A 126,441-nucleotide genomic window follows, 5' to 3' on the forward strand; every position below is an offset into this window, starting at 1 on the left:
TGCTGGATGCACGCAGCCGTGCCTTTGACCACCACACAACCTTTAATATGAGATCCATCGTCCAGGCCTCCTAACCAGAGAGCCAGGAGGCAGCTTTGTTGGCCTGAGCGGCCCTGGCTCCAAACCTGTGTTCCATCATCATTTTTTTGCGGTATCTCTCCTGACAGGTCGAGTCTCTTCATGAAGCTTTGAAAATCAAGATGTGGCGAGAATGTGATGAGACCCTTGAGGAAGTGGCTGAACTTTTGAACTGACGTGTGGGGACAGCCGGGGTAACACGGACAATATTAAGTGGCCTACTGCCTCGGAGCTGTCACTAATGGGGTAAACATTGACAGACGAGCTGAGTCTCAAGCAACCATTCATCTGAGCAACTTTGCAAACCTTGAGAGGAGGCAACATCCTCCTGTCTGTGACAATTCAAAACAAATAGAGAATAGATTATTCCTATAAACACATTTCCGAGAGGAATCATGCTTGACTAAGACGCATGAGCCCCGAAACTACATACTGTGTTCCTCCTACAAAACTGAACTGTAAATGTTATAAGTGTATTACGATACTATACAGTACAATAAGTGCACACCTGCCTAATAAGAAACTCATTTGTATTTCAATAGCAAACTCTTCCCTCCTGTTTTTATGGATGTGCTTGTCAACAAAAAGGTTTATATTCATTTATTTTGATAATTCATGCAAGAATCTCACTATAATGACACAACATGTAATGAAGTAACCCTGTGATGTGTATCAGAACCCTAAAATGTTGCCTTTGGGTTTTCGGCTCGCGCAGTGTGGTACACTTATTTGTTATACGTGTGTCATTGCTGAAGATGAAGACATATGGCTCTTTTAAATCTCCTAACAACACCAATCAATAATCATGAATGTCTCAGTATTGTCATATTTCATATCTTAGCTCCATTGTTTCGAGATGACAGTGATCGTTCTCTACAGAGTTGTGATATGAACGCATGCAAATAATCCTATCCTGATCACTGTCATGTGAACTTTCCTCACTGGCATCCATTATTTTATGTGGTCTGTAATCTTGCATTGAGACTGTAGATGATAACCTTGTCTGCATGAGAAGAGACGCACACTGATATTAAGATATATTTGAGATAAACATGTGCGTTAAAGCAACTTAGTACCTTAAGGCTGGCCTAAAACCAATCCAGCATCCCATAAGTGTTATACTTTTTTCAATTCAGGTCACTTAGATCAGCGTGTCTGCATTTCTAGCAGTTACTATTTAGCAGTAGATTTATGTCGAAGAGCACAGCAGGATAACCTGCTTGGCGCTTGGCAAACTGTTCTGGTTCCAAGCCAAACATATCTGTAACACACTCTTTGAATCAGAGCAGACTGAGCAGGAAAACAAGCCAGTGAAGCCAGTGATATTGTCACAAACCACATATCTTTTTTCCTCCTAAATGAAGGAAATGCTCAGTCGGACAAAAACTGGCCGCTGCGCTGCATGAAAGCCAGGGCTTCCTCTTGAATACAGTAAGCGATGACTGACAAAAGTAAAATGAATAGGCCTGTCTTGCACACACACAACACCTCACGGACACATTCATACACCAAAAATAACAGAAAGGCTCTTCCTTGCGCTGTTTCACAAAGCACAATTGAGAGTGATGTGTGCTACAGTCAGGCAAAGGTTGAAGTACGTGGGAAAATGTGCAGGCATATAACTACTGAGAAGCGCGCAGCAGGAGGACGATCTGTCACTGGACTTTTTGCAGGGCTGCGAGAGAGGAGCTCAAAATGACAATCTAATAGCTGGGATGACATTTTGTTTAAAAACGTGATGACAGAATGATCCCATGTCTCTGTAACCGTAGCTGCTGCCGGGCCAGGAGTCAGCTATTATTCTCTCCTTAGCCACTGTCTGTCTTGGTGGTCACTTTGAGCGCTGCTTGTAATGGGCTATGATGAGTTTGTATGACTTATAATAGGATCTCCCATGTCAGCCCATGTCATGCAAATATTTATGTCAAGTAGGAGCACTTAAGTTTGCAAGCCCCCGCTCTGATAGATGTGAATTCCCCGCTGGCGCTTGTGTGATTGAACGTTTCTGAGGCAGCGGCCTACTTCCTCGTCCGCTCCCCAGGCCTGGCCACCAGCGCTGTGCCAGGGCACTGCCCCCTCTTCCTCTGAGAGATCCTGTGATTGAGAGATCTGAACACGGTATTTACTTTGGCCGCACCTCAGAGGGAAGCAGATGAAGGGAGACAGACACAAGGACAGAAAAAGAGGTGGCTCCAGATTCAGTGTTTCGCTTTTTTTTTTTTTTTTAAATCAACAGGCGAAAATCACTGCCTTCTCTGTGCTTATTAGGGCCTTAATGTGGCTGCAGATCAACGTTCACACAGCAGGCGTGTGGCCAAAAACATTTACTGTCCTAATATGATAAAATCAAACACACTGGTGGTTTGTGGGATTGTATTGTATTGGATTTATTTGTTCACTGTTCTGAGCAGCGTTTGAGGCAGTAATTTGAAGTGTGAGAGCTGATAAATACTAGTTGTGTCCCCCCATTGTGAGGGAACAGTCTAAGTGGTGAACTCTCTCTTTCATCCTCTCCCATTGCCTGTGGCTTTCTGAAGCGTCAACATTCTTCCACTTATCTTTATAGCCATTAGTGCTGTCAGCCTCCCCGCGTCTCTGCTCAGGCTCACTGTGAAGCCCTTGTTGAAATTCCATGAATATCAGTTGACAAGCGGGATGCCTTAAAACGTAAGTCGCCAACAAATTGAGTTATTTGTGCTTCTTGAGGAGTAAACAGGGATGAACATGATCTGGAGAGAGGAGTGCGTAGGCCTTTGGGTTCCCCTTTGGCCTTGTAGCAAAAGCGCATTTACACACCCAGACAAACACAAAAACCAGCAGTACAGCACGAGTGTAGAGTAAAGTGGCCTCTCTGTGTCTCTTCGGGGGTGAGCAGAGGGAGCTGTCGTTGAGAGGTTCTGTGTGATAACTGACTGGTTCTGCTGGATAATCGAAGCATGTACTCACACGCAAGACTTTAGGTGTGTAAAAAAAAAAATCAATGAAGTCTATTATAAACCTCTGAGACTGAGGGTTATCCACTGCTTTACTTGATAATTTAATGTCCTGATTTTCATTGATTTGCAGATGCTGTCTTTTCTGTCATAGCTGGTTGAAGGAGATTTTTGGAGATCCATCCATCCTTCCATTCGCCTCCGCTTATCCTTTTCAGGGGGGGCTGGAGCCTATCCCAGCTGTCATAGGGCAGGGCGGGGTACACCCTGGACAGGTCACCAGTCTGTTGCAGGGCTAAGATTTTTCAGAGATTGATTTTTTTTATCTATTTATGTTTATTTTTTTGCATGAATTAACAAATCGTTAAACTAAAAGCAAATACGACTGCAGCAGAACAACAATAATTCTGCTATTTTATAGAAGAGTTGCTACAAATTAGTAAGACACTGCCTGTATCACAAATAAAATCAGCTTTTTTGAAATGCAATTCATTGCTGTAGACCGTTCTCACTGGAATCCTGAAGTACTCCTGGCATCCTATAGGGGGAGTCTGGCATCATTGCTGCGTGTCATGAGGAAACACACACAGTGGACCACACAATGATGGAATGTGCAATCCTGTCATCAGCTTGTAATTACAGACTTTTCCATTTTTCTGCCAACCTTCAGAGTTGTTAAAAAAAGAAGGAAAAAGTGTCTTTTGCACCCAGTCTCTCAGTGTACGCTGACTCAGGTGGAAAGAGGCCCACAGCTCTTGCGTTTTAAACAAATCATTTATGTCATATTGGAACAAAGGGAGCAGCACGTCTTAAGTACCACACTCCAGGATGACCAAACTGCCTTCAGCTATTGTTGGTAGTCTAATCCTTTTCAGTAATAGAATTTGAGAAAAGCAATATGAGGATTAAACTAATCCCCTTTTAAGCGCCTGTATAATCCTCTTGAAAACCATTGTATACACACCAAGATAACTACTGTAGTAACAGCAAAGGTCAGAGGGATTAGCTTCATTGAAACAGATCTTGCGGCTTCCTTCTAAAAAAAAGAGCAACTTCAAAGGCAGCTCTCAGCTCCATTGCATGTGACACTGCCCCTCACAAAGGAGCTCTGGCTCTCATAATATTGCATGTATTTTATGTATAGGCTCAGTTAGGGAAGAGAAAATGTCTTTGTTCCATAGTTTGATTTTCAATTTAAGATAAAAATGAAAAAAAAAAAAAAAATTCAATTAAACATGATGCAAACAATGATACAGTTTGTTAAGAAATAATTTGCATAATTACATTTTTGTGTGTGTTTTTTTATTTGGTTAATGAGCAACAGTTCCTGCATGATCTACAATCAATGAGTAATCACATTATTCTGACTATTATTAGTGCTCAATTCCAGTAACATAATCCTCATACAATGGTGAAGTCCCTGAGAATTCCTCTGTGGATGGAAAATGTATATGCTCCATATGCTCTCTGGCTACTGATGTCAAGGCAGAGTGATTAGGTGGAAGTGGAGTTAATGTAAGCAATGGCGAGCGTAAATCGGCCCCAGATCTCCCCGCAAGATGCTCACACTCACTGAGCTAGCAGCACTTTTACAAAGAGCATTGAGATATGTGATATTAAGTAGGTGGCCATAAAACGAAACAAAAAAGAAGGACTACAAGTAATAGGGAACAGTCAAATATATATTCAAGTTTTCAATGAAAGCTTGTTGAAAGTGTAATGATGTTAAAGTGCTGTCAGGGGAGTCCCAGCCTGATGTTTTATTGGCTGTTTATTTTATTGGAGCACTAGCCATGAATCTAGGTATCCTTCAATGATATTGCCACAGTGTGGTTGAGCCCCTCAGTCTGCATGAGAGATTTTATTAGGCAAACATTTGTTTCTCCATAATAACAGCAGCCAGGACTATGTCTTTCCAGTTCAATGGTGAAAATAGTAAACAGATGTGTGTTAAGCCTACAGCCTCCACTGCATGTCATTGGCACTGTCTTTTACTTTGCTGTTTGTTCTTAAAATGCAAACTTTTACTTTTACCATAAGAAACACTGGCTGTGGCAAAGCTGTTTATGATAGAATCAAATAAAATTCAGTTTTGCACAGCAAACAGTTACTATATTACCAAGTGCAATTAATTCGTATAGAATAACTGCAATGAAGCCCATAGAACCTGAGTTAATATTATAGCTAACATGAATGTCTGCTTGCATGGAAAGCTGCGTGATTGTTTACGAGTGTTTCAAAACCCTGGGGATAAAATAATACTTTTTTTTCCCACAATGCTCCGTTCCATAAATGTGGATGTGATGCTGGGCAATTTCTGTTTCATTTTCTCAGCTCACTAACTGTTGGCTACACTGCAATATGTGATAACTACACCAGTAATATTTGGTCTATGGCACTAAATCCATAACAATAAGCATTTGCATAATATAGTAGTGTCATTGAACAAATGAGGAATATGTAATGATCCAATCTGTGTGGGACAAAATGAACACTGCAAGTAAATATGTAATGATTTCCACATGACTGCACACCTGACGAGATGAACAAAAGCCCTCTCTGTGCCTTAGGAATGACCCTGATCATGCAGTTGTCCGCCTGGTCAGCTCTGAACGTATCAATGACCTCATTACAACTGCTAGCAGGAAGTGGTGTAAATTAGGTAAGCATCAGATGTACATCTTAAAAGACTATCCCTTAGCAAGTCGGTCTACCACACATAATCAGTATAATAAATATTTACAAGCTGCTTGAGCCAGCTGACAAGCTGCTGAATGATGTGGTTGGAAGAAAGTGGACTGAATGGATGGCACAGATCGGCTCGTCTGAGATCAGAAACCAAAGCTCTCGCTTCGTTTGGCCCAACTGATCTCCAATTAAACAGGGCACTGACATCACACAGAAGAGCAGAAGTAAGCCATCTCTGGATCTCCAGCCAAGACATGTCACACTCACCCTCTTAGCTTTCAGAGTTAAAGTTAGAGTAAAAAAAAAAATACACAAGAGGAAATTGTGGCACCTAATTTTGTCTTTGCATTCAAACAGAGCCTGCAGAAGCACTGTGGAGGTTCATCCCAGGAGTCATCTGCTCTGATGTTGGGTACATGATCTAGTTTCTGCAGGTCTGTACTTCTTTAGCAGCTCCTGTGGGGAAGGAGGAGTACAACCCTTTAAAGGCTTACTTGGCTATCACATGTCGTGCCTCAAAATACAGAGACCCCAGTCAATACATCTACCACTATTATTTATCAATTAATACATCTGTCTCCATTGTAGAGGTCCGATGCCCTGCTAGTGGCCTGACCAGGCAGTGAACTCTTGCATTCCTAAAAAACACGGTCATCCAGCCTCTGCAATTTGTCATGTTGGAAGCTGACAGTAAAAGGTCATCCACTCCCATCGCTGGAGGCAAGAAAAAGCACCAGGATGAAAGTGCACGTTCAGATGATGGCTATTACTGGGCTCTTCCTATTTGTATAAGACTGGAAAGACACGCACACATACATGCAGCGTTATCTAATCTAGGTCACCTATCTGTCTTATACTTCCCAGACAGATCAAAAAGCAGAAGCACTAGCTCATCCATTAAAAGGTACCACGGTAACAAGTAATCCCCCTATTACGTGATTGTTGTTATAACTTCATGATTGATACAGCACATTTTAATGAAGACTACAATCCCCATTTTTTTCTCTTAAACATATTTACCCCTGTTTGTTTTCATATTTACATTTCTTATATGCATACAGTCATTCGAGTACATGAAATAAAGTACGCCCCTTCTGAGAGTAGAAAGCACTCTGTCAAACAGCTCATAATAATCATGTACTGTAGATACCATATCAGTAAGCTAACACCACCTTTCCAGCAAATGTATATTTTGTGTTGCAGCAGTTGCGCGTTTAGTTTCAAAGCCGACAAGCTATCCATTAAATCGGGCCACCCCTGACTCTACTCCAAAGAGAGGGCAGGTCTACCAACAGCTCATCCATCATGCACAATATCTATTGATTCTCAAACACAAACAGAGCATCTATGATATAAAGGACAGCTGGATCAGAAGGGGCATGGTGGAGGAAATGCACTTATAGACATCATGGCCGAATAGTCCAGCTCCTGTCTGCTGCCCTCTCCCCGCCATACTGGTATGATTTAGTCAGGTCCCTCGCTTCCTGCAATTATTTTACTTCCGAGGCACAACACTCCTAGAGTCACAGCACCATGACACTGAGAGGTTTACTCAAATGACTCCTCCTCTCCATCGCGACATGGGGACCTTTAACTTAAGTAATGGCAAGCAACAAAAGGTGCAGTTGCTGAAATGTTTTTATCTGTTCATTTTTACTTCTGCACCACAAAACTTTATAGAAAATATTAATATATTAATGATGTTTACATTTCTATCTCAAGGTTGCAGTTACATGTTACTTTTAAGATTAAAATTAAAATTGTAAATGAGAAGATAGCGTTGCTAAATATTAACATTTTGTGAGTTTTTTTTTTAATTTGTAAGGCAATATCTCCAGGAGCTTTTTTTTCTCAACCAAAAGACAACAAATGCCAGATATCGAACATGAGCAATAGGAATTTGACATGATGGAGAAACTGACACCACTATTAAGTCAGCCATCTTAAATTTAAAAAAACTCAAATGAGTAATTCAACTCACCAAATGTTTTCATATTTAATACTAAAATTATATTTTTTGGTAATAGTTCTGTAGACGGTTTATTACATAATAAAGTGTTTTTAGGGTTATGTTACTACATATGCATATATGATTACATATGCAGGAGCTGCTCACCAATGGTAAGCCAAGCCATGAAGTTTCTGGTGCACAGTTTTTGTGCTGGAGTTAACCCCAGAGGAGGTTTGGACCTCTGCAAGTACTGAAACAGTAGTGTTGGTAACGTTTATGCATGATGCGCCTCAGCACTCAGCAGCCCCGCTTTTGTCACTTCATGGCCAAGTCACTGTGGTTCCCTCCAGTTTGCAATAATACCACTTTAAGTTGATTGCTGAATATGCAGCATTGAACAAATTTCCCAAATGGTCTGGTGGTATCCTCAGATTCTTTAGAACGACCAATTCTTCCACAAACGTTTGTCAAGCAAGACAGCATGACTAGGTGCTTGATTTTATTTGTATGAATGAAAACACCCAAATTTCAAGATTAAGAGGTGTGGCCTAGTAGTATTGTCCATATAGTGCATACAAGCCCTCAATACTGCTCACACAAAAGTCTTCTTCTTCTTCTATTGTGATAAAAAAAAAAAGTCAGGAAGATGTGGAGAAATTATTACAATTTTTTAAATTTATGAGCTCCCCCTGACTTCATATTTTGTTCACAACCTTCCCTTCACACAAAGAAATATTAGAGATAGTCTCGCATAGGGAAAAGAACAGCTGCCTGTTAATAAGGTGAAATGCCAATGAATGAGTAAACAGCAGTAATATGTATACACACACACACAGGACCAAATTTTGCCATTATGACACAAACACAACTCACAAGTTAAAAACACTACCACCTACTCTATAGAGCTAATAAACAAACCTCATCTTTAATTGCTAGATAATAACCTGGGAGTACTGCCTGCACATAAAACCGCTAAGAATTCGAGTATTGCGCATTTGTTTGATTGTGCATGTTTGCCAATGCTTCCACACTCGGTAGATCAAAATCCAGCGCTCACATCTGCTCCATCTCAATTATGAAATATGCCTATGTTCTATTAATTATTCATTGATAATCTTCTTGAACATAATATGGAGCAATTCTGTTAAGCTACATTGAAATATAATCAATTATCACATTTTAATTTTTACCCAAGTGGCTCCCCTATCTCCACTTACATTACCCTCCTCTGCTCTACCATGCAGCATTAGAGAGGCGTCATTAGTGAGGACCAGTGGGAAGGCTGCCCGCAATGGAGCAAATGGAAGTCATAAAGCAGCACTACTCATCGCACGGACATTACACATTGACCCTCCCAATCCCTCAGCCGCTGCAATTGGCTGACAGTCTGCACCAATGACACGGTAAACCACAGGCTTTTCAAACCCAATTTAGTCTTGCATTAATTATTCCTCTAAGTATCCTATGCCCCCGTTAATATTGAAATTCATAAATGTATAAGGTTAGGGGCGAGCATGTTGTGGTACACTTACCAATGTGATGATACAATTCCCATTTGATGGTAGCTACCTAATTAAGACTAGCGAGCTGTGTACTGCAAGACTCATATATCTTTGTTATACCAGACAAATGCTCCCCTTGGTTCATGACCAGAGCAAGTTCGAGTTTTTTGATGACTGAAACTTCTGTTAACTTTCATTTAAAATTCAATCGCTATTGTATGAGGAACTACCATACCTCCATATCCATCTATATCTCGATATACCAGGCAAAAATGAATTACCCGTTGCTAAATTGAATTTGTTGCAGCACAGCCTCAAATCCTCAGAATGTTTGGTGCCATAAGTAGATTAAAATTTCCCTGTGATGTAAAAATATTCAATACAACTAGAGGGTTGCACAGTTTCAGGGAGATACTGGACTGCTGATGCACTTTGTCCTGTCATCAAGGTGAGAAGGGTTTGTTTTCTGCCCGAGGGCCCCGTTGTCCATTTGAACCCTTGGCCTTTGGTCCAGAGGTTCAGAGGTGCAGACTGTGCTACATCTCAGACATCCAGAGCATGGCTCCATATGCAAACAAGCCTATCAAAAGTATTATTTAAGTAAATGTTCTACTGGAATGATAAAAAGGCAACAGATTTGCAGTCCAGCTGCACAATACATCCAAAATTATTATATGTTTAAACCACTGAGTTAAGCCTGCTTTTTAGGAAAATGCTGAGTCAGCATGAAGTTGTAGCAAGCCAAAACCAACCTCTAATCAATCATTGTAAAACAGCAGTTTTTTTTAATAGCATAAAACATCTGGTTCCTTTTACATGACCTGTAGGAGATTATGGAACAGTAGCTACCGCAGCCTGTGACAACTACAGATTATGTTTGTTCAGATGAATGAGCAGATTAGAGAGCGCATATCTTGATATTTTCTCACAGATAACATATCAGGCCCACACGCTAGACTGAACAAATCAGGTCTCTGGAGGGACGGAGCACCAAGAGTACTCGCTTATTTGGTGTTGCGATGATTGTGATGGAGACTGTTGTCTAACGCATTGGTCCCAGAATCTCTGATAGATGTTTGGTTGATTTTAAGTTCAACAAATGTCCAGACTATATGGGAAAGTAATAATAAAAGGGGCATAGGGAGGGAGGATTAGGAACAAAGCAAAGGGTTTTTTATTAGCAAAGACAGAGCTAGGACACTAGCGCTTTAAATAATACATCCTTTAGCACAGGATACACAGGAACATCCCTTATCAAAGTCCAACAGTCAACATGACTGGCAGTATTTTGTGACTCAGTATTCAGTATTTTTGTGATAATTGATTATATTTCACTATCACTTCAATTGCGATTGCTTGAAGACAAGTCTGTGTGTTCCATGCAATCTACACTAATCACAGCACATCTCTAGCAACCAAAGCAATTCCAAGGAGATTTCAGTGCAGCACCGTACATGCAACCAGTGTCACACTGATGCTGCCAACAACCACTGACCAAATGGTCACTGAATTCACACTTTTGCCTGGTGACCAGTGATTACCAGTCTCTGTGTCTGAGGATAAAAGTGGGTGCTTGAGGATTGCTTTAAAAGATAAGCCAATTTACACTGGCTGCCATGTGCAACTGCTAAACTTTTCATCATATGTCTACAGCCTGTTACAAAAAACTGGGTGTGATCTCTATGGCTAATTTCCGCTTCTTAAGATATTTTCTTAAATAAGTCAGTTGTTTAAGCCTGAACCCTAATATAATCAACAGAGGATTATTTTTTTTGGGAGAAAAATGGAACATTTATTGAAGTGTTGAGTTTTAATTTGTATTACATTTGCTACATCTGACATTTTATGTGCAATTTATTGCTTAAAAATGGAAAAAGTCACAATGATGATGTAAAGGTTTCAAAAACTCACAAAAACTGTATATATCAAATATGATGCACTAGGCGTTAAGGGGTCAACCTTTATTGGGCATTACAGTTATGCATTAATTAGGAGCATGGCAGCTTTGAGAATGTGGAGGGTGTTGATTTGGCTGCTAGCTGTCTGTTAGCTTCCACCTCAACTTAGCATCTCTTCATTGTGTTTGTGGTTTTGCCTTCTTTCAGAGCATTTAATGCTTAATATGTCAACAAATATGATAATTGCTGACTCCCAAAATAGAAAAGAAACTAAATAGCATTAGCCAAAATGCCAAATGTGAAGTTCTATTTTTAAAATAAGACTTCACATAGTAGTGGGTGACACCACAGTGTCTGCATCATTTTTTTCCAAACAGCCTATGATCTAGAGACTCTACTCCTAGACTGAATCTTTTTCATTTCAGCATATTAAGCAAGAAACCATACAGTCACAGTACATAACAGATCCTTTTCTTTCATACACTCAGTAGGGATCCTTTTTTGCAATAATGGCATAGGGCTTGTGACATTCAGTGCTGATAGAGGACATCATTTCACAGGAGAACTCTCAGAGCAGCTAGACCAGGAAGAATGCGGCCAGATGGAAGTAGACTGAATAGTCAACATTTCCCTGTTGACTAGCCAGCTAAACAAGTTCCACAATGCCAGCAGATTGTACATTCAGGAGGCAAGAGGCACCATACACACAGACACACACACACCTCCTAAAAAAGACACCAAAATCAAAACTAAAGTGAGTACACAGAGCCTCTCGAGTGCCTCGTCTGAGAGGGGGAGGACAAAGGTGAGGACTGGCTGTAATAAAGCCGTATGCCCGCTGTTAAGAAATGAAATGTAAAGCCATCACTGTGATCCATCTTCATTAAACAATTTCCCCTCTCCCTTGCTTTCGAGGGTACCAGTTTCAAGGGGTCAGGTGCTATTTCTCCTCCTCTTGGGTGTCGGCATGTGTTTAAATATACTGTAGAGCGCAGCGCCAGCGCAGTGAAGCAGAGGAATGGGAGGCCATTGGTCCCGTGCCGATTGGCTGCCATTCAAGGTTACTCTTGGAGGGGTTCCCATCACCCCCCTCTAAGTGATACATTGCAATCTGACAAATGCAAACTGTGACATTTAGGAAAGCACTGTGAGAATAACTACTGTTGTGCTGCTAATATGGGAGCATCACTGCCAAACTACACTGTTGAACAGGGAGCTTTACAAGCCTGATGTCCATTACACAGCTAGATCATTTCATAGTTACCCTGCACACACTTTTCCATTTTTTCCAATCCTCTCTCCTCAAATATTTTGATAATTGTACAACACAAATGTGTTGAAGAAATGTAGACAGTGCATTATAAATGCATTTGGACGCCAGATAAAAGAGAAAATAAAGATGCTGTCGATGCTGTGTAGATATTGTGCATCAGAATGTAAATCCACATCAGTATGCATAAAAAATGCAACAAATTATTTGTTTTGGATTACATTTATTTTCTGCTTTTGACTACGGGAGCATTGATTGTGAAAACTACATTAATTAAACAGAGCATAAAGATGAAAGTACATTTTTCTCTGTAAACAAAGCATATGACTGCAAAGATCAGATGCTTGCTTTGACAATGTAATTACATGATTTATGCTCTTTTTTTCCTAATCTACGTCAGGGATAGCCTTGCGATTTTTTGCTGATTCATGAGGAAAATACACCAGGGCAGATCAGATGAATTGCCTTTTTCGCAGAGTCGTGTTTGTCTAAATAAGAACTCTGTGATCAATCTTCAGTCTTTCAGTTAAGTTTATTGTCATGACTGGCTCCTTGTTGTCTGAGCAATCGCTAGGCATCTTCACATAGCTGATTACCTCATCACTCCAGGGCAAATCTGTTATAATTTGAGTGAGCAGGTGCACATCTTACTGCTATATGCAGCCAAAACAAACACGGGAGATAAGATCTGTAAATCCTCTGGAATCTCATAATTCTCTATACAAGAATGTGTCAAAACAGAAAAAAAAAATCACGGCAGTATAGTCATATCATATTATGCAAACATAAATAAATAAAAAATAGCAGGCGGCAAAAGGGAATTGAGGGACCGATGTGAGAAATCTTTCATTTTGTTCCCAAATGCAATGAGCTGTCCCTCACGTATGGTTGCAAGGCACGCATTAATTATGCTGCTCACAGGAATTTCACTGTTGCCTTTGTCACCGAATTGCTGCCCATTTCCACAAATCGGCTCCTTCTTCTTTAATGTGCCATATAATGCAGTTTTTCCTAATCCACTTCATAGACAGAGGTGAATGGAAATGTTGCTGTGTGTGTTGTATGCAAATTGGGAGACAAGGTGATTAATTTATAATGGGTTTCAGTGCAATTGAAGGCAGTAGGAACTGATCAAGGGCAAGGACATTATAGAATGGTACAGGCTGCATAGGGGTGGCTCTGCTTGTTCTGCACTGTACCACAGCATGACAGTATCTCATTACATCTAGACTAAACACCTCCCCCATTGATAATGAGCATTTTTCATGTGGAGGGACCACTTTCGTCTCTTGTTGTATTTTCTTGTTCTAGGCTGCGCATCATTCTTCATGTAGCTAAATCATGTATTGATCCAGCTCTATATCTCATATCCATGCACTATAATGTGTTGTGTACTGTGCATGAAATGTGGCTGAGCCTATTGGAGATTTTCTCGTTTACTGTGGGATGCTACATATGAACTGTAATGCATCACCATCCACAATTTAATAACAATAGTTTTGCACGGGCTAACTAAAATGTGCTTCATACTGACATTGGCAACCACTTTGAAAATAAACCAAACACTCATGCACATAAACTAACATAGTTTTCTTTCAGTCTCTTATTCTCTCACCACTTTTAATGGAATTGCATAGACTGCTGAGTATAATTTCTTTGCCTGGGGAATTGAGACTAGAATTTGCCTTTCATTGCTGATAAGCTGCTTGTCTCACCTATATAGATCTAACCTTATATGTTTAGATGTGTCAGTCATAATTCTCCTATTATAAAAAATACACATTAACACCTCCTACCTCCTAGCTGATTAAAAACATAATAGACTTTGTTCATTGATGAGTACACAAAGGATTTAGAGAGAGGACCTGAAACTGAAAAATGCTATCTGTTTGCTTGCATATGTCATGTTTCTGCAGTAACTGTGTAACTAGTTATAAGGCAACAGGTTTATGCCAGAATTCTACTATACATTTTTATGGATAATAGCTTAAATTTTGTATCTTTTACAGACGAGTATTATTTGGTCTTGGAATTTCAGCCACAGCTTTAAGCCACAAAAAGCAAGCTACATCATCATTACTTAATGCGTCTATGGTGAAGTACTCACCATTTCCACAGGAGAAAAAAGAAGTCGAGATACATACAGTATACTTTTTTTGGGGAAAGCACATCAACCCTAATCAAAACTATCCAAGTATGTTTCCAGAAGCATTACCAAGATGACTGCCAAGTGCGATACTTGCTTCTGGAAGGGCTTTGCTAAAGGCTTAGACTGAAGATAGCTTTGCTAAGGCTAGCTAGGTAGCCTTTTCAGCTGTATTAAGCGGTGACATTTCATTAGTCATGTGTTGTGTGTTTAGTAAATATGTGCCATAATGCAATCTTTATTGTAATATAATTTAACAAGAATTAGAGACCTTATTCATCCAGCCTTCCATTCTCGTCCACTTATCAGGATGGGCGATGTACACCCTGGACAGGATTCTAGTCTATTGCAGGGCCATCACAGAGAGACAGACAACCATTCATGTTCACATTCAATACAGAACTACAGAAAGTTCAGTCACCAATTTTTGACTTTAAGAGGACGCCAGAGTACCTATAGGTTATTACTAACCACCACATCACCCAGATGACACCTTACCTTTTCAGTCTGAGACAATATTATTATGTTAAATTCACACACTGTGCTACTAAGTATTAATTGTGGTTATTTGCACACAGTAGTTAGTACACACTAAAGTGCATTAACGGAGGTACTAAAAAGAGTGAGCGTGTCCTCAACATTGCCATTACAGATGGTTACTTAAATATAATTAAACTTTCTGTCCGTGCATCGTCACATGTTTATGAAATTAAACAAATATCAGTGTTTTACCAATAGTCAAATAGAGACCTTTTTGTATGAGAAAAATGTATGTCACTCAGGTGGCAAGCTGTCATTGTATAAGAATGACTATTGGTGTTTAAATGCTGTGCTGTCCTTTTTTATTTTTGCATTAAATATTAATCATGATGTGATTCATTGCACCATCCTCCCTTCATGCAGCTTGGCAGATAGGTGCGTGGTATACTTTCTTACTGAAGAGAGGATTAGCCCAGAACAGCCCAAGAGGCTTAGCAGAGACACAAAACAGCAGTGGCACCATTCATACCTTCAGGTGACAGAGTGCTGATGATTATAGCAAGGACAATGCCCTGCATGTGTCAAACAATTGGCAAATAATTTATGTCATCTTTTCCACTGTTATTTCCGTGGAGGGCACTAACCGTGTTGCCAATATCAAACCTCCTGCAGAGGAGAGGCAGAAAAAAAAGGCAACGTGCTACAAAAGACTGATGGAGGGAGTGAGGAAGAGGGAGCAAGAGGAGAGGATTGGGGGAGGGGAATAAGTGCCAGGCTCAGCTTTTTCCTGACTGAAGATGCACTGCCATCTGTGAGGAGACAAACACACGTATGACCATCATTTGTCCAACATCTTACGTGATGTGAAGGCTTTTCACTCGCCATGCCAACCTGTGTGGCAGATGATGTATGTGTTTCTTCAGTCCCGTGATTACTAGCATGGAGCTGCAGAGCAATGCTCTTCACCTCATCAGTTCCACAGGCTGCGCTCCAAGGTGGGTGAGGGATTCTCTGCAAGATGGCTTCTGACACACAGCACAACCAAGGCGTACCAGCATGAATATTATGCAGTGTATTTCACCATAGCCACCCACTGTGAACAGATCAATCGAGGTGGATGAGGTGAATTAGAATTTTAATAGAGTGCCTAGGTACAGTAATTAAAAAGAATGATTATATTTATTCCTGTATGTATGAAAAAGTGGATGATGCTGTGCGGGGGTGCTTGCCCCTTTTGTCTTATATGTATTTTGTTTTTCACGTGTGTCATGGTGAACACTTTTAAAGGACAGTGAAATTGCAATACATATAAAAATGTATTATTTTATTTTGTTATTGTTTTTTCTTCCATGACGGTTTTGTAGGCTTTAGCAGTTTTTTATTTCCAGTATTCTTCAGAAAGACAGCGCATTGTTTATTTACTATACAAAGCAGTTGACCTGTATGTACATAACACTTTTTCCTAGTCGCTTCCAAGTCATTAATCACTGCCAGGATTTAGGCGAGTATTATTAAATTTCACTTAATTTTGAAAATTAAGCCCATTGCTCCTTTTGGTCCATAATTATCTTTCATGACCGGTGGGTGATGCATAACAAGTTTATATATGACTAAATTCAGCACAACTAAAAAGGTGGAAGATGCGGAGGACGGTAGCGGAGACGCTGACACAACCACATAGTGTTATCAGGCAAGCTGAGAGACAAGTGGGGTGATAATTGTTGTGGGAGCCACGGGAGCAATAGGCTGTTTGAGGGAAAGGTAACAAACCAGCAAAACAATAGAGATGAATCACACTGGAGGACCTCCCGCTGCAGTCTACCTTCCACTGAGGCCCCATTAGACTTGGCTCACAAGCTTTATCTTTGAGCTACAGACTTATAGCTGTGGCTTTGAAAGCCCAAACTTGCACTGTAACTGATGTTATAAGACAAATCCCGGCTTTTAAAAATGGCCTATTCATGTAAAAGGTAAAGAACTGATGTTTGTTATCTCTACAGAATAAATATGATAGAACAATGTAACCTCATCCTCTAACACCTTCTAAGTTGAACAGCAAGACAGGAAGCAGGCAGTTTCTTTAAAGTTCATTGCAAAATCCACCCAAGTGAGCTTAGTCTCAATTAGAGCTCCACGGGCTGTCTGTCAACAACAACTATCCATTGTTTGGTTGCTTCATCCAGAAAGAGAGCAGTGTTTTTGTAGGGTGACCTCAGCACCTATACAATGTCAACTGGTGTCAGGCTACAAGTGCAATATAGCAGCTTGCCTGCAGGCTAAAACCCCAAACGAGGCCCCTTGTGTCCTAAACAACCTAACCAAAGATAGGGTTCCCAGTCTCTTCCTTGACAAATATTTCTGGTTAAAAACACCAGAAGACAAGACACGGCTGCGGTGATGACACAGGACGTTGGTCAGCCAACTTATGCTTTCAATGTTAGCAGATCACAGTTGAGAGATCTCAAGTAGAGTGCATGAACATTGCTGTGCAAAAATTTCAGTTGAAACTGATATTTTGAGGTGCTTCTTAAGGAAGAAGAGTGTTTTCTAAAATGTGCATCTATGCTTAAGATTTGCTCTTTTGTTTCCTCCAGGGCAGAAGTCAAGGTTTCTCATTTTCTGGCACCCTGCACCACAGAGGAAGCTTTGGCTCTCAAACAAAAGAAGCGGTCTACTGTAACTGCGGCTTCAAAGTCAAAGGGCGCGTTACAGATGATGCAGCATCTTTCATGTTAAAGTTAAGGAGAAGAGGAACAAGTGAATAACGTAACCTTTAACCCGTGCACGACTTTTCAGGGCCCTTGGTTGATGTTTTGGTACTTAGAAATAATGACCAATCACTCATTGTCCAGGGCAGCAGACCATAATAATACTTTTATTTGAATTTTGAAATTGGGTAGACTTACAGGGGGATATAGCTAATTTCCCATGAACAATGCAAGTCCTTTTTTTATTATTTTTTTGGAAACAAACCAGGCCATCCAGTTCAGTGGTTCTCAAAATGGGACGCAGAAAAACTCATTAGGTTTCTCCTCACCTCCCTCAGCCTTGGTTTAGCTACAGCAGGTTAAGTGTCACTCAGAAATTAGCGTTCTCCTGGTAGAGCAGTGGACGCCACATCAGCTGCTACCATTTTTGTAACTACATTAAACAAACCCTCTGAAGGCCTCAATGATGCATGCAATCTTAATTTTTATTACAGCAATTTATTATACACTCCCCAAGCTTATGACAGCCCCGACTGTCATTAACAGATTAATTATAATTTCCCCCTGAGCTCAGAGTTAAAGAGAAACGTGAATGCATACAGGCGCCCCTTAAAAACAATGAGAGTTGGGTAACCGCGTTCCATCATTCCAGTGCCTTTACCCTTCACCCTTCCTGAAAGTAAATGATAAGATGGAACCAGGGGTCTGCTCCTGAGCTTCTTCTCAGCCTTAACAATGCGCTCAGATAGAGCTGATCCACTTCAAAGGGGAGACTGTCTCCTCCCAGTTCACGATGTGCCAAGAAACTCAAAAAAAGACATGAAAGCTGCTGTTGGATCCTCCTCCTTTGGGTCACCGTCCAAAAAACATGACAGTAACAGAGAGTGTAGATGTCATGTACAGTATTACTTTACATCAGTGGTTGACTGTTAAACTGCTGCCCTTCAGCTGCAAACAAATACCAACTCCCAAAGCTATTATCACGACCATATCAGCTTGCATTATTGTTTCGCAACTGGAAAGCCTGAAAACCAAAACAGTGGACAAATTTCTACACGACAAGAACATCGGTGGAATTAATGAAAGACTGCTCAGTCCAGTCGCTTTGAAGTTGTGTATCATAGGTAATTATTCCAGCTGTTCTTCCAAGCCTTTCTTAATGCAGTGGACTCATTTTACAACATTTAAATGCTGTCCCCAAACTGAAACCTCAACATATAATAAATGAAGCCGACTGGGATGGCCTCAGCCACACATTAGTAAAATCAGTCCACACACCTCATTAGTTTTGTTTCACAGTTAAACACGTATTTTAGTAACGTAATTCATTAATTTCTTTACTTAAACAGTGATGTGTGCAACCATAATATTACTGTGTTTTTTCAAATTTATTAAGTGCATTCTGTTATATTAATTATGTTTCTCTTAATTTTGAGTTACCTGGTTTGGGGAGTTTGCCGTTTCCTGTCTGTGCAAAAGGTGTGGACCAACCATGTGCTTGTCTAGCTAGCTAGGTTTAGCTAGGTTATTTTGTGCTTGGATAGTATTGATCTCCCATTGATTAGTTTAGTTTCCCCTATTGTGTGTAAATGGTTTGACCAAACCACTATAAAAGTTACACTCCTAGTCTTTGTTTGCCAGTTTATAAATTAAGTTGTATATACTTTGTTTGCTGAGTTAATTTTCTCTAAGTCACTTTTTGAGAAGTTATGCTTACTTGACCTCTTTAATGGACCCATTAATTATATTTTTAACTTTTTCATTTTGGGGAGTGAAATAAAACCCCACAATGAAAACATTTTTTTCTGACCTTCACTGCTTGGTCCCTCACAACAACGCACAAGTGCCAGGAACCCTAGACCCTCAAATGGTCATTAGAGTCGATGCCCAGCTTTAGAGCAGAAATAAGTATGTTTACAGCCTGCTGTGAAAAACAAATTTTGCCTCTGCACAACACTGCAGTGGATTTTTATTAAGATATGACTATGTTCAGAGGTAGCTGGAAAAACTAACATCATTCATGTGATGTTAGTTTATAAGATATTTTTTCTAATGCTTGGATAAAAATGCTTCACAGTCAATGACTACCTGAAAACTAGAAGTCGGGGACATCACTAAATGCAGCGTTTCCTCCCTTGAGACACTCTGTGTAGCCTTTTATTGCAGCCACCTGCAACTGCTGTGTGTTTGTGGGTTTTTCTGCATTCAGTTTTGTCTTCAGGTATTGAAATGCATAATATAATATGTTGAGATCAGGTGATTGACTTGATCACTGAGAAACCTCGGGAGCTCTTGACTTGGTCAGAGGGTGTGAGCTTGTTTTTCTTAACCGTGATAATAATTCTGCCCATCGTGCACTTTTTTTCCCCTCTGTGATCTTCCAGACCTTCTCTTACTGAGGTGGCCAGTTCATGCCTTCTTTTTAAAGATGACCCAGACTGTTGACTTGGTCACTCCCAAAGTTTTGGTTATCTGGTTTATTTGGGTTTTTCAGCCTAATGTCAGCCTTCTTTTTATGTATTGGCATCTCATTGGACCCTATATTTATACTGAGAGAATTATTAAATTCCAAGTTTAACACACATCAGCTCCAGGGTTATCTCTTTAAATTTTCGTGGAATAAAGGTGTCGTGGCCACGTCTCATTTCTTTTGACCCTCTAAACATGCTAACTTTTTGGAAAACCTAGAACTTCTTGATTGTTTAATTTAAAAAAAAAAGTGCAGTGGTGCAAAGAGACAAAACTATAAAAACTCTACTGTTGTCCAAAACCTGATGAACCTTAATATAACTTATAATAATAAAACTGCACAAATCTTTAGAGCTAAGAGCTAAACTGCTGTACTAATATCGGCAGATTAACAAAGAAAAGACATGATGCATACGTAGGTGCAGCGAACCAGATACCAGCTAACGTGAACAGCAATTCACCGAAGGTCTGTCCCCTACAAATTAAAGGAAGAGCACAGAGATATTGAGGTCAGGGTAAGTTTAGCTAATTTATGTTAAAGGCTGCGAGGCGAGGACATTAAAAGGCTAGTTGGGAGAAAGGTAATAGCCCAATATTAGACAAAGGTGGGAATTAAACTCATTATATCACCCTTAATCATCTCTAATGACCCCCACCTGTAATTCGCACCTCATAAAAGTTCTTCCCTTTCTGAATTCATCATCTTGGGTTACAGTGAATTTAAACACAGTAAGTGCAGGTGAGAGTGAGAGTCTTAGTTCATAAACATTTGTAATTAGTTTTCGCGAAATAATTCAATATTGCATTAGAAAAAAATTAATTTTTAAATAAATAAAAAATATATAGTAGGTATGTTTTTATCACTCTGTGGTATCCATGATTGACATGTTTCTGCTCTTTATTTATAACATAACATATTTCAATGTAGATGGAAACAAGTTATGTTATCATGGTGACAATTAATGCCTCTTTTAATGGATCGTTTGTATACTCATTAAAACAAGGAATACACAGAGTTAGCTCTACGCTTCATGAAAAATCTACTATTCCTTATTGCCTTAATCATTAAGTGGTAAAACTCTGGGCTGGAGGGGGTCTTTGTTGCATGTTCTACCCTCTTTTTATACATGTGTTGTGTCTATATCTCTATGAATGGTGTCAAACTCAAATGAAAGCTAAATTATGCTAATCTTTAAAGAAATGATGACCTCTGCATGACCTTTCCAGCCAAGCACACCTTGTGCTTCTGTGCATTCTGAAAATCTTTTTTTTTATTTCACCCTGATCTTGTGCTGTCAAATGCTCATCATAATATATTTTGAATGCAAAAACAAAAACAGGTTTTTGGATTCACTGTATATTTGTATAAAACAAAAATATTAAAGCATTCAGTTTAAGCATTCATACCCTTAACAGACCTTTGGCAGTCACAACCACATTAGCCCTTCTTGGGAATGATGTTACATGCACAGCCTGCCTCCAGAGAAGCTGTGTTGGATTCAGGTCCCGAAACTGGCTGGGCCAATAAAAGTCTTTGGCAGAGTTTTTCTGAAGCCACTGCTGTGTGTTCTTGGCCACATACTGTGGGTTGTTGTCTTGCTGAAATGTAAACTTTTGTGCCTGCCAGAGAATTTCAGCACCGCAGACACAGTTACTCAGGATTGCCCTATGTTTTTCTACATCTTTCCTTTGATTCAAACTAGTCTCAAAGTCCCTGTTGCAGAAAAAACACATCCCCACAGCTCTGTGTTTGACTGTAGGGATAGTATTAATGAGGTGATGCTCATTGCTTGGTTTCCTCCACACAAACCAGAGGATTTTGCTTCTTATGGTCTGCAAGTTGTTCAGGTGCCTTCTGGCAAACTCTCAGTGGGCTGTCATCTGCATTTTAGTGACGAATGGCTTCTGTCTGGCCACTCTACCATGAAGGCCTGATCGGGGGAGTGCTGCACCAGTGGTTGTTCTTCTCTAACAGCATGGTGACTATGAACGTCGGATCCCTATATATTTGGACAATGACACAAGTTCTGTAATTTTGTATTAATATGTGACTGAAGTGCTGACCTTTAACCTCAATTCAAAGGGTTTAACAACATGTTTTTATAACTTTGCAGTCAATGACTCTCTAAAGAGTAGAACTCAAACCAAATGCTGTGTTTTCTCACTTAAGATGCTCTTTTAGGCTTTTACCGCACTCATTCTTGGTTGTTGTTGTTTGTTCATTTCTCTGCCTTCAGTTTTATTCTTTTGGGCTGAGACCAGGTACCTGACTTGGCAGCGGAAGGAAATCCCATTTGTTTCCTTCTGGAAACTCTTGGGCTGCTTCGGGTCATTATGCGTTTGCGCCGTGAAGCACCGTCTGATCAGTTTTGCAGAGTGAAGCTCTTAAACTTCAAAATTCCTCCTGCTACCTCTATCAGCAGTCACATCATTAATAATAAAAATAATTAATCATGGTTTCATTTGCTCCAAAGTTTTGTCTTTCAGAGGCTGTTTTAGATGTTTTCAGCCTGCACAGTCTAATCTGCCCCCCCCCCCCCCCCGTTCCTGAGTGTAACCACCTTGTTGTAAACCCTCTGTATTTACGAGAGCAATCTTTACTTGGTAAAATGTTTTTCTTAACAACAGAAATAATTGTATTATCATGAACTCTCGTTGTTTGGTGTTGTTGGGCTGGCCAGAGTATTCCTCCTTTATAAGAATGCATCAGATTTTTGATTTGGCTACTTTTAAAGTTTTTGCTTTCATTCTGATTGCTTTATTTTGATTTTGTAGCTTTAAGCTCTCTCTGGACCTCATATTGAGAATCTACCAAATGCAAGTGTAACATTTGGACTTAACTCTACATCCTTTCTATAAAAAATAACAAGGGAAAAGGCCTCACCTGGCCATGAAAGAGCTTGTCGGTCAATAGTCCAATCACCTTTAACTCTCAATTCTTTTGTAAAACCTCTTCAAATAAAACTTGAGGTCCCCCTTCATTTACACCCCGATTGTCTGATTTAAAATCCACTGCAGTGGTGTATAGAGGCACAATTATAAAAATGTGGTCATTGTCCAAAAACTCATGGACCTAGCTCTAGTGTACAAGACAAAAATAAGTTTTTCTCCAACAGGACCTCCTACAAATCATTTCTAATTGTTAACACGTAGTTTAATGAGGCACTTATGTATTCCAGTAAAAGAATCAAAGTGACAGTTGATAGAAGTGTTTTTTTTTTCCAGAGATAAACTGCAAGTCTCATACCGAAATGTCTGATTTTTTAGTACATACATAGGATGTTCTTTTATTTTTATACGAAAACAAAAAAACTCTAAGAAGCAGTTTTGCTTTGTCATAGTCTGTTCTGTGGAAATTAATGAGAAAAATGAACCCATCTTAAGGTGAGTCTGACATATAAGAAAAACTTGGAAGGATGTGAAATCTTTCTTTATGCAATATAAAGGCAAAGCATCAGTCAATAAGGTAAAAAAAAATGTATTTATTCGTTATTTAGTATCACCAGCATACACTGCTCGTGGTTGTGATTTGTCTCTGAAATGCTTCAAGTGTATCAACAAGATGCTTTTTCTGCCTAAAGCCATAAATCTACCACCTGTCAAGCAAGTTGCACACCGAAACTATAAAACTCATTTCAAACTGATCACTTAAGAAGAATATCAGTGTGAGTTTATTACAACCCAAGATGACTCGATTGTACCTTCTGCATACATTTTGATCTAACGCAGAGGCTTGCTTTGTGGAACACTGGACATTTTTCACACCTTTCTTCAATACATCATGCAGTTTGTCCGCATGATAATCTCCGCCACTACACTGCCACCGATTCTGGTTTTGTTTTTGCATCGGGACACATCGCTCAAAGAATCTTTAAACTGCCAGTATCCATAGCAACAGCATGACTTGCAACCTTTTCTGCTCTGGTTAAGATGACTCTCTGAGGTGTGTTTAGATAAACATGAAGCAAAATGAGTTGAGGCCTGCGGGAGTTAAAGAAGTCAGCATCACGAACAAAAAAGTAACGCTAATCCTGGAGGATAGATTGGAAGATGCAGAGGAACTTAAGAAATCATAAATGCAAAGTACAGTTGGTACACCAGTAGAGTGGGGCAACAGGCGGGATAACAGCTTGCATTTTACTCACCCTGTCTGCCCGTAAACGAAATGGGAGAGATTGATAATCTGCCTGAACGCATTCTTTTTTTACACACAGATGCACCAACAGAGCTGTTACTGCTGCTCGGCTAAAATGCTGCTCACACTGTGCACCTTCCGCGTTAACAGTTTCATGTGGGCTGTACACATTTTGGATGCCACAAAATATAACCATTGTTTATTAAAATCATGAAGTCAGTGTTCAACTTGTCTTTATATATCTTCAACTCTTACAAAGTCATACTATATTTCACACTGTGTGTCATTCTTTAGAAAGACAGATGAACACTGTTTTTAAAGGCATGGTAAGGCATGTGTGGCGCACATTCATGTCATCAAAAAGTAAACTCTTTCATGGTGAAGGCATATCTTTAGATAGCAAATATTGCCAGGGACCAAGACAGTGAGAAAATGCAGTGATGTACATTTAATTCATTTAATATTAATGTATTCTTTAATATTTTATTAAAGAGAAAGGAAAAAAGATGAATGAAAATAAAAGTGGTAAAAGATCACGTTTGAATATGTCTGTAAGATGCCAGTCATTCAGGTCACTGAAGACTCAAGTACTTGATTTGAACTAGACTTCTTTTTATAGGCTCATGAAGATGTTTCACCTCTCATCTGAGAGGTTTCTTCAGTTCTCAAAGCTGATGAAGTCCATGAGGTACTTAAGACTTAGTGTGGCTGTCACTGTGAGGTGGTCCTGAGAGTCACTGTCCCACCTTGCCAGTTTTGCCAAGTTTAAAATTAAATTAAGAAAAAATAATAATGTACAGAATAAAATAACAAAAAAAGTTACAAATCTGAAATTGAAATTATTCAAGTTAAAGAGAGACGGCACAGAAGAGGATGGAGCACTTGCTAGCATGGCCTCTTCCTCAGTTGCATGCTACTTAAAACAAAAATAATAGCTTACACTTGGGCTGTGATATCAGCCAATAGGAGTGGCTGTTAGAAATGACATAATTCATTGCATGGGCTGTGTAGCTGTACTGAAAACAGGCATCTCTTGGCTTTGAAAGCCTAATTTATTCAGGCAGTGGCATTTCTAAAGATTAACCTGACAGAGGTTCATTTCTGAATGCAAATGTGCAACACAGCTTTAACCTTTCCGCTCTCTAGTGCAAAGTCTGTGTGATCGCAGGAATACGCAACTAGTGCAGCTAATTGTCACCGTTAGTGAGTGGGCGTCATGTGTGCTGCCTCCGGTTGCTTAAACCACACAGAGCATCTCATGTAAAGCGAATGTGTCTGCTGTGTGAGAAGACTGTGAAAAAAATGTCCCAACTGTATTCTCTGAAAATTGTTCACGAGTGAAAACAGCTATATACTATATTTGCTAGTATACCATTTGTATACAATAGTAAAGTACAATGTTTCATTTATGAGCTGCAAGACACAATAGTAAAGAGAGCTGCATTTCATTAAATTTTAATTAAGACAAATGATCTGTGAGAGCATACCGTCTCTTAGGTGGCTGTCCTCATGTGACAACCAGCTGGTTGCAACTGCTGAGGAGAGAGAGGAGACGCAGAGAGAAGGAGGAAACATTGGCGACTAGATAATGAACAATAGACTTGTGAGTTTCTCGCTGAGTTACATACATAGAGTACTGAAACTAAAACAGCAAAAGCTGAGGAGGTTTGAAGAGTTGTGTGAAACAACGTCCTAGTGGCAGGTGATGTGATTTATAATGAGATGGCAGAAATCCGAAAAGGTTAGCAACATGTCATTAATGAAATTTCACAGTGTCACAGTAAAAAGGCATCAACGTGATTGGATAACATCTCATGCAAAACCATGTGGCCATTGATGGATGTTGATGCTGCACTCGTTTTTTGTTTTTTGTATATTCTAAGGGAGAAGGCTCTTTATATACCCCAAAAGCTTGCTGTCCTCACCAGCTAAGTATTTATTTGGTGTATCCTAAATTTGGTGCTAAGTATGTAGCACAGATTCATCAGAGCTTTTTAGCAAAAAACAGATGACTGCTGTCCTGAAGCTGGTTAGACCAGTAAGATAAATGGTAAATGTGCAGATTTACCATTTACTATTTTAACCTAGCACTCAAAGCATTTCTTTACTACATGCCGCATTCACTCAGTCACACACACATTCAAACAAGAGCTTTTTTTTTTAATATACTGAAATACCTTGTCTAAAATTCACACACACCCACACTCCGATGGATGCATCAAGGGCAACTCGGGGTTTGGTATCTTACCCAAGGATATAGTTGCCTGGGATTAAACTACTAAACTTCAGACTTGTAGACAGCTCACTCTACCTCCAGAGCCACAGCTGTGAAGCTAAAAAAAGAAGGGGAAAAGGGCAGCTGGGCTAAATCTAGACTCTCATCCCAGAGCCCACAATTTATTCTGAAGATTTGATCCATTGCTAATAGCGGTCCAAGATATTGCATGGTGGTCTGGTTATGTGTACAAACTCTTCACATTCAACAAGCCCTTGCCCAGAGAAATCTAATGTCAGCACCTCTGAAGAAGAAAATTGTGTAATTTATTTTCCTGTCAGTCAAACCAGACTTGAGAGCTGTCAGTCACCATAAGCAAAAGAGCCACAAACACGCTGCTCTTCTACATGTCATTAGGAGTGGCAGCAGTCACATTTTGAACATTTACAGCACCCGAGCTGTCAGCAAGACATTTTTCATCAGAGGGCTTTACTCAGGGGCTTTTGGACAAAATCCAACCCTTCAACACGCAGCTTCAGGACAAGAGGTCCGAGGATTTTACACCAAGACGGGTCCTAATGACTCGTCTAAGATGCTGCAGCTGTAACAATAAAGAGTCAGGACCGTTTGAACCAATAAAGAAATCTAATGTGTAACACAACTCCAGAAAAAATGTAGTGTTTAACATAATTTCTGCATTTTGTGTTAAAGAAAGAACCCACTTCATATCAGCAAATATTTTTCAAATGGTTATGGTATGTATGCAGGCATTGTGCAGAACAGAGGGAGATTGATGGACTTGTGTAGCCCTGTGCAGTCTCTGCTGCCTGGCCATACTAAGGCGAGCTTTCCCCTGGGCAACCAAGACTATTGGTCGAAGTTCAGATATAACTTCATTTTCTATGTGGATGAAATGCACCTTAAGGGCAGAAGCAGTGGGTGGAGGGGAGGGGAAGAAGGGGTTTAGGAGAAACTGTGTTTTCCATTCACACAGATGCTTGGTGAGAGTCAGAGGCTAAGGCATAAAAGAAATCCATTGTGGCTGTGGAGCCTGACTGCTGACAGAAATTAAATTGTGTCCACTGACTTTTCATATTGCAACCCAAGGTCTATGGCAATAGTGCCAGAGTCTCTGTAGCATTAGTGGTCAGAGATGCCTTTTTGCTTGAACTGGAGCATTTTAAAAATTATTTTATTATGAGAAGCTAATAAAGAAAAACAAATCACAACTGTAACTGTGAAACATCACTTATGGGTAAACTGTATTATATATTTTCTATTAATAATGACTGATAATACAGATTTTCATACCAGCAAAGTTTCTGAAAATATTCATTCGTATTCAAAATGAATGAGAACACAAAACCAGCACACATGTGATTCTAACCTAGTACATAATTTCGGACGATCTCTAGACTTTACTGTGTTTCAGTTTCCCCTTTTCTCATTGTGGGGTCGTTTTTAGTTTGTTTAACTTCCTTGTAGACTGATACATGACTTGTGTACAAGGCTTGTCCACAACAGTCAATACAGGCATCATTTCAAATGAAACTCAAGGACCGGCATCGATTTGCTATTTCCAAACAAATGAAACCTTAGCGAGTGTGTTTAATGAGTACAATGAATGGGCAATAGAAGAAAGGCTAAAAACAGATATGCTGCTGTACTGCACAACTACTCCTTAAGTTGCTGCTGGTATAGAAATTAATATCTCTAACACCTCCCTGTAAATGTTAATGGTAGTGTGAATAATTTAAACATAATGCCTTAAAGAAATATTTTTGAAAAATATCTGTCTGGCATTTTTTGACCAAAAGATTAAGCCTACTTTCAAACCTCTTTGAGAAATACAGGGTTACAGCCCATATTTTGTTATCATAGCTTAGCTGCTTGCCTAGCGCTATCTAAATCCACCTACTAACACTCTAGCATATTCCCAAGATATTCATTCATGTATTTGAAGCTACAAAAACAATAACTACAACATAATTTTAAATATCATATGGTCCTTATAAGGCAAATGAAAACAGTTATACTATAGTAATAGAGACTATAAAAGTAATACAATTATTGTTCTGTATCCATGCAAAAAACAAACAAACTAATTTACAGCTTTTATAAGCTGTAAAAAATATAGAATGCAAAAACTGCAAAAAACAAAATCTTACCTTGTTGCATCAAGATGCTCACAAAATTCCAAGCTCACACTTATTCTTTCAGAGATTGAATCCTCGGAGACAGATACAGCCCTCAAACAAATATCAGATTGACAGATTGATACATGAGGATGCCAGACGTGATGATAGTAGCAATCTGCATGAAACACAGGCCAGAGCAGCAAAGAGAAATAACTTCTTTTTTTTTTTTGATGCATGGATCGCGCTGTTGAGCCTAGTTCACAGAAAGTTCAGCTGAGCAGCAGGCCCTGTCATAGACCTTTTGAATGGATTCATTCTGCACTATCTCTCTGGCAGACTGCGTGTAATGGATGAGGTGCAAGGTTCCAACAAAAAGCACATCTGCATCCACCCGATAAAGTGCTTCACAAAGAAGAGGCATCTTTTTTGTTGCTTTGAGCAAGGACCTGCTTGGAGTTTCCCACACATGGTCCTCATAAACAGTCGAGGTCCACAGTATTACTCTTTTGATACAGCCTGCTGAAAATATCCTAATACAAATTCTCACTGTACTGCAAACAGACTCTCATGCAGACACAATCATTTTCACAGGTGACCAATGCGTTATTTGACAGAATGAAAATGAAAATCTTTTAACAAAAAAAAAAAATCTCTATCAATGGCATCAGTATAAACAATTGTGAGGCCTATCTGCCGTTGGTCCATTACTGAGCACACATCGTTGCTCTGGGTAGGCAGTATTGTGTAATTGACTGGCTGGCCCTGAGGCGACTGTAGGCATCTCTATGGTCACACCTCAGTACCTCACAGTTGGCAAGGCTGGGCTTGCAACAAATCACACTCCACTGACAGCCGTGCTCGTCTTTCGCTTCTCGCGTCCTGTGGAACTGCAGCAGCAGCAACAAAACGCTTGAAAGCCAAGGATAGCACATTTAAATATTTCTCAGCAAAAAAAAAAAAAGCCCAAGTGTCTCTGCAAATGAGAAAAGACTAGTTCTGGTCAGAGAACTGTAAGCAAACAGTCAGGGCACTTATCCTGCCTGTAACCATAGAAATAGCTGGAAAAACCTCTGCTCGAGCAAATGGGAACGTCTGGCGGGGGGAAATGTATTGTCTGGCCACTCCAGAGAGAGAACAGATGGAGATGTGATCCTGTTGTTGGGCCAGCAGGACACTTGAACAGGCAGATTGCGCATTTACATTTACACCTCAGAACTGGAGTCATTACAAGCCAGTGCTTATTACAGTTGCGTTAATTGGTTCATAGTTCTATTCATACAGCTCCTGTATAGTCCAATGGTACTCATGGCAGACTGTACATGAATGTATAGGTGTACCATTTCAATGCGGGCAATAAACAGACTGAAATTGTAATAACTGAATAAGAAATGTGATGATATTAATCATTACGTACACAGTACACAATCTCTCCCCCCCCCACAAAAAAAAATAAAAATAAAAAATCAGACAGGGACAGACGAATACTGGGAATTCAGAAAGGTAACAATGGCACTATTTCTGGGGACACAAATGAATTCAGATTATGCCTGGTGGTCAGAGTGCATCCCAAAATCCTCTAGTTTGATTTTATCCCATCTATCATTATTCTCTTTGGCAAACACAATGCCATTGGTTCCCAGAAGAATTATAGGGCTGCACTGCAGAAGACAAACAATTTACTGGCACTTTGCCTCACTGAACAGCACTGTCAGCCTGCCAGGAACCATCCATTTTAAACAATACATGTTTTAGTCACGAGGCTGCACATTTCTTGGACACAATAACTCACACTATTCATAGAACCATTTAAGTTATGCCAACTACTTAAGATAATAGAAGCTATTCAAACACGGGAAGTGTGTAGCCTCATCACACATCTCTGATTTCATTTTATGTTTAACATTCTGATAGACAAATATCACACAGATGTGCAGGAAAAATACCACCGCCTTCCACCTATGCTTTGAACTAGCTCGCGCTTAAGAGGGAAAGAAGATAAGATTCAACTTGGCAGGCTTTTCTGCATTAACTCCCTCTCCTACCAGAGTGTAAATTAAGTGGGGAGCTAGTGCAGTGTGCTGAAGCAGGAATGTGGGCCTGAGGCAGAGCAGAGCATAGCAGCGGGATGCTTGAGGGGAGCCGGAGGCTACATTATGCTGCAGCGGGGCCAGAGAGCTCAGTGTGTGACAGCCCTGCACCCTCGGTGGACACACCAGGACCACTGCCACCGTATTCTCAGGACATTTACATTATTCAAAGATAAATGCATTGTCAATTTTGTGTCTCCCAGCACTAGATATGTGTGCCGCTTCACTCCTCCCGCAGCCAAAGGTGGGCTCACCTCCGCCCGCTGCAAGACACACTACAAATGAAATCAAATGTCTTTCTCGATGGTGCAGAATTACTTAACCCTGCAAGCTGCCTCTGTGCTCTTGGATTTTAGATTGTAATGCAGAGGCCTGTAGGTAAGGAGAACAACAGAAGTAGGAAATGTTCCTAAGACTGGTAATTTCAAAAGGGAGACACTGCAAACTGTCTATAAGATGGCAAGATCTGTAATTTTATTAAATGACTGTCATTTGTTTGTGTCTTGACAGTTTTGGTGTTTTGGCTTGTTTGCTGGGACAAAATCTCCCATCTCAAGGTTGAGGCTTTTATTTGCTTGAATTCTAAGTGAACAGTTTAAAAAATTACAAAAGTTATTGGCATGCATCCATCCTCTGGGTATCATGAAAGCCTGCAGCAGATTTTGGCCCTATCCATCAAGGATATGTTGAGATATTTCAACCACAGTAGTAGTAACATTAGCCAGCTGGTGACACTACAGGAAAAGTCAGGGATCGCTATGCTGAAACTGAGATTCATCCTCCGGGGGAGCATAAAAGTCAGAATCAAATGTGATAATAATTTTTTTTACCCCAAACTAAAAACATCACCTTGATGTGGCACTAAAGAAACAAGAGAACACTAAAGTCCCCCCCCAGAGGAATTATTGTCAGTACAAATTGCCAAAGTGATCCAATAGTTGTCTCGATATGTGAGTCTGCTAGATCAAAGTGACCAGCACTGCGATGACTGGAGCCATGGTGTCTGTCATCCTTTCACATGGATCCTCATTGGTTGTTATAGTTGGCTGTTAACTTAATTGTGAACTGTTGCTATAAGTAAACACACCCAGCACTAATCTTATTTTCAATCATTTTATCTTATTTTAAGATACCAAGTTTCCAGCAAAAGAAAGCTGATCTTCTTTAAATGTTTTATTTAAATGGGCTTAACATAAAAAATAATAATAATCTATAGTCGACTGTTACATAGTAGATTTTAACTTGAGGTCAGTGAGGTCAGATCAGATGTAGTCCAAACCAAAAGGTGATTTAAAAAAATCTAAAAATTTATGTGAGACTTGGGTTATACTGGTTAGACAAATAAATCTTAGGGCTTTGCCATATGTCTCCAAAGAAAACAGAAATATAAAATGAGACTTTAACGTTTTCCTTTAAATTTGCTGCTGTTATAACAGTGAAACAATTACATTTGACAAAATTAGAAATTTGAAGAAAGTAATCAGTAAGGTCAAATAAGCTTACCTAATGCGTGGCATAGACAGACACAGTGATAGTTTTTAAAGATAACAAAGATTCTTTCAATATTTGATGCCTGATTATGATTAGAAGTATTTGAAATGCACAATCTCTCAAATCAATTCAAGGCATGGTAACAAGACTGTGTTAAACTACACAAATGATCAACCTTATTTCATACTTTATCACAAGAAATAGTGCTGTAATTTTCAAAGGTAATGTGGAAGACATTATGGGATAAATAATTACTTAACTGACAGTTAAAGGTGGTGTTATTATCATTTTATTGCTGCACAGATCTCCAAAAATGACCAAAACCAACAATGAAGTGGTCCAACAAGCATGGATAACTTAAGCACAGGTAGTGGTGGTGTTATAGTTTATTCCTGTCTGTAATAAGAAATGTTAAGTGTTTCAATGCAATGTATGTAGGCACAGTGGTTGATGTGGAGTCTAACCCTTGTACAGTTTCCCCAGCACCAAGTACTGTATTTATTAAAGTGTGCCTGAAACACAAAGTCCTCAACAAATGCACCATTAATCTATGTTTTAAAATGAAACTATTTGTAGTGGTCTTTGGAAAATTACATCTTCGGAGGGAGCAAATTGGCCCGGGGCAGAATGAGTCAGACACAGCAGGAAAGTTGGACAGTTTTGAAAGACCTATTAGCACGCTGTTGGTTTTGGTCCTTTTTGTGGAATTTGTTAATGCGAAGGGAAACGCAAACCAGTGACAGCCTTATCCTTTAAATACACATTTCCATGATTTGAACAACATCACCCATCAGTGTAAATCTTTCAGGTGTCATTCTCCTCTCCTGTAAATATTTCAATCAGGTGTTTGCTTGTGTTCTGCTGTAGGCTTTCCAGCAAAGATGACACTGGCAAATATTCCCAAGAAAATGGCTTCCAGAGTAAAACAGGGCAGGCTATAGGATTGACCGTTGAAACTTCCTTGGATGAATTGTTAACTTTAATACAGAAACTTATGAATATAGTTATTCATTCAACAATCCATCTCTCATATCTAAAAGTCACAGACTATTTTACTGAAATAATGTGTCTGTGATTACAAATGAAAACCACACAGGATCATTCTTTATCCAGGAGACAGATTAAATTCCAAACCCTGTTACTGTAATAGCCACACTTGTAGCTTGCCATGAATTAGAGCTCTAATTATATTAGGTACTATTTTAAACAAAATAACACATTTCTTATGATCCATAGGTATAATTTATAGCATAAGCCAGGTTCATTTTCTTGGGCAATCAATTTCGTGGTGTAGCAGAAGACTAATATAATTATGTAAAGTGCTGAGAGCTGAGTATCACAGTCAGCACAGAAGGTTTTTTCGAAGATAAATGAAGATGCAATTTATTCACTCTTAATTTCATACAGAAAATACCAAGAAGGAAATCCATAAGAGCATCAGAAAAGGGTACAGGCACTAATACTTTTTGATATAGACTATCAGAGCATTGCAGTCAAAGGCTTGCGTAATGTATGAATTACTTCAGGTTTCCTCACATCAGTGAGCTATCTTTCACACAAGGAAGGAGGAGTAGAGCCTTTTTGGCCAAGCCCTCTAAATCATACCCGGACGAGTGAGTCATTTATAACAGTTACAATTATATCAATATCACTAACACATAAGAGCTGCGATAAATCCACGCACATCAGTTTCTGTGACACAATGCATGATCCATGTGGGGAGGTTCCTCAGCTACTGTTATTCGTTTGGCTGCAGGTTTCTCACGGTTAATGTGTTTCATGACTCAACAGGACACAAGCTCAACACAAGAACCATGAATTAAAGTACCAGCTCTTCTCATTTTAGTATGACATCAATTTTCACTCTTTTTATGGTCAATTTTCATCTACTGCATGCTCTTATTGAAAGAAACACACCGTAGCCCTACTGTTATGCTATGCATAACTTCACTGGAAATCCTTTTCAGTGAGCTGTACAGGCATGTTTTAGGAGTAGGAGCTGCCAGCATGAAAAAACTATTGTCAGTACTTTAGTTGCATCAGATCTGGACTGTGCAAACCAAGAACAAATATCAGTCAGTGGTTTATTAACAGACAGTATCCAGTGCTGTGTTTAGCTCTTTGGTAATGTTTTCACATTTGTTGTTCCGCGGGCATAAACAACTGCAGAACAAAAGTAGTTAAATAAAGTAGTTGTGTAGTTCATTTCCTTTGAGGAGGAGAAGTGCAGACTTTACAGGTTGCAAAATAACACCTACTTACTGTATGACCTTCCTAAGGGGGAAAAAAGTGTCTGCCTGTTTTGCTCATCCAACCACACACAGTTTGGTAGATCCCTGATGACAGCAGAGGCCATAGAAGGAAGGACTTCTGGCAGTGGTGTCCTCTGACATTCACATCCTCTGTCACTGTTTACAGATGGTCAGGGTGTGTGTGAAAGATCATCTTTCCTGCTGCCTGATGCCAAAGGCTTAGCGAACGACTCTATGAGGAAAGAAATTAAATCCTGCCTGTCGGTTTTACAATAAAAATGAGATATGATATTGCATAAAACATGCTCTGGAACAACAGGGTGGTTCTGGAGAGGTGGGAATTTCTGCAGAGCTGTTCCTGTCCTGTATTTTGTGATTAGTTTAGATAAGAGAAGAAAGGAAGTGAATGAATATTAAAAAGAACACACCCGTTCAAGTCAAACTAATCCTTTTATTTGGAGGATCTGGATTTTGTTGACATGAATTAAATTATGCTATTAAACAGTCCATGGAGTAACTGAAAACACTAAGTGTTACATAATGGCACAATCAACCTGAAACTTATGCTTCATCATCTTACAGTAGGCATAACATTACACTGGTTTGTTCTTACACCAGGAAAAAAGCATAAAAAGAATGTGAATAGACAAACAAAAAACAACATTAACGTGAGCTTTTTTTTATTTCCTTTGCTGTGCTTTGTTCTTACTGATTTCAAATTTTGTAAAGCCACAAATCTACAGCAAGACATCCTAATACTTTACAGTTGATTCTCTAATATCAGAACTAGAGCACTTTAGTCACTTTCTTAATTTTAATTTGTGGATTTAATGATAAGACAAACAAAACAGACCTTGCCCCTCATCCCCCTTTTTTAATATCACGCTCGTCAGCCAAAAATCCGTTTCAAACTAAGTACCAGCCCTGCCTTTACGACACATTTTTTAAAGCTGAAACTCATCTCCCAGGTCACTCAGCTGCTTGCTGTGAAGTTCAGTCTTGATCCGATGCTCTGTAATCCACAATCAGGTGCAAACAGAGCAGCCAAGGAGTCCTTTAACAAAAGCATAAAGACATTGAAAGAAACTAGATGTCAGTACAGCTCTAATCTTAAAACAAGGGCTTCTTCTGCAGCTTTTTCCACGACTACAGCTCTCTTTTCTCTTGAACCAGCGCGGGTAACAAACAATGACCCCCCTCCCCATACACACACATCGGGATGGAGATGAACGCTGCTCACTTACACAAAGGAGACATCGCGATATGTTATGCCAATGCCGACGTAGTAACTTTCTTTGAGATCTGATTAAATAATTGTTTCGCGTCTTTCAGTACGAATGAATTTGGGACCCTGCCTGTATAAAGAAAGGGTACCTTTTCTAGTTTACCTCAGACAGTTTGAATGAACAGCTGGATTCCTCCCTTGTTGTACAGCTCCTGATCTTCAGCAGAGACAGCATACATGAACCCCTCACCAAAAAAAATGTTTTTTGCAGGATGTCCTGAATACAGATGAGTTTAAATGCTGTTAGAAGCTCTTGTTCTCATTAAAACAGTAACACTACTTCGCCATATGTAAATATTACTCTCCACTGAGAAGGCGTGGCCTGTCGGCTTTGTGTCCAATCAGGAGCGCAAAATGCGCTGCACAGCCTGCTCCAACAAATGCTTTCGTGTTTAATTAAATGTACTACTTCTCTTTTTAAGCCATCATTTAAAAATGTATTTAAGACACAGTCTATACAGGATAAAGTGCATGTGTAATTTCACCATAACCAGTTGCATGTGCTTAATTGACAATCACTGTAATGATATTTCTCCCCAACCTCACCTTTTCCTCAGTTTGCATGGACAAAATTCAAACCCAGGATTCTGTAAAACACCACCTCTCTGCACAGTTTTCTAACCATGGTTTTTTCTTCTTTGTAGGGTTAGAATGTCTTTTTTTATTTTTTACTTTTTTACTCGGCAGCCGCAGGCAACGGAACTGTGCCGCTGCTATTTCCAGCTGAGGTGTAACTTGCTTTTTTTTCTTTTTCTTTTTTTGTATGCCACAGTGCTGAATTTGATCTCAGCTACACCCGTGGTTAATTTGCAAAATCAGGGGCATTATGACGTGGATAAAATCTAAAACACAATTTGCTCCATTTGTTGCCTCGTAAATTAGATTTTAACTTGCATTATTTCCAAGCTGGAGGATGCAGATTTCCACTTAGCCTCACAAGTTAGCCAAAACAGTGGGGAAACGGTCCTCTACTTATTCAGCTGTGTTTTTGTTTTTAATTTAAATATTTATTTATATGATCATTATTTCACTTACTTGCATGTAAATAATAAAATTGTATTTTCATTGGAACTTAAAATTGCCCGAAAATCCCAGGAAAACAATTAATATTATCTTCCTCGGTGCTAAAGTTGTTGTTTTTATGAGAACTATTTTAAGCTTCATAAATTACATGTGAGGTGCAGAAAGAGGGAGGTGGCGGTGGTGGGGGGAACCCACCCAGGGTTAAAATGGCCGCCATCCACGGAATACTGATGATTTGTGTTGCAGTAGCTCAGAGACAAAATGCAAGATGGATTTGTTTGTGGCACAGCACGGACTGAACGTACAAACGCCGCCGTTAATATAACCGTGAATCACGCTCAGTTCAGCGGCTGATGTTTGTGAAACTTCTGGGGTGGGGGCTCACTCTGAATTAGAGCCACAGTGAATTAAAGCCACTGATGATTTCTGTGACAAGAGTTTCATTTTCCTTCATGCGCTCTTAAATCCAGGGATATATCATCTTGGAAAATGTGAACACAGATTCCAACTGCCACAGCCCCCCCCCCCCCCCCCCCCCTTCCTTTTTTCTTCTTCTCCCCAGCTCCCCCACCACCACCACCACCATTAAAGATTGGCCTGTTCGGTTAGAAATGTGTTACTTGGATTTGGAATGCAAATGCTTTGTTCACGAGGAGGAGGGATCAGCGAGGAGTCTGAAAGCGACGAGTTTTTGATTAATGAGCTTTGAAATGGCTCTCCAGGAGCAATAAAGGATGAACTGCTCTCTCTCTTTCTCCCTCTCTCTCTTAGTCACACACCCCTCTGCATCTTGTCCTGTGTCAAGGAATCGCCGTGTATTTTTCTGTTTTGTCACCAGTCTGCTTTGTCTTACACCGACCATGAAAACAAATGGTCGTGTATATATATATATATATATATATATATATATATATATATATATATATATATATATATATATATATATATATATATATATATATTAAGCGAGACTATATATGCTCAGTCTCGCTGTGCACCAATCAGTTAGACAGTAGTCAGTGATTAGGCTTTGGTCTTTGCTGGAAAATTGAGCTTATTTTCTTGTCTCAGCAAGCAGGAGGCTAATCATGTGGCCGTCTCTAAAAAAAAAAAAAAAAGAAGAAGATAAGTGACATGTGGAAGATGCAATAAGCCCGTAGACTCACTTCCCTCATACCAATAAAACATCAATAACCTCCAGAGCCTTTTATTCCGCTGAAATGCACTTTGCATTGGAAGCATAGAGCCGTCTGATGAGTTTTAGATATCCTGGTGTCTAATTATTGATTGTCTCTCCCCGTTTAGGCTGTACAGTAAAGCTGTGGGTCAATACGCCTCCTCGGCACAGTTACCTGACAGATTCACTGGCAGCAACAGCAGCAGCTGAATGAGAAATTAAAAATAATGAGAAGCTGCAGGGTAACCAGAGTTCCTGCTGCAGGGTTTGTTGAAAAAGAAAGAAGGGGGAAAAGAAAAGGAAATCAACAAAATGCAATAAAAAACGAAGTTTAAGCACTTTATTTACAAAATGTTGAACACAATAAAATATAACATTTCAATATCATTAGGGTTTCATAAATTTATGGATATCCAACTGAATGGAATAACAATGGAAGACAAATAAAAAATAGCAATGGACTACACAAAATGACATGCTGGTGTGTATAATATTTGATACTTCGATAGTCTACGTTTTGCTTAAGATTTGACACAAGAATAACCATGGACATATAGTGATGTTTATACACTATAAAATGTCCCATTTGTCCCAGATTTACAATTAGAAATGCTCTTTTTTATATACCAACAACACATTGCGAGTCATAGCATTTTCCAAACCCTGTTTTGCCCACACTTCCAAGTGCACTGATCTGTCCAATCTTACAACAAACTCCACACGTATAAATACTCGCATATAAACGATAAATAATGTGCAATACAAAAGTAATTAAATAATAAATAGGCTATATGCTAGTACAAAAGATTATGCAAATCAAAAGAAAAATACAAAACAATAAATAAATTGGGGTGTGCGCGGGGGGAAATGAGAGCCTAACAAACAGACGAAAAACTTCCCTAAAAATCCTTCTCGCTAAGGATGCGCTTCTATTTTTGTGATCTACAAGACTTACCTTCAAGTAATGGCATGAAATACTCAGTCAAAAAGAAAAAAAAAAACAATTGCGCATTGCACTTGAGAAAAAACAAGAACAAAAAAAGAACTACTGACAACCGGGCTATCTGCTTCTCCGCATCCCCAAATATTCAAGAGAAATGGACAAAGCTGTATTATTTAGAAAATAATTACACAATAGCATTAATAGTAATATCAATAATACTGTAATAATACACACGACTCGCTTGGAGTGTAGTTATTAGACTAGTGAGGTAATAAAAAAAGAGCGCAACATAATCTTGGCACACACACACGCAAACATACACGCGCACGCACACGCACACACGCGAAACCACATATTACAAATGCGTCAGTTTAGGCGCTTCCTGAATCCTTCCCTGAGACGCTTGGTGAGAGGTGAGGTCTGTGTATGTGGGATGGGGATCACAGGGTCCATGGTGGTGGTTTCCTGGGATCTGTGCGGCACAGCTGTAGTCCACACTGGTGGATGAGGGGTGGGGAAGATGGCCGAGGTTGAACATGGGGCCCGAGGCTGGCATGGAATCAACAAAATTCCCACCCACGTAAACGGGGCTGCTTTGCAAATTGGCGTTGGCAAAGCTGCCGTTGCTCTGCATGCCGTGGTGTTCGTACTCGGAGCCCGGGTATCTCTTCTGTTGTGGGATGCAGCCACCCAAGGGTGCCGTGTACGCGGCCAAGCCGTACATATTTTGCTGGGGTTTGGCAAAGGACGGGGGTGAGGGTGCGTCATAGCTGAGGCTGTTCACATTTTGGAGCTGGCCAGAGTATCCAATGTGATTTGGGCCACTCAGCGGCGGGCTTCTATCCGGGGAATGTCCCAGGGGGGAGTGCGCCAGCCCTTTAGACTTCTGGTCCTTTTTGTATTTCATCCTCCTGTTTTGAAACCAGATCTTTATTTGGCGCTCGGTGAGATTCAACAGATTTGCCATTTCCACCCTCCGAGGACGACAAAGATAGCGGTTAAAGTGAAACTCCTTCTCCAGCTCCACAAGTTGCGCGCTGGTGTAAGCAGTTCTGACCCGTTTGGACGCTGGTCCCGGTGGGCTTTTCTCATCACTCACTTCACCACCTGTGAAGGAATCACAGAATCATCTTAGGGTCTTTTGAACAATGTGAGGAATAATTTATAAATTCCATGCACATCAAGACCCCCCCCCCCCCCACCCTGATCCCTCCCTACCCAAACACACCTCTACACGCTCACACAACATACACAGACACTACACATACACGTCACCATCATGATCACTACCTGCGGTGGCACAGTTGTTTGAGTTCTTCTGCTTTGAGTTCTGTCGGGTCTCCTTCATCCAGGGGAATATCTGCTTGGTGAGGGCTGGTGTGGCACTGCTGGAAGCACTGCTGGATGGGGATTTCTTCTTCTGAGATGCAGAGCTGTTGGAGCTAGGGGAAGATGCAGACAGTGGAGGAGCCTGCTGCTCTGAAATACTAGTCGCTTGGTTGTTGTTGTTATTTTGACTGCTGCTTTGTCGCATGCAGTCTCCGTTCAGGTCACTGTCTTTTAGGGCTGGTGGCCGGACTGCAGCTGTCTGAATGGGACAAACTGAGCCCTGGTAGTCGCTGTCTATGTTTGAAGTAGGATAGGACTGGTGTGCGGGCCCATAGTTGTAAGAGTCTGGTTTGGGGTAGGTGTAGCCTCCAAAAAGTCCAGAGTTGTCGTAGTATGTTGCTTTCTGCATTTTGTGGATTCAAAGCCAGTAAGCCAGTGAAGCTTTATCCAGTTGCATGAGTGTTGTTTATTTACGTGATTGGTGTTTCCCACCGCTGCTCCACTCTGTGACCTATAAAAAGAAACATCTCTCACTGTAACGCCACAGAATGTGTGAGATGCAGCGTTTGAAATCCACATTAAACCAAAAGGCACAGCTTGCTTGGCCCAGACTGAAGCTACTGTATAGAGCATTTGGTGCTTTCTAATTAAACAACTAGAGCAATTAAATTAGAAAAGCACCAAATGTCTTCAAACTGTCTATGACAATGCTTCATCTCCAGCTCGTTCGACTCGTTTCTTGGCACAAAACAGTTAAAGTTTAACTTGGACTAAAAGGACCCTCTGGGAGTCCCTTGCAAATAAGCTGAATCAGCATTTGACACACACGTACACACAATACCCTTTTCAGTAATCACAAGGCCTGACAAAGCCCCTAATGCATTCATTGTTCACGCGCGCACAGGCATTAGGATCGCATGTTGAAGAGCGCAAGAAGCACAACACTGAACTCCCGCACTGTTCATATAAAAATGTAGCCGTGTGAGAGGGTTAGAAAGAGAGAGCGAGAGCGAGAGACAGAGAGAGAGACAGAGAGAGAGAGAAAGGGAGGGATAGAGTGAGAGTGAGAGAGAGAGAAAGATGGGTTGGGTTGGGCTGGGTTAAATATGACATTTCACCAGCCTTTACGCACATCTCAAACATTATAATTTGGCTGCTTGGTCGGTTTTCTTCTTAAAGATTTATGTCTAATTATCTTGAATTATCTTTTTTAAACTTTTGGAGGATATTTTTGAAAACCAAAAAATTATTATTAATATTCTCATTATTTTACCAATATGATAAAAAGCATGACAACATTTAAAGTAAGCCGAAACAAAAATATCAAAGGGGCCCTCCTGTACTGTATGTTGGTGGCTTTACGAGGTGCAGCCTGCGCCGTGCATAACAATTGCACCTGTCAGTTTGGACCGCGGCAAAATTTATGACCGCAAATGTTATGGTTGTAAACGGCCTGAGAGAGGGGAATGAAAAGCAAAACACTCCTCAAGACTCACAGCCCCTCAGAAGTGTAAAACTAAGCGTAGGAGGAAGGCAAGGGAAAGAATTTCATAGTCGGCGACTTCTCGGTTTATAAATGATGCCTCCATTCTGGCTTAGTGCGAGTCTCCAGCTAAACACAGAGGTGGAAAGCACGGAGCTGTTTTGCTGCTTTGAATAAGGCACGGGGATACTGGCGAGGTCTTGAAAAACTCTACTTTTTTTTTCTTTTTAATTTTCTTATTGTGTGTGCTCTCACTGTTTAATTCCGGCAACGCTGCTAAAAAAGGAAATGGGAATTACTGAAATTGGACTCTGGCCTGCGTAAATAATTACACGTACAGGTTAAGACCATCCTTCATGTCTGTTTTCTTGATTTAAGCCTCCTGTGAAACACTGTGAGCGTAAATATGTAGCCTAATAACAAATCACCCTTTCACCTTGTTAGCAGTTGGCTGTGTTGTCCTCTCCCTTCATTAAAAAAACGTTACTCACCGAAATCTGCGCAGATCTGTTTTATACCCCTCAAGCATTCACCACTGCTTCCATCTCGACCTAAAAGACAAAAATAATAACACAAATAAATGTATTGTTATTAGTCTGAGCCCTGCGTTATTTTCGATGCATGTTGTGTTAAAAATGAGTGATACATTTTTAGTTGTAGTATTTTTTTTTTAAATTTAGATTTATGTGTAAACTCAAGCTAAACTAAACAGTTCTAGATAATTAATTGAAAAATATAGTAGCTTAATAGAACTGAGGCTTTAGTTCCATATTTTCCAGCGTTTTTATTGTATGTCTATTTTTATTTCACTTTTTTTTTTTTTTTACTTTTTTCTTCTTCTTTTGCTTTCATTTTCTTGAGACTGAAAAGTCTGACATGTGCACTTTTAGTACAAAAGAGTCAGGCCAAATATCTAGCACTCATAAGCGTTTTAGGTGACCTTAGGGTCATTCAGCAGTAAGTCATAGTTTAATGAACAACGAACAGTTTGCCTTAAAGAAGAGCCAAGTCTCGACTAAATTCACAGCAGCTTTTCAGCGCTAAGAGAAACAGGACAAGATGCTCGACCGACGGCAAGGAAACCAGAACTTCAAACCCAGAAATCTTCCAGATAATTATATTTGCAGTGAGTGTAAAAAAAAGAAACAAACAGCTCCTGTTTCATTGCATCTATCCGAGGAATTTAGCTTCATAGTATCACGATTCAACTGTAGGATTTTTTCATGAGGATTTTCTAAAAAGCCGGTCGATAGTCTGCACCTCGAGTGCTTTTGAGCACACTGAGCTACTAGTAGCAGACATGGTTCCCTTTTCACGCCGCTGTGTTTTTCGCCTACGCGTTGTTACGGTAAGTTTGGTCCACACAATGGGTCGGACTCAATCTGGAGTGTTATTATCTCACTTAGTCGTTTCTTCAGCTTAACCTTTGAAAATCTATTAATAAGAGGGAAGTTTGTATAACTGGAAATATATATATATTATTTTTTAAGCTAAGTTTATAATTTTACACAATGTATTCGCTGCTGTTTTGAAACAACGAAAACGAAAACAAAACACAAATTGCGTTTTGTTTGTTTTTTTGCAGAAAATTGTATAGTGCTTACAAATTCCCATTTTGTAGCAAAATGTCTGTATTTTTAGTTTAGCTTTTTTTTTTTTTTTTTTTTTTAATCCAGGAGACTGCGCGTAATTATGAGCAGCTCAGGCCTATAATACAAAAGCTGCAGTGCACAAACATTAAATCTTTATCCAAAGTAAAACAGTAAACTGAACGAAAATGGGTGGAAATTATCTCAAATTTGAGTTTATTGCCTTGTGTTCTTAGACCTGCTGCTCATCAGTCCAAAGAGAGAGAAAATATATTTGCATGGAACAAATTAGCCATTAAGGTATCCAAACATTAAAAAAAACCCCGCATTTGCATTGTCCTTGTTCACTATTCAGACCTCCTATCCCTTAAAGCATCCACTATAAATTCACCTATAATATAACGTTGCAGGTTAACAAAGCCATACTATTGAACCCACATAAATCAACGGCAAACGCCAGCGAGTGAGGATAAGACAACAAATTAATGTGATTTACGATCCAAGAGTCAAAAAGAAAAGTTCCTCTCCCACTTTTTCCTCCGAGCAGGTTTTCATAAACGTGAAATCAGCTGAAAAGCGCAGGGTAGCTTTGGCTCGATCTGTCGATAATATTTGAACGCAATTTCTCGAGGAAAAAAAACTATAATAATGGTAATAATATGAATCTGCTTTTGAAGAGATAGCTTTGGGCTCCATACCCGCGCGTTTGCCGGTGAGAGCGACGTTAACGAGCATCGCCTCCATGAATGGAATGAATGATATATATTTCCTTGGATTATATTAACCCGTGGTTAAAGGTTGCTTTCTGCCATGCAATTTCTTACCTGTGAATCAATTCATCATAAAGCAGTTCCCTCTCAGTCTCAGTTCCTTTCCACGTTGTCTCAAGAATAAATCCTTCACCCTTTGTCTGTAGACAATGCTGTCCTAAACCTGATCTTGCTGTTTTTCAGACATTTCCATATACCAGTGGAGACAGTATTCCCGAAAGAATGGAAGGACTCGCATTCAACTACCAATAAAAAGCGAACAAGGTATCCTTATTCCTGAAAAAAATCACTGGCAATCAATCACCCAGTGAAATATACAGGAATTCAAAAACGGAGAGGCCTGTAAAGATTTGCAGCTAACATTGGGATTTTGGGGTGTTTCGGAAGCTTTATGATGACAAATAAAGGCGCTGCCTTAAGGTACAAGCATATTTGTTCACGTGATTGTTCCCTTCTTCAAGTAAGCCTTACCTCACCAATCCATTTTGATAAAGGGTGGCGTTTATTTCCTCATCTGAACTGTGTGAATGTGAAAATGTTCCTCTGCCTATTTCTTTTTATCTCCCCATGAGCTGCGAGCTTTGCAGCTCGCCTGCACTTCAGCGTTTAAACCCAAGCAGATATGCTTTTGTTTGGGTGCTCAACGTGCAAATCTAGACATCTTTAACCTCCCCCCCACAAAGGCACTGAAGTGCAATGCATGTGTGCAAAAAATGATCTGTGCATTTTATGTCACAGAAGATTTGAAATTTCCAACATTTATGAAGATTTCTTTTTCTTTGCCTCACTCCCCCTAAAGATAGAAACTAGCGGGGATTTCGCAATAAAACGAATAAAGAGGGCCTCACTCACCACATTTTGCATAATATTGAAACGTTTTAAAACGCGGTTCTGTGTAATTTACAAACAACTGCGCAATGATGTGGGAGTGCATTTTAAAAAATGATTTATGAAATAAATGACGTGTGTGTATTTTCTTGCAACTGGGAAAGGATTGTATTCAAATAAACCACATTATCATCTCGTGTTTGTTGTGTCTGTCTTCCCACACAGCTGAAGCACAAAGAGGCACGGAGCCAGTGTCTTCTTGCATTGTTTTCGGTACTAACCCCACACTATGCCAAATAATGGCACGCTTTAATGCCAGAGAAAATATACCGAAAGGCCAGACTCTAAGATTTCGAACCACAGAGACGGTTCTCGGACCTGGTTGGTTCAGCGGTGGGTAATCTTTGCTAGAGAAGAAGAAGAAGAAGGGATGCCGGACTGGTAGCGTCTCAGCATATGTTCAGAGGGTAATAAAAGTGAAAGATTTACAGTTTTCGCCCGGCCCCCAACAGCCTCGCACCCTTTCAGGGATAACTGAGAATGATTTACAAGGAGGCAGAACTGTCAGCCTGGCCGAACTTCTAGGACTTCTAAGAAATCAAAATTAGATCATCCCCCACTAACAATAAAAACAATAGAAAATGATTGTGCTCTAAAGCGAAAGGGAGAGATAAATAACTAGGAATTTGTCTTATGGTTAAAAATACAACACCAAAAATCGCGATTTCTGCTTCGCAAACAAGACAAGTTAATTTTAATGCTTTCTTTAAACATATTCAATTTACTTCAGATTAAAAGAAACAAAAACAACTTCACATTAAATTAGCAAAAATCCGAATTAGACTCTGAATAAGGAGTCTATGGGCCCAAAAGAGGGAGCAGACTAAGCTGCATGTGTCCGAAAGAGCAGTTATTCAAAGCGAGCATCCATAAATCCTACTTGTCACTGCCATTTACTTTTTTCACATTAGTCCCATCAGTACATTTCAAGACATTTGCAAACCGCAAAACTGAAAAATTATGCTACTGCTAATATATTTAATTTATTTATTTATTTTAAAAAAAGAAGAAGGCATGCGTACAGCGACTAGCCACAGCCTATACAATTGCGCTCAGAGCGCACACATCAAAGGGAGCAATTTATCAAATATCACGACATTTGATATCGTCATTTACCAGCTGGGGCAACATGAAAAATGTTGAAATATTTACCTACCCAAGCATCCATCGGTTCAGATGTGTTGCTAAAGTGCGGGACTACAGTTGCGCCGGGAATCGGATATTATTTTCTTGGGGGATCTCTTCAGTTTTCAAGTCTGATAGAGTCCTTGCGATTAATGACGACGCCGTGTTTCTAGGGGGACGTGCTGCATTAATTATTTAGACAATCACGTGGTCGAGAATAGAGAGCGGAGTGGTATAGTCTCTGGATTATATCTCTGAATGCAGACAGCGCACTTTAATATATCTTAGGGGGGTTGTCTGGCTCGGAGAGGCTTCTTGCGAAAACAGCTGGAAATCAAATATGGCCGGATGGAGAGCAACGACGTTGTATTCCTGCACTGGGTGCAGTGTCATTGAAAATGGCACTGCCTTTGGCTCCCATTTATTGCTGTTCAGACATGTAGGTCAGTGTGGCTACACACTGCACGTTGTAGTAGGCTGCTCTGACCTGATAACTGCCAAGGAAACTATGATATTGGCATTAGTTCAATTCATGCATTATATATCAGACGCTCAAAACACCCAGGTTTTATATTAAGTAGCTAAAAATAATAATAATAAAAAAGCAACCTTTGGTTAAGTTAGAGCTTGTAATGTATTTTAGGTAGGTTCTCCCCCCTCACCCCCCTTCTAGTCGCTTCTCCCCAGTCCCCCCCCCCCCCCCACCCAGCCCCCCTCTCTCTCTCGCTCTCTCTCCCTCTCTCTCTCTCATCTTCTCCTCAGCATCTATATGGAGATCATTTTTGGCAGGATGGTGGATTGGTAGCATCACTTTGTCTCTGCTTCTCTCCACATCCGTGTGACAAACTTACATTTTATGTATACACAAACGTTTATGCGCGGTGCACGCACGTGCTCAGTGGGCATCAGCCCGTGGTCACTGGGGATGAAAAGTGTTTGGATGCAGGTTGTCTTTACAAATGCATACATATGGTCACTTTGTTTGTATCCGAGCTGATCCTGTAACGTGAAGGGGTCGAAGGTCGGTATTGCTGCGTCTCATCCTCAATAAAGTCTCAGCTTGTGGATCATGGGGGGTTGGGGGTTAATATTAACCATAAGCAGAATATAGGTATGCTTTAATAGCCTAAAGTTCTATACTGTGCTATTGGGTGTTTGTTCCTTCGTTCTAATACAGCTCTAACAAATGTGGCGTGAATTAGTCTTGGAGAAGGACCAACTCCTCTTAACAAGTTTTCCCTGTCAATTTGAGTCTTATGAGGGCACTAGAGATAATTTGTGCTTCCACTGCACCGTAAAGAACCGTCTAAATAACTTTTACGCATTGAATGTGGTTTTTATGGCACAAAAATAATAATAAATAAATTAAATAATCCCCACTAAGAGTTTTTTTTTTCCTAAGGGGAGGTTTTTGCGCAGTGCTTGCTCTCGCTTTGTTACGAACTCATGAGTAAAATGAAACGGCAAAGTAAAAAAAAAAAACAACCTCTTCTATTTTATTTTATTTTCTAAATAATAAAAATACACTTGTGTGCTTAAATTTAGGACCTGCCAAGACAACAGGCTGCATTTGTGTATCCATTGGCCATTTGGTCCATTTGTAGATGTTTTGTAAAAGCGGCCTTTAGTTCCATATGGTTCCACACGCTTGTAACTCTTAGGTGAAAAAACACTTGGAGCAAAGCTGTCCTTTGCGTCTAGCGTAAACCAAATGGCACCAAATAACGCAAACAAAGAAAAGTTACTCTAAAATTTCAAGCTATCGGGGAAATAATAAATAACCCCGGGGTCGAAAAAATATATGTATTTCTTCTAAATCAAAATCTATCTTGAGTGCAGGAAATAAACATCCCAGAACACATACAGTCTCCCAAATACTTAAATGCATAATCAGTAGAAATCTTTATTTTTTTTTTTATTCAATATACTTCTCACATCTCAATGCACCGTACAAGGTAAAAAGCATGTACAAAAATAAAAACGAAAAGATTGCATATAGACATGAGGAGACAAACGCACAAATCAGAACCTTTTCGGGGGCTTCGCCTGGTATAAATACTGTTTAAACACATGTAAAACGAGGAATTCAGTGGCTCTTACTTTGAATCAGCTTTAGCCTTTTTTCTTTTTCTTTTTTTTTTGAGGGTGGAACAGTCCTGCAAAGCAAAGCGAACAGCGCCTGGGAGAGAAATGCTGCCTGTCCGGCGGGTCAGGGGTGCTGGGGTCAGTCCTTGCGGCTGAAATGTGTCCCCTGGATGAACCTGCCACTGCTGCTTTGTCGACCTTCGGTTGAAATACCTTTTCAACTCTCTCGTCAAGAAGACTTCAGAAAGGAGACCTCCACATACTGGGAGAGCTTCTTGGCTTTTTGTCCGAGGACAAAGACGGTATAAAACGAGAAATATCTGTCTTGAAACATGACCTGAAAGAGCCCCATGGATAGCTTGGTTGTGAATGAAAAAATAAAATAAAATAGAAGATTCCCATGTTAACTAAGACTAAAACTTTGCATAAGGCCATGCTAATAACGCACAAGAGTTCAAACATATTTCGGAATAATAAAGGTTTAACGAATACTTTTAATTTAATTGTGTGCTATACGAAAAAATTTACACGTTTTTAAACAAATAAATAATGACGCAGAAATCGTCTGAAAAATAAAAAAATAAAATACTGCTAAATCTCCAGGATTTGATTATTTCCGATTGGAAACATCTAGTATCAATTTGATGCCATGCAAGAACAAATGATCTTTCATAGGAGAGTTTTAAATGGCACAAGAGAGCCTCTGAAAATGTACACTGTTTACAAAGATGTCAGGAAAGATTTATAAGGGCACTCTGAATAGTATGCACACAGGAATGTCTTGTGTTTGGGAAATAACAATTTTAAAATTTCAAAGCTTTTTTGTACAAAATAAGTTAAAACATACAAGTCACAAAAGATTCAGCGGGGATTTCTGAAAAAGGTTGAGGAGTGTTTGGCGTGCTCTATATGCAAATAATATTTCCTTCAAGTATACATTTATATATATATATATTGTGCGTTTAATGTGAATTTTTCAGTTGGCTAAAATAATTTCTGTGCTGAAAGCTGTAATAACTTTTGTGTATGTGCGTGTAATTTGAAATGATCTCACTGTTTTGTTTTTAAGCAAAGATATTTCATTGTTTAAATCAGCTGAATCCACGTGAGAAGAGCAGAGACACTTTGTTTAAATCCACTGAATCGGCCGAGGCTGCTTGATAAATGTCTCCTCAGAGGGGGCAACGTCGGAAAAAGAGGGAAGGAAAAGTTTATTTCGACGTTTTTTCTGTCTCTTTGAGGAAATTTGAACACAGAAGAGGCTCAGCTTGCAAACCTCTCGGTTTTAAAGACCGATTGATTTTCTCACTCAGACTCGAGGCAACAATGCTGGAGGGTCATGTTTGTTAAATTAAAAACAAAATGGCTAGAAACGACATCAGTCCATGCAAAAGTCAGATGTAACTTTTGTCTTTTTTATATACAGTTAATCTCTAAGGACAGGACCACTTTCCTTTCTTATAATGCTGTGATATCAGTCAGGTTATCCTTCTGAATGCTCTGCAGATGGTTGGAGACTGGTGCAGATCTCCCCTTGGTGTTGGGTAGTTTGTGATCTTTCTTCCATTTCATCCGTCTGTTTTGAAACCAGATTTTAATCTGCCTTTCGGAGAGACAAAGAGTGTGGGCAATCTCAATCCGCCGCCGCCTGGTCAGATACCTGTTAAAATGAAACTCCTTTTCTAGCTCCAGAACCTGCTGCCGGGTGTAAGCTGTTCTGGACCGCTTGGGTTCAGATCCCGTGTAATCCGGGTTCACTGGGAGAAAGAACACAAAAGAAAAACAAAACGAAACAAACAAAAGTCACTAAATGTGGTCGATGCAGCATGCAGGTAGAACATGTGCAGGACAAGAAAATTAGTTTCTCTGTCAAAGTTCATACTTTAAGGAAATTTAAACGGAACTGTCATCAGGAAACAGTGGATTATTTTAGCTAAATTTAACCAGATTTGCTCTAGATTTCATCCCAATTTCCACCGGCTAGTCTGCGTGTTTGAGGAGCTTTTAGGAGCTCACCTAGCGGCCTATTTCCTGAGCTATAAAAATTTATGACTTGTGTAATTGGCGAGGCCTTTCAAAGACTCCTATAAGTATACTGACTGATTTCTGGATTATAGCCCTCAGTAGAGGAAGAAGAGGAAGAAGAAGAGGAAATCTTACCAGTAGTTACGTGAACTTTCTTCATCCAGGGGTAAACTACTGCTGGCTGCTTGGCTTGTATCCCATTTTGGCTCTTTGTGTTTTGCTGCTGTCCACAAGTCCGGGGTCCGGCCACTTGGACCGGAGTCCCCTGCTCAGTCTGTGCGCTAAAATGGCTCGGGTGGCTGGCTCTCTCGTGCCCATGACCCCGTGGTTGCACTGTGGAGTCCTGCACAGTGTTGCAGCTGAAGGGTTGCTCCGTGTAGTTTGACCGTGGGTAGATCCCTGGATGCTGAAAGTCTGTGTCCTGCGATGGACTGTAGTAGTCGGAGCCCTGCTCAGGTATATAGTTATTCTGTGAATATTCCTCGCAGGGAGGAAATTTGGGATCCACATACTTAGAGTTCACCATATACGAACTCATGGCCATTAATTTCTGAAGGTAGAAAATACTAATTTTTCTCGAGTTGTCTTTTTTCCTCCCTCCATAAAGCCCTCCTACTTGGTGTCAACTGAATAAAGTTAGCGAACCATGTGACCAGATCGGCCAATAGAGGTGATGCGGGTCCAAACACTGGTAAACATACAACTAAATGCATTTTTATCTGAGTTAAGATACACAGAAATTAGAACCTGATGGAAAAAACGCAAATATTATCTTGAAACATCGGCGTACGTGTTTGGAAGACAGAAAATGAGGATTTCAAAATAAATAAATAGAAAAATTGGGGGAAATATGCACAATATTGAACTTACGAAACGTATTAAAAAGAAACAGAATATTAAAAATGGGGATTGTCTTCTGTGCATGGTGATGTTTCATCAAAGCTGATTCCTGGTTTCTAAAGTCTAACTTAAAAGCATGGTGTTCAACAGAGAAACCAACAAAAGATACAAAAAGCCCCTTGGCATAAAGACAGCGAATAATGAGTGAGGACAATTGATGGACACTGTCTTTGTCAAGAAGGGGTCATCCAAAAGTTACACGAATCTCATCACTTCATCTGCTCCCATCCCTTTGAAAAAAAAATCTGTCTCAGGAGCCTATTGGACAGCAGCAGCAGTCTCTGGGAATCAATAATGTAGAGACAGAAACTGCCCACAAGAGAAAAAAGAGCTACAGCTGGAGTGTCTGTGGCTTGGTTTCATTTAGTAAATTCATTTGGTATTTCATGCAAAGCACAGCGAGCCAAACAGGAATAGAGACACCTTCCAATGTTTATTTCCACGTGCAACATTTCATATTAGATTTCCTTTAAGCCTACAGAGTTACAGCACGACCTCTTATGAGGAATGTGGTGTTGTCAGATTTACTCTCACTCATAAACCAACACTGTTAATGTAACAACTGGAAGCACATTAGGCTTCAAATGCCTGATAACGATGGCAGTAAAGTCAATAAATCGAAGTTTTTTCATCGACCATATACTCCCCTAGAATCGAATCTGTGAATCTGGTTTCATCACACAAATTCGGTTCTACAGGGTATATATAGACGACGGGAAGCGATGCTGCCTTATTTTACCCCCTAAACCACATCACGTTTTCTTTGTGCAGCACTCTAGACTAATAAAATTAACAGAGTGGCTCACAATCAGAATAAACCAAAACCATCAAAGAAGCTGAGGTTACATAAGAAAATAAGAGGCAAGAATTAAAAACCCAGGGATAAACACATACTTTTATAAGCTATAATCACTCCGGAGTGCCCTATTTTCTTTGTTTTAGCCACGGCATTTCCTTTTTAATTTATTCCCCTTTTCTACAGTATAAAGTAGGCTTTTTTCGTGGTCTTTTTTGTTGCTTATTTGAAGGAAATCTCGTCAATAGGACACACGAAACCCTCGAAGCCTTGTCAGTTGCTGGTTGACAAGGCTTCCAAAAAAGCAGAAGAAGAAAGACATAAAGAAAAGGAAAAGCAAAAATATTAGGCTACAGGCTACCTCTGCCCTGGGTGCTCCTGTCAATCGTAAGAAAATGACAAGCGTAAAGGAAATGAAAAAACAGCTACCAACTGAGGTCAGCCCAGCTTTCAACGCAGAAGATCTTCTTCTCTTCATCAGGCTACAGCCCAAGTTCACAGCAAGACAATACACTTCTTCAAACACCATAAATCCATAAATGACCTTAAACTTTTTAAAACTGTCAGCTCAGATTTAAAGTTAAGCCTCCGTCAAGCAATCGAGCAACGGTATAAACCCCTGAGCACTTGCCAGGTTATACAGGGGTTTCCTACCTCCGCTGTCCAAAAGATGCTACGGGCTGGAGGCCATCGAGGTCAACTCAAATCATTTACAAACTTATCAAAAAGTTCAATTATTTTTACTGCTGCTGACAGCTCAAAGGGTGCAAAAGTTTACCAAGTCGTCAGACCTTAACTAACTGCCATGGAGACCACCTCAAGCCCTACACCGAGCTTCCTCTACAAATTAAATTAGTTAAAGCTGGGCGTGATCAAGACAGATTGGCCAAAACTGAGAGAAACTGAGAGGGTCTAGCAAAAATAATACACTTTTTTTTTCAAGGACGCTAAATCACCATGCGAGTGAGCTAATTTCATATCAGTGCGTCTATATGGAGAAAAATAACGCTGATGGCGAGAAAATATAGCAAACTCTAAAAATTTTGAGTCAGTATTTAAGCAACGAGACAGTAATTTGAATTTATGACATGTTTCCTTCTTGTCCAAAATGTGACACAATAATTGCATCTCAGCTCTGAAAGGGCTTAAAAAGCAACTGTGCCTCACACACAGAACACGTTTTCTTCTTTAATAAGAAAAATTAAACGGATAAAGAAACAAATTCGTGGCTAATTATTTGACAGGTGATGTAAACGGTTTAGTGTAATATAATAGGGAATATTATTGGCTTGCACCAACCTTGTAAAAGAGGCCTTTAATAAATAAGAATCAAACATAAAACAGTAAAATGTAAAATCAGTGTGACGCTTTGTGCTGGAGCTCCTTTAACGAATATGTAGGCCTGCGTGTAGTATGCATGTGCACATATATATGCTGTGATCTGAGCTGGAAAACTTCCGCTAAAATACGAACAAAAACTCAAAATATTCGTTATGGCCTCAATTAAATGATGAGTGCATTATTTATTTATTTACTCATTTATTATAAATCGTCCTTGCACTTCACGTTTCAGTATTTATTAGACAGCCTGACCTGCCTTTCACCTGACCCTGCCGGTCCTTGTGACGGGTCAAAGCCGAGTTCCCCAACAAAAGAATGATAAAATCAGCGTTTCCTGGCAGCTCGTGTTAAACCAATGGCCAACTAGTCTCCAGCTCGACTATTTCTTCATTACATTCACAGATATTTGTTTTCGATTTTGTAAACCATCAGCTGTGGATTTGAAAGCTGCAGAAAACACCAGGCCTGCTTATTTTTCACACAACTTAATAAAGGGATTTTTTTTGTCTGATAGTAATACAAAATAAACGCTAAATTCCATTTGAAGCTTGGATCAAACATGCAACCATTGCAAGACTAGATTTCTAACAAAGGGTGACAAAATTAATAATTTAAAGGCCTGCAGTTAGAAACGCGCCAGGCCTGGGGTGAATTAAGAAAAAAGAAAATCCACACCATGTAAAGACTTAAAACTGATTTTCTTGCGAAATCAGTGCTGTTTAAAAAAAAACAAAACATTTCTGTGTGATTGAAACCCAAAGAGAAGATGACGTTATCTAGCAAACGAATTGTGGGTGAAGAAATGTGCAGCTTAACAGTTGGACACAGCAGGAAATTAATGCAATTTAAAATAAAATTCCTTTGATTAAAATCTCAAGTTAACTGCACAAGATCACCATACAGCTTTAAAAAGACCAAACAAAGAAGCAGAACCAAAAGAGGAATAAGAAGAATATGGTGTGGAGCAAATCAGACCAATAACACTTTTTAAAAAAGAGTGAAGGTTAGATCCATAAAAGCTTTTCAAAACAAATCAAACAAGTACTAAACTTGAACACAACTTCATCAGAAGAGCACACTGTCTAAAAGTTACCGAGCATGCACTGCAGCTTTACAGGCAGGAAACAGTTTAGCCTGAGCATTACGCATGTGACATCACACGCCCATACCACGAGCATAATGATAAAACGCAGCTTACCGCGGAAACCGCAACAGATGACACGCAGTCCAACAAACGCATCCATGCTGAAGGGGAAAAGTCAGTCCGGTAGAGTTCCATGTCAATTGAGGCTCTATTCCATCTGGACTGTCTTACTAATACACAATGAGAATTATATTTTGGCTTGTCAAGTCCCAGGCCATAAAACAAAGTTTAATGGCATCACGTGTTTCCTCACAGCCATTCACAACAGGGCGCAGGCCCATAAATAACCCCGAAAGTTGCACTTACTCAATAATAGCGATTGCACTGATGTGCACTGAGGAAAAGTCGTGGAAATGAGGAAGCAGGGAAGCGGAAGGGATTTTGTAACAGTCACAACAGAAAGTGGTACAAGAGCGAGCCGTGACAGAATAGCATGTTTTATTCCCACCGTGAAAACTGGGGAGAAAAATATGTGCGAGCTTTAAACTTCCATGAACAAACACCAAAGTATCCTGGTCATCTTAAATATTCATTTTAATCATTTTAATATTGAGGTGTGATGGAATCAAAACTACTGAAATCGAGAATTTCAATATTTAAATCTCCTGAAATCTGACGCCTTTTGACCTCTAAAGTGTTAACAAATGAACCACTACGCGTCACTGATTGGTGCCCGAATACATTTTTTTTTCTGTCCAGTGAACCTGTCACAATAGGACTGATGTCATTCATTCTTCCGGGCCAATCCCAGAGTGCAATGCCTTTTGGTCCTCCTCCTCCCCCTGCTCTGACCTAACCGGAGAGAGCAGACCATGTTGAGGTTTGGGTGGCTGCCACAGTGCGGCAGGTATAATAAATGTGAGGGCAGCAGATCAGAGGCTTTGAATTTTCTTACATGTATGTCTTCATAAAAGCTTTTCCTTCCTTGCAGATTCAAATTCTTCCTACACATAACCCCTGCTTCTAGTTTTCATGTTTCCTCGAACTGTTTTGAACTTGTAAATAAAGTCGTTTTAATTGAATCATCCTGTTTATCACGAGGACACCGTTTACGATTATTGAATGACTGTTTGCTGGGGAAAGATGACAGACATGAATATTTGGAGGATTTCCAAACCAGCACAAAATGCACCATTGTATAATCTTAATGGCTGATCTCATTTGATAGCAGCCTTTAACGTATCTAGTGCCCATGCGCGCCACATGGGTGACTTTTCTGGCACCAAAACAACTTTTAGAAAGAAAACGAACTGGATCACGTGATTCCCGCCTCATCTACTTACAGCACCAAAGAGCATGCTAGTAAAAGGATTGCTAAATGGGACCAGAGAATCTGACTGTTGGGCAACAGCGCCTTCTGCTGGCATGATAAAGGCCTCTCCACAGTTCCACTGTAATAAATACAATAAATAAATAAATATATAAAACATACACAAACCAGTTATTTCACCCAATCCTGTGTTTCATCAAACTGTTGATGAAGTTTTGAATGAGGGGAGAGGAGATTTACTGTTGGTATGCAGACCACTGATTTCAAAATTTGCTCAATTACTCCTCTAAATGATTCCCTCCAAAGCAAGTAGCCTAATGCAAGCTAATTCAAAACTAGGTTTAGTCAAGCTCTTTAAACACATTATATGAATTCAGAATAATTACCATAGCATATTTATATCTAAATATTTTCCTCTATTTGTAGAGTGAACATTTAAAAAAGACTATAATGGGAATATCTGTAGTAATAAACTGCAAAGTAGATGTTGAAATTGAAAATGCTGATGTTGTGGTGATGATTCATACTTAACATTGTTAATGAAAGCATCATTTATCTAAGTGGCAACAAAAAAACAATTAAAACTATTAAATAGAAGGCAAATGACAGCACATTTAGGTTCACATGGCTTGGCTTGAGCAAAAAAAAAAAATTAAAAAAAGAAATCTCACAAACTATATTATATGATTATATAAGTCTGTTGCTAAAGGGTCTAGACAGTCTGGATGTCTGAGAGGAGCTGAGTAGGAGTGAAGGGAGGAAATCCATTTATGGAAACTAATAAAAATATTAGTGCAGGGCCTGCGGTCACACATATACTAAATAATTACGTGCATTACAAAAAACGCTTAAAACGTGTGATCTTTTTTTATTTTTGCACTGTCAAAATGTAAAAGATCATGACTGAGTCCTATGTAATTCTCTCAGGCTTCTGCTTGTGCCTGTCTTTCAGGGTCCATTTTGCCGCATTGCAGTAAGGCTGTAAATACTTTCGCAGCTGCCTGTCAGGCAACAGTGAAATACTGTCTTTGTTCAGTTGGCCTCATCTCCAGGCAGCTGAAAACAAGTAGGAAAACTGAACTTTTGCTGCCAGGCTTTGTATACGTTCCATAAAGCAAATTAACTGAACTTTGTCTCGAGTATAATCCCTCATTTATTAGCATATAAAGCGAAACAGTGTGATGGAATATGGTGGCCTGAATACGCCAATACAGATTTTCTAGCAGGTTGAGAGATGAGGGATAATATAGCTACAATTATTCGTAGAGGCTGATGGAATTGGGATCTGTCTACAACCAATAACTTAACGCTGAAAGCAAAATAAGGAATGACCGGTTAAAGACAAAGCTCTCTTGCAGTGCACAGTGGAAAAAAAAACTTCTCTGCATCAAAAACACAGCTCACACATCACCATCTGTGACCTCAGAAACAACTTCTATTTGTGCATCTAAGGCTTTAAAAAGGCATCAATAAACACGATGAAACGACTTGAAATCCATATGATATCTTCTTAAATATTTCTCTGTGGTTGTTGCATTATAAAAGGCAACTTGCCGGCTAAACGGACGTTTGTTAATCATTATAATATAATGGCCAGACTTCTGTTACTGAACATGTCTAAAAACAAAAACAATTAATCCCAACACACCCAGCAACATGTGACTTCACCAAATTACCTGAGTGCCATTACCTTGCAGCTCATTTACATGACCAATGAAACAGGAAGCTGTCAAACTTTACATGCTCTCACACATGCCCAACTAATAAACGCCATTATCGCACAAGAAATCTTACCTATGGTGGTGAGGTACTCCATGCTTGCTCTTTGAAGTTTGCTCAGGCAGTGCATTTTGCGTGAAAGAGCCAGCACAGCTCTGTGAATGAAGAAGGTGGGATGTGGATAAAGTTGAAACGCTTCTCTTGTCATCCAGTAAAAGAAAAAATAATTAATTAAACAAACGACGCAGCGCCGGGAAAATATGCGCTGATCAGACAATTATGAAACGAATGGCAGGCGATTTTTAAGAGAGCAGACCGTAGTGTATCGGTTTAACACCATAGACAACGTGATACAGAATGCAGTGGGGGGAAATCGCCAGGGAAATCAGGAAAAGGGCCATGAAGACGTTTGCCTCTCGCACATGACCAGTGGCATCCAATGACAGGCGATGGAGGCACATAAAAAGGTCTATTACCAAGTTGTAAATTGTCCCCTCACAAAAAGGAATTTGGACTGCAGCAATTCTCTCCATCTTGGCGCATAATAGCAGAAGCCCCACCAGGTCCCCCAAGCAAGAGCTTTTCCCCCTGTTGTTTTTTTTTCTGTCGTCGTTTGCATCACTCAAAAATCTAAAACTTCATGCAAAGTGTACAGAACAACTAAGAAACGAGTCTGATTAAGTATATGAGATTAATCTTTTTTATTATTATTAAATATTTGGCAAAATCAAACTGATCCGAGGTTTGGATATTACAGTGTTAAAATGCATAATCTGCCATAGATCACGTTGATGTTTAACGTTTTGCAGAAACTGGAGATTTTACGAAACAAAATCTTTTGAGAAACCAAATATTTCTTGTATAAAATACAGAACAACTTTGTGCCTTTATTTTATTTTATTTCTCATCTGTGAGTTCACGGCCTGTGCAGCAGATGCTAGGAAAACGCCACACAATAAAACCAGCAAGTATAATTTACACCTTTTTTCCCTCATTAAAAGTCTAATGCTTTGTCGCCGGCCTTTTCCCGTGGATGTTCAGTCATTGTCCTGGAGGACAGATTTTCAACGGATGCGGGACTTTTGTGTTTCCAAATGATATTGCATATCAACGGCTTTTTCCCACCCTCTTACAGGCCAGCTGTTGTTTATTATTAGAGACAGAGATACACTATGGTGTGAAAGTTTTTTCGTGTAATTGAAACTCGACACTTAAAGACCTAAATACTGCAACTGCATGCAGTCTCTGCACATGTGTCTACGACTGCACCAAAGAGGAATTTCATGTATCTATCTATCTATGCAGGCACACACACACACACACACACACACACACACACACACACACACACACACACACACACACACACACACACACACACACACACACACACATATGGGGCATATCAATGTCATTTTTTCACTGTATGTCGGCGCCTCTTTGTTTGCGCCCAACATATATCTTGTTGCACGACTTTAAGCGTTTCGGCATGCCACATAATATACATTTATATAAATGAATCAATCACATATCAGTTATTCTGCAAACGACAATTAGGGCTTTGCAAAGTTTAAAAATCGTTTTCTTCTTCTTCTTTTTCTCCTTCTTTTGCCAAGTGGCTTTCACTGACAGGTTTAGTGCTGCATGCTTATTGATAGGCCGACACTGATTTTCTCAGAGACATAAATTCAGATCCTGGAATCATGTCAAAGTCTGCCTTCAAGAAACTAAATATTAAAAAGGGTGGTGAACTAAGTTAATGCTTACAGGCACATTTGTGTCATTATTTGCCAAGCACACTGACTCTATCTGTCTTTGTGACCCATTCTGAGCTACAAATTCCTCGTCACATTACTCCTGACCAGCCAGAGGCTGCCTACCCACACTTTTATCAAACCGCAGTGTTTCATTCGCTTTTGGAGAAGTGTCATTTAGTGTTCCTCCGCATTGTCATTCTATATTCATCCGCAGCTCTATTCTCATAGAAACACCGTGTAACGTCCAGGATCTGTTGAATAGGATCTAGAATATATAGTCATATTCTATGCTTGTTTCGTTGCAGTCGCTATGAAAACAAAAGCGGTTAAATTCATAAGCATATTTATAACAATACATCATTAAAAAAAAACATATTAAAAATCTAAAATTATATTGGGACGAGTGGGGGAGAGGAGACATTAAAATTCATTCCTGACAAGCGAACTTTAAAACTCATACATCACATTTGTTTTCTTTTCGTCTTCTTCTTTTCTTCGTTTTTTTAATGCGCACACAGTTCTCCCAACAATAAAATAAAATAAAATAAAAAGGTGTATTATGTGTCTTACGTCGTTTTTTCTAATAAAGTTATCACTTTACGTTTTACTCTTTTTTATGTTAAATTGCCCTGATTATCTTGGCCTACACGCATAACATTAATACGGGAAAAGTCTGCATGCAGTGCTCACTAAAAAACTGTCCCTGTTCACAGTATGTACACACACAGACACACGGATATATATATATATATATATATATATATATATATATATATATATATATATATATATATATATATATATATATATATATATATATATATAACAGAACACACATATATATATATATATATTCTGTTGTTTTTGTCCTGCTGTAGTGACTGTACACAATAACGTCAGACGGACAGACGTACTAAAATGTTACTCCCATGCTCCTTCTAGGTCTATTATTCTCCTTTGAACCAGTAATTGAACCAGTACGGTCTCTAACTATTCGCATTATTTAAAGGGTAAGCAGCTTCCTTTGCAGAGACAGAATTCGATCCATTCCTCGTGTGTGTAAACAGTGTAGTCTCAAAAAAAGAAAAAACAACAACCAAGTTGAACGTGTGTTCAGCCGTTTCAATAGTGATTACTAAAGTGATGCTCACAGCAGTATGTGCTGCAACATCTCTTTATGGCTCCATAACTGCGCTAAAACGCACAAACAGCAGAAGAAGGATAAGCTGCATTTTATTTCACGAAATGAGTGTAAGGTGTAAAAATAAAGCAAAACAACTTGGATTTATATATAAAAAGAAAGCTAAATCTGAGTGTACTTGGTGTGTTTTATTGTCAGTGAATTGACGCCATTTTTAAACTGTAATTACTTATTTTAATGTGAGCTTTGTGAAACAGAAAGCACTACAGTTTACATTTTAAGTAGTAGTAATATTATTAATAGTATCACAACAAATAGACAAAACAAATTTCCCACGTGTGGGACTAATAAAGGTTATCTTATCTTATCTTATCTTACAACAAGCAGGACACTGTGGGACAGTCTAAAAACGACAGGCTACTTCGCTGGTTATTTAACAATAACAATAGCAGGCTAATAATAATAAAACGACGAGGCTCAGAGACATGCCCTTTAAAGGAAAAAAACATCTGTGAAAGATCAGTGTCTCTGTTGTTATTTTCTCTGCATTTACACGGTGGGCTGGGTCTGCTTCTGCCTTCAGAAAGCCTTCCCTCTAACGATTAAATTTGGCTTCTCCTTTGTGCAAATGTGTGACATATTGCTGAAATATGGGGCCTGGGAGCTGTCAGGAGATTTCAAAATCAGTATAAGGGTGCTGCAATAACCGATTAGAAAAATGGGGCTTTCAGGTTTTGGAACTATTAAAAGTAGAGCGCTCTTCTTCACACACGTTCATCAGGGCATAAGACGTTTATGATATAAATCAGTAAAAACATGGACAATGGTATGGACCTTGCCTTGTCTACGTGTTCCAGCTGTGAATAGGCTGCTTTAGCTGAGACTTAAAGGACAACATCGCCCTCTAGCGCTCCCGGTATTCTTTCCAGGGGCCCTGAAGCTCCAGTAAAGGTAAACAGATTGCTTTTAGATCTGCAACTTTCTGGATTCCTGTTTTAATCAACAAGTTCCACTGAAGGTGGTTTAAGAACAAAGAAAAACAAAGCGTGTTAGCTCCTGCCCGTAAAGTACAATTAAGACACGTGCTCTTCTTGACCATTTCAGTACACAGTCCCATCAGAAGATAAGACTGCACCACACAGCAGTCAAAGTTAAGTTTTTTTTCCCATCGGTGGGAAGTGCAATTGATGAATACACGTGACCATTAAGGTGGGGGGTGATTTCCTCTAAAACAATTCATCGACCAGACACCCCATGGAAAAGTGTCTACACTCTGTTTGTCAGCAACAGACGCAAACACCCAGGAAAAAGGGTTTTTCAAAGGAGAGCGTAATTACTGGCCAGGCCCATAAAGTAATTTAGGCCAGACGTCTAGCCATTTCTATAGCTTTATTGGACCGCGGTTCTTCCTGCTTTAAAGTAATTGTTCGTACAAGTTGGACCATAAATTGGAAATTCGCCGCAACACCTCTCCCAATAGCAAACATTTTATGACTTGGAGCACTACTTTTCAAAAAAACACTAAAATCTTCCGTTTTTTAAAGTTATTTTTAAAGATGTTTTAAATAATATTTAGTGGGGGGTTAATATAATTTTAATATGTGGGCTGCTAATAAGAACATCCAGCCATTACATATTTAATATTATGTTAAATAGTGCTGTTCTCTATTAGGTTACATGGCCTCGATAAACCGCATTTGGATAAGTAAGGCCTTAGGGGATATGCTTTGGTCTAATACAAATAAATTAAAGAGCAAGGTGCTTACGTCAACATGTCAAAAATACGAATAAAGGATAAAATCTTTATGCATTTATTTTTGATTTAGACTAAAGGGAGATTTTTCCTTTCCTAAACATGGCACCTTGTCATGAACTGTATGAAAGCTTAAAAAATAATTTAGGAGGTTTTAAAAACAAAAATTTTAAGCAAAATGTCGTTAAAACTGGGTAAATTCTGGCTTTACTAAAACTGCGTCCCGTGTGTGTAGTGACATAGACAGCAGTCGAAGTAGTTGCTCTGAATTCTTTTTATACACACAACTCCAAATAACAGCAATACACATACATGTTTCCTGCTGCGTAAACATCCCACTTTGTTGCGTAAAACTTTCAGTTGGCTTGAAACATTGTTCGACAAATCCTCTGTGGGTCTCATCAAGGCAAATTTTTTGCACGTGTGATGCATATTTGGCCAAATAACCCCAGAACGCTGACACTTAATAAATGTTAAAAATAATAATAATAATAATAATAAGATTAAAAAAAATAAAATGGCTAAGGAGGCTCCTATCAAAAATCATTATAATTGTTCACATGGCTTCCTTGGTACAAACGTCAGAATGTGTGAAACGGCACCAGCACCGGACTTATAGCTGCTCTTTGCCGTTCCTCTCTCTGTTCATCTTCTTCATTTTCATCCTCCTGTTCTGGAACCAGATCTTCACTTGTCTCTCCGTTAAACTGAGTATGCGAGCGACTTCATAGCGCCGGTCTCTTGTCAAATACATGTTGTAGAGGAACTCCTTCTCTAGCTCTAAAGTCTGATATTTTGTGTAGGGACATCGCTTCTTTCTCGTCGAGCGTGCGTGAATCCAATTTGCTGCAGGGTTACCTAAAGACACATAAAGTAAATACACATGTGATTAGTTGTTTGGTTTTTCCCCTTTTTATTGTAACCTTTAATAAACCATAGCCATTGTTTTTACTTAATGGGGCTCAGAGACTTGCGGTCGGTTTCATTGAAGCAAAAGAAAATGAGAACTGTTGCCTGTTATGTCCAAAGAGGACTATTTCGATTACATGATTTCCTGTTTGTACCGATTGCCCCCGTGCACCAACAGAGGGGAATAGATCTGTACTTAGGTATAAAGTCTCTTTAGATGCAGTCTTATCGAAATATTAAGTTGTGTATCTATTTCGGGTGTCCCGTGACATGAAAAACATTAGGATCCCTGCAATAACCCTTGTAGGGCGGGTTCTCCCCTTTCGGAGCAACAGTATAGTACGAGACACTTTTATAGGTTAGTAAAACCTCCAGTTTTACACACCCGGCTCATACAGTTCTTAAAGTTGTAAATCAGCACCGGCTATTTCGTTTACTTACTTGGGTCAAGTTTTTGTTTTTCCTCTTTGGGTTCGCTGTGGCTCGAAAGCTCACTTCCACTGTGTTCTTTGGTTGTTTTTTCTGGACACTCCGATACTCCACACGTGAATTCGCCAGCAAGCGGCCGAGCCTCCGCTTCCAACGTGTCACAATCTGAAGATTTAGCTGGCAAGACCTCTGGCTTTGTCCCGTACGACCGACTGCTGGAGGGGAATCCGGCGAACGAAACGTGGTTCGAAATGGGGTCCATCCACGGTCGGACGCTAACGTATCTCCCGTCCGACGCAGGCAGATGGGACTGGTGGTGGTGGTGGTGCACATATGGATGATAAATCCCCTGAGGATGAACTGAGGACCAGGACGGCGAGAAAACAGCGGATTTCGGTGCAAAATTACACGAGGAAAAGTCTGCGTTGTCCCCAGCACCTGACGGCCTCGGGGTCATCGCGTGTGGAGCCTGAATAAAGCGAGCACCGTACACATCCTCCGGCTCCTGCCCCATTATAGCGTCCACATAGCAGTTACTGAGAGTGCCACTGGAAGACATTTTTGATGGCTTCCTACTCATATAATAAGGGTTGCACTGTTACGGGAAGCTTCCCTTTATGAACAATCATAGTATTTTTGCTGGCCCGCATCTACAGGGATTGGTTACATGGATCACGTGGTCATATTTACCAATACAGCGAGTAAATCAATCCTGCCCTTGCTCACCCCCCCCCCCCCCCCCCTTTTTTTTTTTTCGTCAGGTTTAATTTAGCTTTTCATTTCTCAAATAATAAAAAGCCCATTCTGATGTGACTAGTGGGAGAAAACTAACGCTCAAATAAAATGCCCCTTTTTTAATGAAGATGTGAGGATGTTTCAACAAAACCTACAGTCTGTTGTTCTGTTTTTTAAAGGAGTAAGAAACATTTCCACCAAAAAGCACACACGGCGTCCAAAAACACGGATTCCTTCTGTCTTAATCCTTCAAGGGGGAAAAAGCTCTTCTAATATCGTCCTGTCCCGATACCCTCAATCCCAGTAAAATGGTTTATGGACTTACAGAGTCCTCGTAAAATAGATGTAATAACATGTTGTAAAATAAAAAAGACGCCATTTCAGCTCACAGTGCGGTGTATCCATTGTTAATATTTTGGCAAGGAAACGTATTTTCTGAGTTGGTTTAATTTTTTAAGTTGAGGCGGAAACAGCAGCAGTCGTGAAATTATTATATTCATTGAAAGGAGAGTAATAATGTATCAATAAATGTTTTACGAGGTGCGTGTGATTATACATGCCATCAATAAAAAAAAGACTTGGAGGAGTCCATGTGTGTATTGCTCTCTGAAAGGTGTAATTTAGCACTAATAGCCTGCACATCTTGCCATGTTTCTTCTTCTACTTTTTTACCTACTTTTTTCACTATGTCATTTTCTCGCACTGTGTAAGGCAGAATGTCTCGACCTTCAGTGAACACTTGGAGATAAGAACTAGGTCAAATCTGAGGAGGGGATCAGAAATTGTGTTACGTTATCAGACGTTTGAAAAAGATTTGTGGCAAGCTAAGAAGGCCACACGAAGTTATTTTGTAGATGAAAATGAAGGCTGATTTCGCCACGAAGAAAGGGAGAGCCGAAAGTAATTTACTCCGTCCTCTAATCCTTATAGGCATTGAGTTTAATTATAAACAGGCCTGCACGCAAAAGCTAAACCAACTTTATTCCATTACACAATCAGCCATCTTCGCATGATTTTGCTGAGCTTTTTCTTTTGCATCCAAATAGACTTTAAAGGAATTCTATCTTGTTATTCATACAAATTTTACTTAGATTTTATTTCTAAGTCGTTTTTAGCCAGAATTTGCCTTCCTCGAGTAGCCTACGCGTAAATGAGCGTGAGAATATATTTTCTGAATTTAAGAAGATTACTGTTTCGGCTCGTCTTCAGATGAAGTTGCGGCATAATTACAAACGTTTGGCGAAACTGGAAACACAAATGAGGGACGCGTTCACACTGTTTTGCCTGCTGTTTTGTGCAACAAGCTTGGAGGAAATTGTTCTTTTTCTTGCCTTTTCCTGCTCGGAATGGGACTGTTTTTTGAAGGAAAACAATGCTTGCGTCAGTGCAAATTAATTTCGGATACTCACAGTGCTGCTAAAACTGAGGCAGGCTATTTGCCGAGCAGAGACCGTGTAGCACGGACAAATCTAAAACAAGATCCTTTGACAATATATTTATTGCAAGATACATGCCACAAACATGCAATAAATTCACAGATTGACATTGTTTTGTTCTGTATTTTTTCCATCACTTTAAAGCCCATAGAAACATTTCACTATCGAGCACACGGCTTGCACTTACTCTTAAACAAATGTTGCACTAGACGACAATAAATGTGCTTTCATGACTGAAATAGAGTAACCTTTTCCACAGCTCGGCCGGATACCCATGTCTTTTTAGTAGAAGAGAAGCACCCTCCAATAATTTAAGACCACAAAGTGTTACCCTGTGATGAAACAAAACAAATACAGGACGCCACGCAAAATAATAATAATAATACAAATAAAAAAAATACTAAGATTGGCAATACAGTCACAGTTTTGTTGATTTTGAGATAAATGTCCAATGCCAGCGAAGCATCAATATGTGAAGGACGAGGAGGAGGAAAGACAGCTAACACATGCAGCCTCACGAAAAGGTGAGATTTGAGGTCAGTTCACGGATGCGGTTTTCCCTGTTCATTTTCTTCAGCTTCATCCTGCGGTTCTGAAACCAGATCTTGACCTGCCTGTCGGTCAGGTTAACGCTCCTGCTGATCTCTAGGCGGCGCTCTCGGGTCAGGTACATATTGAAGAGAAACTCTTTCTCCAGCTCCAGGGTTTGGTGCTTTGTGTACGGGCACCTTTTCTTTCTCCCACTTTTTGCTGTCAGCCAGTTGTTTGTGAGAGTGTCACTCTTGCAGTCTGCAGGGATTCAAATCAGAGAGATCAGAGTTTTATTTTTTATTTATTTATTTTTTATTCTTTTAGCGACGCACTGAGCGTCCTCTCGAACAAAAAGCTCATCAGTTGCTTTGGATTTCACCTCTGGGAAATAACGCACAACATTTCCCTGAATAAATAAAATGCATGGGTTGTTATTAGTCACTCACATGCCATCACTAATAAAACAAAAATGAAATGAAACCCCAAATGATCAACCCGCACACGAGGAATACGTGTGTATATGGCCTGATTTTTTTTCTGTAAATCCTGATTTAAATGGTGAATTAATATGAATCGTGTAAGATTTCATAAGGAATTTGACATATTTTACTAATTTTGCAAATTGTCAAAACTGGATTGGGATTAGGGTGAGATTTCTCCTCATCATTTTTCATCTTTTTCCAAAACTTAAAAGTTCACACATTTGCCAAACAGATGTTAGAATTAATCAGTGGAGCTTGATTTAACGCTTCAATTTATGAAAGCTGTGCAATATGCTCACATAAGACAAGATTATGCATAAAAAAACTATGCATATACTTTAAATATCCAAAGAACAGGAGGACATAGGCTTCATGCTGCATGGTAAAACCATTCTCTGTTGCCTATCAGTGCAACCTGAGAAAGACTCTCATTAAACATTACGACTTTAGGGTTGTTTGGGTTGTTTGTGTTTTATACTTGGTTTTATGATGCTGGAGCCTTCTCAGCACCGCGCCACGAGATAAAAGCTTTCATTACAGCCAACCCACCTTTCCCTTCCTTCTGTAGCAGCTCAGGACTGGACACAGGCGCTTCCACTGAGCAGTTTTTCTCCTCCGAGCCCGACTTGAGATCCGGGCTTTCTACGGGGACCGGCGTTCTTGCGGTTTCCGGGTTTTGCGAAGCGTCCTCAATTTTTTTATCCACCTCTGAGAAATTAGAAGATGCCGACGAGGGCTGCGGTTTCGGGGTGACCCGGCTGAGCTGCATCAGTGTCGCGTTTGGACTCGGTGCTTCATGGCAGTAGTTTTCCTGATGCTTCCCGTTCGCATAAGTTTGGCTCAGTCTGAAATAGCCGGGAACCGGGATCTCGGGACCATCGACCGGACACGATTCAGGAATAACGTTAGAATATGCGGGGACTTCTGAAGAGTTGACTTTTTGTACTCTCTTATCGGAGTACATGCAGCAATTACTCTCTTCCTTTATGCTCTGTGAAAATGTACAGTTTGACATCTGATTGGGAGGCTCTATTCTGCAGGGTCTGCTCGGATCAGTCCAGTTATCTATCTGAGGTATGTACGAGTGGACGTTCATGCCCATATTTTGGTGGTTGACCTCCCCTCTTTTGCCGAAAGACGGCAGGAGTCCACAGGTTTGCATTCCGTAAGTTCCCATTTCTGAGCCAGACGGCATGTACATGTTGCTGTTGGAGTAAAAGCTGTCCGTCCTGCAAGCACCAATTAAAGAGTCCACTAAAAATGTATTTGCCACAGGAGAGCTACTGGAGAAGGACATTTTTTGAATTTAAGTTCTTAGGAGGAGAGAGATGTCCTTTGTAAGCTGACATATCTAGGAAAAACAATCTGTAAGTCAGGATGCCTCCCAACCACATGACAAGCCCACCAATGAGATTTGAAAATGGCCTTGAGACGCAGCCTCCTCTCTCTGCACACACTCGCACTGCGGATGCAGACGTGGTCAACAGCGACACCTACAACACGGACTTGAAATTGGTTTTTGCAGAGAGTCGCGCACGTTTCCAATGGGCATCGCGGGACTTGGAGACTTATTCGCGAAATTGAAAGAAATGCGTCGAAAGGACCATTTGAATCCCAACAAAAACTGCTCGCCTTCAATCTAGTCTCAGATTTATAACGACAGACGCGCTGTGAAGTGTTTAAGTGTTTATCAGTGCACCAACTTGAAGAATATGCGTGTCTCTTTGTGTGGAAGACATTCTCGAGAGAGTGAGTGTGTGTGTGTGTGTGTGTGTAGGTGTGCGTGTGTGTAGGTGTATGGGGAGGGGGGTGGGGGTGCCTGCATGGCGCATAGGCGACAACTGCAGACTATTTGGAAAAAATTTAGCCGCTCTGCTGATTATAATGCTGATTATATTTTTATTTAACCTTTCACACTTCACCCGCTGTAATCATTAAGAGTGCTTTCCCTGCATATATGCAGCATATGTCTCGATTGTATTTGTATTAAATATGTAACAAAAGAATAAACTAAATATAAATGTAACGCTTTCTCCTTTCATCTATTTAAATTTTGGTCTTTTTTCATTATGATTTGACAATTTATGAAAGGCTTATTGTTGTTGATGTTTTTCAATTAAGGTGCACAGAATCTCTCTATTAAAGAGGAAACGATTTCCCCGTTTCCTGGAAGATATCAGCTTTTAAAATACCCAGAAGATCCATAAGATGATGTGAAAGGTGGACACATACCTTTAACAAATTGAACTCACAGACTGGTAAAAACGTGAAGGTCAACGTTATAGCTTTCGCAGTCGTTATTACACACTTCACACTTAATCCATGAAGCTATTTCTCCAGGATTATCATATCTGTGCTTTCGTTTAACGTATTTGACGCTCAGAAGCAGAGTTCGAAATGACTTGCTTGACCGTGGCTGTGCTCACAGTCACAGTATTCTCTAAATACCTCAGTGTTTTCGCTCGTAAGGAAGGCAAACGTGTACTGCCTGTTAAACTAGAGAGGAAAAAAAACACTGTCCACGAAATTATTCATGATCACAAATCAGAGGTCATGCCAGTAATTGCCACTGACTCTAACGGCCTTTACAAAAAAGTGTAACACTGGGAATCCTTATGTGTTTGATAGTAATGGCACAAGCTTGAAATAATTATACAGTGTGTAAGAGAAGATGTGTAACGTCCGTTTGGCTCTCTTTAAGGCTCTTCGATATTTATAGTTGGCTGTAAACAAACACGTGTGCTATGCAAACGGGATTGTCAAAAAAGAAAAACCTTGAATACCATATGCAGCAGTTATAGCTATTTAAATAAAGCTTTACAACAGTTAAATGAGGCAAATGATAATGGATATATATTTTTTCTCTTTTTTAATTATCATGTTTCCAATAATGTTGCAAAGATAACATTTTAACATACAATAAAAAAAAAACTCATTTGGAAGCCAGTATGTTCTTCAGGCAAAATCAACAATTTATACATCACATTGATCCAAAATATATTTTTAAGTCAAATGGTCCGAAGGATACGTACACTCGTTGACATCATTGCTGTCATTATTAGTCTTGTGAACAGTGGAAATATTAACAGTGATAATTTAAAGAAAATAACAAGAGATTCACTTGTATTTAAAACATTGGAGTAGAGCGCGTAAATTTAAAAAACGAAGAAAAAATCTAAAAACAAGAAAAAAAAAATACTGGCTGATTTTAGTTACAAGCAAAACAAGAAAGCTTAAAAACTGCGACAATACTCGGTCTTTATTCGGAGTACCTGTACCTTTTTTCAAAGTAAATAGCTAGACTCAAATAGACGAGAATTTGACAATGAAAATAAAAGAAACAAACGTTACATATATATGTTACATATACATATATATATTTGAACAGAAATACATATATAGCAAATGTGGGTCAATATTCACTGCTCCTTTTAGCATAAACATGAGATATTACTGGGCTTCAGGCCCATGCGGCCCTCAGGTAAAGGTCTAAGCCTTTATGATGCGGATCACAAACAAAGAAACAGAACAGAATTAAATTCCTGGTGTCATTTCCATACGCATGACAATTATTTGAAATTGTGTTTGCTGTTTTCATGAAACTCATGAGGAATTTCATCCCTTCAGAGAAGCATTTAGCAAAATGTAATGCGCTCTCTGATTAACAGTGTTCTTATTTTCTTTAAGGAAACTCAAGGCTCTCGTTTTGTCGGTGTTTTTTTTATCAGTTCATTAAAAAAGAGGATTAAATACTTTGAAGGGAATGAGTCTTTAAATAAAAAAAAACAGCAACATGCAAACCATGCTGAATTTAGTGGACTGGAAGAAGTAATAATTAAAATAGAAATGTAAACAAACAGCTTGCTGAACTGATTATTCCCTCACTGACAGGCTTTCATGTGGGGTTGATGCTAAATTGACTGCATGGCTGTAAAAACTGAGAGTGCCCTCTTGTGGCTACATTGAGAATTGAAGTGAAACGCCCCTCACAGTTGGTAATGCAATTGCACTGCAGGACAAGCTGAGCACCCTTCTAAATGCTTAATGAAACCTCAGTTTTCTAATATCCTTTTGGGGAGGAAAACGGTAAATGTAACCCAGGTGGTACTAAATTAGCAAAAATCAATCTATAGAGGTTTTCTTTTTCTGACACTAAAAAAATGGGAGTAATTTTTGTTGCATAAATGAGCGATCGCCTATCTTTTAACAAATGAATTATCAATAAAGCGGCTGTTTTTTCCGAAATTGGTGCATTTATTTAGTTCATCCCCCCTACTGGTTACAAAAAAAGGGAAAGAAGGATATACAGCACCTTATATTTTTATGGAATTAAAAATTTTTTCACTTTTTGCAGAGGCAGCTTGATGGTTCGTGTATGGTGAAGCTACACAAAGATGGAATCGCCTTACCTACACAAGGAAGATCGTACAAATTTCGTGCTATAAGCTCACTTTGCGTTTCTTTCTTCTTCGCAGATTCAGAGCCATCAAAGAAACATATATCCAATTTATAATACTGCAAAAGGAGAGAAACATGAAAAAGAAATACTTATCCTTCTAGAAGACCGGCCTGGTTACAATATTTTCCATTGTCTTCCATTTCTTTAGTTGCAAGTGCCCCAATATGCCAGCATGAGCTAAATATGGAAACGATGCGCAGAAATTCTCAAAGCATTTCTAGCCTGGAGTTAAAGTACTTTAAGACAGGAAGGAGAATCAGTCCTCATGTGGTCTGGGGGTTGGGACACCAAAGTCCAATAGCCCCCTATTTAGACATTTACAGCTACTTTTATTATAGTGTCTAGACGGTTCAAGGTTTAGTAAACAATCAAGTGTTTCAAAGCAAAGGAAATAACGGGACATTACAGTACTGCAAGCGCCTAAATTATTCCGAAATCTTTCCTGATGTAAAGTTTTTTTTAGTTTAGTTTAGTTTTTTGTAAAACTTCCTTGTGATCGGTTTCGTGACAGCATATTTATTTTCGTACTTTTATTCACACCACAATTTGCATTGCATGCGCCTTACAAATATACATTCAGAGAAGAAAGAAGCCTACATATATTTAATATAAATTATTTCGAAGCACAGCTCGCAATTTGCGGGAATTTCTGCTACCGATAACGCAAAAATATGAGAATACAAATAAACGCAAGAGTTGGTGCAAAAATTCGAATGATACAAAATATTGGCAAATTAATTTTTTAAAGCCAGATTTTTGTGAAATCAACTGTTAATCACAGCTGACCATGAAGCCACTTGGAAAAGTGTTTGCGATTTTTCCTCCGTGTGTGAGTGTGTCTGTGTGTGACATGCCAGGTATCAGAACAAAGGATTCCCAGTGAAATACTGTAGACGGTCGCGGTTTAGCTTTTTCTCTTTCATTCTTCTGTTCTGAAACCAAATCTTCACTTGCCGATCTGTCAGGTTTAACATCCTGGACAGCTGGAGTCGCTTCTCTTTGTTAATGTACACATTGAAGAAAAACTCTCGTTCAAGTTCTCGGATTTGGTATTTGGTGTAGGGACACCTCTTCTTCCTGGACTTGGTTGATGAACCTGTGGAAGACAAAAAAAAAAGTTTTCCCAGATTTTACATCAAATGCCAAAATTCCCAAATGTGAAATATAGCAAAGAGAGCAGATTAATAGATTTACTTCTTTATTTCCGAAAAAAAACTTCCTCATACACACACACACACACACACACACACACACACACACACACACACGAGCGTAGACTGAACTAACCAACACAGGTATTCCCTTGAAAATTAGTCAATATTGCGCAAATGATCATCTACATGTTGGTGTTTGGTTACTTTCCACTACATCCCAGTCTGCATTTCCTCACTGTATTTCTATATCTGCACAGCACTAAAATATAAAATATAGAGTCACAAAAAAATTCCTCTAATGTCCTATCAAAACAAATCAAACCTGGCAACAAGGTATTATTATTGGACACAGGGAGGCCTTTAAGTATGGTTACTTAACGGTCTCCCATTGTAAATACCTTTACAACCGTAAAGTAAATCTTATTGGGATATAAAAGCTTTTGCATGCTTATAAAGAAGCATATAACCCTGCACGGTCACGGCGGTGGAAATGGCGCAGTCCAGACCCTCAAAAGTCTGGACTGTTCATCTTATGTCTAACACACATAGGAGTATATCCTTACTGACTTACTTTGCTGGTTGATCTTGTCGCTGCAGTTGGAGGACGAGTCCTCGTCGACGTTCCCGGTTTGATCAGCTTTGTGTTGTTCTACTTTGGTCACAGCCTGATTGTTATTCGCAGCATCACCCGGAACGTTATAGTCTGTCTTTTGTTTGGGGAGCTCCGCGTTAGGCTTGTCCGAGTTAGGAGTGTCAAAAAACTGGTCGAAGCCCTGGGGAAGAACCCCATTTCGACCCACGCTGGTAAAGAAATTGCAAGGCGAGCCTGTCCCTCCGTGGTGGCCATACAAGGACTCGTTTTTGAATATCACATCCGCCCTGCTGCTGGAGGACTGGATTAAGTCCCGGTGCATTATCTCGTCCGTTGAGTAGTAAGACGTGTAATTGCCCCTGTAGTGCCATTTGGGATGGTCCAGTCCGTAATCCCTGAAAGCGACTTCTCGAACAGGTTGGACTTGAGCTATGTTGGAAGAATAGGGGAAATTAATCTGACACGAAGTCGTCTGGGGTAGAAAGGAGGAGACTGATGTAAAATCGGGCGACGAAACGTAATAAGTGCAGCTCGGTAAAAACATATTTGACGCACAGCTGCGATCATCATATTCCGTCATATCTCTTCAGTTTTCCTCTCTGCAACAGAGGAAAGAATTGGCAGCTTTGCTGTGTTAAACTTTGTCCATCTATAGCACCACAGGCGTGTGGAAAGACCCCGCCAGGGAGAAAAAATCGGAAACGTAGGCAGACCTGCAATACATCTTGATCGATTCTTGAGGTAATTGTGTCATGTGATCCAGCTAAGAAATTACCATACATCAATATCAGTCATTAAAAACTGTCCGGAAAAACTCATGTGAGCGCATGCAAGAGACTCCATTGGCTCTCTGGCTGCAGAGGCAACTCCTCTCCAGCCTTTTTGCCCTATAGCTCACGAAAAAAAAGAAGAAATGTGTGAACCATCGCTGGAATATTTAATTAAAAGCTTTGCTGCAACATCATCCTCATCTTGTAATGATGTGTAATGACGGTCATACGCAGTGATGGTGTCAGTAAATTTTGGCTTTATATGTTTGTGGCAACAGTTAGCGGAAATATTAACGTTAACCTCAATGCAAAGCTTAAATGGCATGGCAACAAGGCTACCGTACCTACTCGCGCTGAAAAAAAGAAGAAGAAGAAGAAGAAGCAGCCTGTGGAATATGTGATTCACCAAGTCAGATTTTATGCAAATACATTTAAGGCTCATTGCGCATAATCACTGTGCACCATGGTGGTTTGAGTAGAGTTAAATACATACAGAAACGCCAGAAGGAAATCGTTTGAATTCAGTTTCACTGACAAGCTTCTTGGCCTTCACCATGGTGACAAAAAGCTGAGGCTTCACAAAGAAATAAAAGACCACGACAAGACTGGGCTGCAATAGATTATTGTATATATTACACCCCAGTTACATTGCAGAGTCCATTTTTAAAACTCGTTGTTTAGAAATATCTGCCCATTAAATGGTCCTGTTGATTAAAACAAAAAACAAAAAAAAATCCCCAATTTTAAGTACAGATGGATGCACTTGAAAACAGACAAGTAAACAACCCCATGGAATGTTACTGCAAACACAGAAATGTTGATTTTTGGTTTCCACAGAAACATAAATCAAGCGCAAGCACAAATCGGTAAGCACATCCAGCATTGCCAAGTCCAAAACAACTGACTTTGACCGTCTGTGGTGTAGCTGATGTCCACCAAGCCTTTTTCACCAACAAGCCTCTGCAGCCAAATCATTTTACTGCCCCTGGGCAGCCATGCTTGCAGTGTTTTCCTCCTTCTTGGTGGAGAAAACGAACTTATACCACTGATGAACGGATCTCTCATATAAATGAAATTTCCTCCAATAATTTTTTTTGTCTATGTAAGTATTAATAACTTTATTATTTCTTTCTGTATTTTTAACTTATTACCTGGCGATTTTTATTTTATTTTATATGACTCCACTTAATGTAGTTTTTTTTATTGTAGTTGTGATACTGCAGTTGTGAAACTGCATCAGGCGCTGGGCTAGTTTTATATATAGTTATATATATATATATATATATATATATATATATATATATATATATATATATATATATATATATATATAAAACTATATATATATATATATATATATATATATATATATATATATATATATATATATATATATAAAACTATATATATATATATATATATATATATATATATATATATATATATATATATATATATATATATATATATATGCAGGAAAATATGCAGGAAAAATGTAGTTCATATTTCTCTGTGGGCTTATATTGTTTTTAAAGGTTAATCGATTGTCGGGCTTCAAACATAATGTGGTGTTCGCTTAAAGACAGCTTTAATATTATCTGGGGCTAAAGTCGAGCTCGTTGGTCCTGTTCTGTATCCAATCTAACTACATTTCATAATAATCCCTTTTTAGCCAGTTAGAAGATATTTTCCAAAATTAGGCCAAAATGTTCCAAAGTAAACTACTTCCATCTATATTCCACAGCGTTAGGAGGTCAAAACATCTGTATCTATGTAACTATCACATGAATAAATAACTTAATTATTTAATTAATTTAAATAATTGCAGTGAAAAGTTGATAGCGGTATGAGACTAATGGCTTACTTTAAGTTAAGACGAGTTGTTGCTATAATTTGGTGTTTTGTGTGCTTTAGGTTGTCTTTTTTGGCCGTCTTCTATTACATGGAAAGGTTGCAATGTGTAAGACTGTATTAAGCTTAAAATTTCAGATATCAAATCAGGCTGCAGACGAGATGCTTTAAAGTTCCAAGCATTTACAAAAAGGTTAAACGTCGTGTTGTCCAGCTTGTTTAATTAAGGCGTGTGACATTAAGCAAAACATTAAAAGGTTCCACTTGAAACACAATTGCTGAAATAGACACACGAAAGCTAACTTCCATAAGACTTTTTTTCTGATATTGTGAGAAATAGAAACCCAGTCTACTAACTTGACCTTAACTTTGTTTTTGGCACCCCAACTATCTAAAGGAAGCCTTAGCTATGTGACGCAGCCAGGCAGTAAACCAATAAAGCAGCAAACAATGTCTGAGACGCACAGAAAACCCACTGCAGGCGTCTGAAATACTCTGTGGAAGGAGAACTGGCTGTTAAGCTTCTAAGCACCACACAACAGGCCCGCAAAACAGTGAGGGCAAAAAGAATGAATTGCAGTGGTTTGAAAGTATGCCAAAGTCCCAGAAACTCTGTAAGGAGAGGGGAAAAATCTTTATGTTTCATTACAAATTACTATAGCTCTAAAATGTTATTCAGACTTCCTTGAACTTATGACTGCAGTTTAACAGAAACATAATAGTTGCAGTGATGCGGTGATGATGACGTGATAATGATGTAACGAGGGGAACCATTTATAGATTCACTCTCCCGTAATGTCGCGTGTGCTGCTCTGCTGATGGCTGGTCGTTCCTGCAGAGTCGCGGTCTCTCTTCGTTTAAAATTACCCTGACCACTTGTGACCTGCAGGTCCGCCGTGGAAACACCAGCGAAGAGTTTTGGTAATGAAAACAGTGACAGAGCTAGATTTGGCCATATCACATGCACCACTAATGAGCACGGATGGACTTGTCTGGTGCAGAAAGTTCACTTGATGTCGCTGAGATATTGATTTACATCCATTTCATTTAGTTACAGCCGCAATAACCTCCAACTGGCATGCAGAGATTTTCTTGTGGGTGAGAAATGCTGCTGGGTTATCCACTGTGCAGAGGAATTACGCACATAAAATGCCAAAGCCAAATGCAGAATGGAGGGGTTTCAATTTAAAGTGAGTGCTGGAGAGCAGAGAGATAATAGCCTGTTAAAGGTGCAGATATAAAAGAAAAATATTCCTCCATGCTACAGACATTTTATAGAGATACAATTTATTTCTAGAGAAAGATTACGCTCGCATAAGGCAGCCCTCTCATGGTTCTTTTACATCTGCAGGCTTTGAGATTTCCTAAACAAACGACGCTGACTTTAGTTTTAAAATCTATGTGACGCAGCGTGGAAGAGGTGCAGATCAGTGCTCGGTTATACGCTAAATATCAGCTCTGGAGCGAAGCTATATGAATAACGGCACAAGCGTGAAGTCTTTAGTTACATTTTCTTTCCAATATCATTCCTAATAAATATGAAATATCTATCATGATGCAAAATAACTTGGTCACGATTCTTTTTTAAAGGATCTTTATTTACAAATGCATTCATCTCCAGGTGCATCCACAGTACAAAACCAATTTACCTTGATTTAAAAAAAAAAAAAAAAAAACTTGTATAACTTCATATTATACTTACCAACACCATGCATTCTGAAATTGCTATTAAATAAGTCAAATCCAGTTTGGAATAAACTATAACTGCGTATTTATTTTCAAAAAATGTAAATCTTCCGCTTTAGAATGACTTTGATGCGACCTTGAGATCACACATATGTGCGTTTTTTGTGACAATACAGAGGTCTAGCAACAACAACAAAAAAAGATAAACATTTAATTTACAACAGATATTATGCGTTTTGACACCATCAGACTGTTTCACATCCACAAACCTTTTTTCTTTTCTTTTTCTTTTTTTGCGGGCTTCAAACACTTCCTAGCGCCAAATACGCTGCGAAAAGTAGTTTCGCATTACTTCTTTAAACAGATTTACACAAAAAAAGGTGGATAATTCAGACATTTGATTAAATAACATCAATTAGGGGATGGGCATGCAATCATGAGATATATTTTGCAGTGCTGACTATTGCTAATGTTTTACACATCGTAAACGTGAACTTGACTGTTGCCTTCTACAATAAGGCTGCACTACATGCAAAGGCCGTCATACAAAAGACACAAAAACAAATGGTTCCACATTTCCGTTTAAGCTGGTCTCATATTTGCGCTGGATGAGAAACAAGTGGGCTTATAGACTGATTATCATCCGCCGGCTAAGACCAGTTTGGAAGCTGTGGCCTACGGCGCATTTGGAGAATCTTAAAGCCAAAAGTGACCCAGCATGCGTAAAAATCTACTCAGTCTCAGTCACCAATGCAAATTTATTTTTTGCATTTGTTAGGCTATACTACAAATATGCTGGAACTTTTTGATGAAGGTATAATATATAACGTAACAGAAGCTGCGCATTTAAATTAAACTAAAACAAATGTATTTCCATGACCTTCACCAAAGTGCTTTAGTCGCCCAGACCTAACGACAGACACGACTGTAGACACGAAACCCGGCCCACCAATTCCGTCCACCCACCTTTCCCACCTGTGCAGCTGATAAATGTTGAGATTCATTCATTCGAGAAAAGAAAAAAAAGAACATAGGAAATTATTCCAGTCAGTGACTCCTCCAACACAACTGGAGGAATCAATTTAGCAACATGGAGTGCGGACGCAGAACGTTACATTATTGATGCGATGCTCAGGATCAAGGCCAAAGGTCATCAGTATGCAGAGAAAGCTTGCTCGCGCATCATCAGTCGTTTCTTCTTCATCCTCCGATTCTGAAACCAGATTTTCACCTGCTGGTCGCTAAGGTCAAGTCTGTCTGACAGCTCCTTGCGTTTCTGTCTGTTAATGAACTCGTTCATCATAAATTCATTCTCAAGTTCAGCTAGCTGCAGCTTCGAGTAGGGCTTTCTCTTTTTTCTTGTTTTCACTTGCGACGAGCACCACGGGGCACCTGAAGAGAGTAGAGGCGCAAACAAGATTTAAACTTTAACAGCACCTCCAGCCACAGTTAAATAAGGCGAAGGGAAATAAGTGGTCCCAAATGCGCTGCTTATAGCGTGGCTAACGTCTTACATATTTTATTAAGATCATAAGAAAAAGGAACCACATCTGCTGCGCTTATGGAAAAAAGACCTGACATTAGAATGACTCACACATGCAAAGGACTCTACAAGGTTATTATGGGACATTTTAAATAGTATACATGGACCAAAAAAATAAATAAAATCATAGCCACATGTATGCATTCCTGTTGTAATAACCTTATAGGAGATTAGTTATAGCCACAGAACCACACAGTGGCCACACAGAAGCATAGATCATGCCCATATTGTTGCAAATGTGTGGTTTTATAGTAAAATAGCTAGCACTGCTGATAAAATAAGGAATCTGGCCTGAAGAATTATGTAACTACTTAACCTTGAGCAAAAGTCGTCCTGGAGCATGGGTTACTGGATAACGTGTGAATGGGATTCTCCTCCTGTTTGGGGCCGTTCACGTTCAGTGGACCTGCTGTATCCGGATCAAGCTGTGCCGCAGAACCGTGAGACCGGTTGTCCAGAGCTGAGTAACGGACCCCGTGATCCCCGGCGTAAACTTCATCTTGACTGCCAGACTCCTCTGTCTTTTGGCTTGTGTCCTGAAAGCATCGAGGAGACTCCTCCAAATGCGTCTTGACGTGGCCGCTCGAGGAGTTTGTGTTTAAAGACACTGAATTGGACAAAAACGGCGGACAGTAGCCTCCGAAGGCGCGGCTCTGTGGTGGTGCCGCTGGCCCAGACGCGCACGAACTTGAGGAAGTCCACGGGAGCGTGCACACCTCCCTCCTATTGTAAGGGAGCTGATGCAGCCCGGGTATATGGGCTCCATTACCGCGCAAGTTGGAGAAATACAACGACTCAGGGGGAGCAAAATTTAACAGAGAACCAACATAGCCGGGATTTAAAGGATTCCGCTCACACATTTCCATGGAGCTTTCCTCAAACGCTTCTTGCAAGCGTTTTAGCAACTCCTGAAGAATAAAGGGAAGGTAATTGTTGATTTGTTAATACAGTGTCACGTGATATGTAAACTATGTTGTTCCGCCCCCACCCTTGCTTCCAATACAGCAAAGCAAAATACTCCTTGAGGAAATGTTTTGGTATTGGGCGGGTGGGCAATGAAATGGTTCCAACCAACCATTTAATCTTTGCAATTACTCGGAAAAAAAAAACTTAGAAATATGATTTTAGACGATGATTTCAGTGCCACGAGCGGCTGCTGAACAGAACATGAGCACTTGGGATGCCACCGTGAAGCACATATCAAGGATAACAAGTTGATTGTGTGGGCTGACTCATGCAGTAGCATGTGCGCATGGAAGCACTGAAATGCTAGATAGATAGATAGATAGATAGATAGATAGATAGATAGATAGATAGATAGATAGATAGATAGATAGATAGATAGATAGATAGATAGATAGATAGATAGATAGATAGATAGATAGATAGATAGATAGATAGATAGATAACTTTGCGCATAACTTTGCGTTTTGCCTTTCATGTGACACAATGAAAGGCCCAGTAACCCTGACCATAATTCTAACTACCTTTTCACTGAAATTGCACGCAAAAACCTTAAATTGTGCAGACAAGAAGTACGAATTCGTCCTGCCTGGCGTGCTGTATTTATACACAATGCCACTATATCAGGATAAACGGACATAAAGGGGCACATACCTTTAGTGCACGCAGGGCATTGTATTTGATATTTGATTGTAGCCCTGGTTTCCTCGTAATGCCTGCAAAATACCCTTTATTTGCGCTGGTAAAGAGCCAAGGTCTAAGCACAGAAATAAAGTTACGCATGATTGAAAATTCCCACTGACTTTTAGAGAAGTATTTTTGTCTATTATTTTTATTATTTGTATTTATCTGTCTATCTATCTATTTATTTATTTGACAAAACTTGCTCAAGAAACTTAAGGTAGGTAGATCTGAACACACCAGTTAAAGATCACCATAAAGTCACATATGAAATTCACTATAGAATATTGGTGCCTTCATCTCTGTGTAAAATTATGCTACGCTGTAACCCAACTGTGCCAAAATAACACTGAGATTCTTGTAAAATGTTAGTACCTTTACATAAAATGGAAAATACTTCCGTCTGCTATCATTTTGTAGCACATTTGTTCTGGTAATATCAAGTGCTTGGCTAAATTTAGAACAACCTCGGTTTTGTTTGTAGTTTTCCGTATTTATTTATGATCGTACTGTTGGGATATGTGGGAATGTACTGTTGTGGGATACTTCAGCTACACGGTGTAATTGTGCGTTATACCAGCTTTCCTAATACACCCATAATATCTCCATACCATATTATTTTCGAAAGGACGCCTGTAATTCATGGGGAGTATATTGCACTATTTTCTTTGGTATTACTGCATGTTTTATATAAATTATTTGTTTATTTTTTTTCTTGGATACAGTATTCCCCTGTGACGTGAAATTGATTTTTTTTTTTTAAAATGACACTGACGACAGGGAGGATTTTGTGGTTATGAATAAATAAACAAAACATCCCTAAAATGTAAAATAAACATTTAATCATGCTGAACCTGTCGCTGTGATCTTTTTTATTTTCTTTTGTTTCAGGTTTTTTGGATATGTCTGGAAATGTTTAGCATTAAAGCCAAAGCTTCTGAATGTGTTTAATTTGATACAAGATAAAAGACAAAAGCTTTAATAAACATGTAGTGTTTTGATTATGTGAGATGTTTCGGCTTTAATCCAATAGGTGGCAGCATAACATTATGCATATATAGCCTTTGTATCGTGTCATTATGTCTTTACTCTGACCATTGTAATGTTTTTACTGCGGTAGGAGCTTTGCTTATCTCCAGTAACCATTTGAGTCGTGTTTGGTTTCCTGTGCAAGAAGAAAAAAAAAAGATTATCAGGAAAGGAACCATGAGATAATGTCTCCAGAGTCTACATCGTCATCAGTACCTAGGTATGCTAAATATAACAATCACATGAACTGATGTTTTACAGAGCCGATTTTAAGGGATTAAAATTATATGTGTTAGACTGAAAACAACGTTTTTTCAATTAATTAAAAGTCCAGTGACGCTGTTACATTTATTTCATCCAAAGAGGGAAACGTTATAAAATCAGACGTTTTGGGGGGGAGGGTTTGCAGTTTATACATTTTCTGTTTTACATTTCATAGTTTAAAAACTTTTAAAATATAGACTATGCGAGGTTTTAGATTTAAACTGTCGTAAATAACTTGTTGGCCTATAATCAGTCAAATCTCAAACATATCGCACATTTGATTCGAAGGCATTTTGAACCTTCCTGTCACAATTTAGGCGCTGCAATCGGTTTTTTGCAAAGTGACCTTAATTCTTCTCAAACCTTCATTACAAATTTTCTTCACCCAGCTCAAAACCTGAAAAAATGACATTAGAAATGTCTTTTTCACGACATCTGGCCAAGACGGCTGCGCAAAATGCAACATAAACAGAGTTCTGTAAAAATATTTGAAGTTATCAACAAGGTTCCGATTGATTGTAACGTGGAGCACAGAAGAGATACTTATAGATACTTACAAAACAGGTTCTTTAATTTATATATAACCCCTTCTTTATCGATGTTAGAAATAAAACACACACAGACATCGGCCATCACTTTTTTGCACGACTCATGCGCCATGTGTTTTCAGTATTCAGAGTAACTCACGAGACACTACAATGAAACTTCAGCAAAGAAAAAGTCAAAAAGAAACATCTGAAAATTGTCGTTTATTACATCATCATTTTAATGTGACTACAACTATTTATATGACTAAAACTAATTGAGAAGAAAATATTAGGATTAGGAACAATTATGTGTGTGCAGATGAACGGTTTTACCTGCGCCCATGAATTGTTCGTGTTTCCTACGAGTGTTGCCCAGAATCTGGTGTTCACAGCTTCTATCGAGGCCAAATGGATAGCAGTCATCAGAAATGCTAGCTTTAATGCTAGAAAATTAATATAATAACGCACATGAAACGTGTGTGAACCTATATTTAGGAAACGTTTTGCTTTATAAAAGTGAGCTTTCGGCTGCAGCCAAGAATCACAAAATTACAGACTCCGACAATTTCAAAATAGAGTTTTAGTGTCATTTACTGTTCTTCGTCCTTCGTGTTTAGGGTGTCAGGAGCCAAACTGAGGATACTCAGTCTAGCTGTTTCCAGTCTGGCTGTTTTCCTTTGAGGGCTATCCGCCGTCTATTGTCCTTGGTAATAAACTTGCTGCTTCCCTCGTTCAAGTTCTCATGGCTGAGAAATGCTACACTGAATTTTCGCAGTTATTTCTAAGTTTTTTTCTGAGTAATTTCGCAGCAATTTAGAGTCATTGGAAGTAAAAATAAATTTTTAAAAATGAATAAACATAAAAATATAGCAAATTTAAGAGACTGTAGACTTACATTCAGCTTAAATTTCCATTATGTAAAATATAAAGCTCCGGTCACCTAACAGAAATAATAACGTGAGATGTTGCATCGGAGAAAAAGCTGATTATATTCTGAGAAACTGTCGCGTTCATTTGGGAACACTTGACACCCTGGTGCCTTTCAATAGAATTATCTGAAGTAATGGACCTGAACCAAGAGTTCCTTCGAGGATAGTACTCCCACAAATGTGGTTGCTGTTTTTTTTTCTGTTTTCTGTATTTTAATGGGGCTACCGAAAAGGATCACTGTCTTTAAAAATTAGGTGTGCTGACTCAAATACATCAGTGGTGTGTATTTTTGGAGCTTGGAGTCACAGTTTCTTCTCAAATATGCTGCGTCACAATTAATTTACTGATGGTGAAAAATCGTTAAAATGCCTCATATGCATTGGGCTATAAAAGCTACCCTATGTTATAAGGACGGTGCTGATGCTGCATTATAACTTTATCTCCAGTGCAGTCATGATTTTGTATAAACGTGCCACGAAAGCACTGCAAAGAAATGACACAGTTAACATTTCAAAAAGTGGTCCCAAAACAAGGGTGGGGATAGTTTCCAGCATACATCACAAAAGTTGTAAGTTTTATGGTGGAAAACAGTTACTACTGTGTTATTTAACATTTAGTTTGCCACATTGTTTAGATTGCAGTCAATTTTCTCACTACTGACAAATTGTTTCTTTTTGTCTTTGGTCTTTTTTGTGTGTGTAGAGTTGATAGATGAGGTGGGGCGTGGTAAAAGTATTGCTTTAATGACATCAGGAAAAGACGAAAATTCTCAACAATTTAGATTAAAAAAAAAACATATTTACATGATTCCGGTACAGTGTTTCCTTTTAATGGCTTTTAAAAGCATAAATAAAAGTACCGGAAAATGCTCATGTTTTGTATCAACGAAGCAGAGGGTTTAAATGTGAATGTTTCATCATGGCTTTCATCTCTCACTCAAAACGTCCTGTATAATCTTAACCTGGTTGACTAGTTAAAGCAAAATAAATAAATAAATAATAAGCAAGCATCGAAATACTTGCAATAATGCATCATAACTCGACTTGTGGGACAATGTGGCTTTCAAATATGGTCGATTAGGACAACATAATATGCTCCCCTTTGTTATGCAACTGCATTCACAAGATAGCGCCACTAGATGGACCTCTCACTTCAAGAAAGAAGTCTACAAAGTCGTTTTAACAGTGTATATGGATTGTTTTAGCAATATCAGAAGCACTAATGATGGTGTAAGTGGTTCTCTCTTCTGCACATTTTAAAAGGAGGAGGATCATGTGAAACAACTTTATCTATCACTGACCCTGTCTGCAAAACCAGCCCCATGTTATCATACTTCAAGTGTTGAAACAAAAAATAAAGCACTAAGCACAGGAAGTTCTTAAAAAGCTGAGAGAATTGCCTACACAAGTGAGTTAACACTCTTTTACAATATCACACTTTAATTCTCTTGATTTTATGAATGACTAATATCACACACAATCCTACACATACATGATGATTTGGTGTCCCACATAGCTCAGTATATTTGTCACTTTGATTATTATTTCAAGTAAGCTCAGCATCTTTGATCATTGATGGAGGTACATTATTTTACAGCCTCGTGTTATTGTTCACCTCTAATATAGGCTATTAGTAATCCTTCAGTTGCCTCGGATTTACTCCCTGGTTATCAAAACAATATCTTGGATTTATTAACTTAATATTCTACTATCACATTTGTATGTTTCACATATTATTTTTTGTGCAAGAGCTTGAGATGCGATGAGGAGAAAACAAGTACCAGTAAATCTTTGCTAGCATTTGTTAACATTTATTCAGTTGTGAGAATTGTTCTTAGCAATACCCTGGGTGCTCGTTTTGTATTCTTCACCTAGACATTGTTTTACCATGGATCAAGATAACTACCTAGACTGTGGTGCCAGGATGGATCAATAATTTTTCAATGCCAAGTGCATTTGCTCAGTCTGAATGTAATGGGAAAATGACTCATTCTTCATCTATTGCACTTCAAACTGCAAATGTGAAATTTTTGTCCCTGTGGATCATATTTTAATAACCAACTAACCTTTGTTTTTTATAGGTTTGTTGTGTAATTTTTTTTATTCTTTATGTGTGTGTCATCATGTATTTATCTTTCACTCTTCATTGAATAAATTCCTCTTTAATGCAAAAACAATTAACAGATGTTCGAGGTATAAGAAGATTTTTTAGAAGGTAATGTCCACTGATCAGGGGCCAACTGAAGCCACTTAAGAGCCGCAAAAATGCAGTTCCACTAATGGTCACTAGAGGAATACTGATACACACAAATCTACTGAGGTTAACTGGGAAACTCCCCAAACTTCTCCCATGTTTTATGGTCTGTGGTTCATTATCCAGTTTGAAATCCATCATCTCACAAAGTTGATATTAGAGATTATGGGGAAATATTCAAAGCATGTAAGCTTAATTGGCAGGTGTCTTAGTTAAGAAATGACAGCTTGTCCCATGTCCGTTCCACCAGACTCTTCCTCTCTGCCCACACTTGTATTTTCTGACTTATTAAAACAGACACGTTTTTCTGAAGTTTTAGCACAATGTGAAAATAAATGTTCGGTTTTGTGTTTCTAATGTCTGTTTATCTTTGTATGTTTGTGTGGTGACACCACTGAAGAGTAACTACCACAAAGGTAGTTTTGTGTGCTTGGGCAGGTGTTTATATATCTGTCCATCTCTTTGGAAACAGGTTTCTAATGTGTTAACACTCCAATTGTGCATTGCATACTGTAGCAACATTTGCAGATGTAAAGTTTGAAGACTGATGTTGTACAACTCTTAAGCACCACTGCCACTGTGTGACCCCAGTGCAGGATGGTCACCAGTCCCGAGTCCCTAGTTTATTTGAGTTTAACTGTACATGCATTAAATCTGATCTTATGCTTTTTCTGTGTCTTGTGACTCATCGACACTAAACATGTGAACAATTTATTAGCTGTTAAACTCATTTGTGCTTTTTATTGCTTCACACTCCACAATGCATACTTTGATATAACATTATTGCATCAATGTCATTTCTGTCCACTGTAATAGGCAAAAGAAATGGCACATTTAATCAATGTTTGCTCTCCGGAATAAATAAATAACTTATTCAAGTCAAGCAATATGAACTTTTTTTATTCACCTGATTGCATTTTATCCCATTCTATAAGATGCTGTTTCCTATACTTTTTCCAGATTCCAGAATATCTGTTTTTACCTTACTTTACAGTAAAAAAAAATAGTTAATTATGTTCACAAATGGAAAATCTTCTTAACAATCACAATGTCTGAAAATTTCTTTCACATAAGAACAAAGGACACCTTTGCTACTATGAAATTGCGAGTAGATATCGTCACACACAATGATAGCAAAATCTTTGATTACACATATTTTCTACCAGACCTCACCTTCACTACCCTAATTATCTATCAATGAAGAGAGAAGTAATCGATCAATACCTGAAGAAACTCTTTGTCCAAACAAGCTATCCCTTGCACATAAAAACACACAGAAATTGTGTGCATGGTGACTCCACATGACAGAGAAACGTAACTGTAAAGTACAAAAAAAGGAGAGAAACAACATATAACCTTTCATCAGCACAACTGCAGCCTTGCTTTCCACCCGGTGATTTGGCTAATACTATGAAAGCTGCAGGTTTATATTTATAGGCTCCAAATGTTCCCAACATATGTACATAGGTAAATTCTGTGTGAAAGAGCTCTGGTTCTCAGTGCAGCTGCACACTTTAAGTCATGAAATGTGATAACTCAACACATGTGCATCTGTGCAATGCATCAACTGCTGAGGAAAACCTTCAGAGTCACCTCAAGTCATCCACATTAAAGCCTTCATGTCCGAGTGTAAATGTAGCAGAAAAGTGAGGGAATGCTTATTCCTCCACACTGTGCATGGATATTAACACTAACTCCTGTCATAAAAGAAGGTAAAGGTGTATAACTTTAAAAAAGAATTATATGTAATTGCACTCTCGCAACAAGATGACTGTGACTTAATAAAATTGAACTTCAAAGGAAAATTTAATCAAACAAATCAGTGGCAAGATTTATTTTCTGTCACAGATTTTTTTTATGTACAGAAGAAAAAGATTTGGTCTATTTCTCTGAAATTTGCCAAAATTACAGATTACAAATTACATTTTTATAGTACATAAACTTTTGCACTGTAGGACTAGCTCTCTTTTGTTGGATGGTGCCTGTGGAAGAGTCGCACTGCAGTAGCTGCACATCCAAACCTTTCCTGTCTTCTACATGTCATTTGTATTCATGCACATATTAAGCATATCATTTTTTATGCCCAACCTCCAACCAACACACACACTTAAAAAAAATTCATAAAAAGATCCATCAGCTGCAGAATTAAAGCAGTGCATATGCAAATTATCTAATTATATTACATGTAAATTCCCAAAGCTCTGGGGGAACAATGCATTTCAGTGTCTTATTTCAGTTTAACAATATTTGTATTTTTTTTTAAAACATATTGTGTTCCCAGACAGTATAACAAATGCATGTAACTTGCTTTAGATTTGTGTAAATTTAATTAGTTGGTCTTTTACTGCAGGTTGTAAAACATAAAAATAAAATCAACAGCAGTTAAACAGTGGGCTGGGTCCCTGATTAAATGATTATGACTTGTGTGGATAAAACAAACGAAAAAGGGGGTGCTGATGCTGCCATGTTGATACTTAGTCACGCTTTCACTGTTAGTTACTGAAAAATAATAATAATACAACAAAACATGGGTTGGGTGAATGATTTCTTTTTCAAACTGCAACACAATGCAAGTGATACAAATATATTATAGCCCACAGTCAGCTGATTAACTCCATTATATTCTTGATAATACAGAGGACACTGTAAAATAGGAATAAAGCTCTTTCAGTTTCCAGCTGCTTGCAGCTGTTTTATAATACTCTTGTGGTAGGCTCATTACAGTATTGATCTATTAAACCATTGTCATAGACACTAGTATTGGCTGGCCAGACACAAGTCAGGACTTAAACTACAACCAAACATCCATTCAACGTCTCATTTCAATGCAATTAAAATTAAAACCTGCAGGAGGCGCCAGAGGACGCGCATAGGATTATCTGAGGGCGCCTTTATAGTGTTTTCACGTCGACAAACTAGTCCAAGCACGGGTGTTATGTGCTCACATACAGTTAATATGTTAAATACTTTTCTGTAATTGTCTTATGAATACACCCTAACTACCTTTCAACAGAAACGATTGAAACGGACTAAAAACTGGATATAATACTTCAATTAGATAAGACATCCTAAAATGCCAGAAATGGCTGTGTAAGATATGAAATCTGAGTAATTCAGATGAATTTAATGCATAAGTCAATCAAAACGAACGAGGGAAACGTAACGAGAATTAGCTGTAACGAAACGGCTGTTATTACAACAGCGACGTTTCGATCGTCAAATCATAAAAGCTTATATAGACCCAATTTGGCTAAATTAATTTTAAAAGTGGCCTTGTGTTAACGAGCAGCCTTCATACTATGTGTACTGATAACTGTTTGTGTGTGCTGCTGTAAAAAAATAAATAAATAAAATAAATAAATAGAAAATCCAGGCGCGATTATCGCAACGAAATGTGTCGTTCACGATTAAAGAGCTGGGTGCAAGTCCCCCAAAAAACGGAGAAAAACACATACTTCATAAAATAAAATAATAATAAAATAAAACAAATCATCAACGTAACACTATCTGAAGAATAACACTCTTATTCTCACGTCACTGCTTTCCAGCTTAATCTGATTGCACTTCGCATTCTGATTAAGTCGCAAAAATGGCAAAAATATATATATATAAAAGAAAAAAGGGGAATAAAAGGAATAAAAAAAGAACAATGATTAGGGAGGGGGAGGGCTGGAAGAGAGGAGGCAAACAATGGAGAATCAAAGCATAATAATATTCCTAAATGAAGAGGGAAATGTTGCCTCGCTCATTTTATTAATCAGACTGTCAATTTCACCCAAGAGGCCAAACCCAAGAGCGATCTACAACAGACTCAGAGATCAACCCAGGGACAAGCACCTCGCTCCTCACTTCTCTCTTCCTCTCCACTTGGATATTATTCGTCTGACCGAAGGCCGCCTCCATCATCAAGTGACAGCCCTCTCCTATTTATTTGCTTATAAACCTGTTACAATAAATGATCATTGGAGCAACGTCAGCCCAGCATTTTAACAACGAACAGCAGCCACTTTTGATGAATGACATTTTGCTGCTGTGGGGAGGATGCACGGCTCATTTTGAGCAGTCGCTCGTCGATTGCGTTTAGATTCTTTCATTTTTGCGTCTTGCTTATAAAAAGGTTTAGAGGCAGTTATTTAGACACAGTTGCAGGAGTTGCATGCGGATTTAGCTCCGACACAACTCATTGGTGCTCCAGCCCCCTGGACAAGTGTTGTGTGTGTGTCTGTGTGTGTGTGTGTGCTTTTTTTTCTTCTTCTTCGTCGTCGTCGTCTTCCACGGCTTAATGATGGAGAGGATAAGAAAAGAGATGATATTGATGGAGAGAGGTCTCCACAGTCCTGTCGCCGGGAAGAGGCTCGCAGACACGCCTGGAAATTCAGTGCTGGAGGCCCTGGAAAACTCCCAGCACGGCGGACGACTAAGCCCGAGAATAACTTCCGCTTCCCTCCATGGAAATCTTGGGGACATCCCGACGAAAAGCAAATTTGAAATTGACAGTCTTTTCGGTACACACCACGGCAGTGAAAATTCTTCCTCGGCGGAGATTTCCTCGTCAGAAAGCAGGAAGAAAATGAGCCTTTACTCCGAAGTTTCGCAAGAATCAGATATTAACAGTGATGTGGAAGTGGGATGCCCTGCGCATCGCTCCCCGAGCCAGCACAAGGAAAACAATAAAGGTAAGATTTTATTTTCATCAGTTTTTCTCTCGGCAATCATTTTGGACATGAACATTACTATTATTGTTGTTATTGTCGACTATTTATTTTATCCAAGGACAAAAAATTCCAAACCAAAACCCTAAATTATTATTATTATTATTATTATTATTATTATTATTATTATTATTATTATTATTTGTTACACAAACGTCTTGTTATTCTACTACACTGTGAAATCCGGTAGGCCCACTCACAAGTAAAGCTGAATTACTATTATTAGTATTAGTATTAATCTTATTATTATTACTGCGAAATTTTTATTTTTTATTTATTTTTTTAATTTTCAGGTTTTTCAGACAGTAGCTCTGGATCTTCCAACACAAGCTCAAACTCCCTCCAGAACATGAACGGTAATTCAACGGTGGGATCAAACAATTCAAATGCCGATCAAGTCAGAAGGTATCGGACTGCTTTCACCAGAGAACAAATCGCAAGACTGGAAAAAGAGTTTTACAGGGAAAATTATGTTTCGAGACCGAGAAGATGTGAGTTAGCGGCGACGCTAAATTTGCCCGAAACTACAATTAAGGTACGTTGCAAAATTAAGCTTGAATAAATATTCCTCTGTGTGTGCGCGCGCGCGTTGTGTGTGACGTGCACGTGTTTTTGTGCATGGAAAGCAATGATGTGACTATTTAAAAGCAAACACATTAATAGCAACAGTGAAAATACTCTGCAGTTTAAAACAGGGGCCGTGTTATCTTTATTCGTGCGCATAAAATGGTGCAGACATTTTTTAAATTTATTTTATCTTGCACACACTCACACAAAATGCGATTTTACTAAACAGCTAAAGATGTGGATAGTGACAAATTTTACGTTATGGATCCAAGTAATTTGTACATTAATCCATTAAAACAAGAATAAGTGCAAAACAATATACCCCCCTTTACTTTAACGGATTGATAATACTGCAATAAGCCGATCATTACTTCGAGAACATTTGCATGAAACATTTGAAATCAGCGCAGGTAACGTATCTGTCCAGCTCAGCTCTTCAGAGGTCTGAGCTTGAAAACAACATGGCAGCTTCAATATGGGGCTTGTTTTGACTCTGTGTGCAGGTGTGGTTCCAGAACAGGCGGATGAAGGATAAAAGGCAGCGTTTGGCGATGTCCTGGCCCCATCCAGCAGACCCTAGCTTCTACACTTACATGATGACGCACGCGGCAGCTACAGGAAGTCTACCTTACCCTTTCCACTCGCACATGCCTCTACATTACTACCCGCACGTCGGTGTCACGGCAGCAGCAGCGGCCGCCGCCGCCACCGGTGCCGCCTCGTCACCTTTCGCCACTTCCATCCGCCCCCTCGATACCTTCCGAGCGCTCTCCCACCCATACTCACGGCCAGAGCTTCTATGCAGCTTCAGGCACCCGGGACTCTACCAGTCGCCTGCAGGCCTGAATAGCTCGGCCGCTGCATCCGCGGCGGCTGCGGCCGCGGCCGCGGCAGCTGCGGTAAGCGCTCCGTCAGCCACCGGGCCCTGTTCGTGCCTGAGCTGCCACAGCAGCCAGGCGGCAAGCGCATTGGGCTCCAGGAGCGCCAGCGCTGACTTTACCTGCACAGCTTCCGGGCAAAGATCCGAGAGTGGATTTTTGCCGTATTCTGCTGCGGTTCTAAGCAAAACTTCAGTCCCGTCACCAGACCAGCGAGAAGAAACTTCACTTAACAGATAACTGATCACGCAGCCAACGCGACCGTTTCCTATTTTGCTCCAGTCCTACTTTTAGGGGTGGGGTGGGGGTATTAGGCCTACTACTTTAAATGGGGAGTCCCACCTGGGCGATGCATTAGGCGGTATCATAAACACACCGACACTCGAAGATTAAAAGTCTAAAAGTGATTCAACTGGAAGAGACTGTTTTTATTAAAACAAACACTGATACCCAAAACTCTGAAAATTTTGCAGCTAGTAACTTTTTTAAAGGCTTATGGTCGTGTGTTGAACTATTTTTACGGGAGCTACTGGATTAATTTACACATTTGAGGGGAGAAAAAAACATTTTAGCTTTTTTATTTAATAATGTCCCACTGCCTCAATAAATGTATCATATTTATATTTTTTCCCCAAATGAAAACATAAACTTCAACTTAAATGTCCAATACTCTGTGTGACAAACCCAGCCTTGGCTATCTCGGCTCCTTTAGTTTTCGGATAAAAATGTGAACTAATCATGCTTATCTAAATTTAGATATAGCAGACGGTCTACTTTTCTGCCCAGCAGCATATCTTTCTTCACTATAGGTCTAATAGACTGAGATTTTGGCAGCAATAGCTTCTCCAACACCCAGCCTCGGCTCTATAGGGACACCTCTAATCAGCTAGAAGGTGCATATAATTTTGCACCGCGTCTTTCGCGTCAAGTTTTATGTTAATAATGAGAGGATCATGACAAAAATTGCCAATCATGTACCTAGATGGAGCTCCTTTGAATACATGACTGTAAGAAAGTTCCTCGTTTTGAGACCCGCTGTCAAGTGCTAACAACCCGCGGAGGGAAGTCATTAGACATACAAAAGACCTGGAACAAAGCGACAGTCCTGGCACACAGAACACACTGTATGAGGATGCTGTATCTGACACATGGACGGTTATAAAATATTACACACAAAGTAGCTTTCCAGGACCCTTTGATTTTTTCTGATAATGGCAGATACCTCGATATATCAGTCTCTTTTATTTGCATTGCTGCACCTCATTATATCAATCCAGTATTTTCATACGTGGGCTATCTAATCCCTATAGGACCTCTTCACCCACAATGACGGGACGGAGCAAGGCGAGAGTTCAGATAAAATAGCCTGGCTTTACAATCTGTCTGCGCCTGTAAAATGGCTATGTGCATTTTAGTTGTTCCTGTTGGGACATCACCAATATGTTAATTATAAAACATGTGAACTGTAAATCGTTAAATATTTTCCAAATAGTCCTACTGATAGCTTAAAACTGAAATATTGATCCGGAAAAATGTACCACGAAATGTGGATGGTAGGCTATTTTTAAAACTTTTTTTTTAATTTATTTTGTGACTTGTTGAATGTTTCTTTTTAAATGTTAAAACACTGGATCCCATAGCCAACAAACTGGCTTGTAAATTCACCAATGGTCCAAACTCATGACCTGTTTTGGGGGTTTGTTTGTTTGTTTTTTCGTGCAAATTTATACATTTACTATAGAGATGGAGAAAAATTCTTATGATCCACTCAAAAGAGGCTTGGAAGGGCTGATAAACGGGCACTGAAATTAAATGGAAAAATCTACTGGCCTTTGTCCCCATGGTCTCTGTTATAACTCTATATCTCTGTATTTAAAATATCAATGACTGTATGAATTTAAATATTTTAACTTGAAAAAAATGTGCAATATGAAATGTAAATTATGTTATTTATTGATCGTGTTTGTTCTTGGAAAGTAAATAAAAAAAAGTCTTTACACATTTCCGTTTCTTCACATGAATGACACATTTTTAAAAAATAATTGTAACCCTGGATGCTACAAATTATTATGATTAATTTTGAATTTAACTGCTTAAAATAATGTAAACATTTTTTCTGCGTATGCTTATAGCGACATTGAAGGCACAGGCTTATTTAAGTGCCGCTGCACCATATCTATACCCAGTCTAACATTAATTAAAAATACGTGGAAAGCTACAGGGAATATGAGGCCTGCCATCACGGGTCATTCCGGCCCTATAATTTACCATTATTTTTACATTACCTCTAAATGATACAAGCTGATACTGTCGTTAATTGCACTTGGTTAAATATAGCCTACACCAGAATGCCCCCAGGGGACTTCAAGATAAGTTGCTTTTTTGAACGTCCCCATTAAAGAAATAGGATTAGGGGAGCAAATATGGGCGTGATATATCACCAGGTTTACTTGCTCTTTACTAAAGAGAGGGCTGCAACCCATGCAACAAAGGCACTGAGATAGATGGAGGTGTAAAAAGGAAAAGACAGAGGCCAGAAAAACACTGTCCACAATAACACGATTAGTTTTGTATCCAATGTGCAAGACAGAAAAAGAGAATTCATCATAATGCAGAGGACTGTCTGTCACCTTCACTGAATGGTTTTTGACAAGAAAATAAATCTTTTGGGTTGTTTAATATATTTTATATTTTCTTTATTTCAGTGCTAATAGAAAAACCAAATTAAAATGTCCACCAGCGAAATAGAAATGCAAAGATCGATGATCCTGCAGCTACTGTCCAATCACCCCTATTTAATTGACTGTATTTTCAGGGTAATTGAACTGCTTGTTGTAAATTGAGGATTTTATAGAAACGACATGAAAACTACATTTACTGACATTCATCGCATCTTTGACATTGATTATCTGATCAGCGCCGTGTCATGCTAACCTCCAATTCTTCATTACACACTGTTTATGAGCTGTTACAGAACAACTTGCTTGTTCCAGAGTGATTGATTGCCTTATTAACGCGTGTTCTTGTAAGTGTGACCGGACTGATTACGATGCATATGTTTAGAATAATGTTTCATTTAGCTGACTGCGAGTAATGCAGGGTGACAGCTGCTGCGGGAGGACAAAAAACCTAAACTACAGGGAGCAAGCGGGGCCAAAACGCATTTAAGGTGGAACTAGAAGACAACACACGGCCCTGTGGTCAAATATTCGTTCAACGCCACATAACGGACTGGCAGCTCAGCTGGGTCTTCAGTGAGCCAACTGGGAACTAAAACAGCTATTTTGTTACTATTGTAGGTTTAAAAGCATAAACCCGAGTCCATTGTAGCGTGCACTCCAGCTGAGCGTATATAAAACATATATGATACAGTAAAAGTGACTTCCCAGCTATTATTTAAAATGGTGGCGAAACCTATCAAGACAGCAACAACCAAAAAGCATCTTTGAGGTAGACGTTTTCATATTTAGCTAACATATTTCTCCAAACTCTTGGATTAAACGCACACCACAAACGGGAGCCTGATGAGATTTATGCCACCATTATGCTTCTAAAGTAGTCTCTGCTCTGTTTGTCTCAAATCATTGCCTCTGTTCAAATGTTACTTTCATATATTACATGGCATTAATTCAACTATAGCTCATTAAGACAGAATGAAATGGTTAAATTAACTTATCAACTCATAATGATGATGAATGGGGTATTAATTCAGATACAAGCTGGGTAATTTGCAATTTTGCGCGTTTTGATGGTTCTTAAATAACATTTAATATAGCGGGTCATCCCCTCAATCAATTACATGAACATGTGAGTCGGTCGTATGGAAAATCCCCTTTTCATGCATATGTATTGAAACATGTTCTCAATTATTTTTGGAAATTGCTTTTATAGGTTTTAGAGTGATTCTTTCAGTGGTTCTTCACTCTGGTTCTAGTTAAGGTGGTACTCCAAATTGCCACTCTTTTTTTCTGAAAGGTCTGTTAAGCCTGTAGTGTTGCATTTTTAAAAAACCATGTGTGGAAAACACGATTTATTAGGAAAAGAAATTCAGCGTTTTATTTTAAACCCTTTTCCCCGGTACTGAAAAAGCATTACATCTCATCAAATTAGTCACAAATTCATCACTTATTTATTTATTTGTTTATCTGGGTAAAGGAGCTGGGTTAAGGTGGGGCAAGGTCAACGTAAAGACCAAGAAATAGACAGGTTAAGATACAATTACAATGGATTAAAATTGTTTGCGACCTAAAATGGTTATATTGTTGTCAGGAGTCCCAAAGCAGTTCACAAAATGCTGTATTAAAAATGATATTAAATACTGTTCAAAATATGGTTCTAAGAGTAAATACAGAGTTAACATCATTTCCACGATTTTCAAATTTGTTCCATCTTAGCCTCACTGAGATTTACACTGTCCCCTGTTTTTGTAATGTTCTGTGGGAAAGTGTCCCAGTGTTTTAAGTAGCACACAACGGAATTTCCACTCACTGAAATTGCTGCCTTGGTACCAATATTGGTTCCCTAGCTATTCTAGACTAGTTTCAGGTCTATTTGACCGGAGTCAGATTATAAATATTCCTTTGAGCAGACCAGTTATTTTCAACAGTGTTTTCAGTATAGACAGCGTGTTGTAGACTTGTTTCTGCTGCAATACTCAAATAAGTATGCTTCTCCAAAACGTACTTTTTGGAGTGACCAAACATGAAGCAACAAGATATATTGAAAGTCTCCGGGGATGCAAAAAATATTTTAAAAAACACAAAAAAAAAACGTCCTGAGTGCATGAATATTTTGACTGGCGGTATAGTTCCATCATTGGAACATCTATACACGACGATAATAAAAAAAAAGTGTACACTTAATTTTTGGGCTTTTTTGCATGGGAAAATTGCTCTCTGCGCTGATAACTTCTCCGCTGGAACCCGAGCACGTTAAAGCCGAAATAAAAAGTGAAAGAGGACGCGCGTATTCTACAAACATTCTGCGTGAATGTATAAAATACACTGTATTATTTTCTTTTTTTGAGTTGATTACAGAGTGACCCGTCAGTTTGTACTTACTTAGAGGCAGGAATACAAAGCAGAAATTTAAATGAATTGGCTACAATTTTAAAGAGTGCCACAGAAACAGTAAATGGAAGATAAAAACCTCAAACAGACGGGGTTAGTAACACAACAATGAAGAGTCAGCACCAGAGAAAGTGTATTTGGGGAGATACTTTACCCACAGTGGTTCTAGTGTCATATACATGTAGTCATTAAACGTCTGTAAATTGATAGCTTTCTCCAGGGGCGTGTCTTAAAAGGAGCTGGGGGTGCCCTTTCACCCCCACCCAGCCCACACTTCTAGGAATATAGAGTGCTCCCTCCATCCCAAAGCCACTGAATCAGTGAACGTTTTTCCATTTTTAAGTGTATAAATATTCTGATACTCCACTTTACTTTGCTGTAAAAATTGTTACTTATAGTTGTTTTTTGTTTTTTTTTGCTGTATATAACTGATGCAATGTTACTAAAGATTAAACACAAAAAGGCATGAAGTAATACAAAATTGCTCCAGTTTCAACATAAAAGTGGAACATAAGGGCATTAATGTTTATGTAATGTATTAGTAGATGACTGAATAATATCATATAAATGATTTCTATATAGCTGTTCTGCATAATGAGTGTCTTTACTGTAAATGCCTATATTTTCAACATTTTCAACGCTTATACTATTGTATTTATGATTTTGTTAAGTGGAAACTTTCTAGAAGATTATTATTACACTGTAGAATTGCTACTTTTGAATAAGAACTGAATCTACATGGATCTTCAGTCAGCATGAAGGAGTTTTTTGTTTTGTTTTTCAAATACACAATTATCTTTAGACTTATGCAGTAAAACGTCGCACATAATTCCCTCTATATACAGCACAAGCCACTGACTAAATGCTCAAAAATTCTGGCCAATGTTATCTAAGATAATTTTCAGCACAGTATTTATTTCTGATTAATTGTATTATTAACTATTGGCCCCATACAACTGGTTTTAGTGTGGATTGTGCCATCACATTTAGATAATCCAGGAATTACCCCTACAATTGTCTTTAACAACAAACAGCAGTGGTCAGCTTTAATTCCCTCTAATTTTTCTGAGTAACATTAAACCAGTGTATCAAGCTAAATATCTTATGTCCTTGGTAAACCTCTTATTATATAGAGTACCATAAAAAATCTGATGCTCTGTGTGACATGTACGTGTTGCATCTTTCACAGATTGTAATGAAATTAGTTACGCAAATAATAATATTTCTGATGATTCCTTAATTGTTTCCTTCACATCATTATATGCGAGGTCCTGTTCAGATATTCATATAAAAACACAGAAAGGATTTTGCTCACACTTAGCCAGATCCAGTATATACAGTATGTCTATGGTAGTCACAGATCTGATTAACTTCATCTCATATTTGATCCCGACACCTGCTCTTTTGTGACCTATTAAAAAGGAACATGTTACTGGTACCCTCAAAATACAAAATACACTGTGATGCACTAAATCCCACTATCAGGGAAGCATGGATCCAACATTTTAGTCCAGATATCGATACAGTCACCTTGTCTTTGGCTATAAGCCAGTAGTAAGTATCAATCCAATACCACTGGAAAAATTATAAGCTATATTGTTTACTGTGAACAAAAGACAGCAGATCATTCTTATTTGTGGACGACATCAGGCTTGATTTAAATAATAAAAAATACAATCTGATAAAAATGCACACACAGAGTGGAGCAGACAAGAGACCGATGAAGTGAAGATAATAAAAGAGTTGCTGGCATATCAGGATACTGAGCCTTTGTTGTTAGTTCCTCACATGTTATTTTAGCTGAATTAAATAAAATTCTGACTGATATAGAGAGACAATAAGCAAATATAAAGACAGAGATAAAATATCTTATTGGGAATTAAATATTGGAATTAAGTATCTTAAGGGAAGGTAAGTCTTACACAACATTAACTTAATGAAAGATAAACTGATATAAAAGCTATAGACAAGATGTCAACTTTTCTTTTGATGCACAGTTTGGGAAATTTGCAGCTATAGCATATGATATCTGTTTTGGCCATTCAGTTAATGGATGTCTGCCAGTAATTCAGCTACAGGTGCCAATGGTTGCAAAGAATACACTATTTGTGGCTTGCAAATGGAAAAAGTCTCAAAAGGGACACTTCTTGTCACTCTGTCAGCACTTATTATTAACTTATAGCTTGCTGAGCAACTGGCACAAAAACACAACTTGCTGCTCCAACAACAGTTGCAGTTTTAGCTGTAACTGTGGCTTTGGTTACTACTGTGACTTCTGAATATAACAAAGTATTTGCCTATGTGATGCAATACCTTAGATAATTGTGAAACACTGCCCAGAACAAATTATCTTACCTATCTTACCTCAATATGGCAATAAATACACTTAATGCTACATCATTTAAAAGTGTGTGTTACAGCTATGATTACGTCATGAATTTAAATTACAGTTACTTTAGCTAGTATATTATAAGTGCAGTAGCTAAGATTGAAATCTGAGTGTCAAAATCTGCAATTAGCCAAAATGACATTTAAGGCCAAAATAGTCCAAAAGAATAACAGTGTTTAAGAATTGTATGTTAACATACTTACCAGTCAGAAATTAACATTTTTACTGCTAGCATGGAAAAAGGTTTCTTTGACCTGCATAGCTGATTTCCCAAACCAAGCATGCACAGGGCACTGACCAGGCTCTATGAAGTTACTGCAGAAAAAACAGACATTGCATTGTATTGATATTGATAGAGGAATGGTACCTGGTTAAAGACCAAAATAAATCCAATTTTTCTTGCTTTTCTTACTACTACTACTGGAACATGGTCAACTCTAGGGTGACATTATTCCCAGCTCTGGCAGCCAACTTCCAAAGTAAATGGAATGCACCACAAATGTATGACAAACTAGAGTGGAAAGGATATTCCTGACTAAATGTAAAATGGAATGGGGCTTAGTTTTCAAATCCATCGTTCATGTTGGAGTTATGAGATTTTTACTTTGAAACCAAACCAGATTGATATCAATATACTATTTATGCCTCCTCACAGCATTAAATGTTTCACAATTCAGTGCCAGTGCAGAGCATCATGGTGATGTAGTGGTTAGCACTGTTGCCTCCCAGCAAGAAGGTTCCTCAGTGCGATGCCACCTAAGTTTGGATGTTCTCCACATGTTTACGTGGGTTATCTCTATTTTCCACCACTACAGCAAAGTAGGTATGGAACATTGTCCACTTGGACTCAGTGTTGACAGCTTCCCTCTCAGTATGCTGTCAAAGCACTACTGGATATATGAGCTAAAGATCTCTTGACCAGGGCCTCTTCAAGATGATCCCAGCATACCCTCACTACATATTTTGGCACACAAGGAATATTCCAGTTTCCCCACCACCTGATACTTCTCATCAGTTGACAGCTCAGCTCCTCTCTTCACCTCAAGTTTTCAAGACATGTGATCACAGTTCTGATGATAAAAATGGCAAAATCTGTTATTAACCTGCAGCCAAGTGCACATATGAACGCTTCCAGTTTCTTATCAAGCAGCCCATTCCTACCAGTCATACCCCCTCTAGGTTACACTAGTATTGTCACAAAATTGTTGTCCCCCAGTAGAACAATGGCGTCCCTTCTGGTGCACTGTCCAGCTCCCCAGTGGACTCCATCTGAGTATCCAACTGACCTGTTGTTCATAGAAACAAGCACTAACAACAGTGATGAACTGTTTTCTGACTTGAAGGCACAAGGAAAAAACTTTTCCATCTACAGGGTGGGCCATTTATATGGATACGCCATAATAAAATGGGAATGGCTGGTGATATTAAAGTCCTGTTTGTGGCACATTAGTATATGTGAGGGGGCAAACTCCTCAAGATGGGTGGTGACCATGGTGGCCATTTAGAAGTCGGCCATTTTGGATACAACTTTTGTTTTTTCAATAGGAAGAGGGCCATGTGACAGATCAAACTTATTGGTAATGTCACAAGAAAAACAATGGTGTGCTTGGTTTCAACGTAAATTTATGCTATCATGAGTTATTTAGAAGTTTCTCTTTGTTCACAGCCATTGACATGTTGAAGAGGTTAACACGTGAGGAGCGGATCGAAATTGTGTTGATATCTGGTGAACGCAGTAACCGGGTCATTGCAGCAGATTTCCTACGAGATCACCCATCTCCCATGCTACAGTCAGCAAACTGCTTGCTAAGTTTCGTGAAACTGATTCAGTGTTGGATTTGCCAAAATGTGGACGCTAGAAAACTGTCACCAATGAAGAAACATCAGTGGCTGTCCTAGCTTCATTCAGCAAGAGCCCACAGCGTAGCACTCGCCGCATGTCACTGGAGAGTGGCATTAGTCGAACATCCCTTCGGCAGATATTAGCTACTCACAAATGGCACCCTTACAAACTCCAGCTACTGCAGCATCTCAACGAGGATGACCCAGATCGGCGCACAGAATTTGCAGAATGGGCAAAACAAAAATTGGAACAGGACCCTCAGTTCATGCAGAAGATTTTGTTCAGTGATGAGGCAAACTTTTATGTGAATAGTGAAGTTAACAAACAAAACCACCGCTATTGGTCTGATACTAACCCACATTGGATGGATCCCTCCAAGACTGTTGGAACAACAAAAGTGATGGTTTGATGTGGTATATGGGGTACAATGATAGTGGGTCCATTCTTCATCAATGGAAACCTCAAGGCCACTGGATATTTGAAATTGCTACATGATGATGTGTTTTCCTCTTCATGCACTGAAGCTGGCACGTTCCCTGAGTTTTTCCAGCAAGATGGTGCACCACCACATTATGGGTGCCAGATCCGAGCATTCCTAGATGAACAGTTTCCTGGAAAGTGGATTGGTCATTGTGGGCCAGTTGAATGGCCCCCAAGGTCTCCCGATCTGACCCCCTTAGACTTTTATCTTTGGGGTCATCTGAAGGCAATTGTCTATGGTGTGAAGATACGAGATGTGCAGCACCTGAAACTACGGATACTGGATGCCTGTGCTGGCATTTCTCCTGCTGTGTTGCTATCAGTGTGTGAAGAGTGGGAGAAAAGGGTTGCATTGACAATCCAACACAATGGGCAGCACATTGAACACATTTTATAAGTGGTCAGAAACTTGTAAATAACTCATGAAAGAACAAAGTTACGTTGAAACCAAGAACACCATTGTTTTTCTTGTGACATTACCAATATGTTTGAAGTGTCACATGGCCCTCTTCCTATTGAAAAAACAAAAGTTGTATCCAAGATGGCCGACTTCTAAATGGCCACCATGGTCACCACCCATCTTGAGGAGTTTGCCCCCTCACATATACTAATGTGCCACAAACAGGACTTTAATATCACCAGCCATTCCCATTTTATTATGGCGTATCCATATAAATGGCCCACCCTGTACTGTGGAAAACCTCAGCATACAGGGGTTTGCTCTGTGTTTGTGGGATGTAAGCATACTCATCCTGCTCAGAACCTTTAACCATGGCGTACTCCAGAGCAGAATGAAGTCCACCCCTCTACAGGAAACTCATGATGTGCATTGAGGTGACCCCGCTGTCTACTTGATCCTTCTCCAACAGAGAAGTGATGTTCAATGTCACCAAAACCAGTTTAAGCAGCAGGGGAGTTGAACCACCAAGGCCTCCACCTTCAACTTCTGCCCAGTCAACAAAGCATCGGACACTCTCAAACAAGCCCCTGCCCCAGAACTGGCTGCAGGGTAAGACCCGGTATCCCTGGTCCACATGAGGTTTCTTGACTGCTGTCATCATCATTATAGAAATTTAGAATATATAGTCTAGTCTATATAGAAGCCTTAAGTCAAATTTTGCCACAGTCTTGGCTAGAGGGTCTATAGAAAGTACCTTAGCAGAGTTACTACCAGACAAGACTTTATATCACAAGTCTTGTCTGGTAGTAATGGCATATTGTATATGTCTTACAGCCATATACAATATGCCTGTAAGAACTGTAATTACTTTTAGTTTAAAGTTGCAAATGGAACTCTGACTGCACAGAAGTATATGACAAAACAACCCTTTGTTTGCCTTTCTCCATGTAATAAAGAAAGGCAAACAAAGAGCAGAATGAAGTCCACCCCTCTGCAGGAAGGGGTTTTATCTAGCTGATGTAAGTTTCATCAGTTAGATAAAAAGCATGTATTTACACATGGGTGACTTTGATACTATTTGTAAAAAAGAATACAGTCACACAAAGGATTTTTTTATGTTTGAAATTGAGATTTTCTGTACGTGTTTTCTTGTTGGTAGCTTCCCAGCTTGTACTGGTGAAGTTCTGGTCTAGGAACTGAAATATAGATTAGCATGGCAAGTTTGGTTAGGCCATTTGATTGATTTAGTTCAGCATGTAACAATACACAGTGGTATGGCTTGGGGTTCAATTAGTAGCAGTCTATTAAAGGCTGCCAGTTAACATCAGAGGCTGCAGAAAACAAGTGCCACCTGTGCACAGCATCGCTTTATTTTATTTCGTTATTATTTTGTGTGTTCTTTACTGGTGCAGACCAATACTTGGTTTGACTGCACCTTATCTCTGCCTCAGGCCTGCTACTTTAATTCAGCCACTATTGGCCATTCTAACACTTCTGATGAGGGCTCTGTCACCAATGTCAGGTTTTACTGAAGAAGTTCTACTTTATGTTGGACAAATCACTACCGTATGAGTGTTTAATGTCCCTCAGTTTTAAATTTAGATTGTGTATATATGTAACTGCTCAGGTCAAAGCTTCAAAAATGGTAGCTCACAAACCAGCTGGTGAAAACATGGTGGCATGTCATTTTTTTTATAGACATTCTATATAATCTCATTAAAGCCTGGAAAGCTAAATGAATATTTAAAAAATCAGTATATTTAAAATAAATACATAAATCTAACATGCATTCAGTGTACTTGTTCCTCGGTCTAGACAGAGGATCCTAGAAGCCCCACAAATGACAAGCCTCTGTGCCTAATCCATTTATTGGAAAGTGGGCATACAAGTGTATACAGAACTTTCAGGTCACATTGTGTTGGAAACCAGTGCATCCCATCAAAGTTTAATTAGAGCATGGTTAATGGAAAACGTGAGCCATTTAAATTTAATTTCCATCATTTTGTAGCTCATCTACATGCAGCACCATTATTATCTCCCCCAAAAGATCTCTGAAAGCACTGTACAAGACGCTGATTTTAAGACACCATTGCAATTATCAACTCTTCCATCATGTTAGTCTAAGCACATATCTGTTAGTTTTGTCCAGAATGAGTGAATGCCACAGTTTGGACAACTAATGCATCTCCAGGGAAAGAGACCGAAGACCCAAAACGCAATGATGAAAGTCTCTTTGGTCAGGCAGTGGCCTGGGAGATGTGTAATTGACTTTCAGCCATTTCGGCCACCAGCTTTTCTTTCTTCTTTTTCACCCATATGGAAAAGAAATAGAAAAAAACTTGTAAAAGACTTACTTGCATAAGATGTGGCCTACTTCATATAGTGAATCATATAAGGCTTATTTGATTTACTCGTGAAAGTGGCCACTTTCTCATTACTTTCATGTATTGTTTTAGTAAGTATCCAAAACATACAAGTTTCATTTATATAATTTTTCAAGGGATCTTATATCTGTTTTCACTCTTGTATGCTTTTCATACAAGTTTCACACAAGACAGATACAAACTTTATAAGATTTATATATTTTCCATATGGGCACTCTCACAAACATGCACCTATATATACAAATAAATAAATAATTAACTCCAGTAACAACAGCTTGGCCACATGATTACTTACTGCCCATTACTTCACTCCAAAGTGAACTCATCAACTGTTGAATGATGGCAACATTTTCCTTTGTTTTAGATCAATCTTTATATCAGTAAAAAATCACTTGTCTTTTCTGTGAAACCACCATACACTTGACTTTGACTGAAATGTCTCAAAAACTCTTGGATGGCTTTCCAATAAATTCTGCATGCATTAATTTAATTGTGGTGCTTCAGCAATCTAACTGGCATTCAAGATAAACTTGACATTAAAATAAACTTGGGTGCACATTCCTTTCATTGCAACTAAATCAGTATTTATATAGCAATTAGTGAAAGCAAACTTATATTTTTTCACATGCTCTGTACAGGCTGCCCAAGGATGGAAAAAACAAAGTTTAATGATGAAAAATCATAAACATTTTTACCTCTTTTCCCCCCACTGAATGAAGTACAGATGATTTTCAAAGCAGTTTTTTTTTTCATGAATTAAACAGAAACGGCATGGTGTCTGCCATCAAAGCAATTTATAATGTACTTACTGGAAGTACTGGAACATGTTTTTTTTTCTTTAATTAATTCCACTTTTTCATCTTTGTTTTCAGCAAATAATGGGCATTTTTTATCCACTCTAGCTTTTATTGAGCACCCTCAGGCTAGTGCTGTGTTCACATTCCCACTAATGAATATCACAGCTATATAGTTAGCTATATTGGTAATTTTATGTGCAACCACAAACGAAAATATAAACATGGGAATTTTCAGCTATTGGCAGTTTGTAATGTTTGTTGAAGGGTATATGGGAACATATTGCACAAACTAAATAAATATAATGCTTGCTTTGCATTTGAAAAAACCTTTGTTGCACAGTGAAACACTGTAAAAACTGTTAACACCTACTATAAAATCTGTACTTTATAATAGCATGAGAACCACTAGCACATTACATTAATTTGGCAGACAGTTTTACCTGGAGATATATATTTACGGCATAAAAATGTAACAGTGCATGCACAATAACCATTTTGTATTTAACGTTGCAATTACTGAGCAGCAAGTACTACTAATATCGATACACTATCCAGTATCAGCATTATGTTCATGTCGTGTGCATGTCAGACGGGTTACTTCATTTGCTGGATCACACGCTCAGTTTTTACCATTCAGTCTGTCACTGAAATCAAGAAATCGTTAGAGGGGGAATTAATTCTCTCTTGCATATGTGTACCGGGTGTACATAGCTTAGTTATAAGGGTAACAGTAAAATGTACAGTGCTATGAAAACCTATTTGTCCCCTTCCTAATTTCTTTTTTTGCTTGATCTTCTCACACTTAGATGTCTCAGATCAATAACAAAAAAAACCCCATATTTTTTATATTAGCAAAAGATAACCAGAATAAATACAAAATACAGTTTTTCAATGGTTATTTATTAAGGGGGAAACTTATTTAAACCTACTTGGTCCTATGTGAAAAAGTAATTACAAAGCAATTTCTAAGGACTTGGGACTCCACAGAACCACAGCGAAAACTATTATCCACAAATGAAGAATTCGTGGAGCAGCAGGGAACCTTCCCAGGAAGGAACATAAGACTAACCTTTAGAGAAATTATTCTGTGGACTGATGAGACAAATCTTTAACTTTCTGGAAAGTTTATGTCCTGTTACATGTGACCAAAACTAACACACCAACAATCAAGCATGGTAATGGTTTTGTGATGGTTTGGGGCTGCTTTGCTGTTTCAGGACCTAAACAACTTGCTGTGATTGACAGAACCATGATTTCTGCTCTCCACCAGAAAATCCTGAAGAAAAAAAGTCCTGAATCCCAAGGTTGTGCAGTAGGACAATAATCTGAACCGCCTCAAAATGAAGGTTTTGGAGCGGCCTAGTCGAAGTCCTAACTCAAGTCAGATTGAGATGCTTGGCATGACCTCAAACAGGTCGTTGGTGTTTGAAAACCCTGTAATGTGGCTGACTTACAAAAAAGAATTATGCAAAAGATAGTTAACCAAAATTCCTCCACAGCCATGTGAAAGACTCATTGCCAGTTATCATAAACACTTGACTGGAACAACCACTTAGTGTAGGTTTAGGGGGCAATTACATTTTCCCATAAGACCAGATAGATTTTACTAACCCTAACCCCCTCCCCCACCTGTTAATAAATGAAATCATTATTTAAGAACTTAATTTTTGTATTAACTCATGTTATATTTGTCTAAAATTAAAATTAGTTTGAGTTTCTCACAACTTTGTACCAGGCTTCATGAGCCACAGACCAAACTCCCGTGAAGGCCCCGGTGTGCTCATGCTCCATGCTGGCTCTTCGAGTGGACACTCCCCCATCTTGGCTCACACACCCTCCGTGCAAAGACAGGAGCGACTGCCACAGGCTGTTGAAACAGGACAACACAACTTTCAAGGTAAGTACACCAGTCTCTGTCAAAACACGGAGCTGTTATTCATTCACTTAGCACTTCTATAATTTGGCCTCGCTTGTGTGTACAAACTCTGGCGAAACTTGGCGACCTTGCTTTAGTTATCTCGGTGAACTGCAGGGCGCAGTAGTGTTAGCCCTGCAAGCTAGCGATTACACAAACTTAGCTGCAACACCTCAAAGCTAATGTATATGTATATGTGTATTCATTTATTATAGGCTATTTAGTACATGTTGGCTGAAAAAAGCGATATAAAAAACCTGTGAGATAACTATTAACGTCAGCTCGATTCTTGCTGACGCCTCCGGAAAGTTGTTTAGGTTTGCTAATTTGAGCTAGCAAGGACAACCTACTTCAGCTTAGTCACTGATGAAGTTTAATAAAAAGCGTTTAAGTGTGTTTTACAGGTGATTTAAGAGGATTGGTGTATGTTTTCTAAACGTCAGTCAAAACATGTACCTATAGCTGTTAACGAGCCGCTGAAGCTGTGAACGCTCCTCTGTGATTGTTTGGAGCTGCTGTTGCACATACATATACAGAAGTACATGCTTTATAGCTCTACAGTTTAACTAAAAATGAGCCTCACAGAAAAAGTATTATTAAAACTTCTGGATTTATTTCGGGAATGCTGTATTATACTGCGGCAGTTGTTGCACAATGTACCTAATACATTGGCAACCGAGTGTGTATTCACAACTCATTACTGCTGTCAACAGGTGGAGAGGTAATTTGTGAAACGGCATCAGAGGAGGGTCCCAGTAACAGAGTAACCTACACTCCTTCCTCTTCATCAACATGGGGGCTGCGGTCTCACGGTGGAGGGTTTGTATTCAAACCTTTATTAACCATGTCATGTGAAACAAATTACAGTTAGTGTTACTTCTGCTTTTTGATAGTTTTGAATCATTTTCAGTAAACTCTTACTTTGGAAGCATGACTTTAACAGGCACCATTTCTACCACACCAAACGTAATACACAAGCAATGATCTCATGGTTGGATAGATTTACATAAATTTTGTATGTCTAAACAGTACATCTGTGTTCTAGTTGGCATGACATGATGCACATTTGCATGATCAGGGTAGCCTGTTAGTAATAGAATAACACACATAATGCACGTACAAAAGTAGGAAGAAGAAAAAGGAAGTTTCCAGATCTTTTTCTCTCTCTCTCCCTCTCTCTCTCTCTCTCTCTCTCTCTCTCTCTCTTTTTTTTTTTTAAAGTTCCTCACAAAGAGCGCTATTGTTTTGGAAATCGTAATTGTACAATACCTCTTATTCAAACTTTTTGTCTTATAGGCGAAACCATCCACTGTGGAGATTTTGGAAGGAATTGACAAGGTACGCTTAACCTATTAAAAAAAAAAAAAAAAAAAACTAAAACTATTTCAAGCTACAATATGAACTTCCTGTCTTTTATTAATGCAAATCTATGATAAATATTGGTTATTGCACAATTGGTTTTTATGCTCAATCAAGGCAGATTTTGATGCAGAAAAAATGACTTAAATGTGTTGTATAAGCACCGACCTTCAGTGACTGCCATAGCAGCTCCTTATTTGCTAAGTGATAGAGCTTTACTGCTCTTCTGCATTGCAGCCAGTGTCAGACTATTTAAAGATCCTGTCCTTGGAGCACGGACATGATGACATCTTCCTGTCACAAAGACATCAATGACATTGAAGTTGCAATGCAATGGGTGTTGCTGCTTTTTGTTTAGCTTCAATTATTCACCTGTGAAAGAATATATATATATATATATATATATGTTGTGAGCGTGTGTGTGTGTGTGACATATAGCACACAGCACATTCGTAAACACAAACAGACCACTGTGAGGTTAAATGTGAGACCAGCTTGTGCTTAGAGTGACACACACACATGTTACAGTGCAACCATAGTGGCCAAGAGTGGTCCCATTTTTGTCCAGTAGCTATTTTTAGAATATGTAGTCAGCAGCCTGAAGCAGTGGTGTCACATTTCAGTTTAAAAAAAGCATAAAGTACCTGTTTATGTGTGACGTAATAATGGTTGAGGTGAGAGAAAACTCATGTTCTGACCAAATGATTCATTTCCAGTTAAACCCTATGTTAGATTACACATCTCTTTAGTCTGGTGAGCTTAGGTTATTTGCTAAAATGTAGTGAGAGAAATATCATAAAGGGAGTGATGCAAATGCTGAATGTTGGATGAAATTCTGCACTTAAAGTTTGCATCTAAGAAAAATAAAACTGTTCCAGTATTTATAACCCTAATGGTTCCCCACTGCAAGATTGCATCTAGCTGTTTTTCCACAGCATCTTACTGCATTTATATTACCTTCTATTAAATTAAATTAAGATAATGCAGGATCATGCCCAAGTCGTAATGGAAAAGCCTGTTGTGAAATTTTCAATACAATTTTATTTATATTAGACCAAACCAAAAGGGCATTTGAGGCCTTTTATTTTATCACTATAAAGGCAGAAATGCAGTGATCACTTGTGAGCAAGCACTTAGCTACAGTGGAGAGAACAAAAAGAAAAAGACTACCTTTTAACAGGATAAACCAGACTCAGGGAGGCAATCTGTCTACTGGTTGGGGTGTGAGGAAAGCAAAAAAAAGCAGACCACAGAGAGACAGAGTCAGTGTGCATTTGCATTGATTCTAAAAGTCTAGGAAACTTGGCACAAGTTTTCCAAAAGATGTATTTGGTATGGTGGCGATGGGGCTTGGTTCCAAATGTTCAGTGCATGTTAAATTGGGTTGTGAACTAGTTACTATATAATCAAGGCCATAGCTGGCTCATAGTGGGCCTTTGAGGGGTTTCTAGTCAGTGAGTCTGTTACATGAGCTAACTGAAGAGTGAGCTTTATGCTGTTATTTCTGGCTGACAATAAACCAAAATGTATGTTTTGCGTAAATGAAACCCCACTTCAAAACAACAACAACAACAACTCAGAATAACTTGATACTGATTTACAATGACTTCCTTCTTGGGACACAAGTGGACTTTACAGTGTCCTTGTATTGTCATAACATTACCACACAAATAGCAACAGTTTTTTGTTTTGTTTTTCTTCACATCCATCTCTGTAAAAAGTTGTAAAAACAGCAGTTTGCGTACAACATTGAGGGGGCTCTGAGCCTAAGAATTTCATTGCCAATGTTATCTGTATGTGACAAATAAAGCTTGAAACTTAAAGTTGATGGCATGTAGAAAACCAGTTTTAGTAATGATCCAAAATAGGTGAAATGGCGTTAACAAAATGTTAATAATTTTCCTAATAAATATATAAACTGCATTTGAATGACTTGCATTACATGAGACTGAAGTTAAAATATGTTCAAAACATTAATGGTTATTTTTATAAATATGTTAATAGAAGTTTGAATATAAAATGTAAGTTCAAACTCCAGTTTTGTTTTTTTAATTTTTATTATTGATCCTTTCATGATCCTTCCATTTTTCTCCACAGGGCATACAGGTTCTTGAAGAATATAGTGAGAAAAATCAAAGGCAGCTGAAGATATGGGTTGGACGACTGCTTCTCTACTCGTCGCTTCTCTACTTGATCACTTGTGTAGTTGTGTATTTCTGGTATCTGCCCGAACAGTTAATGGGACGGCTCATATTGTCTCTTCCCTTTCTAATAGTTCCGTTATTGTAAGTATAAGAGATAATCTATCATATTTTCACTAAACTGTAATTGTGATTTATTGAGATGGCTGTTTTTTCTCTTCTGTTTAGAGTGTGGTTACTTCGAAAATTGCTGATAAAGTTTTTTTCCAGAAGAACTGAAAAAAATAGTAAGTTTTTTTTCCTCTGTTGTGCAAGTTTTTTTTGTTTTTTTTTATAAATTTATGTTTAAACAGATGTTGGATTTCCTAACGTTTTCTTTCCAGATGAAAAGTTAGAGGATCTTAAAGCAGAAAAGAGGAAAATAGTAAGTGATGTTTTTATTTATAATACAGAAATACTTTTATGTGCAGTGCTGTGCAGAATTGAGACACTGTTGGATGCCTGGGAAGAAAATTACGAAGTGAAAATAATAAGTTTGCCTGATATGATTTATGTTTACTGATGCTGTTGTGCTAAATTTTATTTGACTCAACTTGAACGTGAATTCTGTCATAATGTCGATGATTCATAAAAATTTTTGCGAGGTTGAACATGACCTTTTTTCTTCGGGAGCTTTTGAAGATGGGCTTGGCACAATAGAGAACCTGAGAACACCATCTATTACAAGGCTCACTGTGCTTGTCTTTGAAGATGATTTATTTTTATATTTGCTTTTTGTTTTTGATTGTTTCAAGTAGTTATAAAGCCTCTAAGATTGTATGTATTCAGCCAAAGTTAATAACATCTTTTAAACGGGCGACATTCCAAAAATCTAACAAAAGTGTCAGCAATCAGTTACGTAAATTCAAAAACACATTTCAAAACAGATATTGCCATGCATCGTTGCACAATGATCTGTGACTCTACCTAAGTGTGTAATGTAAGATTTCAAAGGCTTGATCATTGAAAGCCACAAAATGTGTGATCAATTATTTGTTGTTAGTGTTTTATTTTTTTCTGTTTAGGGGATGGTGATTTATATTGGTAATTATAATCTTTGCAGTGGTTTAGAGTTTTAACTATAAGTAGGACTGCTCAATTAATTGAATTTTAATCACGATTACGATCTGGGTTTTCAACGATCATTAAAAATGACTGAGCCGATTATTAGCCCCTCCCTCATGCTTTACTCTCGCGCTGCTCCGTGTGACCCGAGGGAAGCTCGGAAAGCTAAGCAGAAGTTATTTGGAGAGAAGAGTGACTGCCATTGGTTGAAAAGAGGTAAAAAAAAACTTCAGTGGTGTGGAAACATTATGGGTTCGCGGAGTCAGACGTGGATCAAGTAGACACAGTGTGTAAACTTTGCTATGGTGTAGTAGCTGCACCACAGAGCAACACTGCAAAGTTCACTAAACATAGATGTTTACATTTTTCATTTATTTCTTATATTGCAAACATTTGCACTGTTATCAGTATTTGCACACTATTTTATATTATTTTTTAAAGTCATTATTCAATACATTGTTATTGTTAACCCTTTAAAGCCGGTCAGAGCAGCAAGCTCTGTTTTGTGTAACTATTTTTAAATCCCGCTAAGCCGCTAAGCTAGCACAATAAATTTTTTTCCATATGAAACCAGAGGAGTTGTACTTACATCTTATGCCATCAGCTTGTCCTCGGTCACGGTTTCCTTCCACATAAAGTTTTGCAAAAATTGCATAAAAAGCGCTTGCAGGAACAAAAACATAATACTCCAGAAACACGCTTTGCCGATCAGCTGTTCGTAACACTTCCCACATTGAAAAAGACGTCAACGCGAACTATCGCATTTACTGCCCGAAACCGGAAGTGACGTCATTTTCGCGGAAAATGTAGTTTTTTACTTGTAGGCCTTAAAAGCCTATACTGGTGTTTTTATAAGTCATGTTTGACTTTTCTGAATAGTTTCTGTGATGCTTAGAACTCTAACTGCACTGCTGGAAATAGTTTATTTTGATGCACCTGCTGTTTTCTTTGCAAATTTGCATCATAGGATTGTTTATTTTTTTGTTTTTCCTGCAGTATATAAAAATTGCTGTATCTCCAAAATAAAACTATGAAGACACTCAAAATAAATTTCCTGTTGTTGTAAACTATTTTTTGCAACTTTTTTGTATTTAAAGTTTTGAGGGATAAACCTCTTAAATTTATCCAAGTAGAAATGTAAAAAACAAAACAAAAATGATTTTCAATTTTTTTCTAGTTTATTGCACTTTTTTGCAATTAATGTAATTACTATGGACTTAATACATACATATTATTAAAATATGGGCTATAACAGTTGTATTGATGTATAGCAACTTGAAATGCTCCCACAAATAGCACTACAACATGTAAAAAAAATATATATATAATCTCTGGCCGACGTGGTTCTATGGTAGGTCTTAAAGGGTTAAATAAATATCGTCAAATAATCGTGATCTCAATTTAGGTGAAAATAATCGTGATTATCATTTTTGCCATAATCGAGCAGCCCTAACTACAAGTGAAATGGCTTTTACATTCTTTACACTTAGTGTTTACCCACCAACCATTTCATTAGGTGCATCTTGTTAGTACTGGTTTGGACCCTCTTTTGCTTTTCCAACTACCCCATTTCTTCATGGCACAGATTCAACAAGGTGCTGGAGATATTTCTCAGAGATTTATATTCATTTTTATATGATAACATCACACACTGCAGATTTGTTGGCTACAGAACCGTGATCTCTTGTTCCAGCCAATTCCCAAAGATACTCCATTGAATTGAAATCTGGTGACTGTGGAGATGATTTGAACTTGGCCCTTTACGCTTTCTTTTTTTTTTTTTTTATATCATTCACTGCGGTGTAAATCCTAGAGGCGATTGCATGGGAAAATTTCAATACATCAGCAGTTTCTGACATACTCAGACCAGCCCCTCTGGCACTAACAACCATGCTGCATTCAAAGTCCCTTTTCTTCCTCATTCTAATGGTCAGTTTGAAATGTAGCGGGTTTTTATATCTACATGGCTAAATAAACTGGGGTGTTGCCATGTGATTAGCTGATTAGATACTTGTGTTAAAGAGCAGCTGAACAAGTTTGTAAAGTGGTTGATGGGTGTATTTGTCAGTGTTGAGAAACTTAAGTCTGCTATGAATATATGAGTTGAAATTGAGTAGAACAGCTCAGTTGGTTTTGTCCTGTGCTGCTACATCCTTGATGTGACATAAACAATGAATGAGTTAAATATAGTTTGGCATTTTTTTTTTTTTTTTTTTACTTGTAGCCTGAAGTCCACTTAAAAAAATTGTAATTTTGATTCTTCACGGTCCACTCGTAAAGCCAGGATTGACATTTAATGCCTTATAAAATTAGTTTTGGTTATCTTCTCAGCAATTTTCTGTAAGATACTCTAAGCTCTGTGAAGACAACATTTGATTGGTACAAAACCTTGATCCAGTAAACTACTCTTCTAATGTCACTTTAATTAATTGCATTTACTACAGGAAAGAAATAAATCTGAGAAATTGCTTGTCATCCTCTGTCAAGTCTAATAACTTTCAATAATTAGGGCTGATGGATTTTCACACTCTCCATTATCGAAGTAGTGAATGTAATTATTCCTCATATTATATGTAAACATTAAGAAATGTTCTGTACTCACTCTAAATGAAGATGTACAATGTAGTGAAGTTGCTTTAAGGGCTCTTTTCTCAGTCACTTTGACATGCGATGTTATTGAAGGTGATTCTAAGATATTTGTGTGTATTTATAAATGCCAGTTTATGACACACATGATCAGCAAATGATTACTCTGATATGTTAACAGTGATAAATACTTTCAGGCAATAAATTAAAAGATAATTTAAGTTTATTTCTTAATGTTTTTGCATTTATTTCCAGCTTGAAGAAGTTATGGAAACTGAAACATATAAAAATGCAAAAATGATTCTGGAGAGATTTGATCCTGATTCCAAGAAAAATATTGTGAGTTCTTTTTTGTTTTTTTTCTCTGCTGTATAAATTGTCTGATTGCGTTCGGTTTATATATATATATATATATTTTTTTATATTAAAGCATGTTCTTGTACACTCCTCTGTTCTGTATGAAGGAGCTTGAATCGACTCCAGTTGCTCCTCAGATAACTCCAAAACCAGGACAAGGTAGCAGTGAGTTTTGAACGTTCTCAGGAGACAATACTATTTGCCCTACTTCGACTCTGGCATTTCCTATTATGCTATTAAAGCATCCTGCAATGTTTTCTGTGTTAGAACTCCGCCATCGGAATGTCATCCCAAAGGCCCCCCCAGTGGTGGTGAATCCTGCAAGCGAAGCTGCTGCCCGCCCTCCTCTTGCCTCCAGGCCCACCTATCCTGGAAGATCTTCCCACTCTGCTCCAGGTGGACCCCCAGAGAGGAGCCTGTCAGCTATAGCTGCTCAGCAGAGCTTGATGAGGAAGCCTGTGACCCCTGGAACACCTGTTCCAGGAGTCGGTGAGTTACCTGCACACAGGGGGACCAGATCATAATGTGGTCGATTAAGGTGTGATTTACTCTTTCCTGGCTCTTTGTCCCCAGTTGTTCAAAGCTCTGTGGTGTGTGTTGTCAGAAAGGATGTAGTATGTTGTACAGTAAGGTAGTGGATAATTGTGGAAATGTATGATAACAATATCTAACTATATGGTCTAACTTTTGTCCACTAAGTGTCTTACTTGGGCCTGAGATTGCAATTGATAACTTTTGTTACTATGACCATAATATTTGTATAATATTTACCTCAAGAGGATATGATCTATCATCATTGGCTGCTTTTAAAGATTGAAAAGGAACAACCAGAAAGATAGATGAAACATTTCTCATAAAGCAGTTGTTTTATATGGAAGACATCTGTGGGGTATAGGGGTATTGAATATTCAATATCAGTAATTTCTGGACTGACCACTCAATAGAAAAAAAAATGCAAATTACTGCAAACAGTAAAGGAAAATGTGCTCCTAGAGTAGTGGAAGCTGTATGCTGTAATTGCCATGTGGAATGCCAACTGTGAGGTATGCACGATGCAGTATTACATTAACTATGATTAATTAGCCAGACCTGCATTTGTTCTCTGGGCAATGGTGGTAGAATCTCACTAAATGTCTTTTAATGCTTAGTGAAATTGCCTTTGGCATTGGGAACACCTCACAAATGGTTTACATGAGTTGATGTTATCACCTGCTTCTGCTGAAAATTGAAAGTGAAAAGCAATTTGATACAAAGAGTCACCACAGAGTTTCCATATGTTGGTAAATTAATAACCAGCAGGATACTGAGACTCTGCCAAGTCTCACAGAAATGACCAGTCATCTTCCTATGATTGCTCTTGATGTTGGATTATATTAATTACTACTCACCAACGCAGCAGGGATTCGGGACGTGCTTTGCAAGTGCGATCCGGTGTTAAGACATTAAGAAAAAGAGGCAGCTTTTTGTAAAATTAATCATGGTTTGTGCACCACACTATTTCACAGATTTATTACTGTAAGCAGCACCTGTTTACTGAAGTATGCATTCCAAGCTGCAGAGTGCATCTAACAGGCAAAGATGCTATGCTTTAACAGGGATGCACCCCCCAGGCCCACCGCTGGCCAGACCTGTGATCCCAAGGGAGAGAGGTGCTATGGACAGAGTCATAGAGTATCTTGTTGGAGATGGCCCTCAGAACAGGTAAATAAAATGGGAAAATGAGTCTCTTCAGTAATGCAGTAAAGTAAATGCAACCTGTGTATCATGTCATGAAAAAGTTGTAAACATCTGAAGTGCATTAATTTGATAAATATTAGACGATCGGAATATAGCTGTGTTGAAATGTGTAAATGAATTTTTTAGGCAGAATCTGCTTTTTTTTTTTTTTTTTAAATGCCAAACCATTTAAAGTTACGTTTATTAAACCTTGAAAGAGCTCTTAAAAAGGCGAACTGAAAACAACTCTTATTCTTCTTGCACCGATCCTCCTTTTTAATATATGATGATCATGCTTCCCTTAAACATTAATTTAAACTTGTCCATCATTGCAGCTGCTCAACACTGACTGAAATATAGTACTCTTTTGTAGTAGCCTGCAATAGTTGTAGCTTTATCAGCTAAAATCATATAGTCTGTTTTAAAACAATTTTTTTACAGTTTGTAGTTGTTTTTTTTTATGTTGCACATTACTTTATCTGGAAATTTTAAATCTACTTTGTAGATTTGTGTTAGGAGTGGTAATACTGAGTTATCCAGTGCCTGTTCACATGCTATGTAATATCTTACTAGATTGTTTGTTTGTTGTTGTTGTTTCCCTTCTTCATAGATACGCTCTCATATGTCAGCAGTGTCTGTCCCATAACGGCATGGCATTAAAAGAAGAATTTGAATATATTGGTGAGACTTTGAGAATCACAGCACACTTTGTCAGTCTCCATCAAACACTGTGCCTTCATTTGCCCTCTAGCATTTGGCAGCATAGTATATCATATGGCTCTTAAATGCCTCTGCCACTACCAACTCCTGTAAGCAAAAAGAAAGCAAGATTGAATATGCAAAGTAGTGCTACACATCAATCTGAAATGTTTATGCATCTGAGGCATTTTTTTCCCATTGGTTCATATTCATGTATATTAATCTATGTCTGTTTCACAATGTATTAGCATGGTTACATAAAATATATGCGTGGGGTTTTATTTGTTTCTTTTCAGCCTTTCGATGTGCGTATTGTTATTTCTTGAACCCTGCAAGAAAGACGAGGCCTCAGGCACCCAGGCTCACCGAGGTCGCTGGTAACCATAAGATGTCACCAGAGGCGACTGGTACTGATGCAGATGATAACCAAACTGTTTTAGGTAATAATGAACTGCAAATGTAAATCAAGTTATTAAGGTGTATTACACTAAAATGTTAAATTAATTAATCTAATACAGATACAGATCTAAAATGGATAAAATAGCATTCTTTTGTACGCATACAGTAGTAGTCATTTTCTTATCTTCACCCTTTTAAAAAAAATACTTGTTCATATGCATTTCAAATCTAAACGTAAAAAAAAAGAGAAGAAATAACTGTTTCTAATTATCAGAGAACACGAAGCTTACTGATGTCCCTGCTGGTTCAAATACCCAAGAGCCGGCTATACCAACAGCCACAGAGCCCAGTTCTGCATCAGATGGCCAAAACACCCCAGAGTCGCAAGACCTGCCCTCTGAGAAATCTGACGGAGAGCAAGATTTGTCTGCCATGGAAGTGGAATAAAACAGCGGCGCGGTAATTTCACCACAAGTCAGACTGGAACATTTTTGTTTTCATTGAGGAAATGTAGAAATGATTAGCTTCCAAGTAAATGCCGTAAGTTTGAAGAGCACAATAACAGATGTTAATGCAATCTTCAGCTTACAGAGTGTTCTTTCTTTTGAAAATTGCAATAGTAATTAATTAAACATTGAACTTGCATAGTAGTAGCATTTGATAGCAACTGCCAAACACTCTTATATTTTTAGCATGTTTACAGGTCAATAACAGAGCTATGAGGGTTAAGCTTGTCTCAGTGTTGCATAGGAAAAGTCTCTCTCTCTTTTTTTTAACAGGGTTTTGAAGGAGTTTCTGTCTTTATTCTAACAAGGTACAACTTCAGAAACAGAAATATTTTGTGGAAAAATTATTTATGGGAAATTATTTATAAATATTTTTTCTATATTGCTGCGCCCTTTTCTGACAGTGTTGAATGGAATACTTTGCAGCTTGGAGGTGCTTACATGTTTACACTACCACTGTACCAGAATGATGATGATGATAATAATAATAATAATGCACATGCACTATGTATTTTTTTGCTAAAGGAGGAAAACAGGTTTGTCAGTCCTGTTATACTGACTGAAGTGCCTTTTTATATGTCAAGTCCCTATTTGAGAACATTGTCTATTAAATGTTTTTACATGTAGACGGTGAAGTCATTCAGCTGTTTTAAGTCTTAAAAGGCAGCGTCTGTTTGCTAAACAAGTTCCCGGTATGTATGTATGTATGTATGTATAAATGATATTAAATAAACGTTTGAGAAAATCTATTTATCTGTGTTCACAATCACAACCACTTTGTCTTCATTGCTATATTTATGAAAGCACCATTTATTTCTGTTGTATTTTAAAAGTGATTCTACATCAGCATTAAATTAACATTTGAGCAACAACATGAGAAACAACTCCCCGGGATCTCTCTAACCTGTATTGTTTCTTCTTGTATATGTTGTATTTTAAATGGGTACCCATTTTCTTCTTTGGCCGTCTTCTCAATCAGGCCCAAATTTAAGCAGTCCGTTTTCATTAGCAGGCCAGTTTTAGCTTGTGATCATTTTATTTTAGCTCATTGATCATTTCAGACAGTGTAAGATAATGGTGCTGACACAGAGCCTGACCAGTCTTGATTGCTTGACCCTCTTCATTTGCAACAGCAAAGTCATTGCGGCTACAAAGTTGTTTTCTACCGTTACATGACCCTTTTCCCCTGAAGATACACCGTAAACTATTGGCGAGTTCAACATCCCACATCTTCTATGGGTTTTGATAATGTATGTTTACAGAGACGTGACCTCCCGGGCCTTGTAATGCATCAATCTGACACCAACAGTAACGCCTGATTCCACCGCATACTGTTTGAGGTTGACCTCTGACAAGAGCCAAACGGGGGGAAAAAAATGGGACATCAATAGGACGATGTTTGGATGTTTTCACACCACTGGGAGGTTGTTCAGTATACAAAGTGTGTGTGTGTGTGTGTGTGTGTGTGTGTGTGTGTGTGTGTGTGTGTGTGTGTGTGTGTGTGTGAGAGAATCATCACAAGTAATATTTCATGAAAGATCTCGATGCTGTGTGGTTTGAAAATTACGTGTGTGTGTATGTATATATATATATATATACACTTTTTAATTCCAAAGCACTGAATCATTTCATGACAGTTTGTATTATATCAGCCAGTGAAATTGTGTGTGGGGTTATCAAATCTTCGTAACAGCTTTCAGTTTTTTGTTTTTCTTTCGTTGTTTTTGATGCATGAAGACTTTCACAAACAGATGAATGATCGCAGGGAGAAGAGTAAAATTGTGGTCTCAACTGTTTAACATGCCTTTAGAGGGGTTGCAGTTACGTTGGTACTAGCATTTGCGTAGTGTGATGATTTTTATCGGGTGCCAAGTTGAAGGCCTATTTAAGTACAATCAATACTTGGGATAGCCCTTCAGCTATCTGATTTATACTGTAGTTATCATTGTCCGCACCTAATTGACCACCATCTCAAAATCTATTATATGAACAAAGAGTATTTCAAAGAAATACTGTTTACATAATGCAAAATCCAAAGGCACATTTTTAGTTTTTGTTTTGTTTTTTGTTTTTTTTCGGGGTTCTGCTTGATTGTCCAACCAGTCAAAAGATTACATCTGGATTGCTATCATGGAAACACTTAATTGATTTTCAAGGATGACAAATGACACACAAAGCCCCAGTGCCAAGGTAATTTTGAGCAAGAGATGAAAATGTACATGGTGCTGTCCCAAGGTTCATAGTTCTTTTCATACTCATCTCTCACATGTGCATTCGAGGCCACTTGACTTAAATTTATACTGATCTTTTATTTATACCCAGAAAAAATGGCAGATAAGAAACATAAGTGTTCTTGATATTGTGTTTTGTCATATCTAGCAGCCAAAGATTGAAATCCTGCGAAACAATTTTCTGAAGAAATGAAAGAGCGTGCCCTCCTGAACCCTGGAGGAAAATAACCCCACGGTGCGAGGCAGAATATGAAACAGAGGCACAGAATAAGTAAAATAGACAAGTGCACCAGGCTTGTCACTTTTCCATTTGCTGCCCCCGAGTGTGAGCACTTCAAAATTCTCCTCATCTCAGCTAAGACCTTCATCGTTATGCTCTATCTACTGTACTGAATACGAAAAAAGTACCATATCAGGCAAAGGTAATAAGGACGGGAGTTTTAAGCATTTACCATGTTTCTGTCAGTCATGAAGTAGAAAGCAACAGGAAGAACAACAAAGTCATAAATATGCAGCACATGCCATTGTGCACTGGAGACAATGTGGAAGAAAAAAATGCTGCAATGAGTGTCACAGAAGTAGTTAACTTGGTTGTGATATTAGACATTACCAGTGGCTCTTGACAACAGCATCATTACACAGAGCACAATCTCCTTCAGAGAAGCATTAAAATCAAATTAGATTATACAAGCGCTTGGCTTGATGAGCTGCGAGGGGTGATGGTTCCTAAAGAGTGGCTCTCTGGTTATTACTGTAAAGCTCTTCAGGTGCTTGGGCTTGAATTGCCACTTGATAAAGCTTACCACGAAAGGTCATCAGCTTTCAAGAAATTAGGGTTTTCGTTTTTCTTTTATTAATAATTCAAGTCAGATTAAACTTTCACACCCAGATGGATGGGCTTCCGTTTTTTCCCCCCACATTCTATCTGTCATATCATTGCATGCTGCTGAATGCATGATGCCAGCAATAAACCGCTGTGTTGTGGTTTATACCAGAGTGACATTCAGGGATCAGAGAGCATTGTCATTCTCTGTCCTATCTTGAACTCATTATACCACTTGAACGATGGCATCTGTTCGAGCACTGATGCAGTTTGACAGTTATTACAGCAAACAATCCACTTTCCTACATATATGCTATACTGGAAGAATAATATAGAAGTAAACTTTTGGAAAGAGTGCATGCAAGTGAAGTGGATAGTATCAGAATCTTCTGTATTATAGTGCTGTAGATTATTTTGATTTTAGACTTAGTGGTTTTAATGTTCCCATGCATGCATGATTTTGTGCATGAGGACACACGTATGTATAAATGTGTATATATATTGATTCATTTAACGCAGTGTAAGGATCCAACATGCCACAGGAATCAATAACATAGAAACAAGGTTATCCTGAATTTACAAATCCTGTCGTGTGCTGGGTAACATTTCAGCAACTATAGAGCACAATCAAATCACACAAAAAATTACATAGTTTAGTATGTAATGCATTTAGAACATATTTTGATGGAAAGACAACCAAAAAGAGAAGAGAGAGGAGAAGAAATGGAGAGCTACGACAACATAGCCCTTCACTATCTCATGTGGAAATCATACAAAGCATCCTGCAGGCAGCAGGTTCATTTTATAGCTTCATCTATTACCACACTGTCATTGTTAATTGTCTTCTTTTTACCTCTGCAGGATTCTCCAAATTGGTCCTATCGAATGTGACAGGAGGAAGAGCATTAAGCATCTGACAAGATGATATCTAAGTTCAATTTCCTACTCCTCACCTGATTTATACCTGCAGCAGATCATTTTCCTTTCTGTCATAAAGACCTCTATAAATCAGTGGTGCTTATGGAAGCACTACAGAACAGGGTCCCTGGATTTGTTTCCCCTGTGTTTGCTATTAGGAAGCCATTACAGCCACATTTTCCTCCTTCAAACAAAAATGATCAAATCTAATACTGGCAAGATTAGAGAGATAAAGAGAGAAAGGGCTGGCGGAGCCGTTCAACACAGTCCCCTATCTAAACAATATGCTCTAAACTCAATAAAAACAGGGCTTTTTGCTGGTGACACCATTATCCATCTGTTTGGACAAAATTGCTGTATCATGGTATAAATCTGCGATACAAGTGACATATCCTCTAAAATAAAAGGGAACATTAACTGCTCTATCTTCTAGAGGCCATGGGACTAGCTGGCTATAAGCTCAGTCAAGTGTGATGGCAGTTATACTGTGTTTTACTAGACTGCAGACAATTATACTTTGCTCCTATCCCCTAAGAAGACAAACTGCCTTGGCTTCAACTGAAATGATTTCAAATAGATTTTCCAAAATGTCTGTCGCCAGATTGCTTCCATACATTATTTCACTTAAATGGAGAGAAAAAAAGAGGGAGCAAATCCACAAATCAATCACAAAAGCCCACTTTACCAGATGGAAAGACGGCTTTCAGTGCATGTGTGTGTGTGTTTGTGTGAGTGGGTGTCTTGTGGAACCACAGAGAAGGACAGTTATAGGATGTGCAGTCCTGTCTCTGTTATGTCTCACTCATACTGAAGGATAACATAGTGTATCTGTTTCCAGTGTTGAGCTGGCAGTGCTGTGAGAGTGAAATAATGTGCCCTATAATGAACTGACCCGCCTGAACTTTTAGATTCTTAAACAATTACTTAATTGAATTACCAATCATGTGTAATCCAATAGGAAAAAAAAACCCTTTAATGCAGTTATCTCACACATGACAGACAACTCACTGTTCACTGAGGAAGGTACTTGGTATCCCAATTTGTCTTTCATAGTACTAAGCTTATGCTACAGAAAATACAAAGGTTCTGTTTTTTAAGAACAATGTGTAAGAAATGTAGACTTATATATTGACAACAATACTCAACGCAAACTTAAATTGCTGCATGATCAATGTAGAGCAAGCTCAACATTCAGTTTAGCTTTATTTGTACAATTACAAGTGTCTACAGCACTTAGGAGACAAAAACGCTTAGTCTCAGCCAATAGGAAAACTGGATTTCAGCTCGGTGGCCCGTACACCCAATCAGAGCACGACTTTCGAGGTGAAAGTCAATAGTGTTAGCATTAGCAACAAGTTTTTAGCTGTTAGGGATTTATGTTATGTCAACATTACAGAATGCTGAAAGACATAGCATTTGAAAAAATTTTCTAGTCGGGAAAAAATGTAGCTCTGTTTTAAAATTCCTATCACTACTTTGCTAACAATAGCATAAGGAGCGAAATGAGCTAACCTTTGGAGCAGCTCTTCAAAGACTGACAGGTTAGTGCTTTTAAAATAAGTCTTGTATGTTGTACTCTCTGTGGGGGATTTTGTACACTTTATAGCAACTATGGTAAAAACTCTGCTTCTAAAGTCAGTGCTTAAGTCTTGGACGAATATAAAATTAGGCATTTTAAGTAATTAAAAGTTATTGCTAGAGGTATTACTATGTTTTTTGGCCATTTATATAGGAATGTGTCTCATTAATAACAATAAAGTCAATTGTTTATTTGGAGGACAAGAGCCAGGTTTTTGTGATTTTTTCTTTAAATAGTAAGTATAATTTTATAGCTTACCATCTTTAATGTGATCCATAACAATTGAAAATAATAAAAAAGGAGATATCTTTAGGGCAGAAAAATGAATTAAAAAAATGTAATTCAGCATTTAGTCTCATTGGGTAGGAGTTCATCTCCATTGCACATCTTTGCCTGGCAATATTTGCACACTATTTTGTGTAAAATCACTCCAAATTTGTCAGATTGTGAGGATTTTGTACAGCCCTCTTTGGGGCACCATTCACATTTTTTGAAAAGTCTGGGCTCTGACTGGGCCCTTGCAAAACTTTAATCTTCTTCTACTGAAGCCATTTTTTGTCATCATTGTTGTTCTGAAAAGACAAATTTATCTTCAATTTATATATAGTGTTCAGCTTTCTATCAGATGTCTTTTTGTCTCAGAGTTGACTGGTATTTGGAGCTGTTCATAATCCCCTCCACCTTGACTAAAGCTTAAGAAAAACAACCCCAAAGTTGCCATCAGCATGCTTCTCCATAGGTATGGTCTTCTTTTGGTGTTTTGCAGAGTTGTGTTGGTGCCAAACGTACCTTAAATAACCATGTTTTTGCTAAATTTTTAATAATATGATTGTTTTATTATTATTGTTGTTGTTGATTATCTTCATTGGGCTTCCTGGTACATTTTGATGACTTAGATAGTCTTTTGTACCCTTCATCTGACTGCTGACTTTCAACAATGATATCCTGTCAATGATTTCTAAGCTCTTTGCAGATCATGGCTTTTGCTATGAGATTCAACTAAATAAACCTCCAGAAAGTCCTAGAACAGCTGAACTTTACTTGATTTTAGTCATTATTTTGCAACATTTGGATTATTGGGTCAGAATTTGGTAATAAACAACATGAAAGCATTGATCCATTGTGCCTCGATCATTAACTGAACATTATTTCAAATTCACAGCATACTTTTCGTTGCTGACCGCGTCCATCCATTATCACCACAGTGTACAGTGTTTCCAGCACCTTACTGAATCTTTGCCACGAAGAATTAATGCAGTGAAGGTAAAAGAGGGTCCAATCTGGTGCTAAAAAAGTGTGCTAATAAAGGAGCTATGGATAGGAGCTATCCATATTTAGCAGTTTTTAATGTAGATTAACTGTATAATGGGTTCAGTAGCCTAAACATTTGGCATAAAGTTCTATATTTGCAGAGTACAGCTACTTCATTATGTCTCCTCACTATCAAATGATTGCTAAAACGTTGCATGGTATTAGTTTTTTTTGTTTGATAATTTTATCAAGCTGCACAGCACCACTGTGCACAGCAGATTAAATATAATCGAGCCTGCTAAATACATTTTTCTGTTAGTTTTATCTCTGCTTTTTAATTCACCACGAAAACAAAAAAATAGGGGTGAAATAAAGAAGACGTTTTCTGTTTTTACTGTTTTACTTGTGCACTCATTTTATGTGTTTCACTTGGTTCCCAGTTTAATTCAGTTCAGATACTTTGTCCCTTGGGTGACAGTTTGAAACAAGCTAAACTGAAAATATGAAAGCAAGATAATTCATTCACTTTCATCTATTGTTTTTAAGTAGAAACAATGCCCAATGACTTAAAATTGAAGTCAAATTTAAAAGGCAAAAAGTATCCAATACTCCAAAGTTAGATTTAATAGAGTGATTGGAACATCCGCTTGAACAGCAGCAGATGTGTTCCTGTTTTATCATCTTATGAGATCATGCTTGAGCAAAGCACCCACATTTTTAAACAAACATCTGCATGAAAACTTTGTGCCTTAATTATATCTTCCAGTCTGCTCTGTTGTCGTGTGTTGAAAAACAATTAACACCCTATAAAAGGATATAAAAGGACATTGTGACACGTTAAATTTAGTTTAAATGTCACTGACTGCACGGTTGACACATTAGCAGTATGCTTACAGAAGTCTTAGGCCTGTTTTATAGTAGGGTGATGTTTGATCCAATTCTCACCCCTGTGTAAGTAATCCTCATGTACACGCCTTACAAATACTCCACCTACTTTTTAATGTTCTCTGCTTGTACAGAGGTCCTATGTGTGATGCACTAAGAGAAAGTGTTTAATATTTTATTGATATATCATAATTCGTGCTCTGCTAAAATTATTTAAAAATTAAGTACAAATGTATGACCAGACTAACTATAGCATAATGTTTAGTTACTACATAATGACCTGTGTAAAAATATCTAAATTACAAATGTGTACACTGTTATCATACACAAGGAAGATCTTATCTGCCTTTAAAACTATGAAAATTATGGTTAGAGAGTATTATTGAATTCATGTGATGGTGTCAAATTTATAAATGTCTCCATTGCTAAAGTCTATTTAAGTGGCATCCATTGTTGTGTTTATATTTTGATGTCATGTTTTGTAGTTCTATGTGCAGGCATGAACATTATCTTGTAGCATCTTTTAACCTGCAAGGATGCAGTGCTGCATATTAAAGGTGCTGCAGTTCAGCATTAGCCATGAACATTCATTACATTTACTCTGAATAGCTTAAACAGCCATGCATGACTTAATCCATCTCTGTTTTTTGCAGGTAGGAGTTGTGTGAGATAAATATATGTAAAAAAAACAAACCTGCCACAAATGTGCAAAAATTTGTGCTGAATTGAAACAACAGATAAATTAAAGAGCTGCATCGGTGATTTCCATTTTCTAAATGACAGAATTACAGCCTCTCATGGTTCTTTATCATCATTTTGACAGTCTGTGCCTTTTTCATAATGTCTATATTTTATTGTAATGTCTGGAGGAAGATGCACAATCATCTTTCATTTTAACCAATCTTATGTTTGACCTGTGGTTATTCCAAATATACTACAGCTGAAATGAGCCTTGAAAAGGATTAGTTCAGGACAACATGATTACAGTGATGCGAGGATGTAATTCTGTGTATAAATTAGGCAAAATTGCAGTGATGGAAAAAAAATGTCCAGTGTTATGTTTGTGGCAGTGAGAAATATAATAATAGTCATTAATGGTATCAACAGAAGAGTCATTAATATGTAATAACTACACAGCAAAATCTCCAGTGTTAAATTAACACTGGAGAGTGTCTATATGGGTCCACACCTCTGAGTGTTAAATACAACACTGTTGAGTGTTAAATTAACACTTTTGACAGTGTT

General features: G+C 38.6%; 8 protein-coding genes across 12 annotated transcripts; 2 read left to right on the forward strand and 6 right to left on the reverse strand.

The window, feature by feature from the left end:
• Positions 1-38,251: 38,251 nt before the first annotated feature.
• On the reverse strand, positions 38,252-57,700 carry hoxd3a (homeobox D3a). Of its 4 annotated transcripts, none has more exons than XM_085385665.1 (4): positions 57,409-57,700; positions 42,173-42,232; positions 40,160-40,709; positions 38,252-39,976 (listed from the first exon to the last, which is right to left on the reverse strand). In XM_085385665.1, the coding sequence occupies exons 3-4, from the start codon at positions 40,605-40,607 to the stop codon at positions 39,225-39,227; spliced, it is 1,200 nt and encodes a 399-aa protein (XP_085241791.1). In that variant the 5' UTR covers positions 40,608-40,709; positions 42,173-42,232; positions 57,409-57,700; the 3' UTR covers positions 38,252-39,224. The 4 variants fall into 4 exon arrangements, with proteins under 4 accessions (XP_085241791.1, XP_085241792.1, XP_085241793.1 ...); XM_085385666.1 differs by lacking the exon at positions 57,409-57,700 and adding an exon at positions 54,399-54,840; XM_085385667.1 differs by lacking the exon at positions 57,409-57,700 and adding an exon at positions 46,085-46,703.
• hoxd4a (homeobox D4a) lies at positions 47,951-51,710 on the reverse strand. Its single transcript, XM_085385670.1, has 2 exons — positions 50,299-51,710; positions 47,951-49,895 (listed from the first exon to the last, which is right to left on the reverse strand). The coding sequence occupies exons 1-2, from the start codon at positions 50,705-50,707 to the stop codon at positions 49,597-49,599; spliced, it is 708 nt and encodes a 235-aa protein (XP_085241796.1). The 5' UTR covers positions 50,708-51,710; the 3' UTR covers positions 47,951-49,596.
• Positions 57,701-60,490: 2,790 nt separating the features above from the next.
• On the reverse strand, positions 60,491-65,404 carry hoxd9a (homeobox D9a). The gene is made up of 2 exons (XM_085383839.1): positions 63,335-65,404; positions 60,491-62,842 (listed from the first exon to the last, which is right to left on the reverse strand). Exons 1-2 carry the CDS (start codon positions 63,900-63,902, stop codon positions 62,598-62,600), a joined length of 813 nt encoding a protein of 270 aa, XP_085239965.1. The 5' UTR covers positions 63,903-65,404; the 3' UTR covers positions 60,491-62,597.
• A 133-nt stretch (positions 65,405-65,537) lies between these two features.
• Positions 65,538-68,317, reverse strand: hoxd10a (homeobox D10a). Its single transcript, XM_085383838.1, has 2 exons — positions 67,056-68,317; positions 65,538-66,282 (listed from the first exon to the last, which is right to left on the reverse strand). The coding sequence occupies exons 1-2, from the start codon at positions 67,801-67,803 to the stop codon at positions 66,008-66,010; spliced, it is 1,023 nt and encodes a 340-aa protein (XP_085239964.1). The 5' UTR covers positions 67,804-68,317; the 3' UTR covers positions 65,538-66,007.
• Positions 68,318-68,510: 193 nt separating this feature from the next.
• On the reverse strand, positions 68,511-73,917 carry hoxd11a (homeobox D11a). The gene is made up of 2 exons (XM_085383837.1): positions 72,691-73,917; positions 68,511-72,061 (listed from the first exon to the last, which is right to left on the reverse strand). The coding sequence occupies exons 1-2, from the start codon at positions 73,289-73,291 to the stop codon at positions 71,826-71,828; spliced, it is 837 nt and encodes a 278-aa protein (XP_085239963.1). The 5' UTR covers positions 73,292-73,917; the 3' UTR covers positions 68,511-71,825.
• A 3,255-nt stretch (positions 73,918-77,172) lies between these two features.
• On the reverse strand, positions 77,173-79,742 carry hoxd12a (homeobox D12a). The gene is made up of 2 exons (XM_085385407.1): positions 78,878-79,742; positions 77,173-78,410 (listed from the first exon to the last, which is right to left on the reverse strand). The coding sequence occupies exons 1-2, from the start codon at positions 79,425-79,427 to the stop codon at positions 78,172-78,174; spliced, it is 789 nt and encodes a 262-aa protein (XP_085241533.1). The 5' UTR covers positions 79,428-79,742; the 3' UTR covers positions 77,173-78,171.
• A 9,294-nt stretch (positions 79,743-89,036) lies between these two features.
• evx2 (even-skipped homeobox 2) lies at positions 89,037-93,336 on the forward strand. The gene is made up of 3 exons (XM_085384535.1): positions 89,037-89,884; positions 90,214-90,455; positions 90,991-93,336. Exons 1-3 carry the CDS (start codon positions 89,491-89,493, stop codon positions 91,603-91,605), a joined length of 1,251 nt encoding a protein of 416 aa, XP_085240661.1. The 5' UTR covers positions 89,037-89,490; the 3' UTR covers positions 91,606-93,336.
• A 13,197-nt stretch (positions 93,337-106,533) lies between these two features.
• On the forward strand, positions 106,534-118,258 carry lnpa (limb and neural patterns a). Of its 2 annotated transcripts, none has more exons than XM_085384889.1 (13): positions 106,534-106,624; positions 107,356-107,461; positions 107,939-107,980; positions 110,099-110,286; positions 110,371-110,429; positions 110,526-110,566; positions 114,088-114,171; positions 114,297-114,354; positions 114,457-114,678; positions 115,785-115,890; positions 116,516-116,586; positions 116,901-117,044; positions 117,278-118,258. In XM_085384889.1, exons 2-13 carry the CDS (start codon positions 107,435-107,437, stop codon positions 117,448-117,450), a joined length of 1,215 nt encoding a protein of 404 aa, XP_085241015.1. In that variant the 5' UTR covers positions 106,534-106,624; positions 107,356-107,434; the 3' UTR covers positions 117,451-118,258. The 2 variants fall into 2 exon arrangements, with proteins under 2 accessions (XP_085241015.1, XP_085241016.1); XM_085384890.1 differs by having other exon boundaries at positions 114,297-114,348.
• The last annotated feature ends 8,183 nt before the right edge of the window (positions 118,259-126,441 follow it).

Source organism: Rhamphochromis longiceps, linkage group LG16, assembly GCF_057381845.1.
Source record: "Rhamphochromis longiceps isolate RC_006_pf linkage group LG16, R_longiceps_female_GT1.1, whole genome shotgun sequence".
NCBI lineage: Eukaryota > Metazoa > Chordata > Actinopteri > Cichliformes > Cichlidae > Rhamphochromis > Rhamphochromis longiceps.

What these genes read in the sequence shown, in the direction of transcription:
- hoxd3a (XM_085385665.1), bottom strand. Translation starts at nt 40,607, where the DNA reads ATGCAGAAAGCAACATACTACGACAACTCTGGACTTTTTGGAGGCTAC. An exon ending in AAACAACTGTGCCACCGCAG is followed by an intron (nt 39,977 to 40,159) that starts GTAGTGATCATG and finishes ATTCCTTCACAG; the next exon opens with GTGGTGAAGTGAGTGATGAG.
- hoxd4a (XM_085385670.1), bottom strand. Translation starts at nt 50,707, where the DNA reads ATGGCCATGAGTTCGTATATGGTGAACTCTAAGTATGTGGATCCCAAA. An exon ending in GAAAGTTCACGTAACTACTG is followed by an intron (nt 49,896 to 50,298) that starts GTAAGATTTCCT and finishes TCTTTCTCCCAG; the next exon opens with TGAACCCGGATTACACGGGA.
- hoxd9a (XM_085383839.1), bottom strand. Translation starts at nt 63,902, where the DNA reads ATGAGTAGGAAGCCATCAAAAATGTCTTCCAGTGGCACTCTCAGTAAC. An exon ending in AAAACAAAAACTTGACCCAA is followed by an intron (nt 62,843 to 63,334) that starts GTAAGTAAACGA and finishes ATGTGTCTTTAG; the next exon opens with GTAACCCTGCAGCAAATTGG.
- hoxd10a (XM_085383838.1), bottom strand. Translation starts at nt 67,803, where the DNA reads ATGTCCTTCTCCAGTAGCTCTCCTGTGGCAAATACATTTTTAGTGGAC. An exon ending in GCTACAGAAGGAAGGGAAAG is followed by an intron (nt 66,283 to 67,055) that starts GTGGGTTGGCTG and finishes GAATCCCTGCAG; the next exon opens with ACTGCAAGAGTGACACTCTC.
- hoxd11a (XM_085383837.1), bottom strand. Translation starts at nt 73,291, where the DNA reads ATGACGGAATATGATGATCGCAGCTGTGCGTCAAATATGTTTTTACCG. An exon ending in CGACAAGATCAACCAGCAAA is followed by an intron (nt 72,062 to 72,690) that starts GTAAGTCAGTAA and finishes TGTCTTCCACAG; the next exon opens with GTTCATCAACCAAGTCCAGG.
- hoxd12a (XM_085385407.1), bottom strand. Translation starts at nt 79,427, where the DNA reads ATGGAAATGTGTGAGCGGAATCCTTTAAATCCCGGCTATGTTGGTTCT. An exon ending in CAGGACGACTTTTGCTCAAG is followed by an intron (nt 78,411 to 78,877) that starts GTTAAGTAGTTA and finishes TACTCTCTTCAG; the next exon opens with GTGCCCCGTGGTGCTCGTCG.
- evx2 (XM_085384535.1), top strand. Translation starts at nt 89,491, where the DNA reads ATGATGGAGAGGATAAGAAAAGAGATGATATTGATGGAGAGAGGTCTC. An exon ending in GCACAAGGAAAACAATAAAG is followed by an intron (nt 89,885 to 90,213) that starts GTAAGATTTTAT and finishes TTTAATTTTCAG; the next exon opens with GTTTTTCAGACAGTAGCTCT. An exon ending in TGCCCGAAACTACAATTAAG is followed by an intron (nt 90,456 to 90,990) that starts GTACGTTGCAAA and finishes CTCTGTGTGCAG; the next exon opens with GTGTGGTTCCAGAACAGGCG.
- lnpa (XM_085384889.1), top strand. Translation starts at nt 107,435, where the DNA reads ATGGGGGCTGCGGTCTCACGGTGGAGG. An exon ending in AGAAGAATTTGAATATATTG is followed by an intron (nt 116,587 to 116,900) that starts GTGAGACTTTGA and finishes GTTTCTTTTCAG; the next exon opens with CCTTTCGATGTGCGTATTGT. An exon ending in TGATAACCAAACTGTTTTAG is followed by an intron (nt 117,045 to 117,277) that starts GTAATAATGAAC and finishes TCTAATTATCAG; the next exon opens with AGAACACGAAGCTTACTGAT.